The 144,179-nt window shown below is 39.4% G+C and overlaps 1 protein-coding gene and 1 pseudogene across 1 annotated transcript; both read right to left on the reverse strand.

The window, feature by feature from the left end:
* Nucleotides 1-2,320, reverse strand: part of LOC129188930 (uncharacterized) — a 14,647-nt pseudogene extending 12,327 nt beyond the window's left edge.
* A 25,055-nt stretch (nt 2,321-27,375) lies between these two features.
* LOC129189074 (BMP/retinoic acid-inducible neural-specific protein 3-like) lies at nt 27,376-94,393 on the reverse strand. Its single transcript, XM_054790382.1, has 8 exons — nt 93,918-94,393; nt 93,039-93,346; nt 73,914-74,104; nt 70,503-70,687; nt 57,816-57,921; nt 55,813-56,049; nt 45,816-46,038; nt 27,376-32,674 (listed from the first exon to the last, which is right to left on the reverse strand). Exons 2-8 carry the CDS (start codon nt 93,290-93,292, stop codon nt 31,558-31,560), a joined length of 2,313 nt encoding a protein of 770 aa, XP_054646357.1. The 5' UTR covers nt 93,293-93,346; nt 93,918-94,393; the 3' UTR covers nt 27,376-31,557.
* Between the last annotated feature and the right edge of the window lie 49,786 nt (nt 94,394-144,179).

Here is a 144,179-nt window from a genome sequence, read left to right on the forward strand (position 1 = left end):
GCTTCGTCAGCGAACTAATAAGTGCTGGTAGCTTAGGCCTTAAATACAGTAAGAGTGGGCGGAATTGGTGTGCCACCACCCTCCTCCTATTGGTTCGTTACACTAAGCCTGGGCGGAGTAGTGGTATAATCCTATCCTGTTATTAACACCTCCGATAAAAGGGAAGTGTCGCTCCCTGAATTGGGTATGAACGACTCTGATACTGGCTCGTTAGCATCTATTGTTCTGGCTCGGCCCTGCCTTCACCTCATTTGCAAGACTAAGAGCTGTGGGTTTTGGTCTCAGTAACCTGCTGAACACAGGGTCCAAATTAAACCTCAAACCACCATTCCGATTCAATGATGGGTTCTGTTGTTTGACAAAAATAGCTTCCTTTACTCCTCTTTCAAACCATCTGTTTTCTTTGGCCAAAATCTTTACCTCGCTGTCCTGAAAAGAGTGATTGGTAGCTTTCAGGTGTAGATGTACTGCTGATTGAGGACCACTAGCATTGTCCCTGCGATGTTGATAAAGCCTTTTTTGGAGCATTTGCTTTGTTTCCCCAATGTAGTGCTCTTTGCATTCCTCATCTTTACAGTGGATGGAATAGACCACATTGCTCTGTTTCTGGTTTGGAGCCTTGTCTTTAGGATGCACTAATTTTTGTCTCAGGGTATTTACTGGTTTGAAATAGGTAGGAATTTTGTGTTGCCATAAGATCCTCTGGAGTTTTTCGGAGACCCCCGCTACATAAGGGACTACCACTCATCTCCTTTTTGCTTCTGTGGGCTTTTGGGTTTCTTTCCCTACTCTCTTCTTTTGACATTTGTTAAAAGCCCACCGTGGGTACCCACAGGTTGAGAGCGCTCTCTGGACATGTTGTGTCTCCTTTTTCTTTCCCTCAGCACTAGTTGGTATTTGTTCCGCTCTATGTTGGAGGGTCCTAATAACCCCTAGTTTATGTTGTAGTGGATGGTTTGATTCAAAAAGCAGGTATTGGTCAGTGTGTGTGGCCTTTCTAAAGACCTCTGTAAGTAGCTGTCTGTCCTTTCCTATAATTACCTTGCAGTCTAAGAAGGCTAGTTGGTTTTCTTTAGTGTCCTCGCGAGTAAATTTTATATTGGTGTCCACCGCATTGATGTGATCTGTGAAAGACTGAATTTCTTGTTTTTTGATTATGACAAAGGTGTCATCCACGTATCTAAACCAGTCAAACAACAGAACCCATCATTGAATCGGAATGGTGGTTTGAGGTTTAATTTGGACCCTGTGTTCAGCAGGTTACTGAGACCAAAACCCACAGCTCTTAGTCTTGCAAATGAGGTGAAGGCAGGGCCGAGCCAGAACAATAGATGCTAACTAGCCAGTATCAGAGTCGTTCATACCCAATTCAGGGAGCGACACTTCCCTTTTATCGGAGGTGTTAATAACAGGATAGGATTATACCACTACTCCGCCCAGGCTTAGTGTAACGAACCAATAGGAGGAGGGTGGTGGCACACCAATTCCACCCACTCTTACTGTATTTAAGGCCTAAGCTACCAGCACTTATTAGTTCGCTGACGAAGCTCTTCGGATGAGGAGCGAAACGTCCGACACCTTTTTCACAGAAGTACAGATGACGTCTCAAGAAGCCTTTTCCTCGATCCAAAATCTTAATGAACAAAATATTACAGTTGAAAAGCTTTTATTCATTACATAGTGGAATGTATTGAGAACAAATTAACATTGATCACTAGAAATCAAAATAAAAGTGCAAAAATCATCTCACAGGCTGATCCAACTTCTGTGGAAATGCCGCAAGACAGTTGATAATGACGCTCAGTCGTGTGTGTGGCCTCCACGTGCCTGTATGCACTCCTTACAACATCTGGGCATGCTCCTGATGAAACAACGGATATTCTCTTGAGGGATCTTGTTCTAGACCTGGATCAGGGCATCAGTCAACTCCTGGACAGTCTGGTGAGACGTGGTAGCAGTGGATGGAAAACGAAATGAGTCTCCAGAGTCTGTCAGTCTGTCACATGTGCTCGCGTGAACCTGCTCTCAACCATGAAGAGCACAGGGCACCAGTGACGAATCTGCCTATCTTAGCGTTTTCTGGCAAATACCAGTCGGACTGCACGGTGTTGGGATGTGAGCACAGGCCCCGCTTGTGGAGGTTGGGCCCTCATACATCCTCATGGAGCCTGTTTCTGACAGTTTGAGCAGAAACATGCATTAGTGGCCTGCTGTAGGTCATTTTGTCGGGGTCTAGCAGTGATCCTCCTGTTCCTCCGTGCACAAAGGAGCAGATAACGGTCCTGCTGCAGACAGTGGTTGTCTTGCTAATGGCCTCCATTTCCACCAACTGTCTGTCCCATTTGCACAGCAGCAGGTGAAATTAATTCACAATCAGTGTTGCTTCTTTACTGGGCAGGAGTGTGACTGACTTGGAGTTACAGTGTAATGTTTGTGTTCCCTTTATTTTTTTAGCAGATTAGTTGTGCCTCATTGTGCATTACCAAGAGAGCCGGTATTGATAGCTGACACTATGTGCCATTGCGCACTGGCAGAATTGAACTCACGTGACAGCAGCTTTAACGGTAAGTTGCTAACCAAAACATGTGTGGAAAGGTGACAGTGGCGTTACTTTACAAGTATGACACTTGCTAACAAATTGTTGATTGTGAGGTAGGCATGGGACAATAGTCAATAAATCCATTAATTACACAATAAAAGAAAATGAATGTTGTTTTTATATTGCCATATACGTGTGTAGAAAAAGAGTGCATCCGTCTCAGCACCTGCACGTGTTTGTTCTCTCTTATCAGTTATCCAGCGTCTTTTTCTCTGTGGGGGTCAGCGGGGCCACTAGCATACACACACAGAGTGCAGCAAGTTCTTGTGAGGAACAATGCAAGGTAACGTAATAGAAATGAATAGGAAAAAAGATGATTGCATATCCAAATGCCCTGGCGTGTAAATATTTTGGCTTCAAACCGAATGAGCAAGGGTAGCCCATCAACACAGACAAGTCAGGATGCTGAATTTGTTAGAAAGTGCTGGCAACCAGTTTTCCCATCTGGGGAAAAAAAATGCAAAGCCTACAGCCGACAGTCAACACTGAAGTGTCGACCAAGTAAATACAAGCGGAACAGCGCAAAATGGTATGTGCTCACATACAAAAAGGGAGTGCAGAATTATTAGGCAAATGAGTATTTTGACCACATCATCCTCTTTATGCATGTTGTCTTACTCCAAGCTGTATAGGCTGGAAAGCCTACTACCAATTAAGCATATCAGGTGATGTGCATCTCTGTAATGAGAAGGGGTGTGGTCTAATGACATCAACACCCTATATCAGGTGTGCATAATTATTAGGCAACTTCCTTTCCTTTGGCAAAATGGGTCAGAAGAGGGACTTGACAGGCTCCGAAAAGTCAAAAATAGTGAGACATCTTGCAGAGGGATGCAGCACTCTTAAAATTGCCAAGCTTCTGAACAATCAAGTGTTTCATTCAAAATAGTCAACAGGGTCACAAGAAGCGTGTGGAAAAACCAAGGCGCAAAATAACTGCCCATGAACTGAGAAAAGTCAAGCGTGCAGCTGCCAAGATGCCACTTGCCACCAGTTTTGCCATATTTCAGAGCTGCAACATCGCTGGTGTGCCCAAAAGCACAAGGTGTGCAATACTCAGAGACATGGTCAAGGTAAGAAAGGCTGAAAAACTACCACCACTGAACAATACACACAAGCTGAAACGTCAAGACTGGGCCAAGAAATATCTCAAGACTGATTTTTCTAAGGTTTTATGGACTGAGGAAATGAGAGTGAGTCTTGATGGACCTGATGGATGGGCCCGTGCTGGATCAGTAAAGGGCAGAGAGCTCCAGTCCGACTCAGCAGCAAGGTGGAGGTCGGGTATTGGTATGGGCTGGTATCATCAAAGATGAGCTTGTGGGGCCTTTTTGGGTTGAGGATGGAGTCAAGATCAACTCCCAGTCCTACTGCCAGTTTCTGGAAGACACCTTCTTCAAGCAGTGGTACAGGAAGAAGTCCGCATCCTTCAAGAAAAACATGATTTTCATGCATGACAATGCTCCATCACACGCATCCAAGTACTCCACAGCGTGGCTAGAAAGGGTCTAAAACAAGAAAAACTAATGACATGGCCTCCTTGTTCATCTGATCTGAACCCCATAGAGAACCTGTGGTCCCTCATCAAATGTGAGATTTACAAGGAGGGAAAACAGTACACCTCTATGAACAGTGTCTGGGAGGCTGTGGTTGCTGCTGCACGCAATGTTGATCGTGAACAGATCAAAACACTGACAGAATCCATGGATGGCAGGCTTTTGAGTGTCCTTGCAAAGAAAGGTGGCTATATTGGTCACTGATTCGTTTTTGTTTTGTTTTTGAATGTCAGAAATGTACATTTGTGAATGTTGAGCTGTTATATTGGTTTCCCTGGTGAAAATAAATAATTGAAATGGGTATATATTTGTTGCCTAATAATTATGCAGAGTAATAGTCGCCTGCACACACAGATATCCTTCTAAAATGGCTAAAACTAAAAAAGCCCCACTCCAACTTTCAAAAATATTCAGCTTTGATATTAATGAGTCTTTTGGGTTCATTAAGAACATGGTTGTTCTATAATAAAATTAATCCTCAAAAATACAACTTGCCTAATAATTCTGCACTCCCTTGTAAAGTGTAGTTCGCTACATTGCAAAAGAAATACTGCCCTTTAATAGAGTTGAAAAGCCAGCATTTCAAGAAATGCTGAAACGTTTGACAACAGATTGAGAAACTACATACTGTATTAAAGGAAATCTTGCAATATTAGGACAGTGGAACCTTGGTTAGCATATACCCTGATAGGGTGTTTTTTGGTTAACATCAAAAATGTATATCAAAATTTTGCCCCTGTTTGTGTACATTTTTTAAATTGTTTCAGTTAGCGTACAACATGGCACGCGTCTTGTCATGCTATTAATATACCGCATGAGCACAACTGTGTTCTTAATGTATTTTTTATTTATATTATTTTATTTTATCAAGGAACGTCCTTGTTAGCAGATTGCTAATACATGGAAATAGGTTCCAGAAATCCGCTTTGTCGCCTATCTCTGATGTGATCCACGGTTGACTCTGTAGTTGCTAAGTAACACAGTTACGGAACAAGTCTCAAAAAGGTGAACACCATTTTATTATAGTTTTGCAAATACAGTTTTACTTGCCTCAAGCAATCCTAAATGTATATAACTGACGAATGAAAGGGATAGATGTACTGTAAGTTTAAGGTTACTTTTACCTTCATTGAAGACATGATTGTTGACAAAGACACAATTTGGCAGCGAGATCAACATGGACACAAAGTTAAGTTTTGCCATGAGTTATTAAGTTCAGTAGTGTTTCTTCTTTATGAAAATGCTGGTACTTGCAACTTTTTTGGCTCCATTTTGGGTTATTTTGAAACCATGATTAAAAGAAAAGCAAAGACTTAAAATCAGAAACATTGTTGACTTATTATAGTATAGTATTGCATAGTATTTGTATATGATATTTTGCACTCTTCTGCTGTATCTCACAGACTCGAGCGTGAGCAGAAAGTCCGTAGTCAGACTTTTCATAGTCAAACACACTGCTGCACTGTAGTTTCCTGTGAAATTCCAGTGAAACACTACATTTCCCACAAACAATTGTGCTTTGTTTAAATTTTTAGAATTTGGAATTTTAATTCTTGGAAACCTATAATGACAAAGAGGAAGAGGAACTGCTCTGCCTGCTGGCTTTCTTTTGGTTATCACAAATCTGGCCCTCACCCTCATTCCCTCTGCCTCATCTTTGACCAGTTTTTGAGCAGTTTCTTTGCAAGATTTCTTTGTTTTTTGGTAGTCCTTGTACGGTCTTCATGGCGTGTTAAAAAGATGTTTGGTTGTTGTTTGTCTGTTTCTTTTTTCTATATACATACAGTATATACTATATACATCTACTTACGTCCAACATCAATTTGCAGAGGGACTAAGGATGACCAGCCTGTGGCTATAATCTGTCATATGTACATTTGAAATGTCTGAATTCTGCACTGGCATACAGTATGATAAACAACCACCTAAAGAGTTGTGTTTCAAATAGCAGTTGGACAGACATCTGAGTTTGTTTCTGGTGTTTTAATTATGAGTCTATACTTTGTAGTGATGGGCACAAGTACTTTTACTCTTGTTACTGCTGCAACTGTTGTTGCAATTTTTCATTTTAGTTCATTTGAGAACGACTGAAGTTGCTCTAATTATAAATCGACTCTGTTCACAGCAGCATAGTTGTAAGGATGTTTTGATGTTGATGTTCCTCTTTGTGGACTTATTGTCTATCAAACAAAATATCCATGATGTGAAGATTATGCCATTTACTTTAATCTGTTGTCTATTTGCAGTGTAGATAAAATACTTAGCAAAAAACACATTTTACACAGAATAAACATCTATGAAAGGCATAAAAAACATGCATACCAATTAAGTTGAAATATGAACAGTTAAATCCTGTTTGCAATCCATCGGCATCAGAAGTCTTGTGTCAGCTGTTTTGTTGAATGTTCTAAACCTTGACATGAAATGATCCCAAATGTAACACTGTATAATGCAACACAGCAAACCAATACTGGAGCATCGTACCCTTTCTAACTACTGCTTGGATACATCAATATGGCAGGAATCCTCTTCTTTCAGGATCAAGAGAGCTTTGGTGTGTCTCCACTCTTCCTTTTGTGCCAAATCACTGCCACCTTCCACAGACGTGTAAAGAGCCTTGGGCACCTTATACGGTACGCCACTTGGGCCAGGAACTGAAGCAGACCTTGCAGTAGGATACCAACAGCTTATCTTACTTCTTTCAGGGTAGGCTCAGCAATGTTGAATTCTGTTGCTGGGAATGTTACCAAGGCCTTACAGGGGCCGAGATAGGGTTCTCTCTCTGTCTCCCAAAAAGTAGAATTGAGATGGTGGTTGATCCCCTCTATGAACACACTAGGTGTCCAATATGCTTCTGGCCCAACAGTCTCTTAGTGAAGCTGTTACCAATAAATGTCCTGGGTTTCCCAGCCTTTTCTTGCTCTTCCTGCCTCCTACCTAAGGAAGTCAATAAAATAGCAAGGATGCGTAGGCACAAGTAAGGACTCGAGGTATAAGAAGGGTGGCTGATGAAAAAGGGAAACAGGTTCATCCCACAACCACTTAGCCACATGAGCGATGGTAGCCATGGTATAGTCCCAGGCGTGAAACCACACTGCTGCTCAGTCATTTCTACCACTTTCCTTAGTTTTGCATCCACTAATAGTGTGGCTCATCGGGTTTACACCCTCTCAACAAAATGCTATTATTCTTACGGATTGGCACCAATACAGTGTCCCTCCATTCCTCAGGCATCCTTTCATTCTCTAAGACACTATTAAACAGTCTTGTTAAATATGTTACTCCACTTTCCCTAAACACTTCCATACGACCACAGGTCATTAAGCCCAAATGCCTTCCTATTATTTGTGCATGCTGTAATTTTAGCTGTACTGATGACTGGAGCTTCCTAATTTACAGCAGTCAGAACATCAACAACCCCTCTCTCTCTCACTTTTTACAAGAAAGGCGCAATAGTAGTCAGAATTTGAGTACGGGTCACAGCGCTGCTGCCCACAGATGGAAAAAGAAAAGAAATAGGGTGAATGTGTGCACTAACTCATAATTCTGTATGCTTTTTAATGCATAGAATAAGAAAAAAGGAACCACATTTCAGCATGTTAGCTTTGTCAGCATTTTCTTTCCTTCCAAATGTATTATGAAATTCTCTTATTACAAAGTTCCAGATAAGGGGTGGTTATTACTTTCTTCCTGCTCACATACTGACAGATGTTGCTTAGTATTTTGCAGACTTTTCAGCAGAATTGCTCCCCTCTCCCAGGACTCAAATCACACGTTTTTTGAAATATTCAATGCTGTGTGTAATAATGTTTCCTCAAGATAAAACGGCAACAGTCAGCCTAATGTTTTGCACATGCACTTAGAAGAGAGGTTTTCTTGTGTTTCAGTTAAATCAATTATTTTCAATTATCAATTATTAGTTCTCTGTTCGGCGTTTGTGCTTACAGAATAAAATTACTGAATTAAATTATTACTAATAAATAATTTAAAAAAAATAAAAACAAATCTGAAATAATATAATATAATATAATATAATATAATATAATATAATATAGGCTATTTAAAAATAATATACTTTTATAAATTCTGACATGGATGGCACTAAATCTATTGCAGGTGGGTAATTTTTTTGCAAATTTTCCTTAATTTGTCTTGCCTCGCAGTGCAGACAGCTTTCATTGTTCATGTTCATGTTAACATTCATGTTAATGCAATTTGTTGTTATGTTGTATTTCTGTGAGCTATCATGACAACAATTTGATGGACTGATCCATTTAACAAGCAATGTAGCTAATATCTTTGGAAATTAAAACGCGAGTGGAATAGCTACAGTACTATCAACACACTTGTAGGAAAACTAATGTACAGAATGTTTTTCATTGATTGTGAATACGAACATGCTGGTTAAATTAGGTTTGATATGAAGTGAATCGTGTGTGTGTGTGTGTGAGTCATGTGACTTCATCAAGTCTGTACTCGAGTTTCTAGTTGTAACTGCTTCCAATATATATACAGTATATATATATATATATATATATATATATATATATATTAAATCACAACAATATTAAAAAAACATTTGTAAGAAAGTACATACAGTACAGAGAAGGACATGTTTGTGGATTTACAAAAAGCATATGAGAGAGAGTGCCGAGAGAGGAGCTGTGGTACAGCAGGAGGGAATCTGAGGTGACAGATAAGTATGTTAGAGTTGTACAGGACATGTATGAGGGCAGCAGTGAGGTGTGCTGTAGGTATCACAGAGAGGGTCCAGGTGGGGGTTGGACCTTATCAAGGATCGGCGCTGAGTCCCTTCTTTTTTGGTGTGGTGATGGACAGATTGACAGATGAGCTCAGACAGGAGGCTCCATGGACAATGAGATGCTGATGACTTTATGATATGTAGTGAGAGCATAGAGAAACCCGAACGCGTGGAATACTTGTGTGTCAATGAAAAGGTATCGAGAGCAACTGTGAGGATGCAAGGAATAGAGGTCAGCAAGGTGGATACTCAGGGTCAACTGTTCAGAGGAATGGATAGTGTGGAAAAGAGGTGAAGAAGCAAATGAATGCAGGGTGGATTGGTTGGGAAAGAGCATCAGGAGTCCTTTGTAACAAAAGAATTTCAGCAAAAGTGAAGGGAAAAACTTACAGGACGGTAGTGAGACCAGCCCTGATGTATGGTCTGGAGACGGCAGCTCTAGCCAACAGACAGGAGGCAGAGTTGGAGGTGGCAGAGCTTGAAGATGCTCAGATTTTTGTTGAAAGTGATAAGGATGGGAAGGATTAGAAAAAAGTAGATCAGAGGAACAGCCCACATTTAGATGTCTAGAAGACAAAGTCAGAGAGGCCAGACTGAGATGGTGATATTGGTAGAAGGCTGCTGGAGATAGGGCTGCCAGGGATGAGAAGAAAGAAGAAGAAGGGGAATACCAAAGAGGAGGTTTCTAGATGAAAGGACATGCAGGTGGAAGGACTGACAGAGGAAGATGCAAAGGACAGGGCAAGATGAAAACACGTTAACTCACTATTAAAGCACAGAAGCTCTGTCTCACCGCAGTCACTGTAGCCACAACTTGCTGCATAAATATTTGTATGGTGAATGTATGGTGCAGCAGCACGTGTTGTTTACACGTATCTGTGAGGGCAATATGTGTTTATATGAACAACCAAAATTCCCTTGGGTTCGGAGTCGGGTCTGTGTCATTTATTTTCTCACAACTTTCTATGTCCCCCTCAAGCGAAAAAGAAAACTTGCTGCGTGATCACATTTTTTGAAGTTGTCATCTTTCTGATGATTAATGGGGCAGATAGTAGGTGTTAAAACAAGTGTAAAAGACAGCAAAATTTGCAATGACAGAAACATGACATTTCCCCTTAGGCAGTTTTGTGTTGTTGAAAAAGAAAGAGAAATGGAAAAGCATTCATCTTGTTGTGAGGTTATCTGGTGATGAGTTCATACGGTACCTCAATTGAATCTTAAGGAGGAACAGAACAAAGTAAAAGTGGGTCGCAGTACATACAGTATGCATGCAGGAATGAAACCCGTACATATTGGATGGATCGCAATGTCCAAGTACGACCTATGACTTAACTCATCTGATTCTAAAGACATACACTTTTTATTGCATTGTTTTACAGTATTGGAAATTAAAGGGATACAAATCCTTCAGTTATTGCTGCGTCAATACTGGAGAGTCAGTATTGGAGTTTGGAGGATGGAAATAATTGGCTGTACAGTACAAAGGCAAGCTGAACAAGACTGACATGGCATGGGTACAAGCTTATAAATAGCAAGCCTTTAAACAATTAGTTTATTTGTACACATCTTAGAAATCTACAAACAAGCTGTTTTCAGCCTGTGTGAATCAATTATTTAGTAGAAGCAAAGTAGTGTTCACATTTTTGATGGTGAAAAATAGCTTTTGCTCAAATATTCCTTAAATAGCCTTTGTACCTCTAATAGACACTGAGCCGTAATTTACATCTGGAGTGTCATCCACTTTTTTGACGATGGCCTCAGTTTCTATACACGATAAACTGCTGTGAACTATGTTGGTAACCAAAACAGAACCACATACCAGCCATGTAAATAGTTTACAATCAAAGTGGAGGTGTGTTCAAATTTTCATGATTAATTTGATGGAAAAACCAACGCAAATAATATGTAGGGCGGAAGGGGCAGGTTTGTTTTCTTGAAAATGATTGATGATCATCAAAGATGATTATTAATTATTTATTATTAAGATTCAAGAGAGTTTTATTGTCATGTGCATGGTAAAACAGCAGTTATACCATGCAATGAAAATCTTATTCTGTTCATACTCCCAAGAAAAGAAAGGAAACACAAGAAAGAATAAGAACATAAGAAACATAAACACATAAACATATATACCAATAAATTAAGCAACAACAACAGAAGAGACATTAATACAGATATAAATAAATAAATAAATAAATAAAGTGCTATGAGTGTGTGCGCGTGTTGCGTGCGGCGTGTGCGAGTGCTTCGTTGAGAAGCCTGATGGCCTGTGGGTAAAAGCTGTTTGCCAGCCTTGTGGTCCTGGACTTCAAACTCCTGTAGCGTCTGCCTGACGGTAGGAGTGTGAATAATGAGTGTTGTGGATGTGTGCTGTCCTTGATGAGGTTGTGTGTTCTGCGTAGGACTCTAGGGATGCTCTTTTTGATGTGGGTCATGACTAATCTTTCAAAGCACTTCATAACAATAGGAGTGAGTGCTATAGGGCGATAGTCATTCAAGCAGGTCACGTTGCTCTTCTTGGGTACGGGCACTATGGTGGTGGACTTAAAGCAGGTCGGTACAGATGCTTGTGCAAGCGACAGGTTAAATATGTCAGCAAGCACATCAGCTAGCTCTGATGAGCAAACCCGAAGTGCACGTCCTGAGATGTTGTCTGGGCCTGCTGCTTTTCGTGGGTTTGTTTTGTTTAGAACCCTGCGCACATCAGCTGATGTCACCATGAGAGGTGAGCCCTGTGTGCTCCCCAGGTTCAGCCACCCTCTCTGCTCATCAGGAGTTTGGGTGTCAAAGCGGGCATAGAACTCGTTCAGCTCATCTGGAAGTGTGGTTTGGCTGGACGTGGCTACGCTACTCTGCTGTCGATAGTCTGTGATGTGCTGGAGCCCCGCCCACATGCGCCGAGGGTCTGAGGTGGAATAGTAGCCCTCCAGCTTCTGTCTGTACTGTCTTTTGGCCTCTCGTATGGACCTCCTCAGGTCATATCTGGCCTTTTTGTAGTCATCAGCGGTGCCCATGACAAATGCAGTCGAACGAGCACGTAGCTTAGCCCTTACATCACAGTTCATCCACTGTTTTTGGTTAGGGTATTTTCTGTAATACTTGGTGGTGGTAACAGTTCTTAAAAAAGCTCCCCCTGTACGTACAGCAGTTAAAGTATGGAATGAAGAAACTGATCAAGTACTTCAGGACTGCTTTGGCTGCACAAACTGGGATGTGTTTAAAACTGCAGCGGGGAGGGAAGATTGTACTGTTGATTTGGATGAATATGCTTCTGCTGTTACTGGCTACATTAGCACATGTATAGAGACTGGTTACAGGGCTCAAAGATTAGACCACAAAAAATCAATTTGTGCTTTAAGGAAGCCAAATAAAATTGCGATACATACGTCCCTCACTACATCATGGTTCGTACTTGGCTCCTTTATTCCAAAAATGGCATATTTAACCACATGTTAATGCCATAATTAAGCGTTTTCAAGCACAAAAATGTTCTAAATCCTAGGTTCCCAAAGTGAGGTACGCGTACACTCAGGGGTACAGCAACTGTCTTAGTGAGTACGTGAATAAAAAATGAAATAAAATTAGTGTGTGCCTGAACACCGTCCAACACAGCAGAACAAAGACGGAGCATGAAGTTGTTCATTTCTCTGTGTGCATTATATGAACAAATAAGTAAGTTTGATGCTTATTTTGTGCATTGAGCAATTAAGTTTCATCTTGAAGATTTCCTTTATATTGGTGTTTCAATCCCCACACGGCACAGCGGTGAAAACCTGTCACTGTGAGTGGGGATTCCCCCGAAAATGAGGCTTTATTTTTGGTTGTTTGTATTTTTATACTTTGATACTGCTTTATTATGATTGTACCTAATTTGGTATTAAATTAATATGCAGACTTACCATAGTCATCGTGAGTGGACAAAAAAAGTCAAGCTCAAATTCAACCCATTCATCAGACTGGAATAAAATAAAGTAGGATGATATTTATCGATTTATTTTCATGCAAATTACAGCATTTTTGACCCGGAATTAATTAATCAACCAATTAATTATGTTCAATATTTCAAGTCAATTAATATAAAAATGTTAATGCTTTTGAAGTGTCCAGGAGTAGGGGGTACATGGCTTCAGGTCATGTCTGAAGGGGTGAGTGGCTTTAAAAGTTTGGGAACCACTGCTCTACATGAACTAAGATACAAATACAGTTTAAGACAATACAAGTCGTTTATGAACTGTAGTCTACACCGGCCACTAGGTGTCACTAGTAACACACACCAGACTTGATCGCCAATAACAGGCTGTTATTATTTTATAATTATCTCACAACAGGCACAATAATGTTCGTCCACCTGTGCCGCCTGTCCTCATTAGAGTCACGGGGGTATGCCGGAGCTTAAGGCACAATAATAACATAATCATAATAATAATAATAGTGATCATCGTAATAATAACACGGGCTACCGTTGTGGCTGTACTCCAGCTAAATTCTGAATCCCCAACGTCACTTCCCCGCCACATGTCCGGAAGACATTTATTGTAACACACACGAGCATGAGCCTTATTTATGTCTTAAATAATTATTAATAATTATTTTCTCTGGTTATATCTAATATATTGGGTAATATGAGCATAAAGGTGACTACGGGATGTTATTTCATGTTTAGAGGGCTCTAATAATGGTAAAAGTTTTATTTAGAAAGTCATAACAGGGTTTTCTATGTTCTAACTACGAAACCATTTATTAATGATGAATCTTACTTCGCGGAAATTCACTTCTTGCTGTTGGGTCTGGAACTAATAAACAAGGGATTACTGTACAGTAATCCTTCGTTTATAAGTTTATTTCCGTGACGTAGGATTCCTTATTTATAAGTTGAATATTTTTGTAGTTGGAGCATAGATAACTTGTTTACTATCGGTTTTTAACATTATTAGAGCCCGCAAGACATGATATAACACGCCCATAGTTAGCTTTACACTTGGATTACCCAACATAATAAGACAACATAAGACAAAGTTGAAACTCGAAGTTTAGATACACGATGTAAACAAACACTATCCTCACTATCTGAAATTAAATCAGACTAAACTTTCCATGTTTAGGTCAGTTAGGATTACTGAAATACTTTATATTTGCTAAATGCTGTAATCACGGGAAAAATACTGTAATATTTTAGTTTGTTACTTTCTTCAAAGTCAAAAGATCACATACATGTCCTAATAATTTGGTCGCATTGCCTTTAAACTGTATGACTTGCTTGCACGCGCCTTTCAAATCTGCCCACACATTTTCTGTGGGATTGAGAATCAGGGCTTTGTGATGGCCACTCGAAAGCATTGATTTTGTTGGTGTTGGTGTGTTGGACTATTTTGGCGGTATGTTTAAGGTCGCTGTTCATTTGGAAAGACCCATTTGCAGCCAAGCTTCATCTTCCTGGCTGATGGCTTGAGATGTTGCCTCAGTATTTCCACATCATGTTCTTTCTTCATGATGCTATCTATTCAGGGGTGTCAAACTCAATCGCACAGGGGAAACTTTAAACAATGGTATATTTCTGCATATTGAAAGTATTAAAAACTTTCTTAAAACCTTGATGTCGTTTTAACCAACATTGTAATTGGTGAATGTAGCACACTCATCTGGATCATCAGAGCACACAGAGATGCTCGTTTGATGTTGCAAACTATGACAGGACATGGCCTAATAATCCTGGCTAAAAAAATAGTATGGTCAGATTTTGAGAGAATGTCATTTTAGCACTGACATACCTTTTATCCCGGGTCCTCGCGCGTGCAGTGCCGGGATTTGAACATACCAGTATAATGCGCCAGGTAGCTGTGGTTGACAATGCGCAAAATCTGTATGACAGCTGGTGAATGTGTTTTTATGTGGAGAGACATTTTTTTAAACTTCACTCATGTGGATGGACATTTTATTTTACATAGGAGTGGGGGAAATGTGCATTTTTGAAAATATGTTGTTCGTGTCCGTTCATTCCTGCTTGAAATTTCCACTTTCCATCTCTGAGGCCGTGAATGTATCCTGATAGCTGATTGGATGAGCCAGGGGAAGGGAGGTGGAGATGGCTGCGGATTTATGACTACGGTTACTTTGGGATGGTTGTTAGTTTCAAAAAAGTGGTTCATCAACAAAGTGATTTTTGATCCACCACCTTCTTCGTAGGGGTGTCACGAGACACTCAGTTCACGAGACAAGACGATACACAGGATTGGATGGACGAGACGGGATAAAATCCACATTACTTTTAAGAAAAGTACAATGAAAAAATCGAAAAAATATATGACAATATATTGCAATCTAGTCATTTAATTTCTACTACGTTACACTCTTCTGTACTTTGTGTGTATGCTACTGGCCCAGCCTCCACCCACAGAGACAAAGAGACAGTACGACTGACAAAAGGGCTCACTCCATTAATGCCATTGTTCTATGGAACAAATGTGCCAAGGTGCTGAAACCAATGGACATAGTGAACCACCTTCCTTCCTGTTTGGAGGGGGAGACAAGGAAAATAGACACGCATGCACATGGCAATATATTGAAACCGGCAAAATTATCGAGCTCATTTTCCTTTACTATGTGATTAATTTATTTATTTATTATCGTGCCCATGAGAAATCTTGCCACATTTTGATCTTGCGAACACCCCTACCTTCTCTCTCAATGATAGGAAAGCTACAGTATTTTACATCAACACAAAGATATCATAGTCTGCGAGACCTGGAAGAGTTTGCATCTCTGGAATGGACAAATTACGTGTTTCCCACCATGCTTAACTGTAGTTAAAATGATCACTTTTGACTGTCTTATGCCACTTTAATTTCTCGTTTGTTTTGTGTATACAGGGTGGAATTGTTCAACAGGTGTCATTTTTAATTTACAGTTAAATTATTGTTACTTTTGGTCTAAATCCGGTACCCTTAGTAAGATTGGTTGTACTTTGTAAATAGTAGTTGTAGTGCGTAATTCGCAATGGGTTGTAATTTCAAAGAGGTTGTGTTCTGAACAAATATGCACATTAGCAATCAATAAGGGAATCAAATCTTACCTTTATGCATTCCCAGATAGTATCAACATTTGGAACCAAATGTGAGGTGAAAGAAAGGGTAAAAATACAGTTTAGTAGTAGTAGCAACAGCGTGGGTCAAAGTTAAAAGGTGCGTTCAATCAAAGTGGGACAAAACGCCGCTCTCATTAAAAATGCAAAAAAAATTGACATATCTTTACAAAATATCTTTACAAAAAATGTGTAGTTATTGTTGTGGTTGCGTATCGAATTGTTTACCACAAAGAGATTTACATCTTACTTATTATACATAAAAACGTTTTTCATCTGTGATTAAATGCAATTAATTATGAGTTAACCATGGACAAAATGTGATTAATCACAATTAAATATTTAATGAATTGACAGCCCTAAAATAAATAAATAAATATATATATGCTTGGGAATTGGTGTAAATAAAAAAAATCACAAAGACAAGAACTCGCCACAGAGTGCCAGACAGATGTTTGGGCCAAACTTGAAATTAAATGCCGCTTACAGCTAATATTCTGTGTACTATTTAAGTAAATGGATGTATCATAGTAAGAAGTTTATAGTACTTGTTTCAAGTCACCATTAAGCAGTGGTGAACCGTGGCATCATCTGCACTGAATCGTTTTGCTCTGCAAAATAAAACACTTTTCTCCACCCACTAATATGTGACGATATGCTAAAAATAGCTATAAAAACCTAAGAATCAACATTAAAGGCTCAAACATTACTTGGGTGGAACGGAGTCCACAGAGGTCTGCATGGACTCAAAGAGGACGTCGGCAAGCCCTGTGGACATTTGCAAATTGGTATGTACTTTTCACATTGATACGTTTTTAATGTGACACTGATTTGCAGCCGTCCTCTGTGCAGCATTGAGCAGTGAGTAGTGACTCCCATAGTGTAATGCTCTCGACTATGTGGACATTCCGTGTGGAGTCCGTTGAACTCGTAGTAAGCTCTAGTCTTTGAGCACCATTAGCGGTCTTGGTTGCATTTTGCTTCGTATATTAGGAGAGGCTAATTTCCATGACTAGTGCACAGAACGAACAAGAATACATTTTTTGCCTGCTTTCAGTAATCTAAAAGGTAAGATGACTGTAGATGAAAAGACAAACCTTTGAATAAAAGTAACATTTCGCTAGGTTGTTGTAAGTTTATGATCAGTGTTGAGTTATCTGTTCATATTGCAAAGTTACACAAATGAAAGCAATCTAATAATATAATAAGCAAATAAAATTCAGAGCAGTATGGCCGGCGGTGCAAGCTTTTTTGGACATTTACACCACTCGACGGTCAAAATCTGGCATTTGCCAGATAATGCAAGCTCTGACAGTGAAGGAGTCTCACGTTCAGCTCAGGGTCCCTCAGGGCCACTGCTTTAGACTGTGAAACACTTGCACACATCCCATCTAATATCAGTCTCTGATGGCCTATTGTCTTTTGTATTAGATCATTAGTTTTGCTGAGCCCATTCCAGTATCTCACGAGGGACTCCAACATCTATTCCTTGATGTGTCCACTTCATGTTTCAATCTACCTTTCCATGGGATTCCCCACCACGTTTTACTGTGAGTAGCGTTGTCTTCATCTACACCCTATATTGTACTTCACTTATCGGAAACTCTCTCTTTTGCACTAATTTTGTCATCCTCAGCATTTTTCTTTTTTCATTCTCCTCGAACAGCGTGTCCATTTGTTGTCCTCCCTCTCATCTCTGCCTCCCAATCTTCCCCTTCTTACTTTTTTCAAAAACAGCATCCCAGTTATACTTCTCCTGCCTCTATCAGGAGTAGCTAGACTGTCAGCCCCAAACTCTGGTTAATCACTCAGGCAACCAGACAGTCTAGTAGCTGGCTGTTAGGTCCCTGGCCATTATTAGCAAGAGCAATAAGGGGGTGGATGGCTGGGTAAGATGTTGAGGGGTGAATTCATTAGAAAACTAGTTACACCAGGAAAGAGTTCGATATCAAAAGATTTTACAGTCTGTTTGGGTCTGCTGTATGTGTGCAGTGTGAACATGAAGTACTCAAAGTCCACATTGCTGTCTTCCTATTTTATTGGCGTGCTTGCTGTAAGTAGATCCGATGTCCATGGTAATGGTCCTCAGGGTCTCGTCACAGTATCACTGTGCATACAAAATGCCATCAATACAATGCATCTGTGTTGCGAGTGGTCCGTGGTGGCGGTGGGGTTATGATATGGGCAGGCCTTTTGTTATGGAACACGTTAAGAAAACGTTTATGAACGCTGGTTCACAAAATTATGAGTAGCAGTTTTAACAAAATCACTTATCATGATACATTTTGCCATGTTGCCCGAATGAGTTGGATGTGTAATACACTCTTGATCAAACTTTTAAGACCAATTGAAAAATTGCAAGAATTGGCATTGTGTTCACTGTTGCATCTTCAGGAGCTTTTAAGCAAAGCGTCCAAATGCAGGAAGAAGAAATGGGACAAAAAATGAGAAAACAAGCAATAGTAAGCAATTTATTGCAAACAACCATTAAACTGAAATAGGCTGTTCAACAGCTAATTGAAAGCTAAAAATCACAACCTTTAAAAGACAAAATCTTAGCAAAAATGTGCATTTAGTGTCATTTTTTGTCAGGTATTCACACGGTCATGATTTCTTGACGGCAAAGGCAAAAAAGCTTTCTCTCTTTGAAAGCGGTTGTTGATGTGCATCAGGGGCCTCTTGCAGCATGCCATTGCTGCTGAAGTTGAACGCGGTAAGACTGCCACTTCTTAAAAGATCCTGAGGGTTATAGAACAAAAGTCAAGTGGTAGACCCAAAAATATTTCACCAGCCCTGAGCCGGAGGATCCAACACACAGGACGATCCTCTTTTCAAATGAAGGTTGTTACTCGTGCCGATTGCAGTCCAATAATCATCAGACGGCATCTTGAGAGAAGGGTTTTAAGAAAAAAACTTCTTCAAAGGCCTCATCTCCCTCAATGCCATACAATTGCTGTTTGGAATTTACGCTCGAGCACCAACATGGGACAATGAAAAGTGGGAGGAAGTTTTATTCTCTGAATAGAAAAATGTAACCTTGACGATCCTGATGGCTTCCAACATTACTGGCATGACAAAGAGATCCTGCCTGAGATGTTTTCCCACACAGCACAGAGGAGTGGGTGCCATCATGATCTGGGATGTTCTTTCAAGGGCCATCAAACGGCAGCTGGCTATGTGGAGATGTTGCAGGGGGCATCCCTCATGACTAATGGCCCTCGTCTATGTGGTAATGACTGGTCTTTTTCAACAGGACAATGCTACAGCTCACAATGCCCACCTGACAAAGGACTTCTCTGAGAGAAATGATGTCACTCTTTTGGACCATCCTGTCCTGGTGTTCCCCTGATCTAAATCCAACTGAGAACATTTGGGGATGGATGGCAAGGGAAGTTTACAAAAAACACACCAGTTCCTCGCACATCAGTGGATACCTTCCGTGAAGTCATCTTTACCACCTGCAGCAAAACTCATACTAGCCTCCTGGAAACACTGGCATCAAGCATGACCAAACCAATTTTTCAGGCGATGAACAAGAATGGCACGGCTACTCATTACTCAGTAGCTCAGCTATGGTCTTAAACTTGCTGATGAACAGCCTATTTCAGTTGTTTGCAATACATCGCTTACTCCCATTTTTTTGGTCTCACTCCCATTTCTGCTTTTTGCATTTTGTAGCTCTACTTAGAACCTGCTTAAGATCCAATACTGCAAAATGTCAATTCTTGCAATTTTTCAACTGTTTTTAAAATTTGACCAGGAATGTATTTCCTGATTAAAAAAAAAGAAACTAAGCTGTTGCTATGCACTGTATATATACTTCCCATAGAGTTGACATCCCTGCTATTTCAAGGAATATTCTCAGGTGCAGTGGCTGGCAGTCTCTCGTGTTTACTCAGGAGCATCATTAGTCTGGACATCTCACAGCCTTGAAATTTCATAAATCCACAGTAATGAACTGAATCCCCAAACTTCACTGCTGCAGCGCCCACATTAATCCAAACACTCAAACTCTGCAACCAGAGTCCCTCCACTCATTAACCATGGCAGATATCAAGATAGGAATAATGAGGAAGTGCCCGCAAGTCAGGACATATATTAAAGTAGTGGTAATAACAGGAGAGACAGCGGAGAGAGGAAAGGGGAGCATGCAAGAGGGAGTGAGAAACCTGTACTCAGATGTTGAACAGTACCGACTCATTTGTTGGGGGATGGTGACAAACATTTTTTTGTGTTGTGATGTCAATACAATATTTTTATCTGCTTTCAAAGATGGTTGTAATCACTTCAGCATTTCTCAGAGTGGGGTTTGGAACAGAAAAAGATATATTTTGCAGAAAGCCAGCTTCATGTGCATGCTTAAATTAGTTATGTACAGTAATCCCTGGCTAATTCGTATTCGTATATCGCCAGAAAAGACAGCTGGGATAGGTTCCAGCGTAGCGAGGACAAGCGGCACGGAAAATGGATGGATGAGTTTCCTGGCACAGAGCCAGCTTTTCAGCATAGTCTACAAGTGTTAAGTAGGGCTGAGTCGGGGCTTTGGTAAGGACCTTAGTGTTAGCCTTCATCCAAAACCAATTTTTGTGTGTGTTTGGATCATGGTATGGTATGGTATGGTTTTATTTGTTTCAGACATGCTTAACAAGTTGTATTAAGCAACATTTACACAATTCAACATGTGTGAAAAAGGGTAGGAAGACGTAGAGCTTATTTAATCCTTAAGTATGACAAGAAAGGAAGATGTTCAAAAAACATCAAGAAGCAAATTTAAAATAATGAGTTAAAAGAAGTTAAAATAATGACACTTAATCTTGTGCAGTGTTAATGAAAAAGAAGAAATAAACATTGAAAAATAACAATAAAATAAAATAAATAAATAAAATAAATAAATAAAATTGAATACAAGTGATGAAATAAGAATTAATTGTGAATAATAAATAGAAATAAGTGGAGACATTAAATAAGACAAGTAATAAAAAACATTGCGGATAAATATACAAATACTAGAGTGAAAATGTTGCCTAAATTGCACAATTATAGGTAATTTATGTATATAAATTAAGCACTAGCTTATTGGTGATAATAAATTCAATGTGTTTCTTAATACTGTTGAATATGGCAATCATCTATGTGCAAATATGCCTTGTTAGTTTTGAATTCCTGAATGTGTTTCATTAAGGATTTCATTGCATCGTGCTGTTGTGTTGTTTAGCTCCTTGATATTTTACAGAGCTCTCCTTCCTCCTATCATTAATGTCCCTGCAAACTACTGAGTTCATGTCATTAATTTCCTTGAGAACTTCAGAGCTCTCCTTTCTTATGTCATTGAACATCACCATTATCTCCCATTTTGTTCCTGGTTCTCTTCCACATCTTCCTCTTCTGTAGTAACGGTGACAGAACCAGAAGCCTTTTTTTCTGCACATTGGTAATTAACAACTTTTAAGTTCGGATGTTGACGACAGTAACACAACCTCATCAAGAACGGCACACATCCACAACACTCATTCTTCACACTCCTACCGTCAGACAGATGCTACAGGAGTGTGAAGTCCAGGACCACAAGGCTGGCAAACAGCTTTTACCCACAGGCCATCAGGCTTCTCAACGAAGCACTCACACACGCCGCACGCAACACACACACACACTCATAGCACTATTTATTTATGTATTAATTTATTTGTATTAATGTCTCTTCTGTTTTTGTTGCTTAATATGTTGGTATTTGTGTTTTTGATGTTCTTATTCATTTTCTTGTGTTTTTCTTTCTTTTTGAGGGAGAATAAACAGAACAAGAATTTCATTGCAAAGCAGAACTACCTGTTTTACTGTGCATATGACAATAAAACTCTTGAATCTTGAATGTTGAACAGTAAGCTTGTCTTGTTAGCGATTGTCAGCACTCGATGTAATTGTGTTGTTAGTTCCTTATGCCAGACAGTATTCAAGTCAGTAGCGTCAGCACTAGGTTTGTAACGGTTCGTTTTAATAACAAATCGATTCATATCATGATTTGTGGTTCCCAATATGATTCAAGTACATTTAGAACAATACGATCCGAAACAATTGAGTAATTTTAAATCGATTCAGTAACTTTTTAGCCAAAAATTCAACTGGTGTGACTGCAAAATAAATATCTAGATACTGGACAGTGCCGGTGAAGTTTCCTAGATTCCCGTTGTTTTTTGTAAGGGTATCAAGTATAAATTATTAATAATGCTGACATACTAAGAGAAAAACATTTTGAACGAGAACAAAAAATTGTTAGAAATGCAATACAAAATCAGGATGAACAGAGGGTGGTATAGCTTGGCATGATTAATGATTTATTTTAATAGTGCAATCTGCACCCAATGAAAGGCATTATACTAATTCTTCAGATTAATGTGATATGGTATCTTCAATTAGGTGTTGAAACTTTCTCACCTATATGGGTTGATGGCAGCAAGGGCTTTTTTTGTGCTGATAATCCTCCTGATCAGAGCAGCCATTTGAAAGAACAGTGCAGCAACTAGCACAAATACACACACAATTCAATCGACTGATTACCTTTTAAACGACGTTAGATTGAAATATATTGTCCAGAATGGAAACTTGCTGAACACAGATCGATGCAGTCTGTCCACACAGGAAGTGGGATCACTTTCATGTGTTTGTATGTTTGTGTGACAACATGAGGTTAATTTGTTATTAGTTTGTTATTTGTTATGATAACCTTCTGAAGGTCTTACCAGTAGGACAGAACCAAGGATTCCGGAGGTGGGCATGATGTCATACACTCTGGATGTCATGTATGCACTGTATAACAAAATAAATCTGAATAAAGTATTACCTAACAGAAAACAAACAAAATCCGGTACGTTCATTAGAACTAAATTCAAAGCCCTTACATAATTACATAGGCATGTAACCTGGTGAGAATTATTAATGGTTTTTCACCCAAAGTATGGCACATTCAAAAAGGACGGACATGCAGTCCTTAGTGGACACAGAGTGACACGTAGTGAAAGTTATATCAGCCCGTCTCAGTGTAACCATAACGCTGTACAGCTGTATCCTGCTGCCAAGTTGACCTTACAAGGCTCACATTGGCTATGCCGGTGATGGTGTTATAGTGGTTACAGTGGGCATTACAGTTGGGCACAAAAGAAAGACAAGTACAATCACCTTAAAAAGTTAAAAAAGGCAACCTAAACCTATTGCTGGTAATTCTAAGCAAGCTGTTCTGGATGCTTTTATAGACTTTCTTTACATTCAATCATAACTACACAGGCCAACATGTTTGACCATAGTGCTTGCTTGAACTGCAGCCTAAAATACAACTTTTCTCATTAAATGCCACCACAGATTTTTTCGGCTCAGGGTTGAGCAGTAGCGGCACATCAATTTTGACTGTTTCCTGGCTTGGAGTGAAACTGCAGACCTTCACGCAGTGCTTCACTGAGCAGGTACAGGGAAAGGCCCTGTTAATTGGATGGCTAGGGTCACCGAGCCAATGGTGCCACCGACCATGATTCCAGAAGAAGAGTCACACAAAAATATACTGCATCAAAGATTTAGGTTGACCACAGCCATGCATGTGTAGTTGATTTTTCAACCACACATCTTTCTCTCACCCCAGAGGAAAACATGGGCAGTTTTGGTACCACAAGCAATTAGAATGTAATGGACACAAATTTGTTGTTCCAGCACACAGAGCTATTTTTTCATGGGGCCCAGAATCTGAAGTTAAAAGACGTCTGCTAGTAACATAAAAAAAGGGATTGCCCTCCGAACATAATCTCCCCCCCCCTTGCAAAACTAGGTAAAAGTGATGTTAAGTGTTCAGTTGTTCATTCATGTGTCATTTGTAATTATTTTAGCACTTTTTGGGTGTCTGGAACGGATTAAATGGATTTACATTATTTTCTATGGGAAAACTTCCCTTGGTTAGAATCCATTTGGTTTGAGTCGGACCTTCTGGAACAGATTAATAACGATAATCAAGGCATCACTGTATTTCCCTTTTGAGCCTGAAATTCTCAGTTACTGCTTATTAAAAAATGCATTGGGTATTCCTGCGCCTAATTTGCCTAAAATTGGGTATTATTTAACCACCACTATAGTTGGAGGAATTGCCTTATCACAACAATTATGGAACTGAAATGAACATTGTGTTACATCTAAAAATTCATTGGTAACTCGCCTTGAAAGCCATGAAAGCTGTGAGCCATAAAACCAGGACACTTAAGTATTATGTATTCATTCCTATAATGATGTTTACAGCAGTGGTAGTTAACGTGGTGCCCGCAAGCACATAGTCGCTTGTTCGGGAGCCAAAGAGTGGCCTACAGAGAACCGTGTCATACATGAGCACACACACGGGCAACATGGACGTTTTGTATAATTAATGTGATTGTTTCTCTGGTCAATTATCAATAATAACTGCCACCATGCATAATATGAAGTAAGGCCCAAATCAGAAATGAGGCACTGTAGTGCAGTTGTGCACAAGAAGCGATGTGGGTGCTGGCCAGCATGGAAGAGCAGGTTAATTGGCTCAGTTTTAGTGCTCTCTGCAGAAGAGTGACTGTCAGAACTGCAGTGTCAAGTTATACATTGATTACAGTGCACTTTAGAGCAACATGCATTGTTAAGCATCTCAATCCAGCTGAGATAGGCGCTAGCTCACTCATGACCATAATGTGGAGAAGCGGTATAGACAATTAATGGATGGACAATTGTTTTCTTTGTGTTGCACAAGAGTGAGTGAGTGAGTCTTTGTTTTTGCCAAAACAAAGACTTCCACAATTCCTTCACTTTCACTTAATTGCTTTTTTTTTTTTTTTTTTTTACCCCTGTCCTGTCCAGCCTTTAAAGCAGATAGAATTGTAGACCTAAATGCCGTCAAATGCTCAACAGATTTACTCTGCCAGAGAGAAGTGTGATATACACTTCCCCTGTCATACAAAATTTATTCGACCTTGATGCTTGTTATAAAGCAAATTTGGAGCGACCGGGCTGGAGCAGGAGGGGACAGAGAAGAAGAGAAAAGGAAACGGGGGGGGGGGGGACAAGACAAGAGACAAGGACAACTTTCACTTAATTGCTAATTGTCCATCCATCCATTTTCTATGCTGCTTATCCTCATTAGTGTCACAGGGGTATGCTGGAGCCTATCCCAGCTGACTTTGGGCAAGAGGCGGAGTACACCCTGGACTGGTCACCAGCCAATCGCAGTAATTGGTAATTATGGTTATTGTTATTAATAACGTGTGTGTACTCCATGTGTGTACAAAATGGACACACAGTACATTTAGTTAGAGAAAGTCATCCTGCATTCTAAAATATAACTTTAGCTCTATGATGATTTAGAGAAAAGAGCTTTGCACAACACACTCAAGCAGAACTTGACAGAGTTGATTGAGGGACACGCTTGCATTTGGCCAACCAAATCAGTATTTTTATAGGCCCTCTTTGCAATTACGCATTCCCAATGTTAATGGAACTTTCAGACTGAATTAGTTCTTTATGTGCTCTGATGTTTGTAGTCCATTAAATTAATTTTTATTACAGCTAAATTAGATTCACTTACTCCCTCTTAAGCGACATTATATGCTTTTGTTGTCTAAATATTCAGCTCAAGTACACCGATGGTAATTTTTGTAATTGGGTCCTATGCTTATATTAAAAGAGCAGCATTGAGGAGACATTACATGGATTTATCTCATTTGTAGATGATAGTATGTGCAGGCAGTGATAAATTACCGAGCATGCAACATTCTAGCATTGCATTAGTTCAGGTTTGAATACACATATACATCATAAATGGACAATGTACAGTATATAATGTACAGTATTTGCCTCGAACAGAACCCAGGCACTGCGGGGTGGCCGCCTGCCTTGACCATGTGGGTTCAGATAGAGTGACATATTAGGGGCACACAGATAGATAGACAGATGGAGAGAATGGGAAAGAGGGGTTTAGCGACCGGAGGAGGGATGACAGAACACTGGCTGCATCCTTGGAGGCAAGGAACACTGAAAGACAAAGATAAAGAGTCGTTACTAACACGCATCATGAATGGCGGGTATCATTAATACAAACGTTCAGGTATTTACAGTATTAAGAGTGGGAGAAGAGTTAGGGTGTTAATGTAAGGCCTAATTAGGAGTTTTGATGGTAGTGAGGGTCAGGAAGAGGACTGGACTTGTTGCTCAATCTCCATCTTTGCCCACACAAAATCTTTGAGGTCACAGCATGCCTGAGTCAACCCTGATATAAGCTGCAGCAGAAAGGTCAGTTTTATGTTTACCTTTGAATAAAGAGAGGCTCTCTCACCCTGTTGAAGTTATTAGCAGTAATGTAAGTGAGGTGTATTTGTGACCAATTTCCACTGGTGATCGGCGATAAACTGTTTCTTGTAAAGTTGGCTAATGTGATGAGCATAAATAGAACAGTTCGGTGCTTAAAGGTTCAGACAACTCCAAACAGCTCCACTACAACATCATCTGAAACAGTTCACAGCCAATGTGAATCTAATAACATGACAAAAATGTTAAATCTTTTAAGTAAAAGACATCTACTCACCGGAGATGTCAATGTCTTCCTCCTCAGTGAGCCATTGTGGGCGTTTGTTGAACAATTTGGCTCTGATCAACCAATTAGAACTCGGAGCCTGCAAGCTGACTTTGAGAGGCAAATATGAAGTCTGATTGGCTAAAAAAAACGGCTCGATTGCGAATAGTGTGTGTCATGGGCAGATTACATTGATATGGCACCACAAGAAGCTGAAATCTGATTGGACAGAAACAAATCTAACATACACATACACTACTGGAAGCACTGCAGCCAAGAACCATGCTACAAAATGGAGATAACAGCCTGCTGCGAATAAATGTATGTAATTTAATGGAACAAATACTACGATTTAAGTTTGAAATGCTGGTCGACGCGGGCTGCACTGCCGCTTAGTGGTTAGCATGTTGGCCTCATAGTCAGGAGATTGTAGGTTTGTATCCCTGGTGGAACATTTTCATGTCTCTGTCCACGTACTCTGGCATGTCTCTCTCCAGGTACTCCGGCTTCCTCCCACAGTCCAAAAAAAATATGCATGCTATGTTAATTGGAGACGCTAAATTGTCCATAGGTGTGAATGTGAGTGTGAATAGTAGTTTTTCTATGGATGGATGTAGGCCAATGCTTCTCATAAAGGTTAGGCCAGCAGATAAGGCCTTGCTGGCCCTGAATACATAAAAACAGAAATGGATGTGTTTAAGCTTAAGTGACAGTTACCAGCGAAATGCACTCAGTTCAGTGTGAGAGGCATTAATTTAATGTAAATTTGGATGTAAATGTCAGGGGTTCAGATACAGTTTAGCTCTGAAGAACACACACACAGATGCATATATAGTACATTTATTTGACACGGTCTCCGAACCTGCTGGATTTAAATTTAAAGTTGAGGTACACTCAAAACTTGCTTTTTTTTGCAGTTTTCAGTCACATCATTAACAACATGTAATAAGGTAACTGTACAATGTAAAGTTCATGAAAAATAGTAAAAAAATAAAACCTTGCACTTACAAAACAGTCATGTCAGTGATCAACAATCATGATGATTGGACATCACATGATTTTTATATATCAATACATAATTAACTTAAATTGGCCACATAACTATAGCCTAGCTTCTTGCTTTGCTTTAAAAGCAAAACAGACGGCGTGATGGCAGCGGACATGAAAGGTAACAATCCAAAGTCAATCGTCAATATTGGTGTAGCAGAAATGGTTAGGGATGTCCGATAATATCGGCCCACCGATATTATCAGCCCGATATTGGAATAAAAATGTAATATCGGTCAATATCGGTATCGGTTTCCCTATCATGAAAGCCGATGTAGCCCTTTTCGCGCCAAAGTCGCAAAACACTGCTGCCTCGTGTAGTTAACACTTTACACCAGGAGAATGGCGGACATCTGTGACTTCAATATGAGCAACATTTGGAGGCGTTTCTATGCAAAGTGTAGGAGTTTATAGATTTTGATCCCCGTTTGCCTGCAGCTGCTGCAGCAGGGGGTCCGCTTGACATAAAGTGCACATGCAGCACATACCTATACTTGAGCCAGTGCTTTGTTGAACCGTGTTCAGGGTGGCAGGACATGATGGGTTGTCAAAACACCGTTAATGGTGAGGAGGGTAGTGGGAATGTAAAAAAACGAGGAAATAGTGGTAGGCAGACGCGGCAGGCGAGACCTCTTGACCACACATTGCCATGCTCAATCGCAAGTATTTCTCAGATGTTTGCATACGCGAGTTGTACAGTGTCGTTTACAGCCATGTCACGAAGCTACTTGCTGATGCTGTATCCATTAGCTTCCCAACAGATATGTGTCCAGATAGATAGATGGATGGATAGATAGATAGATATATAGATAGATGGATGGATAGATAGATAGATAGATAGATAAATGGATAGGATACTTTATTCATATTAAAGAGAAAATCACATTTCCAGCAGCTCTGTAAAAATGTGATAATGAACTTAATCACAAAACAAAACAACCAGGGCAAGACATGAGCAATAAGAAAAATAGAATAAGAAATAGAATAAGAATGAATAAATAAATAAATAAGGAACAGATCATGTCAAATTTGTAGTGCAATAATACATAATAAATAATCATAATATATAATAATATATAATGAGTCCAGTCCTGTCCGGTCCAGTTCTTAGACAATAGGAGATATGTGATGTTAAACATATCAGTATCGGTTGATATAAGAATCGGAAATTGAGAGTTTGACAATATCGGCATAACGGTTATCAGCAAACAAGCCAATATCGGACATCCCTAGAAATTGTGTACGTATTTTGCAAACAGCACATCAATAATGACTTCCACATCAAATAATTTTACAAGATGCAATTACAGTTAATATCTGAGCCACTCAATAAAATCATGATATTTCTGTCAGGTTTTTGTGTCCACTCCACCCGAATTGCCCTTTCATCTACGACTAACAATTTCAAAATATACATAGAAGAAAATGTCCTTGTAAAGCTCTCTGCAGGTTCGGATAACGTGTCACATAAACTAAAATATGCTACAGTATGTATGGTGAATTTATACACTCCTGATTAAAATTTTAAGACCAGTTAAAAAATGTCAAGAATTTACATTTTGCACCGTTGGATCTTAAGGAGGCTCTAAGCAGAGCTTCAAAATGCTAAAAAAAAGGAAATTGGAGTGAGACAAATGTTTATTGAAGTAAACAAATTATTGTTTCAAAAGTTTAAGACCACAGCCTTTAAAAAATGGCAAAAATGTGGTTTCATTTTCATTTTCCATAAGGCCTCTTGCAGCTCGTCATTGCTGTTGAATTTGTGAGCAAGAAGACAGCCATTTTAAACTTTTTAAAAGATCATGATGATTATGCAACAAAAAAGTCAAGCGGTAGACACAAAAATGTCACCGGACCTGAGCTGGAGGATCCGATTAGCTGTCCTTCAAGACACGGAACAATCCTCGGCCTAAATGAAGGCTGTTACTGGTGCAAAGTGCAGTCCAGTAACAATTAGGCGCCGTCTGCGAGAGAAGGGTTTTAAGAAGAAAAACTTCTTCAAAGGCCTCGTCTCTTTCAATGCCAGAAAATTCCCTGAATTTGCACGAGAGCGCCAAACATGGGACATTGAAAGGTGGAAGGAAGTTTTATTCTCTGATGAAAAAAAATGTAACCTTGACGGTCCTGATGGCTTCCAACGTTACTGGCATGACAAGGAGATCCCACCTGAGATGTTTTCCACACGGCACATTGGAGGGGGCGCCATCATGGCCTGGAGTGTTTTTTCCTTGAATGGAATAATGAAGCTTCAGGTTGTGCAGCGGCGTCAAACATCTGCCGGTTATGTGGAGATGTTGCAGGGGGCATCCCTCATGACTGAAGGCCCTCGTCTGTGTGGTAATGACTGGCTTTTTCAACAGGACAACGCTGCAGTTTACAATACCCACCTGACAAAAGACTTCTTCGAGAGGAATAACCTCACTCTTTTGGACCATCCTGCGTGTTCCCCTGATCTAAATCCAATTGAGAACATTTGGGGGTGGAAGCCCACCTGGAGCAACATTCCCATTAGCCTCCTGGAAATGGGCCGAAACAAATTTTTGAGGTGATTAAAAAGAGTAGGGCCGCAGGCCTATTGGTTAGTTAGCATGTTGGCCACACAGTCAGGAGATGGGGGATACCTGGGTTCAAATCTCTGTTTGGGAATCTCTGTGGAGTCGGCGTTTTCTATCCATGCGTGGGTTTTCTCCGGGTACTGCGGCTTCCTCCCACATTCCAAAAATATGCATGTTAGAGATATTAATTGGAGACTCTAAATTATCCATAGGTATGAATGTAAGTGTGAATGGTCGTTTGTCTATATGTGCCCTGCAATTTGCTACCAGTCCAGGATGTACCCTGCCTCTCGCCCAAAGTCAGCTGGGATAGGCTCGAGCATACCCTTGCGACCCAGATGAGGATTAAGCAGCATAGAAAATGGATGGATGGATTCAAAAGACTGACACAGCTACTCATTACTGATTTCTTTTTTGGAAATTTGTATTTCTATTGTAAGGGGGTTTCATTTATCAGGTGATGAATACCAATAAATTGCTTTCTCAAATTTTTTTTTGTCTGACTCACATTTCTTCTTTTTGCATTTTGAAGTTCCACTTACAAACTCCTTAAGATCCAACAGTGCAAAATGTAAATTCTTGCAATTTTTCAACTGGTCTTAAAATTGAGATCAGGAGTGTATTCCGAAAGGCCATTAGTATCCCACACATGTACACTATCTACAGACCACACGTAAAAAGATTTTTATTTAGTGTATTAACAAATTTTATCATACATTTTTATAGGCTGTATTTTTTTTTCCACAAACAGTAAACATTATAAAAATAAACACACATGTAAAATTTTGTGATCATAGTGTATTTTTGTCTGAGTAAATCTGGTGGAATACATTTATTTCTTCATGAATGTGTTCTGTTCATACAAAACATGAAATAGTTTTCAATGTATTCTTCTATTACGACAGGAAAATCTGAAAACAATGATCTGACAATCGAATTCTAAGTTAAAATAAAAGGTCAAGATATGAATTGTCCGAACATCAAAATATGATCCAATAATGAAATGAACTCGAAAAAAGGAAGCTGGTGTTGAAACGTTTATATACTGTATATTGTATGTGAGATCACTACATTGTTTAATACTCATGTAACTCATGGTTTCTTTATGAGTTTTGCAGTTTGTGCCCTTTACATGTGGCCAACTTATCAGTGATGACAAAGTTAGATAATATTGTAAGCTTCAAATATCAGTCAGCTTTTAGATTTTTCTGAAAAAGTAAATGAAAATAACACATTTTTATGAAGGCTGACATCTCAAGTGCACTATTGAGATGCATAATGACATTGTTAACGTCCCTCAAACATCCTCTGCACGGATCCAGAATTGCGCTTAAACCATCATCAGGAGTGCGTGTGACAACATTTCTGCCATCTGGGCACCTGGCTTCCTGCCCACTTATTAGCTACATAATTTGGTTGTTTCATATTCCATCGACTTGGGTTGCTTGGCACTGAAATTCTGCAGTGCAGCCTGGATCCTGGCAACGTCCGTTGTTGAGAGTTTGAGCCGATGTCGTAACAAACAAGAGAAAAGATCCAAAGGCTGAGCTCCGGGTGGGGAAAGCCTGTTTACCCGATCCCGGATCTCCAACAGCTGCAGCAGGGCTGAGTCTTGTGATCCTTGAGTGTATGGGTAGTCCAGTTGTAAAATTAAATCCTGGATTGCTTCAGGGTCAAAGTGCATACTGTAACCATACACCTGTATGTTGTTTATCTTCATGTGGCCAAGATTTTGCCCAGGTTCTAAGTACTCCAAAGGTTCATAATATACTGTTCCATTTCCAGTACCCGAAGGGCCCCTGATGCGACTCCGCAAATAAAAGTGAACTGTCTCAAAAAAGGTTTTCCACTTGTTGCCTAAAGTCAAAGTCCAGTTATAACAATCATGGGGAAGGTCTAATTTAGTCCTCTGCCAGTCTGGGTAGTTGTTCTGGTCTGTGGGCATGATCCAACTTTCTGAGTGACTTCCCCCAAATGGATTGATATAGATAGACAACATTGGGTCCAATGTGATGTTCTTGGTAAGGCAAATTTGAACAGAAATCCCCAGTAGCATGTGGACATGGTTTGACTTGTATTTGTTACTTTTCAGAGTCAGCAGCATCCGTTTTCTCCATGATGGGTCAAACCAGTTATTTAGCCTGACATCATTGCTGACGAAGATGCCGTGGATATTGATCCGGTTATCACATTTTTGCAGAAGATATCGTAATTCCAAGTCCTGTAGGTCTGTCTCAAAGCCGATGTAATGGTCAATGGAGTCTGGAACTTCGTTCCGACATACGCCCTGGCTAAGCATGTAACCCTGATTGCATGAGGCACAGCGGGAGCGGTTCTCATAGGAACAGGATGCACAGAAGGTGCCTGCACCCACTGTGCAGGGTATCACACCCTGGCAGGGGGGATGCTCGTACGGACAGGAACAACTTCGGGTCGCCTCCAAGTATGAGCCAATGTGGTTGTTTTCACTGCAGTACATAATGGAGAGGATGTAGTTCAGCCAGTAGCTGAAAGGTCTGAAACACAAACAAACCAGTTAAGATCCAAGATGTAATTTAAACCAAAAATCAAATATTACACATTTCAACAGAATAGGCAAAATCAATGAATTCATTAATTTCAACAATTCACACTTTATCAGTAGAATTACTTTACAGCGCAGAATATTTCTGGCCCCTTTATTATCCACCTGTCTCATCTAAAATACAGTTTTATAAAAGTCAGTCACTTTCGTATTTGTTTACAACAGGGGTTGTCAACTGGCAGCCCTAAGGCCACATCCAGCATGCCAGAGCTTTCCACTGGACTCCCAGAAAAAAACATTACTGAATTCAAGAGAAGTCCTGCAATGGGTTAGGTTCCCGATGGGTGCCCATGCCTGATACCTATAAAAGGGTTAAAAAATGCTTTCGTAAAATCACGAGTATTGGTAAGAACAACAGTAAATCTGTCGGGTCAATCATGTAGATAGTAGATATAATCAGAGATAATAAGCCATTTACGACATAAATAAGACTGATGCTTGTGTGTTGCAATATATGTGTTCCGAACGTGTGGAGGACAGGAAGTGACGTCGGGGGCTCAATTGGAGTTTTTCGTCAATGTTTTTTCATGTTTAATTGCAGTAACTACATGTATTACTGTCATGTGACAAAATTCTCTTTGAGTCTTACACCAATGCACACAAAAGGGTGAGCCAGCGGTTTCTGGTTGTTTTTTTTTTGACAGCAGAGCAGCACTAGCTAGAGAACAGCAAGTCAAATGCATGCAACATATTTTGATGCTCTGCTGAATGAATGAATCAATTTGGTTGCCAAAATGAAGGCTTATATACCCAAGATCAACAGAAGGTGATCAGATGTTTATAACAAAGTATAGAACTTTTTCTGGAGAAGGATTGGATGCATGTACTTCGTACACTACAGGTAAGAACACAAATGTTTTTCAGTTAATCATAGAAATTATCTTTTTCTTGTCGTCCTTTTAAAGAGCAACCTTTATTAACATTAAAGACCTCCAAAGGAGTGTGTCTCACCAACCGTGAACCTCACGGCACATCGCTGGTTGCAGGTTACAACAACACACACATAAAAAATGCAAATTTGATCTGATTATGTTTTGTGAAAAGTCAAGACCATTCAGTAAAAGTTCTGACAGCATGAAACACATCTGTCTGTAGTGCACATCTCATCACTGTCGAGACTGTGCACAGCAGGTGAGAGGAAGCTGTACCGCCATCCGGATGCATGCTGTGTCAGCGGGACATGTAAACTGTCATGGTGACACAGTGTGCACTACAGGCATAGGAGAAGCGGTGTGTTCATGCTGTGCAAGCCATTCATTTTCTCTTACAGCTCTTTTCACAGAGATCATCTTTTAGAATTTAAACAGATGGAAAAGTCACAGATAAACCACAAAAATACATAGACACAAAACACATCCATCTTTAACCAGAGAATAAGTATACTGTAGTCACTGTAGTTTTGTTTTTTTTTCCTATTTCAAAAGGTATATCATAACATTTTATCATAAAAGGGATCATTTGTGTGACCTTCCAAAGCATGGCTGTTTTACAATTTAAAAAATGTGTATGTGCTCACACCTGCAATAGGTTTTGCTTGTGTGAGTGTGTGTGTGTGTGTGTGTCACGGCAGGTCAATGTAATTGGAGGCATCTCCAAGGGAGATAATTACAAAAGAAAGCCAAAAAACCTGGTAATGGCACATGAGCTGCGCTTATTTTACTTTCCTACTGTCATAACCTGAAAAGCATTTTAATTGTGTCTCCACAATCCGTCTTAAGGTTGCCATGAGAGGTAAATATCAAGCTCACTCCAGCACTGATGACATTGCATCAGGAGTGATAAAGGGTTCATTATTCTGCTCAGTGACACTTCAACAGGGATGAGCAGAGCTGACATTTCGATAACCATAACCCCATTAAGGTTCACATACTGTAGCCGTAAGATTCAAATGAATCAAGATAAGTCAAAGTAATGATATGAACAAAAAAATGGACAAAAAAGTCAGAAAATAACACTTTATCATCAGTAAGTAATACTTAAGGATGGGTAGACCACGGCTCAAAACTCCAAAAGTAGAACACAGGTGAAATATTCAGTACGTTTACATGCACACATTAGTCGGATGACTGTTTTAGTTCGTTCTCTCTCGAGTTTTCATACTCCTTCGTCTGAAGTCCCAGTTTACATGCTCCCATTCGAATTTGATCGTTATCCAAACTCTGTGTGCCTCCAAAATGCTGCGGGGCAATTTTGTGCACTTCAGTTTAACTGTGTTTGTTTCTCAACAAGGAAGGGACTCATACAAGCTAGTAGTTAACCTGTTGTTCTTGTCAAATGCACTCGCTTTCTACTGCTCTGACAAGATGTCTGCACTCTTTTAATGTGTGTTTCAAGGACTGCTTTAGCTCTTGTGGCCTCCTCAAAGACATTTAAAAAATGTCTGCAATATTTTAAAAACAAGTTAAAACTGTACTACTCACAAAAAGTTACGGATATGCACAACTGTTATGTTAGAGAACAGCAAGTTGTGCGTTAAGTGGATTAAGTATTGAACATGTTGGACATGTGCATTCAAAATTAGAGAAGCTCAAATTAAGTTCACCTGTAAAGTTTATACAGTAGTACATAATGTCTTGTGAGAAATGTGAGTCATGTATGACGCAAAGGCTGCAAAAGTAAAGGCTACTGCTATAGAATGGATTCAATACATTCTGATGGCTTGCTTTTACTATTTAAAAACAAACTTTCCACTGCACTGTTATTATTTTGAATGCATTCATGGATTACATGTCAGTGACGTCTACATTTTTGTATATGGGCATTCCATTCATACTTATCTCAATAAAGTTTGATTAAGCGGACAATTGTACCTCTTTTGGATGTGCTTCTCACTCACTGAAATACACTCCATTCATCCATTTTCTATGCCGCTTATCCTCATTAGCGTCGGGGGTATGCTGGAGCCTCTCCCAGCTGCCTTCAGGCGAGAGGCGGGGTATAGACAATCATTCACGCTCACATTCATACGGAAATATAATCATTAAATGCTTTTTTAGCTGTATTTAGAATAAGAGGAAGACTTTATCCACACCTGTTTTATCTGTATTACCGATAAATGAAATATTGATGTTAAGTAATTTTGATGTTAAGTAATTTTGATGTATTCTATTTCATTCAAATTTGAATACAAAAATGAAGTTACATTATGGCTGTTTAATATGTTTTGACTCAACGGGGAGTTGTTCAGGTGTCATGTCATTTTATTCATACACTTTAAATATATTGGCTTATTTCAGCATTTTCCTGTAGCATTTGTCCCCTCGTTGGTGAAAAGACAGCCCCTCCTTCCATCTCATTCACTTGTGAATTTAATGCTGAAGAGCTGCGCCATTAGATAGATATACTTTATTAATTTCCAAGACAAATTCTCCAAGTCCTCCAAAGAGACTGGTGTATGCCCGCTCCAATGTTCTATAAAAGCATACCTGCACATGCAAGAGGAATCTAGTTTCCAATTGGATAATCCGAATACATGAGTTTTCAAAAGTGAGGAGACTGAGGGTTCAAAGCTGTCCAGAATTTTATGGTAGGTTTAAACAGAATGTAAAAAAAAAAAAAATCCAGAAAAAATAACATCAAATAAAGGTTAATCAATATTATTCAATTGATAGCACGTACTTAGCATTATTGTAAGTCACAGAGTTAATGCTGCTGACAATGGGTGTGAGATATTTTTGGATGACCATAAATGCCAAGGATGGCCTCTTGTGGGTAAAGCTGGTCATAAATTACATGGCTTATGGTTTCTGACTTCATGTTTGCAGGTACTCCTATGATGTTTCTCTTTCACCTCCTGGTTGGGTCTCTTTTCAGGCTTCCATATGTGTTGGCATCACAGAGACGTAGCTTGTCATGGTAGTCAGTTGTGTTAAGAATTACTGTACATCTCCCCTTGTCTGCTGGCAGGATTGTGATGTCTTTGCTCAGCGATGTCACAGCTTTTCTTTCTCAAGGGAAAGGTTAGAAGGGGGTGCCTTGGCGTTAGAGAGAGCTGCCAACACTTAACTTAATTTGTTCCCCTTCGGTTTTAGTGATTTTTCCTAATAGCTGATTCTGTCACCGTGATCAGATCAACTGGAACTTGTAGTTTCATGGTAAAGTTCTTTAGTTTTTCAGTGGTTGAGTTCCCAGTTTTTTGCTGCCAGAAAGTGGTACGTCTCAGTTGTAATTTCTGAAAATGTCTTGTTTGTCTTGCTTTGGTTTTGCTGTTGAGCAAGTCGGGCTTTGGTTGTGCAAGAAATCGCCTTTTCACAGACCTCTTTGGGAAAAATCGTTTGCAGTATTTTGTCTCATTTTACCTGAAGGCTTTCAATGGTAAAACTGACTTGTCTTACTCTTACTCAATAGTTGTTTTTGTACCTTTTCCAGGATTTTGTCATGTAGCCTTCCATGGTGGAGCATAGGCGTAGGATTATGGGTACGAGACTCTTTTGTCTGCATCCCAGGTTAAACATATGATTTTGGTAGTCTGCAACATTCGGAGCCATCCTTCCATATTCCTGCACCATTTTGAGGGTATAAAAACCAAAATGTATAGAATTAAAACATTCAATGCCCTGAGAATTTACATGACTGGCAACATAAATTATACTTTATTAACTCATTCTATACTTTATTAACTCATTGAATACCAAAGACATATTTATTCGTATTTATAAACCCGAACGCCCAATCCCAACAACGTACATATGTTCTACTGCTGATTACTAAAGAACTTTTTTTCTGATAACGGGAGACTAATCTTTCTTCTGGTAGGTTCCATGTTTCCATAGAACACAATATTCTGTGTGCCTTGAAAGATTGTTTAAAATTGCTGGTTGTAAAGGGGTTGTCTTTTGAAAAATGTCTGGGATTGAATGAGTTAACAAAGCAGATCTCCACTCAAACAGGGTGGTCTTTGTCTTTATGCTATTTAAATACTAAATAATAAGAGTTTTAGCAAGTATTCTTTGACCATTTTGTAAGGTACTCAAAATCAGGTGGCGAGCTACTGGTTGGAGACCCCTGATGTATATGTACATTTTATGCTTTATTATCACATATTTATACATTATTTATGACTTAGGGTGAATGTTATGTGTTTTTAAAAAGAAAATGGCCTGTTTTTGGATGAAAGAATAAAAGTGTAAAAAATAATTTTTAAAAATCCACAAATTTGAGGGGTCACAAATGCTGAATCGCAAATATATGAGGCTCCACTCTGTGGTCACCAGGATTGCTCACATCTCAGGAGGGATTTGGAATTGGATGAAAAATGAAGGAGTTAGGCATAAAAAAATGGCAAAATAATAATATTAAAGGAAAAACGCATTCACACCAATTAGGCAAAAAATGTGAAAGCATGCTCACTAAAAATAGAAATGTGTGCCTTGAATCAAACCACTTTTTCCTTGGTTCGCCCTGCTCCATTCACACCGATGACAGCGAATGTTCTGTCACTCAATTTTTGTTGTATTCGACTTTTTCCATTATTTCCACCTCCATTTCCATGAAAGTCCGCTTCTTCGTCCTTGTCGTGTTCCTACCAAATACAGAGTGTATCTGTAGGGTGGGGAGCGACTTGAGCGTCATTGCCAAGGGATTTACCATCTTTTCTTGGTAAATGGAACTAGAAACCATGGTGAGAGTTTGCGGGCATCAGTATGGATGGCTATGATTTTGGATGAGTGTATTGTAGGGCCTGGATGTGGCGTCTGTCTGCCAGCCTCATTTTTCCTCCAATGTTCTCTGCATAGCTATGCAGGCTTCCTTCCAGACCCGCCTAGCTTGTTCAAGATGGACATGCACTGATGCCACATGAAGTTCGGACTCCCTCAAAGGGGGACATTCCCAGTGCAGAGCTGGTCATAGAATTGTGTGCATACTCAATCCAAACTAAGTGTTCTGCCCAGGTGGTAGGATTGGTTTCAGTAACAAATATAAGGGCTGACTCTAAGTCCTGGTTGAGTCTCTCACATTGTCCATTTTTCTCTGGGTTTTCCATGAAGTCCGAAGACGTATCTACAAGGATTTGGGGCCACCGTTGGGGCCACTGTACTGACAAGAGAGGGCATCCGGTTTGGTTTGATATTTGTAGAGCCTGTTCTGTAGGTAAGTTGGAACTGGAATCGGGGATAAAAACAAGGCCCATGTAGCTTGAGTTTAGCCTTTTAGCTGACCGTATGTATGAGAGATTTTTGTGGGGTCTCCATACCAGAAAGGGTTGGTCAGTCCCCTCCAACAGGTGGCACCGCTTCTCCAGGGCCAGTTTGACTGCCAGCAACTCCTTGTCACCCACATCATAGCTCCTCTCTGCCAGGGAAAAGTCGCCTGGAATAAAAAGCACATGTGTGCAGCTCTTGGTCTTCAGGCCTTTCGGACAACACTGCTTCAACCCAAGTGTCCAAGACGTCCACCTCGACAATGTACTTCCTGGAACGGTCAGGTTGGATCAGGATTGGGGCGGTAGTAAACAACTGCTTAAGCTCCTGCAATAATTTTTCTGCATGGTGGTTCCAACTGAAACTGGTCTCAGTTGATGTTAATGCAGAAATGGGCGCCGCAACGCAGCTGAAATTTCAAATAAATCAGATAAAAGTTAGCAACCCCAGAAATCGCTGCAGGTCCTTTCTGGTCTGAGGTGTTGGTCACTCTGTGTAAAATTCTGTACGATTTAGCACCAGACTAAACTTGAAAATGCCAAGAAGATCACAGAGGACCCTTTATCAACTCAACTCTGGTACATTTTCTTGAGTTTTATTTAACACTTACACTATTTGTAAATTAGGAATAATAATTGCTGTTACATACCAGTGGTCTCTCCAGTCTTCTCTTGTTACAGTCATTTGAATAGTTGTAATATTTTCTGTTGTCTACTAGATTTACCCATTATTTACTTTGTACAACCATATGTTTCTTATGTTCTTACTCTTTTTCTTGTGTTTTCTTTCTTTTCTTGGGAGAATGAACAGAATAAGAATTTCATTGCATAGTATAACTGCCTGTTTTACTATGCATATGACAATAAAACTCTTGAATCTTGAATCATAGTTATGTCTCAAATGTCATAATTTGTATCAGGGGTTTGAAAGACACACACTTTTATCATCATGATGGTCATAAGAATTGTCAAGCACTTTGATGAATACCCATAGATATGTGACGCTTATTTTTAACAATTTATTGACCAAATTCACCTCCCACTTGACCTTCTGGTTCTTGAACCCAAGGAGGTCAAACGGGTTGTTACCGGTTCTTCAACCTTTGAGATAGGTTAAGGCTTGGTTTCCTATTTGGATCCGGGTCACCTCGGCTGCTCCAATCCAGAGAAGTGAAATCGTGTGGTTGATGCTCAAAGTTCTTGCTGGTTCCTGATTGAATGAATCTGTTCATTCCTGGTGTCTTCTTCAATATTGGCCATGTTGAGCGTCTTTTGGAACTTGAATAGTTTGTCAAGGGCAACTTTGTTTTTTTTTTTTATGTTCATTCCGGCGCTTGCCCAGAGTTTGGATAACCTGGTTGGTAATTAAAATTTTTAGTCTGCTGAAGGATTAATTTGTGCTGTAGTTGGGTCTTTGTCACATGCATGGGCTTTGACCCCACACAATAAAAAGCTTAGTATCTTCAACTTGGTAGAGCGCTGACCTTCTTAAGTTTGCATTCGGAATACTTGTTTTGTCCTGAACGGAAGAACAGATGGGGCCTTCCAGAACATCATCTTGTTCTTCCACTGGTGGATTGACCTTTTGGACCATTTATTTCAGAGAAAATGCCTCCCGCTTTGGTTGAATCCATATTTACTTCCCTTTGATTTTGGGCCATTCTTTCACTCCAAATCCAATTTGCCATCCAGTTTCGTCAGTGCATACTCTCATGAAGATGTTAGCATTGTCGAAATATCCTTCAATAGCTTCTTAACAGTTTGAATAGCTCCTTTCTGATCTGGTGATGTTTTGAGGTGTGGAACAGTTCCATGGGTTTTGTCACTGCCATCTGAGAAAATGTGATTTCATTTGGTCTTCCCGGCCAGTCTGGTATTCTGAAACTTGTTCGGGGTGCGTTTTGCAAAAGCTGCACAATTCCTCAGTTTCTTTCCCAAAGCTTTTTCATTTTGGTTTGGGATTTTCTTAGCTTTTGGAGCTTTGGTGTACCTGTTCCACCTAGTACTTTGGCCTTCTTCAGAGTTTGTCAGGATAGTTTTGTCACGCCTTTCTTGGCCCCTGGGAGTGGTCAAGATAACGGATACTTCGAGAGCCTTGTGTTCTTGGAATAGTTCTTAAGAGGTTGTCAACCTTGTGTTTGAAGTATGTGTGCTCCTAGGCAAATCTGGGTGTGTGCCGGCCACTATTTTCCCTAACGGACTCTCCCACAAGACAAGGTGCTTCCCGACGGTCTTCACTAGTCGCGGAGCTAAGAAGCCTTTGCCATGTCCAACTAATAGTTCGACTTCCTTGGGTCTTCTTAGTTCTTCTGGTCGAACATCAGGGAAGAATTTTACCAGTTCTTCCGATCCAATAGTGTTTTGAACTTTGGTAATTTCGTCAAGGCCGTAACATCGCAGTGCGTACATTCTTGTCCCTCTGGACATCTTGAGTCGCAGTTTGAGGCTATATTTTTTAGTTCTTACTGTTGTGGCGACGCCCCCCCACACCATACATGGTGATTGTCACATTGTAGCTAGCCTCTTAATCAAGCCTGTGGGCAGCTTTGTGGGTGATATAGTTTGTATCAGACCCAAGATCGACAAGCGTCGCCAGTTTCTCGCACTTGTTTGTAGTTACATCTAACAGCATCAACAGGACTGTTAGTGGTGGTGCCTGATCTGTCCGTGGAAAGGCTTCTTTGTCTCTTTGGAACCCTTGAGTGACAAGTTTTCTGACCACCTTGATGTCTTCGGGCTTTCTTCAGATCACTGACGGCAATGGAGCTGGGTCTCTTTTTTTCTCCTCTCGCTGTCCTTTTCCTTTCTTGGGGAGAGGTGGTAATGGTGGTCCATTTCGCACTCCTGTTGTTGCAAAGGTACGCTTTATCGCAGTACTCTTCTTCGTTGTGGCTTTTCAGACACAGTTCACAGGACCCTAGATCTGTGACAGCTGCTCTCCTTTCATGCAGTCCAAGTCCCCTGAACTTCCTACAGAGGAAGATCTTATCTTGATGTCTACCTTCTCCGCGCACGATCCACGTGCTTCCGGTGTCCCTTGTTGAGGTCGACGTTTTGGTAAACACCTGCTTCCTCTCAAAAGTGTAGTCGAGCTTCCTTGGGCTATGCGCGTTACATCGGTCAATATCCTCAAGTGTCTCCTCTTTTCTTTTCAGGAACGACTGCAACTGGTTGAATCGGCTGGAAGAATAAACGCCATTGCTGGGATTTTGTACAAATGTTAGCCATTCATTCTGGAGGAAGAAGGGTAATTTACTTTCCACTGACAGCACAGTGAGTCGATCTGCTGCTGCACCATAATCTTCTAATTCCTCTAAATCTGCTAGAACTTTTTCAGCTTTTTTGATAAGCTCAATGACTTGTCTCGGGTTGTTCCCTCTAACGGGAGGTGATTCCTGCAGCTCCCTCAAGATTTCAGAGACGATGGATGACTTGTTTCCTAAAACCCTGAGCATCTCTTCACCAGTACTGTGGGACATCAACCGAATATCATTTATTATCCTCTCATCTATACTGTCTATGAATTGGCTTTCAAAAGTTCCTCCGACCCGTATGGGTTTGCTTGACTTTGCAGTGAAGTCCAATCTTTCTTCCATCTGTAGTAGTCTCAGGTGCAATCACTGAAGATGTGTAGACGGGTTGCTTTAATCTTGATGGACTGGGCCGGGACTAGCGCCGGTCACTGTAAGCTCTCTTTCTCCGCCCTCTCTTTCTCAGCCTGAGGGGTGCGGAATTGGGACATCCTATGGTCCAGGCAACGTTGAGCCTGAGATTTTGAAGACTCTTACCTCAATCTCCTTTTTCTCATTCTTTGGAAGCCACATTCGCCATGCTGACAAAGCTTGTTTTGTTTCATCTATCCGCTTTCCCAGAGCTTCCAATTGTGCTTTGTAGTCATCACGGTTTATGTCAACAAGGGATAGTCGTTCGACTACCTCACATTCTAGTTCAGTCTGTCTGATTGCAGCCATAAGGCTGTGTTCTATATGACTTGTCACTAGACAGTCTTGGATAAGCACCTCAGCTTCCTCAAACTTTGCTCTTGTTGTCCTCGCTTCATTATCCATTCGTTCCGTGAGCGCTATTGCTATTTTCCCTTTTACCTCAGTCTTCACTTGTGCCTTTCACTTTCCAATAGCATTTGGAGAGCACGGAGAGTTCATCCCGAAGCTCTGTTTCTGTCATCTTGACCACCACTCGAGAATGAGGTTAAATTTCCTTGTGAATTAGGTTAAATTTCTTTGTGAAGGAACCTTTAGCAGATTGTTTAGTTTGGGTTGTGGGCTGAACTCCAAAATGCAGACACCTTAGTGTGAGTAAAAGAACGTTAGTATGAATAAAATATGAGAGTTTATTGACACTCAGAGTTCAGGAATAGGGGAGGGGGGAATCTTCGGAGGGCAGCGAACGCAGCAGCAGGGTCAGGCAGGGAAGAAGACGAATCCCACACTAGACGGTTGTTAACAATTTGGTGACGTTTCATCCTCTTGGAGGACCTTTAAGGGATGCCATCAAGGACGATGCAACGATGATTCCACATCAGAGCCATCAAAGGTGTTATACAACAGGGTGCTGCCATAAAGGAATAAAAGGTAGGACCGGGGAAGAGGGATCTGGAAGGGGAGGAGAGGAAGGAGGGATCTGGGAGGATCCTGACAGGGCCAGCATAACAATGCAACCAAGGCTCTTTAAATATGGATGCCACATTCATGAGCCAGTGGAGGCGTGGAAAGTGCATAAATCACAAATTGTGTGAATGTGTGCATACACCACTTTTAATACAGCATGTCTGAATATTATTGCCCATACAGACATTTTGTCCACGCACGTTTTTATAGATGAGACCCCTGGTAAGTTTTTGGTGTTGAAGAAAGTAGTTCCGGTTAGTTGGGGGTCGCAAAAGTAAAGCATTTTGCTTCTCAAAACAATATCTGTTCAAAAGAGTAATACATTTGCATCACAAAACTATTGTCTTACTACAAAACAAGTGATGATTACATTTTTTTAACCACAAGGCCAAAGGGATACCATTATGAAACGGAATGCACTGATGTCGAACTTCATCAGCTGGAATTAGGACAGGCAGAGAGAGAGAGGAGGGACAGAGTAATGGTTCAAACTGAAGCTGGACCCACAGCCACAGATGTGGTTAGACTACCACTATATCCACTATTTTCCATGTTATGTAGGCATCTATGTCAGTTTTTTTTAAACTCACGAACTGCTATCATACAGTATATAGTGACTTGAAGCATACTTACAGAAACATGGAGATAACCACACTTACACATAGCTGACAATAATAATAACAGTCATCATATAATATGTTATGTAGCGGCTTCACTGGTAATAAGACATTTGGTGATTTGCTGCACACAACGTTACTAGCTGATTCCTGATAGCCTGTTCTGAGTGTACTACCGTTAGCTTCTAAACAAGGTGGTAACAGGCAGCATCTAATTAGCTAGTACAGCTAGTTCTTACTTGGAGTGCTGGAAGAGGAGAACTTGTCAAAACATGTTTCTTCCTCTGTCCTGGGCGTGTAGGAACGTAATCAAGACAAGAGGTTTCACTCAGTGCATCTGTCTCAACACCAGAGTACGTTGGTTCTATAGTGGAATGAATGGAGTGATTGAACCCTCTTGTCAGTCACTCAGTCTCTTTGTCTCATTGATAGGCGATAGGCGGGGCTGCAACTTGGTCACACACAGCAGCAGCACTTTGCGTGCACGCGCTAGCTGTGTGTGTCGTGTGCTACACAATCGAATACATTCTTTGTGCCTGTTGTGTATCAAACACGATCTGATGTCAATTTCATCCCATCGCTTATGAGAGCACCCTGTGAGCTCAGGAGCTCCCTCTGGTGGTCCGGTGACCGAAAGCGGTCAGCTTTTTGCCAATGAACGTCTTGTCATCACTGTGAAACAGTTGATGGAAAGGTGCATAACAGTTGGCAGGCGGCAGCGCGCAGTGATAAAACGATTGTGAGGTCAGACTTTTTCGTGGATATAGTTTTGTGATACAATTGTATTACTCTTTTAAATGCATATTGTTTTGAGAAGCGAAATGTTTTATTTCTGCGACTCCACCAACTAGCCGGAACTACTTTCTTCAACACCAAAAACTCACCAGAACTCTGCTCATGGGATACTGCAGGGGAAAAGTCACTGTTGTTGCACTAACTAGGGCTGATGGAGATGCAATACAACTTCCATGTGAAAAAATCCGAACTATCTCTTTAGCTGCATGCCTCAACATGTTCAATGATCATTAAATATGTGTAGCAAATCTTTTAATTCTGTTCACACCATTTTATAAGAAAATAAATGAAGGTGGTGGGTGAAAAAAAGCCTGCGGCAGCATCTGTACTTGTTAACATTCACACTGCATGATTATTTGGCGTCCTATCTAACAAAAAAAACAAACATTGAAAATAAAAATGTGAAAAAATGAACCATTCAGTGGTTTGAATTGCATTTTTTTAACCCATGTTTTTGTTTTAATATCACCGCCACTGATGCATATTTAATAAAAAATAAAGAAAACTTTAATTTCACAGGTGGACAGTTTGATTTCCCTGATGTAAGGACGGTTGTCTGAGACCGCATCCAAATCATCAGGTGTGAGACTATAGCCAACATCACTAGCACCTCAGCTGAATATCAAAGGCCTAATATATTGTCCGTATTATTAGCATGTTGCCTAGGTCAGGGGATTGCAAAAGCGCTGTGCATTGAGCAGGCCGAAAAAAAAAACAACAACAACAAAAAAAAATGATCTGTGTCATTTTCAGTTAGCTTAAAAGGACGTGTGATGTGGCTGCAGGCTTTAGAATTTTTTTCTCACATGGTGGTCTGTGCATGCTGGCGCAAACACACGCACACAGACACTTTCCTGACAGCAGAAATACTTCAATAGTAACAGAGTATCTCACCTCTCCGTCAGCCTAATGATTTTGGGCTTGGTGCGACACCTCTTGCTGAGGGTGAAGAGCTTGTTGATGATGCGTCCAGATTTGCTCAAAAACTGCTGGGTGCTGAGCTCCAGCTGTTTGTAGCGTTGATTAATAGCTGGTTCCATTTTCCAGAAGTACTCGATGGCTGATGTGTTCAAAGCATACAGCGTGGGAAGCCTTTGAACAAAGTTCTGGAACTCCTCTGAAAGGCAGGGAGATAAGTGTGAACACATTTTTTAAAATATTTCCACACACAAGTGCTTTTGACTTCCCTCTAACTGTATTTAGCTAATTTAATCAGGCTAAATGAGAGAATCCTTTTACTCTGGCCACACGGGCAGCTCTAGGTCTAACTGGAAGTGATATTGTCTGATGTATATGATAATGAAACACGGCAGAGCTAAATAAGGGCTTTGGGTATTTTTTTTAATGAACAGCCAACAGCTTTTTCAGGGCTTATTTCATTTTTGAGGGAAAAAAGGATGGACAGTGAGCTCTGGGGATAATATCTTCGAGACAATTTCAACAGCTATCAACAACAACAGCGGTGTTCAAAGTCCGGCCTGTGGGCCATTTGGGGGCAGCAGCTCATTTTCAACTGGCCCACTGCATTTTCTAAAAGTAATTTTTATCATCAGAACACTTAACCTGTGCTTGCATGTATCATATCACCTGGATGTTGCTGCTCTGACAATTGAATTGGTAACAAATTGTGTGCACTCATTTGTCCCACTTCTGTTTCACATCACTAATAATGCATAATCAACAACAACACTTGTCAAACGATTGTAAACGGTGCAGAAGCTCCTGTTTTGGATAAAAATAGAGGAGCTGCTGGTGAAAGTATCTTTCTTATGTCCAGCAAGGGCTGATCTAAGTGAGATGCACAGCCAATGACTACCCCAAATTCCGGAAAAATCCTAAACTATTTGTCTTATAACAAAGCTGAAATGTCTTTCTTCAAACATATGCAATAATTGCTCAGTACAATGGATTGGTTTTGTTGTGTTTCCTAAATTAATTAAGAAAACAGACAAAGGTTTCTTCAAAGGTTTGCAACCCAAATTAAAAATGTACATTATACATCATGGTCCATTACGTTTTTCTGTTCTGCCTTTTTGGTTCCCCCTACTGCTGTTGTGTTTCCAGACTCTATTATTTGGTGGCCCAATGAGGCACACCGGCAACCACTTGGCAATTAGCTGCACTTTTAAGCACCGCTGCTCTGGCAGGAAGACGCTGAATTGTACGTCATTGTCAACTTCCAAGAACTGTGTGAGCTGTTTTCCTTCTTTGTCTGCGTCCAGTATTTTTCGCCATTATCCAAGTACTTTTACAGTTTTTGTGATTAGCACATTTGTACTATTCATGTGCAAATGTTGGTACTATTCTACTATTCTTGATGTTATTTTATCACAATGTCTAGCCTGTTGCTTTCACGGTGCCTCTTCTTGTTCCTTTACTTGCATCATTACCTTAAATTGATTTTGGACTATACAGCCGTCCCTCGCCAATTCACGGTTTGAATTTTGTGGCTTTAATATATTAATTGATAAATCATGATGTTTCGTGGTTGAATATGGAATATTATTAGTAAAAAAAATATGCTTATTGAAGCAAATGTTACTGTATGTATTTTTAGCCTAATTAAGCATTTTCAATCATAAAAATGGCTAAATAAACTAAAATACATATATAAGGCATTTAGAAGATGCATTCAAAGACAGATCTCCAGAGATTAAAACTTTATATCTCATTTGGAGAAGAGCTGTCTCACGAGAACAGGGCAGCCAGAAGCCAATCAGACTGTAAACTATGGCATCACTGCTATGAATAATAATACACAAAATATGGAAGTTGCAGTTTGCGAGGCATTATTGGAAACACACATTAATAATTTAACCACACTTTAAACCTTGCAGTCCTGCCTACCTCGGTACTCCTAGGTTCAGTGTCAGCGAATGATGTGTGGCTGTTTTCTCCATCTGAGTTGAACAGCTGTGGCGCCGTTTTCCAAATAGAAGCAATTGTACATTTGAACAATGTTACTTAGGATTTGTCAGATCAAAATATGCAGCTGTTGGGCCACCCTTCGCAGCAACAACTGCAACCAAGCGTTTTCTATAACTTGCAATGAGTCTTTTACAGCGCTGTGGAGGAATCTTGGCTCACTCATCTTTGCAGAATTGTTGTAATTCAGCCATATTGGAGGGATTTCGAGCAGGAACCACTTTTTTAAGGTCATGCAACAGCATCTAAATAGGATTCAAGACAGGACTTTGACTAGGCCACTCCAAAGTCTTCATTTTGATTTGCTTCAGCCATTCAGAGGTGGACTTGCTGGTGTGTTTTGGATCATTGTCCTGCTGCAGAACCCAAGTTGGTTTAAGCTTGAGGTCACGAACAAATGGCCGGACATTCTCCTTCAAGATATTTTGGTAGACAGCAGAATACATGGAATACAAGAATCACTCAAAAAGCCTCACAGAGTTCAGTGTTTAAATTATTTCAGAGTAGGCCTATATACACACTGCACTGTTTCTTAAATGTTGTTGTTGTAACAAGTAACATTTAAAAAAAATTCAAATGTTTATAAGGTGTGTAATATTTTACGACTCAAATTTTTGGAAGGCAAAATGCCTCTTTTGATGGAAAAGGTTGCCGACCCCTGGCCTATCATAACCACAAAATGGCTCCACATTATCAGTGGTCGCCTCCATGAACCTGCTCATGTTTACATGCATGTGTAACTGATAGCCGTCAGTGAAAGCCATGACTAATATTGGCATTTATCTGTTCAATCTGTTTAAAACAATGTTGGTAACATAGCCGGCGGTGGTGGAGCCAAAGAGGGACAGCACCCTGAACTAAAGCTTCTACTTATAAGGTTTACACAACAGTCATAATAGATAAGAATCAAAAATCACTTTGTAAATAGTTTGTGTGCCAGTCTATATAATGCAGCTTACATAAAAGCTTATAACGGGCTATACATGCTAAAAAAAAAAAAAAAAAACTTTAGGGGTTTAGGAACTTGAAAAGGGATTGGTAGGAAAACTGAAATATACACAGTGTGATCAGACGTGTCTGTTCAACTTGCATTCATGAAATGTCTCATGAGGGGGTGCCACAATGGTCTAAGCACTATGCCTGACTGGATTTAAAATCGGCCAGGGACCACTGTGGCATAAATTTCCTCACATTTCCTTTTACTTTTCACCACACTAACTTTAGTACCTACTGCCACAAAATAAAATGAAAATAAGAACATTTTCGAGTGAGCATTTAATTGCAAACAACCATTAAATTGAATTAAATCAGCTGATCAAAAGGTTAAGACTACACCCCTTAAAAGCCAAATGTGGACTCAACATCATTTTCTGTCAGGTATTCACACTGTCATGGCAAAGGCAAAAATGCTTTCTCTTTTTGAACGCGGTCAGATTGTTAAGCTGCATAAGCAAGGCCTCTTGCAGCGTGCCATTGCTGCTCAGGTTGGATGCAGTAAGACAGTCATTTAAAACTTCTTAAAATATCCTGAGGGGTATGTAACAAAAAGTCAAGTGGGAGACCCAAAACATGTCACCGTCCCTGAGCTGGAGGATCCGATTGGCTGTCCGTCAAAAAGCACGGAACAATCCTCTGCCCAAATGAAGGTTGTTGCTGGTGCCGAGTGCAGTACAATAACCATCAGACTGCGAGAGAAGGGTTTTTAGAACAAAAATGTCTTCAAAGGCCTCGTCTCCTTCTACACTACAAAATTGCCCGTTTGGAATTTGCGCGAGAGGACCAAACATGGGGCATTGAAATGTGGAAGAAAATGAGGAAAAAAAAAAAACCTTGATGGTCCTGATAGCTTCCAACATTCCTGGCATGACAGGGAGATCCCACCTGAGATGTTTTCCAGACGGCACAGTGAAGGCGGCGCTATCATGATCTGGGGTGCCTCTCCTTTCAACGGGTTGTCGGTTCAGGTTGTGCAGGGGTGTCAAACGGCCGCTGGCTATGTGAAGAATTTGCAGCAGGGATCCCTCATGACTGAAGGCCTTCGTCTGTGTGGTAATGACTGGCTTTTTCAACAGGACATCGCTGCAGTTCACAATGCCCGTCTGACAAAGGATTTCTTCCAGAGGAATAATTTGGGATGGATGGCAAGAGAAGTTTACAAAAATGGACATCAGTTCCAGACAGTGGATGCCCTCTGAAAAGCCATCTTCACCACCTGGAGCAACATTCCCACTAACCTGCTGGAAATACTGGCATCAAGCATTCTGGAACAAATTGTTATAGTGATTAACGCAGCTACTCAGTACTGGCTCCTTTTTGGAACATTTTTTGAGGTATGATCTTAAAACTTTTGATCATTGATAATTTGCTAATTATTTTTTAATGATCTGTGTGAAGTTAGTGATTCATGTAAACATCCAGTGAATACAAATGGGAAAATAATCTGCCAGCCTTGTTCACTGTAGTTTTCTCAAAAGTACCGCATTCAGTACTACGAGCAAAGTTTGGACTATATCACCAGCCAAATTAGAAGCAAGCAGACAAAAAAAACCCAAAAAACACAGGCGGTGACCAACGCAATACGAGGCGTTTTCAACTCTGTCTTGTCAAATGCACCACGTACTCTCTGGCTGTAGGCAGTCTGTCTAGGGAAGGGCGGTCGCTGTGTGTGGCTGGCCAATCACAGAGCGTGAAGAGTGATACGTAAGTAGTTACCCAATGAGGATTTTCCTTCATCACGATTACGGATAATGACAAGCTGTACTCGTTTCATGCTCGTACCCGTTAAAAATGCACTATACGTAACAAATACTTGTCTTGCCTCATCCCTAATAATATACATTATAAAGTCTACTTGAAACTAAACCATGGCTAGTCACATGAGCACTGGGAAAGTGTTTTTTTTTCTATTCTGTGTCCATGTCATGTTCTGTGTGCTGTCTGCTGCCGCCTATCTGCTGTCTTTTGCAGCACACTGCTGAGCCACCTGGGAGGAGCCACTTGACACACCTGTTTGCAACTACCCATCATGCCTTCATAAGCTGCCATGTGGAGTGCATTCTTTGCCAGATTGTTAACTGCTCTTCGCCTGCTACCTGCGCCTCCCAGCATTATAGTTTTCCTTGTGTTTAGATATTTTCTGGTCGCCTTTTTCCTCATTTTATGATAGTACCTGTTGTTCCCTGCCAGGCTATCTCCTACAGTGGTTAGTGTTTTTGTTAGCCAGTAGTTCTTGCCTGATTTTCTGCAGTGTTTTGTGTTAACTTTTTACCTCGGGTACCTTTTCAGCAGCTCTCTTCTTTCTCTAGTCAGTAGCGTTTTCCGTTATAGTTTGTATTTTTGTGTTTCCTGTTTTTTCTACATTCTGGGCACTTTCTGTTAATACATTTTTTGTTACACGGACTGCCTCTGCAATTGCGATCCGGTACTCTTGGCATTGGCCAATTGTTAGAGTCCAAATCATAAAATAAAAGTAAATTAATTTAAACGTATTATTTAAAATGAATGTAGGAAACATCTACAATAAATAACGGTAGTTGAAAAGATTGCACCATGTACCACGAACAGTACAATTATTGCAATAACAAAAATAATCATAACGAATCCACGTGTGTCCCCATGCTTGCATGCGTGGGTTGCTTTTGATTAACTGGAAACTTTAAACTATGAGTATACTGTATCTGTATATATGCAGTGAGTGTGTCTATTTGTCTATTTACATGTGCTCTGTGACTGACTGGTGACCATTGCAGTGTGTACCCCACCTCTTGGATGGGCTCCAGCTCACTTGTAAGAAAATGAATGAACGATCAATTCCAAGTACTGTAAGTTCTACAGTATGGTAAATATATTTTCCTCAATTGACACATTCAGGTTTGCAGTATTAGGGTGCATGACTATCTTATTCTTGTTCTACACTGTTTAGGATCAATACATGTCAAACAGTGCATTGATAAATAATTCCCTTACTAAATATTCACACAATGTGCTGGAACACACTGTACGATGGAGGTAATATCAGGTTTTAAACGCATCATTTAGTCAACAGTGTATGCCCACCTCAGGTTGTTGTCATAGTATATGAAAGCCACGATTTAGCGCTTGTCATCGTCCTGTTTATGTGCATTGAAAAGACAAGAAATAAAAAGGATGAACAAAGTAGTGACGTTGGTGGAATGACCGTGTAATTCCTGTGTTTGCGCTCTCTTTAGCCTGCTATCATGACCAAAGCACACCTCTCACATAAAAATGATCCGCTTCCGTTTTCTTCTTGATATCTGTTGTGTTCTGATGGCAGCTGTGACTATGTGGATTCAGTGATATTCACATCATGTCATGGTGTGATGGTGTTTTTCATTGGTCGTCATAGCAGCAGCGAGAAGCACACTGTGAGATGATTTTTGTAAATAACCGGCACTGCTTGATATCTGTTCTAGCCTGTCTTTGGTGACAAGACATTTTCCAACGTTCTTCTCTGCCCCTGCGTCACTATCAGATGTACAACCTTTTCTTTTTAAATGTTTGCAAATATAGGAACAATAAAATATTGCAAGACCGTAATCCCTTGTTTATCATGGTTAATTAGTTCCAGATCCAATTGTGATAAGTGAATTTCCACAAACTAGGATTCCTTATTTATACATTTTTGTAGTTAGAGCACAGAAAACCTGTTTACGACCTTCTAAATAAGTTTTTTAACATTATGAGAGCCCTCTAGACATGAAATAACACCCCATAGTCAGTTTTCTCCTCGTAAATATCTAAGGCATGAATAGGACCTGTGCTTGTTTGTGTTACAATAAATGTGTTCCGTAGGACACCTGAAAGAGAGGCGGACAGGAAGTGATGTCGGTTCAGAGGTGAGCTTCAGCTTTGCGTGGGTAATGGCTGCAAAAGTAACCTGTGTTTTTATTCGGAATTATTGTGCCTGCTGTGAGATAATTCAAACCTGCAATAAAAGCCTGTTGTCCTGGCGATCAAGTCTGATCATTGTGTGTCTCACTGAACATTGCAGTAACACTACTGACACCTAGTAACCAGTGTAGAATACTACATTTCACCGTCATCTTTGAATGCATGTTTTCAATGCCTTATATTTGTATTTTAGTTCATTTAGCCATTTTTATGCTTGAAAATGCTTAGGCTATAAAAAGGCTATACATTCAATGATAGCTAATGTTAGTTGCGGAACAAATTTCTGTCATGGGCTGACAACTAACTAGTGCGCATATGTGTGTGACGTCATAGCAGTAGGGTCGAATGCTGGCGCCCTCTAGGCCGCTGGAGGAATCAGCTGCATACAGTCTATTTAAATTCCGTTGTTTAAACATGACCTGGCAAGGCACAACATAAAATGTTCCACAGTTGACAGTGCATGACAGAGCACAGAGCTCGGGGGTGGCAACAGTAAAATGTGGGGATGTTTTTTAGTGGCAGGAACTTCTTAAGACTAATCAGGATCAAGAATAAGAGTAAGGCAGCAATGTACGGACAGATCCTAAATGAAAACCTGCTCCAAAGCATTGTGGTCTTTGTCACGGGGCAGTGATCCAACAGGACAACAATCTTTGCTACTCAGTCAAAACAACAAAGGAGGAGCTTAGAGACAAGTCTGTTCATTCCCTTGCTTATCCAAAACATAAAGTAAGGAACATCTCTGGAGCGATCGAAAAATGGCTATACACTACGCTTCAACCCGTTGGAGCTTGAGAGGATCTGCACAGACCAATGGGAAAAATTGCCAAAAAAATTGGTGTGCCAGGCTTGTAGCGTCAAACTGAAGAATACTTTAGGATGTAATTGTTACTAACCAAGCATTGAGTGAAAAGTGTGAATACTTTATTTGTAATACATTGTAATACTTTCAATGCTATAACATTGTGGCTACTACAGCAACCGAAACTGGTTTCTCTAATATGACACTTTTTATTTTGTATTGCAGCAAACACAGTAAACACACAAACAGACCTAAACAGAATATTTATTTATGAGAAAAGAACATTAGAGGAGAACATAATCTAAGGCCATGTCCACATGAAGACGATTTTCAAAAACGCAAATTTGCCACTCCACGGTGTCAAAAAAAATCTCAATCTACACAGTGCCGTTTTAAAACTATTTCTGTCCACAGGAATACACATTCACAGGCTGTCATGGACTGGCAATTTTAACCAATCAGAAGCGTCTGACGTCATTTCCGTAGACGGCACCATAGCATACATGGTGATTTGCAGCAGCGAAGGTGCGTCACTTTTCAGTAGTTTATTTCACATTTGTAATAAAAATGTATTGAATATAAAACTGAAAATAGATGAAACATGTTCTTTATTAAAATGTAGCAGATGTTGATTATCACTACAATGCTGTGAAGTGTAGTTCATTTTATCAGTCAAGAAAGAACTCCATTGGCTGTGACGCTATCATTGCTGAAATAATTGTGTGTCTGGCAAATTGTCCTTGTTTGATTACCTTGTTATGCAGCACAAGACAGGCATATATAACAAGGCAGCTTTCAATGTGCGGGCAAAGCAGCTCAGTCAAAATGCAATCACGATGTCCTTGCCATGCAAACATTCCCATGCCATTCTTACAAAACAGCGACATGCTTGTGAAAGTTGTCCCACCAGTTAGAGGTTCGATTGGGTCTTGACCCAAATCGCCATCATTGGCAGGAGCATGGCAGCCGTTTTAGAGAGCAAAACAGCAGCAGTAGCGTCCTCTGAAGCCCATAATGGTGCCTTTGTTCGCCAATGTAAAGCGAAAGTATGCGTATGTTTACTCTTATACACACACAAGTCATTTCAGTATGCTTAAAAGCAGCAACATAATGTTTGCCATTGCACACCTTCAATTATACTAATTATACTAACTGATACTTATCTAATATGGAAATAATGGCACATAATTGTTACGGCGTCTGTCGGCATCAAGCCAAGAGCGCTGTCTTCACCATCCACACGCTATGCTGAGTTTTCCAAAATCTTCACCTTGGCCGGAGTTTTCCAAAAGCTCCATTTTAAAAGACAAAAAAAATCGCTTGCCTATGGATGAGAAGCCAATATACTAGCGTTTTTAAAATCCGTATTCGTGTTGACATAGCCTAAGAGAATGTTTCATCGATTACACATTCAATTAAATTACGAGGGGTATATAATTGCCAGAATTTATACAATTTGAACTACCACTTAAAATATGTAATTCTCTTCATCTGCAAGGGAGTAAGTCAGTGTGCATTAAAGCACCGGATTTCCCTTGATGCTTTGTCATTCTGACTGAAATTATAATTTTTTTCACTGCAAGTGTTTTTATATAGCACACTGACGTGTACACTTCGATTAACTGTAAATGCTCAGGTTGTACATTGCTTTGTGATAGACAATTTGATTTGCATCGAGATACATGGGGTACGATACGATTCAAAAATGATTTATTTTAAAATCTGAATGATTTGATATGATTGATACAGTCTACAAACGATACGATTTCATTCAATAGGATTCTACAGTTGACATTTGGTGATTATACAATAATGAAGCCAATTCTGGACTTTAACGGACCACGCTGCGGAGTATGCGTGGCAGTCGCTTCGGCCAGGCTCTCGTGTTGTTTGAGAGACGCCCTGTCAACCGATTGCTTGTGTCGCGATACCCGGTGCATGTCTCTACAATCGATTAATCAGAGGATTTATGGCTGATTCTCTTCAATCAAGGAGGCTGCTACTGACGCAGTCGTATCTCTCACTTGTCAAACTGGATATCCGGTCGCATCGGTTTATCGGTCACAACCCTAGAAAGTGCAGTAATGATATGTTCTTTCTTGTTGTTTTAATCATTTTTGCATACTCTCAGAAAAGTTCTGTGTGGAGTAATTATCTTCAGCCACTGGCAAAGACAATCATCATTTTTCTTTCTGCCGTGGGTCACAGACACTGTGGAAGAAGACACGGAATGCTAAAATTAAAAACACTGACCTGACTCCTCAAAGTCTTGGTTGGCTATGTTCCAAGATTCTCGAATTTGCAGCAAACTGGCTTCCAAAGACTTCAAATCCAACTTGGGGCAATTACACTGTGGGTAGTCCGCAGCACACTGACACCAGCAGTCACTGTCTCGGCACACGAATTGGCCCTCCTCATTACAGCCAATGTAGTTGAGAGCTGCCTGCACAAACCTGGCCCTCAGGTATTCTGGCAGTATGGCATAGAGCCCTGAATCGTGGAAAAACAATAATAATGTCACACAGATGATTAATCAAGCAGTTGTACATACTTAAAGGGATAGTTCAGATTGTTTGACATGAATTTGTATGACATCCCCATCAGCAGTGTAGTGTATCAACAGTGACTTTCCCCCCACTTTGTTCCGTGAGCGAAGTTCTGGTCAGATTTCGGTGAGGAGGAATGTAGTTCCGGTTACTTGCTGGGGTCACTTAAGTAAAGAGTTTGGCTTCTCAAAACAATATACGTTCAAAAGATGGAGCGGATGGAGACTGCTGCGACACGAGAGTCTCCCGTCGGCAGCAGTCTCAATCCGCACATGTAAACACTGTGGAACACACACACAACAACGGACAGGCGAGAGCGCGTAGTGATACAAGCGGATAGGAAATAATGCCGAGAGACAGAGATCTGACTTTTTTGTTAGTAACAGTTTTGTGATGCAAATGTATTACTCTTTTGAATGTACACTCAACAAAAATATAAACGCAACACTTGTTTTTTTTCCCATTTTTTATGAGATGAGCTCAAAGATCTAAAACTTTTTCCACATACACAATATCACCATTTCTCTCAAATATTGTTCACAAGTCTGTCTAAATCTGTGATAGAGAGCACTTCTCCTTTGCTGAGATAATCCATTCCACCTCACATGTGTGCCATATCAAGATGCTGATTGGACACCATGATTAGTGCACAGGTGTGCCTTAGACTGCCCACAATAAAAGGCCAATCTGAAATGTGCAATTTTATCTCACAGCACAATGCCACAGATGTCGCAAGATTTGAGGGAACGTGCAATTGGCATGCTGACAGCAGGAATGTCAACCAGCGCTGTTGCTCGTGTATTGAATGTTCATTTCTCTACCATAAGCCGTCTCCAAAGGCGTTTCAGGGAATTTGGCAGTACAGCCAACCAGCCTCACAATCGCAGACCACGTGTAACCACACCAGCCCAGGACCTCCACATCCAGCATGTTCACCTCCAAGATCGTCTGAGACCAGCCACTCGGACAGCTGCTGAAACAATCGGTTTGCATAATCAAAGAATTTCTGCACACACTGTCAGAAACCGTCTCAGAATCTGCATGCTCGTCGTCCTCATCCAGGTCTCGACCTGACTCGAGTTTGTCATCGTAATCGACTTTAGTGGGCAAATGCTCACATTCGATGGCGTCTGGCATGATGGAGAGGTGTTCTCTTCACGGATGAATCCCGGTTTACACTGTTCAGGGCAGATGGCAGACAGCGTGTGTGGCGCCCCCACCCCTCCAATAAATACATTAATAAAATACATTCCTACCAGAACTTTGCTAAAGTGGGGGGATAAGTCACTGTTGATACACTACACTGCTGATGGCGATGTCATACAACTTTGTGTAAAAAAAAAATCCAAACTATCCCTTTTAAGTTAAATGTCTGAAAAATTTGATTGCAATAGTAGGCGACATCCTTAAGACCAGGCACTCGTAATTTCTTGTGTTCTGTCTCTTGACATATGCTCAGGATAATTTGCAATATGCCCACTGAAAGTTTTATTTTTGCTGCACAATTCTGCAGCTTTTGTTCTCAGTCATTACAGCCTGGTATACACTTCAAAGACCGCCAACTGAGGATTGTAAAAAAAAAAAAAAAAAGACAGTGACTGAAGCTAAATTCATTCTGACACTCATGTGCTGCAGTTATGAGTTTGCCAGAAAAGAGACAGTGTGACAATTCCATCAGAAATAGTGTGAGTTCAATTATGGATGGTCAACCTTGCAAATGAATCTTGTTTTCAGGGCTCTGAACCAAAACGGAGCTGACAGAATCGAGGTTGTCATAGTTACTGCATCCAAGAGGGCCTGTCCTTGTTTCAGTCACCTTAAAGGAGGAAAACGGAGACACATAACAATTAGATACAACCGAAATGCAAACCCACCAAAAACATGTACAGAAAAAAGTGACAGAACAAACACGGCGTAAATAATGATATTAAAAACATAATTTCATTCCACACTCCCAAACCACCATTTTGGAAGAAGTAGCCTTTGTGCAAATCATGTCATGATCATACTTAGGGAGTTTTGTTAGTTTTGTGAGTGTGTGGGCTGCAAATCTCAAACTCAGGATGCTGTCTTTCAAACCCCACGTCATATTTATTCATTACTATGTAAATCGACCACTACAAATGTGCAAACACCACAAACACCTGAGGTCTAACTTGATTAACCGCCTTTACGTAAGGTATGCACTAATGTTTTGTGACGGAAGAAGCTATAACACATCACAGCATAAACTAAGATAGAATTGAATTGTTTTATGTTTCACTGCTGATGTTAAACAAGTGTCCCTACACGCTGTAAGGACTGAGCTAGAGGTTGCATGCTGAGAAGACACAAGTGTTAAAAAATGACTTTTGGGTGACTACATTTAATTTGATAAAACAACATACTTTCTACATTGTAAAAACAGGATTTAGTGTTTACTAACTTTTGTGATGTAAGATTCTGTATTAATTAATTAATTACATAAAATAAAAAAAAATGATAGCGACTGTAACAATTACTACAATTCCGTTTTTTTTTTTTTTTTTTCCATATTCTACCCCATTCTAAAAATGCAAGTACATTTTGTTTTTTCACAAAATCAAATATCAAGTTTGAATCGGCACATGCTGCTTCCCAGCATGATTTGCTGGACTGCTCTGTAAATAGTTGTTAATATTACATGTTTTATGTTATGCGATTTATTATTTGTCCATCCATCCATCCATTTTATATACCGCTTCTCCTCTTTTAGGGTCGCATGTAATATAGGTAGTTGCCCTTAGAGTCTTTTACTTATCTGTTATCTCTTCTCTTTTATCTTACACCATGACTATGGTTAGTGTTCTGTGTAGTTATTCCCCTTCATTTCTGGCTGTTGTGTGCCTAACGAGCAACCTTGAACAATGGTACACGATCATTGCTAATCAAGTGCTGGCTTGAAGCAAGATGGTTACAATCGACAAATAATGTTATTTGTTTTATAGTTAAAATAAAATGAAACATAAATAGTGTATGCCCTGCGATTGGCTGGCGACCAGTCCAGGGTGTACCCCGCCTGTCGCCCGAAGTCAGCTGGGATAGGCTCCAGCATGCCCCCGCGACCCTAATGAGGAAGAAGCGGTATAGAAAATGGATGGATGGATGGGATAAATAGTGTATATCAATTAAATATGCTCTGGTATAACATAAAAGCACAACTAAATGCTGTGTAAACGATGTGGAGCGATTATCAATGGTAAAAACACAACTAATTTAAAGTGGCATCTGCAAGCGAGTCACTCAATCCAAGCGAAGAGAACTGACAGCTTACACAATAACAATTTTGCATGTTATGTTTTACTACTGTTTTTATTGCTGAGAAAGAGCAGAGTTGCATCATAAATGCCTAGTGTGTTATGCAGAGTTGATTTACTATTTCATTTCAGTCGTCTACTGTGTCATATTAATCATATAATATCTGAAAAAATATATGAATGTTGTTTTACTTGCAGTTAAAATAACATAACGCTAAGGTTAGTTTGAAATTACAAATCTATTGCTGTAATCATTCAACTTTAAAGATGCCTTATCCTTTATATTTTAGTTCACTTAAAGCTTTATCCAGTCAACATTTCAGGAACATGTAAACATTTGTCGACTTAAAACTAAATCTAATTTAGATGATTAAAATACGACTAAAACAAACATAGATTTTAGTCAAAAAACAATGACTGAAACATTAAACACTGCCATCAAATTAACACTGGCGAAGGAGTGACAATGTTTCACAGTTCCAACCACAATTGTTTTCGCAACTTTAACTTTAACTTGAACCACAAGGAACTTTGAAAAGTAGCATAGATTTACTGTCCTCTGAAAATAACTCAACACTCTGCCATCGCTGTCTAAATTACTGGCAACACAAGTGAGTACACATCAATGAACATGTCCAAATTGTGCCCACAGTGTCAATATTTTGTGTGAGCACTGTTATTATCGAGTACTTCCTTAATCCTCTTGGGCATGGATTTCAGCAGAGCTGCACAGGTTGTTATTGGAATCCTCTTTTACTCCGTCATGATGACATCATGGAGCAGGAGGGTGTGTGAGCGGAGGGAGGTCAACACGTTTATACATTTTTCTCTTGGTATTTTGAGCGGACCATCAAAAAGATCCTGTCTGATTTTCTCTTTGCAGTTTCTAAGACATGCAATTTAATTTGACTGTCAAATCACTAAATAATGTAAATCTATGAGACTTTCTGCATGTCACATTCTATATTTCTGGTTGCCACGCTAATCTACTACTGCATATGTTTAGACATTATTGTTGATGCATGATCACTAGTACTGGCTAAAACAGACATACGGTCGCTCTGCTTCAAATTTTGTTAATAAATCATGCTGTCTCGGGGTTGACTACGGCCTATTAGTAGTCAAATAATATTCATATTTAACAAATGTTATATATTTTCTGCACTTTCAGGCATTAAAATGGCTAAATTAACTCAAATAAAAATATAAGGCATTTAAAATACGCATTCAAAGACGTTGATGAAATGCAGTATTCTACACTGGTCAGTAGGCGTCAGTAGTGTTACTGTAATGTTCGGTGAGACACACAGGGATCAGAGCTGCTTGTTGAAATAATAGGCTTTTATTGCAGGTTTGAATTATCGCGCAACAGGCACAAAAATCCCGAATAAAAACAGGGCCTACTTTTGCAGCCGTTACCCACAAAAAGCAGAAACTCTGAAACCGTGACGTCGCTTCCTGTCTGCCTATTTTTCAGGTCCCATAGGGAACACATTTATAGTAACACACACAAAGACAGGTCTTATTTATGTGTTAAATGGTTTATTTACTTTTATAGCTACTATACTGGGTAATACCAGTGGTGATTATGGTAATGGTAATGGCTTAATTCATCTTGAACATGCACACAAATTACAGTGGAGTTCATCACATAACACAATTCACAATTCTGCATGTCCAAGAAGGAGGAGTAGGAAGAAGCACGGCTTATTTAATCCCCTTTAATCCTACCTATAGGGGTGTTATTTAATGTCTAGAGGGCTTCTAATGATGTTCAAAACCATATTTAGAAGGTCGTAAACAGCTTTTCTATGCTTTAACCACAAAAATATTTCATTTATAAATAAGGAATCCTTCTTGGCGGAAATTCACTTATCATAGTTGGGTGTGAAACCCATTAACCGCGATAAATGAGGAATTCCTCAGGACCACCAGCAAATATTTCGAAACACTAGTTTCTTTTTATGCCCACAGTTATTTTCACAGCGGTGCCACACAACACAAAGACCATTTTGACCCATCTGCTGCACGGCTGAAAAGAAAACTATGATGTGATTATATTGTCAAGCGATTACTTCAATCACAGTTATCTGAGGGGCTTTTTTCATTCTGTTAAAACCACACACAATGGCAGTCTCCTGGTGCGAGGGAAGGTTTCACCTCAACTATAATAGTTTCTCCCTGTGGAAACCAAAGTGCCTGTGTGGGAGGTATAAAATCTCCAAGACTGTACATGGCCCTCAAAGTAAACGAAAATGGGCTGAGGATATTGAAATACTTTGTCTTAAGGAGCGATCACACATTTGGTTAGCATTAGGTCTTCTATTCCTAAGGGATTTCTTTCCCTGATATAATTCTACCTACATTATTGTGTATAGTCTATGTATGTTAGCTAGTGAAATATTACGTGTCAGCATGTAAAAGTTATGGTGTGAATGATTTATTAGTAATAGACATGGAGAATGGGTAGGATTAAATGAGCTATGCTTCTTCCTACTCCTTTTCAGACATGTTGAATTGTGCACATGTAACCACGTGATGTTTGTTAATGTAACTCGTTAAGCATGTCTGAAACAAATAAACCATACCGTGTTCAAGTGGTGTTACAAATATGATCTTTTTTTGCAGGAAAGTAATTAGTTGTCAATGGAAATTTTTCTGCTGGCTCCAAAATAGACAAAAGACAAGACAAGTTCTTTCAGAATAATAATGGTCACAAAACATTTTATAAGTACAATAACAAAGCATATTTTCCTGACATTGGATTATCGCTGTCCACGTAAAATCTGACCTTCTTCAATTCACTACCACAGTTTTACCTTGACAGAGCCAGAATTTGAACATGTGTACATCAAAATGAGACAAACCATGAACTGTAACAGATTCATTCGGTTGCCCAGGAATATTTATAATATTTTTTGTTAATTTTGCATTACTGTTATGGCAGAACAAAGGCACTCAAAACCAATGAAAAGTAAGCAGAAAAGTCTCTCTCTCGATTAACATTTCATAGCAAGAGGTCAATATGGAATTTTGCAATAGCTTTTTTGGGCGAAAATGCTGATTTAAAGATTAACATCTATGCATAGTAAAGTGACCAATTGCAAAACCAACAAGCTTCCTGGGCATGTGTGCTCTGACACTCTTTGCAATTAGTTAGTGTATTTCATTATCTTTAACATCTTGGGTTTTTTCCAGGGAATGTCAGGAAATATTATATTATTCCAAAATGGAATATGTAAATTATATGTATGTGTTGGTAGAGGCATTATTAGTGTGCCATAATTGCGTAGAGCATTCTTGTGCCGACTCTACTCTACAGTTTCATTTAATGGGATATTTAATTACACCTCAAGGCTATATTTGAACATGCAGTTTGTGATGCAAGCCTGTGACGTCCATGTGTTAATTTCAAGCCTATACCTACACCGATGCAAAAACGCTCATTCACAACCTATGTCTGGCTTTAGAAGACAAAGCCCAGCAAAAAAGTGACATATATATTTTTCCTGATAAAATGCAGCCACAGTTTTGAATACAGTCGCCTGTCGCCACATCACACTTCCAATTAATTGTCATCACGTTTTTTTCAATACAAAATATATAAATTCAAAATATAAATATTAGGGATGTCCCGATCCAATCTTCGGGATCGGTTGCCGATCTGCTGTATTTTGAAGATCGGATAATATCGGCTTCCGCGACGAGATAAAACCGTTCGTAACTCTGAGTCAAACTCCAACATGGTAGGTGCAGTAATGTGCCCCAAGGCCGGTTGCCACTCAACTCCTACCACTACCAAGAAGAAGAAATTGTAACACCACCATGCAGACATGTCCGCGGTGTACCGTGGTGAAATTTGTTTCACATTGGACATTGAACATTCGGCTCCGTAGCGACAGCGGTAGTTCCTTCTCACTGTGCCCTTGACTGCTTTGTCATTGTGCTGGGAGCCCACAAGCAGTGGCGGAGCTTCGTGGTGGCCAATGGTGGCCAATGGTGGCCGTGGCCACGCTTGGTCACTCTCCGGCCACCCTACTGGCAAATCTAGACATTTCAGATATCAACTTATTGCCACCCCTATTGGCCACTCCAGTGAAAAATTTCTGGCTCCGCCACTGCTCGCGATAAACGAGGGATTACTTTGTTTCACTGTATTCCAAGACAAAAGGTTGACGGTGGGTCTGTGCGTGCCGAGAGGCGTGGACTATTTGCATATTTTCGAAACGTTTATTTCAAGATTTAACAATTAATTCAACATTTAAATAAAAAAATTATATTTAATTTAGATTTAACATTTTTAGTTAAAAGTAATTTTTAGATTTAACAAATTGATTTGTATTTACATTTAGATTAAACATTTACATTTCATGTTTTGATTTAGATTTACCATTTATATTCATCATTTCATTTCTACCTTAAATGTGAAGAATATTTGTTTGAATTAAATGTGAGAAAAGCACATTGAAGCGTCGAGATTTGGACAAGAAATACCCAAATCATCAATGATCTTTATATAGGACAACGCTCCATCACACTCGTCATAGCACTCACTGCTTGGCTAGGGTCAAAAACGTTAAAGATCACAAATAAGATCCTGCTGTTGAGCATTTGTGAGCTCTACTCAAATGTGAGGGAAGAAAAAACACTTTTTTTTTAGGTTGTGGTTGCTATATCACACTTGAACCGATCAGGTAACTGAAAAACTCCATAGAAGAAAGATTTTATATAATTCACTTACTTTGAGTTACTTTGAAAAGTAGAAATAAAGGCATGATTTGTAATTTGGCAGCGTAAAAACTATTCACACTAATAGCTATCTAATAATTGTGTTCACTCTTATCTCCCTTAAAAAGATAAAAGTCACTTTTCCTTTATTAAACATTCATGTTTGAGGTTAAATGTAATTTTGGATGAACTGACTCATTTTACTGTGTCAACAGTAAGTTTAGGGATAAAACGAATGGTGGTTCATTTCCCTAATAATAATTGTTCACACTGTGTAGCAGAAAAGTGCACATATCTACAAAAAAAAAAATCTGAATAGGACGATGACATACATACGTGGAGAGTAGCCTAGGGAAGTCACTAGGGTAGTCACTAACGTCAGTCCTCAGCACTTCCTCTGCAGTATTTAACTTGTTAACATAGTCTATGGAGACAGACTGCTCTGAGGCACATTTATTATGTAAAAATAATCCGATAAAACCAGCTCCATTTTATATACAATCAGGATCGGTTGTGTTGGGCAAGTATGCTTACACAAACAAAGAATTTGACTTTGGTTAATTTAGCTCTCACTGTACATATGCACACACACTTAAAACTTTGGGTGCCATATGTAATTCTAAATCATTACATTTAATCTCAGCATAACTCTTATCTTGTACAATAGACTGAAGCCAGAAACGCGAACTACAAACTACAATTTTCTGTCAGGTTCTGAGGTTCAAAAGTATTGCTCCTGTGAAAGGCTGAACTGGTCATGAAAGGATAATAGAAAATCAGCAAGTCAACAGTTATTTGTCAATGTCAGTGATAATAGGCACTGAGAGCTTTGTTCTTTCTGTGTACTGGACTGCCTCTGACGTACAAAGCTGCATCCATTCCTCAGCCGCCATAAACTTACTCACTGCAGCGAGTGGCAGCCTTCTCCTCGTTTATGGGATGTCTATCTGTCTATTAGGGATGTAAATATGTTAGTGATGGACGATTCGATTTGAATCGAGATACACAGGTTATGTTCAAAAACAATATATTTTAAAAACAAAATAATTCAATATGATTCGATGCAGCGTACAAACAAAATTTGATTCGATTAAATTCTACGGTTAATGTTGATGTAGATATTAATTTTAGATTATGAAATAAAGATGACAATTATATGAAAGTGACAATCTCACAGTCCGTATTTTCAAATGTGTAAAAGAGCCGATCATATCCCCAAGCATGCTGTAAGGCACTGGCCGAAATAAAGTCAACAGAATAACACGTCAAATGTATTTATTGTTTAGACGAAGACCCAAAAAAAGACTTGCTGAATGAACGTCTTTTTGTTTGATGGGATCGATATTTTACAATTTAAATATCTGCCTGTTACATTTGGAACAAGTTTTAACATATCTTAATGTTGCTAGAAATAGAAGTGGTGCCACCAAACTAAGTTTCTTTGCATACTGTGTGCAATGACAATAAACATTGATTTATCTATATAAAATATAACGATGTGAAAACAGAAGTCTTAACCTTCAGTCCAATCAATAGTACAAAATAAATAAATATGGCAAAGCCACTTAAGTAATGACACATCTCTTCTAAGCACATGTAAGTAAATAGAACTACTGTATTTGTCACATGGGTGCAATGAAAATGCTGTGTTAGCTTGGAAAAGTAAACTATGCCATACTCAAAATGTCATAACAATGCGTCTGTGTAGGCTCTCAGTCGTACAGGAGTTGTCAAGGGAAAGGCTTCTTGAGACGTCATCTGTATTTCTGTGAAGAAGGTGTCGGACGTTTCGCTCCTCATCCGAAGAGCTTCGTCAGCGAACTAATAAGTGCTGGTAGCCTAGGCCTCAAATACATGCGGAATTGGTGTGCCAACACCCTCCTTCTATTGGTTCCTTACACTAAGCCTGGGCGGAGTAGTGGTATAATCCTCTCCTGCTATTAGCACCTCCGATAAAAGGGAAGTGTCGCTCCCTGAGTTGGGTATGAACGACTCTGATACTGGCTCGTTAGCATCTATTGTTCTGGCTCGGCCCTGGCTTCACCTCATTTGCAAGACTAAGAGCTGTGGGTTTTGGTCTCAGTAACCTGCTGAACACAGGATCCAAATTTGATTCGATGTCATAACAATGGTAATCGTACATTTCATACTGAGCATGGTGTTTTCAACACTCCAGGTAGGTAACAAAGGTGCAACATTTAAAAGTAAAAAAGTTACAAGGCAAAAAGGTACCATGCTGTTACTGCAAAAAAGTTATATATGTTGGTCTGGCTGATCAACTTTTGCACCCTTCCTGAAAAAAAATCCAAAGAGGTTCCAAACTTTAGTTTTATTTTTTTTGCTGATGTGTTGAAAATCTTCGTGGTGACCAGCTAACTAGCACAATTGCTACTATTTATATCCATTCTCGTCTTCATTCATTGCAAGCTATGGAGCATGCATGAGAATCGTTTCGCCGGAAGCCCAGGCTCTTGCGTTGTTTAAAAGACACTCTGTCATCTGATTGCTTCTCTTGCGATACCCGATGCATGTCTCCACAATCGATGAATCTAAAGATTCATGGCTGAGGCTGGTTCCAGCGCAGCGGAATCGTTCGCTTGTCAAACCGGATAGCCGGTCGCATCGGTTTATCGTTCACACCCCTACTATCTAGTTGATTTCTGAAGCTCAGGCTCTGACATTTTGGTCATTTTCTACTCTGACAAAGGAAGTGTAACGCCCCATGAACACTCAAGACACGCACAGCAAATTGGGTCAAACATTTCTTTTCACTTCTCCTCCACATCAATGAAATTCCCGTCCCAACTTCAATTTAATGACTCTTCAATGCAGCTGAGCATGGGCTGGAAATCAAAGGAAATAGCAGTGATTGATGCTTATTTTCCTGTATACCTGACGTACCTCTATCCCTTGCTAAAGGCCTGCTAAATAGGACACCTTTGTTGCTGTCTCATCACGTTAGATCAGATTTACGTGCCCCCTTAACTCCCAGTACAAAATGTTTGTCAAATGAAAGGGGATCTAAAAGGAAATTACAGAAATTGAACTTCTGATTAATCATATGATGTGACAGCAAAGGTGCTACGTTTGGACTCCTATGTGCCTCATTTTTTATTACTTTGATTGCTGGGTTGATATAATAAAGTCCTTCAAGCCATGCATCACTATCATTTTTGACCGACCGACTGTGATAAGTGAATTAAGTATGATTCCTTATTTATAAATGGAATATTTTCGTAGATAGAGCATAGAAAAAAAAATGTTTGCGACCTTCTGAATATGGTTTTTAACATTAGAGCCCTCTAGACATGAAACAATATCCCTACAGTTACCTTTGCACTTGTATTACCCAATATAGTAGACATAGTAACAGAAAATAACCAATTTAATACGTAAATAATAGGGGTGTAACAATTCATAGATACATTTATGTATCTATGAATTGTTACACCTATGATCCAACTACATCAATCTGTGTCCAGCAAAGTTTCCATTCAAGACGACATACAGTATATTGATCGTTTAAAAGGTAATCAATTGGCGTAAGTTGAGTAGTCATGCCTATTGAGTGGGGCACACGGATGACGAAACAGATGATGTAAAGGCGACTGTTTTGGTTACCAAGGGTTACAGTGTGGTTGGTTGGAGCTAAATGGCTACTGTGTTGACTTTTAAAACAAATGTCACAGTCTAGGTTATTTATATATTTTGTAGTACGGTTGCACTTGCCAAGGACTGTGGGTCGATCATAGCTTGTATCTTCACTCAATGTTAATGCAATGCGAACCAAAGGTACCATTTCCTGATATGAAATTTGCTCTAACTTCTTTAATACTTGGGGTAGAGAAGTGAATGAGGTATCAAATTAAAGATGAAATCATGTAGATCGGACAGAATCAATCACAGACTTGATTTAATTCAACCTGTGAATTCATTCATTGTTAATTCAACAAGTGTTGGTTGCACTTAATTCAAATAAACTGTGAATGCATTTGCCATTAATTGGTGTTTACTTGTTTGTTTTATATCCATAATTAATTTATACCTGATTCCATTACAAAAAACAAGGGGAAACTAGGAAACTTCGCTTGCACTGTCCAGCATCCAGGTTTTTATTTCACAGTCAGACTGGTTGAATTTTTGGCTAAAAAATTATTTGACGGCTCGTTTGCTTCAAAGTACCAGCTCCTGTCATTTACTTCAAAGAGCCCTTTCACTAATGAACGATCCATCACAAATAAATTAGAAATTGTGTATGAATGTTGTAAACAAGGAAAAATGTCAGTGAAATAAACATTCATTATGTCATTAGTATTTATGCAGCATCAGTAGTGTCCATTATCTCTTCTTTGATGTTCTTGCAGAAAACGATGCTGCTTCAAACATGATATACTGTACAATACGTTAAATAAATATTAACATCCAGCTTGTATGTAAATATGGCCCCTCGCGGAACTGTGCAGTACAAATATCATGAGATGAGTCTGACTAGAAATTTAGAAAGCCCTTTGTGGAAATGACGTTGCAACACAATTCCCCCAGAAATGTACCTCTCTGTCAGTGGCACAGTCTACAAACACGAGTTATTTTTCATAAAAAAAAAAAACTCAACATGTTTTTCTAAAATTACATCTTTTGATCAAATTAGTTATTGAAGAAAAAAAAGTACCACAATGCAGCACATTTCATTATGTAATCCAAAATTTTCTCATGAGAAAAAGCACCGTAAATCCTGCCATTATCTCCTAAATTGCATTTCACTGAAATGGTTATTCATATTTTTTTTATAAACAGAAAGCTGGGGATTATGGAGATTATTGTCATCCCTTATTGTGATTTATTGTGTTTTGAAGAGTTGATACCTTTGGGTAAATATTTTTGCTTTACCAAAAAACTAAATTGTCCACTTCAATAATGCAGTTGATTATACTACAACTGCACAATCTGGTGTACTCAAAGAAAGTGGCGATATTGTTCTGTAATCCTGATTTGTTGTTTACTAAAATAGGGTAAAGCGCATTAAATAAATGTGAGGAAACACAATGAGAATTCAGTCTGCAGTGCAAAGGGCAAACTCAGCCAATTTAATTCATTCTGCTTGATAAGAACTGACAGAGTGATGAATGAACACACCCTGAAGGTATTAAGCAGTAAAAGACGCACAGTGATATTTACATACACAAGCATATCTTGATATGCAAAGTTAGCTGTTTGCCTTCCATGCCTGTGAATGCACACATGGGCGATGAGCAAACAATACTGCTCGCTTCATCTCCTTCTTGGTAGCTCTCTCTGCTTTTGTGGATGTCTAATCCCAATGACACGTCAGTACATAAGAGAGTAAGATGAACAAGAAAAATTATGCTCTTCATTCCCTCAAAGCAGCAAGATGTTTTGAACAACTAAATGCACTGTAAATGTACATCAAATTGATAGGGGACGTATTATACTCATTTTCAGGCCTTTGTATTGAGTTCTGGACTATAGAGCAGCTACACACGCACAATAGCTTTCTAGATCTTCCAGACTCTGCACCTCTTCCTGCAGTGTTTCCTTGGGTTTCCTGCCTCCCGCCCAAACGGTGTGTGTAATTTACTCCACCCTGAGCCCTCCTCCAGGCACGCCTCCTGCCGAGCCCACTCCGTTGTGATTGGTCACACTCCCTCCGCTCGCCGTATGCATATTCTATAATCCTAAACAGACAACCGCTTTTGTCCGAATAATTACACAGCTTTTCGTAGGTTCCCTAAATTTAAGCACTGTTTTTTTTTATTGCTAGTAGTCACAGTGCCTCAATTATCACTACTTCAGTCCGTGAGTGCTGCAAAATCCATCAATCCATTAATCCATGATCTATACCGCACCGTGTATCTTGTGCAAAGTCAAAGGGAGCTGGAGCCTATACTAGCTGTCACCTAATCAATCAATGAAACAAAATGAGAGCTCAATACAAATCAGTTTACATTGTTTTGAAATGTTACTTGCATTGCAAATGTTGCACATTCATCACACAATGTTATTAATTTGCAGAAGTGAAAATACATGGGAGACTTACTGTGACGATTAAAACCACCACTTTTAATTCCACTGTGTCACAGCACAGACTGCGCATTAATTTGACAACTAATGAATATAAGTGAGCGATCGGTACTAGAGCACCATAATGTATCACCGTGTTGACACGTCTTAGCTCTCAGTACAGTCAGTCAATCACCAGCACCCACAAAAAAGCATAACGGCATTACCGAAAAGCTACACCATTCTTGCATTCCAGCCCCATGCTGGTAGGAAAAGCAGGATTGTATGCCCAAACCCAGAGAGACGTCTGTTTTATTTGTTTAATCCCACAAATACATATTTGAACAACCTAATGTGATTTTTCTGTTAGTTTTACCTTGATGGCCGTGGAGGCAATCTGGATGTGGTGCAGCTTGTGCAGGGTGCTCTCCCTGTCAATGAAGTAGGAGGCAGCAAGCTGGTGGAGAGCCTCCAGAGGCACTGCTGTGCCATTGGTGTCACTCAATTCAGATGACCGACTCAACTTCCGCTTGTCCACGAAGATCATTAAAGACTCTTCCCCTATGAATTGTAAAAATAGATACAGGGAGGAAAATAATTACTTGATCCGCTGCATATTTATTTTTTTTAAAGTTATACCACCTTACAAAGATATGAACTGTCCAGACTTTTTTTTATGGTAGGTTTATTTGAACAGATTGAGGCAAATAATAAATAAAAAAAAAAAATCCAGGAAACAAATGCATTTAAATTAAGGTTATAAATTAATTTGTATTTACAAAACTTGTAATTACAAGTTTTACAGTTGGTGACTACGGATGCGTACCGAAACGGCGTATTGAAATGGCAACGATGCCGACGTAAACAGTAGTAACCGGACCTGAAAAAAAGCAGCTTACAGGTGTCTCATTTCGGTGCTATCTGTAACAAGTGCTTAAAGGTGATACTGTGCAAGTAACGTCTTGTAACTAAAATAACATCCTGATAGACGCACAGTCTGACACCTTACACAAACTTTTTTGCCGACCTTAACAAGCCAACAGCAGTGTTCAGTCCTTATGCCGCACACACATTTTCTCTCTTGTTGTCCACAACAGCAACACAACACTGTCTCATTATCCACCAATCACAGTCAAGGCGAGTGAGGCACATTAAAAAACAGCGGAATTCTGAACATCAATACAAGCACGTCATTTTTTTTTTGGCTTAATCCCTGTGTTCTGTATTGCGGCGGGGTTTTGCTGTCATAATTGTGACAATTTGTTGTGGATTTTACTTTCTATAGGTGAATTTATTACTTAGTCATGTTATATTACTAATGTATTTTAATTACTATTCTTTTCAACTTGCATGTCACAACATTTTATGAAAATAAAAAGGCATTGTTTTTGGACATTTGTATGTTTTCCCTTTTTTTAAGCACTGGTCGGGCACAGTTTAAGCAAAAGTACATCTGATATCCATTGTATGTAAACAATATCCAACCCTATTCATAATAGATGATGTTCTTGTGGTCACACTCAACATTTTTCTGCCTATAAACCCAGCAAAAGAGCTCCACTTTGGTCTGATCTGACCACATCACATTCTCCCAAGCCTTCTATGAGTCATTCAAGTATCCATTAGCAAATTTCAGACGGACCTGTACATGTGCCTTCTTGAGCAGGGGGGACCTTATGGGTATTGCAGGATTTCAGTCTATTACAGCAAAGTGTGGTACCAGTGGTTTCCTTGGTGACCGTATTCTTAACTCCCTTGAGCTCATTAACAAGCTCCTCCCTTGTTATTCTGGGCTAACCCCTCACCTGCAGAATCATCCAAGGTGAGATCTTGCAAGGAGCTAAGGAATTATTGCTGCTTGTAGGGATCAATATACTTATTTAACCTAATCAATACAAAATGAATTTATAACCTGTATTTGCAGTTTTTGCTCAGGATGTTTTTTGGTGTCTCTCTGTACAATAGTCCGACCCTAAAAATGATGGACTGTTTGTTTAGTACTGTAAAGGGGTAAAAAAACAAAATCAGCAAAGGGTCACGCAATGATTTCCCCACACAGAATTACTTCAATAACAATTATATAGTAAATATATTAAATTAAACATATAACATGAACATTTAGGAAATTATGCAAAACAATTATGAGACATAAAGGTCTAAAAATACAAATTAAAACCAACGTCTTTTGTGTGGCTGCATGGAATGTGGAATAAGTGTAACTAATCAAACGCTATCAGAGCACAGACATGCAGTATGAGTGAGCAAATGGAAACAAATCCTTGGATGTGATGTAGGTGATGTAGTATTCATATAAAGAGACTCCAGCTAACAAAGTGTGGTATGAATGAGAACATCTTTCTATTCTAGTCCCGTCAACACTGAAAAAAGATAATCCACGTTGGACTAGAAATGCAAGGTTGCAGACGCCAACATTGTATTTTACTGGGCATCCTCCAATTGCTGGACACTGTATAAACAACATACTGGCATTTGAAAAAATGAGGACAACCCATGGTGTACAAATGTTTGGACATGGTAATGCAAAGTCAAACATTGGGGTTAAATAACAGCCACTGCCATATTTATCAGAATAATAACACAGTATGTTTTGCTAAATAGATTTGCGTTCAGGCTTAGAAAAGTAACACCATGGTGTGTCCTAATTTTTTTGAGTACCGTAATAGCTGTCCAGCAAATGATATGTATGCAAATGCAGATGATATGACTGATGATCTGTATCAAGAAGTCTGCTCTACGTATATGGCATAATACATTTCCGTTTTGATTGACACTGACAGATGGCTATTTAACAACATGCTTATTATTGTGGTTGTAGTTCTAACAGTGGTGTACGAGGGAAAGGCTTCTTGAGACGTCATCTGTACTTCTGTGAAGAAGGTGTCGTACGTCCGACCAGAAAAAGGAATCGGTCCATGCAGAATCCAAAAATATTTTCTGCTGAGATGTTTGTTTTTTGTCGGATATATTCACGGTTAGTTTACTGTACCACGGAAGGAAAAGACTCCTCTGTCATGTCTCAACGACAGCAGTCAGGGAAACACGGATGCCCCCTTTCTTCCTCGCGCTCACCCAATTACTAGTCAGAACTCAGGTAGGATGCATTCACGGCCTTACAGAAAATCTGATATTTTTAACTCTTTTCAAAAATGTGCATTTAAAAAAAAATATTTGAGCACTGCGAAGGAGGAGGAGAACACGGAGGCCGAAGGCCGCAAGCGGATATGGAGCCGTGGGTTGCCGACCCCTGAAAGCAGTGTGTCAGCGTTGTTCAGCAGAGACTGGAAACGAGGATACAACCTGCAACTATTAATTCTGCACTTCAGGCAATAAGGAACTTTAATTTGTGAAAAATAAAATAATTACAACTGTTCACACTGACAGTGTTGCACTTGTCTGCATCATTGTACTTTCATTTAAGAAAAAGAAAACAATAAAAAAGACATTATACATATTTTAAAAACTACTATATACTATTTCATATTTAGTTTTTTTAATGTTTTTTTTTATTTGATAATTGTATTTTTTGGACAATTACCTGCTGTTAGTTTGCACTTTGTTTCATTTCAAAAATCATTAAATCTGTAAAAGCTAAGCAGTGTTACGTTTTGCATTTTGCGCCCTTACTGTACTGAAAATGAAACAAACCGTGACCTTAACACCAAGGTACATTAGTGGCGTAGCGTTACACCCCCAGTAGCTACTAGATTCCAAGTAGCATGATATAGTGTAATAACAGAACCAGATCCAATTATTCCCACTTATTTACCTCCCAGGGTCGCAGAGAGGAGGAAGTGGGTTCCGTATTTCCTAATAATGTTGTCAGTGATGGCACTGAGACTGGGCCTTCTTCCAAGCTGCCTAATGGTCTGGAGGAACTCTGGGTCCAGTGGAAAAGGAAAGCCATTGTTCACTTGCCTTTCCAGGGCCAGGCTGTTCACCTTCCATCGTCCAAACTCCCTGAAATGTCACGTAAACATACAGTTAGAAAGCAAATGGCACATTAACGCTCTGTGAAAGCACATTCAAAGAATGACTAACAAGTCACACAAATGACGCAATTCAAGGTCAGCTATTATGAGGGCGTTGAGACTCAGATCTGTTTTTTTTTTTTTGCATAAATACATAAATTTGACATTGTTTTTCTTCTAGAACAAGCCAAATGATAATATTTTCATGATTTTTATATGAACAAGCTATACTGTATATTAACTTTCACTAGTAGACTGTTCTTTACGGCTGTAAAAAATGACCATGACCTCAAAGTGAATCTCTAGATTTATAGTCCTATTTTGTTTCATCTGGTAGGGGTTTTGCACCACAGTGAAACACAGTGTGTGTCTGGGGATTTTAAATAATTGCTAATCTTTTCCCATCTGGAGTCACGATACGATTTTTCTCCTCCTGGACAGACCCTTTCTGCTTCAAGCACCTCTTCTGGTGCAGGATTCATCTGACGCCATTTGATATTCAGCCTGGCCTTGGACCATGCCAAGCTGTCTTTATCTGCTGATTGCAGACGCAGAGATGCTTGATGCACAGATTACCATTACTGAAATACTGCTTATAATCAGGAAGGTTATACCCTAACAAAGAATGAAAAAAACTTTTCAAACCTGTCAAGTACGTTATATATACATATATCTGAAAAAAGCTGACATGCATTTGTGTGGGCAGCATGGTGAAGCTGTGCTTCGAATGTTTGCCTTACAGCCAGGTGATTCTGGGTTCAAATCTGGCACTGACCTTTTTGAGAGAAGTGCGTATGCAAACATACATGCATAAACTTACAATATACAATAAATGTATTCTTTTATTTTAATCCCAATCTTGCCATTTCAAAACATACAACTGACTTGTCAACAGTCCAGGGCGTAGGGCTGCACAAAAAAAAAAGAAAAAATATATTTCTATCTATTCATTGCAATCTATCATTTGTAAAATGACCACAATTTTTTCTATTTTTATTTATTTTTATTATTCACCCTTCTGTAAAGCACTTTGAATTACCTTGTGTACGAATTGTGCTCTATAAATAAACTTGCCTTGCCTTGCATATTTTACATAACAAGCTGCGCAACCAACAAACGGCGTCATTGTACTCAAGGACTCACACTGTACTGTCATTGGCATGACAGCTGACACTCCCTCCTCGCTCTCCCCATCCCTCAGCAAACCTCACCAGCCAGGGCGAGTTGGCTCCACTGCCTTGGTTCTACCCGCTGACAGCCCACACCACCAGCGAGTGTCGTCAGTGGCATCATTCACAAGCTTCCAAAGAGTGATTGCATTCATTAATTGACTTTTCTTTTGCCATTAAATTGACTTTTCTCTTTATTACAGTACATGCATGAATGTACTGTTGCATGACCGAGTATGCCATGTTTTTGATTTGATGGATTATGTTCAGTCTTTCTGTTCATTTCTGTTACGAAAGTCTCTTGTCAACTATTTTTCTGCGACCTTCCATGGAGAAAGGCAAAAAGACCACTGGAGGTTTCTCTAAAGCAGAACAAGACAACGAGGAGTTGAATAATAATTTAAAAAAACTGAATTATTAAAACGTAATCTGAACATGGTGTCCACGCATGTGTGTGCAAAGAAAAACGTCTCAGATCTCGCGTGAAACTGAACAAGAGTGGTAAAATAATCTGGAATAATTAATTGGAGTTAAACTAAGATTGGTTGCTTTTGTTTCAGCAATTTTGTAAATGAACTGCATGTTCGGTGTAATAAAAGTTTTTTAAAAAGTCAATGATAATGAGTTCTTATCACTATCAAATATTCAACATTCATAACATGAAGCAACCCATGCTTATGCAGGTACTGCAGATTAAAGCTAGCAGCCCCGCTAATTTCCCAGCCAACATTTATTTTTTTTGTACTGTCACTTTTCAAATAAATGCGAAAAAACATATTCACTTCTAGAATGTAGATTAGTATCTTTTTATAAAGATAACCAATTTATGCAACCTAACTAATGAGACATAACTATATCTGAAAATGACAAAACAAAGGTGAAATATATCATCTCCATAATAATCTCTAAAAGAGTGGGTACATGCGATCCCAACTCCCCAATGTAACGCATAAGGGAGGGAAACGCCGAAGTAGACGTTTAGTAATATCTAAAATAAGGATTGACATCATTTTTTTTCACAGAAACAAAATGAGAGAAGTATTGCTGTGGCTTTCTATACATAAAAACTACAAACCCCCGAAGGGACACCAGTTCCGCCATAAAAAGAAACAAGCAGTCACACATCCAGCAGACACACATCCCGCAGCAGCAAACAGTGAAGCAAAGCTAGCCTTGCTGCAACTAATTTTCCATCGCCCAGAATAACACACAGCCCCATGGGTGTAGGCCTGCTGCCAATCAATTCCCCACCAATAACAATGACCCCCTGAGAAAAATTCAACACAGAAAACAGCTAATTAAGTCCTGTTTCATGCCTGTCCTTCCCTATAACGAGACACCATATACTGTATATATATATATATATATATATATATATTTTTTTTTTTTTTCATTATTTTGGTGGGGGATTGTCATCGGTGCGGTCAGCTTGAAATGGGATGCAAGAATGGGATCGAAACATCGCAGAGATATGCTCCTCACTCTTGGACACAGGAGTGATACCACAGCTGAACAATGAACAGTGAAACACAACAATTATTTAGTTGAAGACCGCAACACTTTTTCAAAATGAAATATACAGTATATGCACACATTCACAACAACATGATGTTTCTCAAAGACTTAGGTTTTATTTCTCAGATAGATGCTGAGTGACTGTAAAGCTCAATTAGAACCACGTATGAGCACACACACAGAGCATCTTTATTTCAGCTGAAGCTTCGTGCAGCAGGGGGCTCGATACACTTCTAGCCGTCATCTACCCTTTCAAGGGCGCTTGAGCATTGTGTTTCTGCAGGAGGTAGCTACACGGGCTGTGATCATGGAAGGGGGAGTAGTAACTGTTACCTGTCCATCAGAGCCCAGATGTCTCAGATCCATCACAGCGTTGAGGCAGCCTGAGGGTGCAGCTTTGTGCTGAATAAAACAAATCATGAGGGCAACCCTAGGAATAGCTGATGGGTGTTACTCACCAACCATAACAATCCACTTGTGTGGTACTTGCAAGTGAATGAAATTGTAAACTTGAACAGCTGAGCACAGACAACCATGGTTAAGAAAAGTGAAAAAAACACAGTAGCTTGTTTGTTTTTTGTTTGACCACATCCTTGCAAGCAGCAGTTTCCGCAATCAGTCATGAGACCTTTGAATTAAACCCAGTAGCTGGGAATGCATGCATTTAATGTGAACTCACACAGTAACACAGAAACAGAGAGCTGTGTTCTGCTAAAAAGAACGTTAACGCCTGGTAAACAAAAACAAAAAACCTAGCTTAGTAAAAATGTGAATCACGAATTGTGGTTCTCTGGGATGATTTTTTTTAACAAGGGTGTGCACACACACACACACACACACGCACACACACACACACACACAAACTTCCTACTTTTTGCCATTTTTAATGGGAGGTCCCACAAGGACAGTTGACAGGGGACTTTCTTAATAGAAATGACTAGAAAGACTGAAAATATTACACCAAGTCAAAAACATGACACGCTTGCTCAACTGACTGTACAGCTGTCCCTCACAATATCGGGGTCCAATTATCGCTCCCTCACTATTTTATCAATTAATAAAAAAACGTCTGCTGTTTCATGGTAGACTATGGACTATTACAGTGGTTCCCAAACTTTTCACAGTCATTTACCCCTTCAGACATCTGAGTGGAAACCATGTACGCCCACTCCTGCACACTTAAATAACATAAACCACCCAATGAAACATCTATTAAATATATGATATATTATGACATAATATTAAAGAAATTATGTGTCTTTTCAACTTCACATATAGACTACTAATTTAAAACAGAGAGAGCTTTAGAGGTGTAAGATATTTCCTGGCAACTAATATTACACGTAAATGTAGTTATTATAAACATTTATGAAAACAAAAGCCCGTGACCCTAGTGAGGACAAGCGGCATAGAAAACGGGTGGATGGATGAAAACAAAGGCACAAAACGTACAGAAATCAATAAGGAAATTAATTAACTAGAAATCTATTCCTGAGCCAAATGGACATATGCGCACATATAGCATGAGATTATGCACCAAGCAAAAATAACCAGCAGCACAGCGCCAGCATTATTAAACCTCACCTCTGTGCATTTATACAAAGCATTAACATTTGTGAATAAGGATGAGATGAAACGAAGAATAGAAAATGCACGACTGTCTGTGCACCGTCGGAGAAAGTCATACACATACAGTAAGTCTAAATCTGCGTCACACATGTGTTCAAAAACCCCCGAATAAAGTGGAGGCAACGCCGTCAGAAGACGCATTATTTGTGAAAGCATAAATTTACTTCACGTGCAAAATTGGGGGCTTCCTGACATAGTCAGTGCATCCAGTCAACAAACAAATTACAGGCTCATGCAGCTCAGAAAACACACCAATTACTCAGAGCACCACGTAAGACGACCAGCTCAATATACTGTAAATGATCTTGAAAAATCTTTAAGATTAACACTTTCAATGCACAACATCATCAAACCTACTTCTTTGTTCATCTAACGCACACAGAACAATGAACAACTTCAAGCTGTCATCTGTCTTCTGCACTGTACTATTTACTAGCTGTGGCTGTTCAATGTGAATCTTAGCGTTTAGCACTACTGTAGTCAAGCTGTTTTTAATTTTTATTCGCATACCTTCTACAGCAATCTGTGTACCCTGAGGGGCATGCGTACCCCACTTTGGGAACTATTATTAGTCAAAACATATTAGAATAAAAGTGATATGTAGTATTCTGGTCACTAGGCGGCAGTAATGACACAAAAAATTGAGACATTACCTTACAATAACTAAAATGGGGTACATGTACCTCCAGGAGTACACCAACTGTTAAAAGGGGTACGTGAATAAAATTGAAAAACAATTAGCGCCTAACTCTCATAATTATGAGGATGCCTGAACACGGCACGGCGCAAGAAGGACGAAACAGAAAGCTCTGTGTCTGATGATTATTTTGTGATGATTATTTTTTAATCAACATCGTAGATGGCTTCGGGTCAAATGTTTTAAGGGGTAAGCGACGGTAAAAAGTTCGAGAACCACTGCCTTACAGTACATTGCATTACCTTAAAACTGCATGAAGTCAGCCATGGCGTGTCTGACATGATAAAGTGAAAAAAAAGTTCTCCTCCCATTACTTGTGGAAGTGGTAAGTTTTTGGCTTCTAAGTTACTAAATTTGAGGCTAGCTGGTTAGCTCGCTAGCTCGTCTCAAGTCCTGCAGCATAATAGTTGCGCAACGTGATGTGAATGAATAATAGCAGTGTAAAAGTGACTAATGGCATGTTATGTCATGTCTACAGGGCTCTAATGAAGTTAAAAACATATTTAGAAAGTCATAAACAAGTTTTCTTTGCTCTAATTACAAAAATATTCAATTTATTAACATTGAAGCCGATATCGCAGAAATGAATTTATCGTGGCCAAGTCTGGAACCAATTAACCGCTATAAACGAGGGATGACTTTACATTCATGCAGCGTGAGCCCTTGAGTAAAATGGTAGCGCTTGTTTGTGATGCTGCTTGTTAAGCAAAAAAAATAAAACGCAAAATAAAATGTATTTTCATTTTGGTACAGGATGACATAATATTACATACAGTATTGTGTCCTATATTCCTCCAAAGTGAACAATGACGGAGTGGTCTCTTCATATGTCACATGCACACTACTGGAAGTAAGACGTTACGTGTGGACTAAAGCAACAAAAATATTCCATATTTACTCCATTTCATGTAACTCAGCACATGCCACATCGCCATAAATTACCACACACACGTTTTGTTTTGTTTTTTAGCATTTTTAATCCTTCAAAGGCACATTAACAACCCATCACATGCTCATGTGCTTGGTAAATATGAAATACTACTACATCTCCAACAAGCCATGCACAAAATAAATGCCTCTACCACGATTGTACATACTGTCACATCTATGGTGTGTATGTATATGTGATGTGACCAACATACATCATTGTTTGGATCAGCGTCAATGTCATTACTCCTTGTGCAAAATGCCTCAGGGAAAAGAAAAAAAAAGTCGGGCCTTCCATGCTCCATGGTGTGAAATCATTATCCTTGGTTAATAAAAAAATCCACAAGGTTTCTACTTGGATCCAAGCATAAGTAGTCATCAGAAAGTCAAAATGAATTTAGTAAAAACACTGTACAAGAGAGGTAAAGCCAGTCGGACACGCTACCCTATGCTTGACTGTGACATTAAAAAAATCAGTTCTAAAGGTCTCTTGCTTAAAAAAAAAAAACTAAGCCATGCTGTAAACAGAGAAATCCTACACCCATCAAGATCACACGCAGCTATATGATAAAAACACAAAACGGCACGTCTCTTCAGAAGAATTCCCATCGTACATCGGACTGCCAAGGGCATCTGAGTGAACGTACCTAATTATTTGTCAGAAACAATTTCCAGTCAATAACAGGGCTGGATGCTGAGAAACACACCAGATAATTCGCATTCACACCTGAAATTGACCTAACGTGCATGTACGTCAGAACGCCCAAAGGGAACACATGAGAGTCCAAGGTTAACACAATCTTTCAATTCACAACCTCCTAACAGCCTGTTACCAAACTAATGTGCGGTGGCCTACATCGTACTCCAAATAGGTCTAATCACTGGATCGTTAGAATGTCACAGAAAGGACTCAAACATACGTGAGAATTTGTTTATACAATATTTCCATCAGTTGTATTCTACCATGATGATGAAGAGAAGATTGGATTGAGCATAGCAACTGAGTTGTGCTCCAAAGCAGTTGGGGTTCATTGTCTTGCTCGTAGGCTCCTCAACAGTTTCAGGAAGAGATCGTGCCTGTCTTCAAAGCTTATGTTGGCCGATGTCGTCATGTATGCATGCTGAAAGCACACCGCTGTGCTACACACACTTGCAGTAGAAATTGATTGAATTGATCACAAACTCATAACAACATTAACATTAACTTTACTTTACTTTGATTGTGCATTTTGTCCTTTCTTCCACCTTTTGGTCCACACTTATATATTGTCATGTATTGGAGAAGTGTTTCGTTTAGGACAGCAAGAAGTGTTTAATCTTCGTGACTTTGGTCAAGGAGGACAATTGGTCAAGACCCGTTACATGAGTTTCCGCAATATAGGATTCAATGTTAATAAATGTTATATTTTCGTAGTTAGAGCATAGGAAACCTGTTTATGACTTTCTAAATAAGTTTTTTTTTAAACATTATTAGAGCCCGGTAGGCATGAAATAACACACCTATAGTCACCTTTACACTGCTATTATTCATGGTTTACTCCACATTGCAATACTTACGCTGCAGGGACTCGAGACTGCCGCTAGCTAGCAAGCTAGCGAGCTAACCAGTTAGCCTCGATTTTATTTCTTCTAAACTTAAGAAGCCAAAAACTTACCACTTCTACACAGGATGGGGGGAGAACTTTCTCTTCACTGTCATGTCGAACGTGCCATGGCTGACTTCATGACTTCATGCAGTGTTAAGGTAATGTAAGGTACTACATAACACTTGTATTTCAATATGTTTTTACTAATAATAGACCATAGTCTACCAGAACAGCGGTCATTAATTAATTAATTCATTTCTGAAAAAACACAATATAGCGAGGGAGCGATAATCGAACCGCAATATTGCGAGGGGCGACTGTCACTGTAAATTGTTTTGAAAAATTGGTCAGCAGTTACCAAATTTGGCCAGAACATTTGGAATCTGTCTGACACTTTAGCCTTTAAAATAAAAGATCTAGTAGAATGTTGTTTCACTTTAGCATGTATGTTAATTTTTGTTAATGTATGCTAATTCCTGAGATGATTTATTCACCTTAAAAGAGCAAAAGATTTTACACTGTATTTGTTATGGATTCTTTGCAGTGTTTTTTGAGTGTTATTTGGATTTATGTCTAACTTTAAGTAGCAATTTGTATTTTTTTTGGAGAGAAGGAAAGATTTCTGTTCTACAACGTAGATGCTACATGGTTCTCCACTGTTTCATGGTGGCTTTAAACAACACATGGTTTTATATGATATTTAACCTGATGATCGCACAGAAGTCTCTAAAATTTACAGGAACATCTGGAACTGGAACAAAAGGGCTCGCATGACCTTCTTTCTTTATAAATGAATTTTCATCACTGATTCAACTGTACCTGTTCACACGTTTAAAATAAAATGATTAAAAAAAAATAGGGATGTCCAATATATACAGTGTCGGCCAATATTGGTATTGTTTTTTCTGCCGATAATGATGTCGGCGTGCGAGCGATGACGTGCTCCACACAGCAACAAGCTTGCAAGCTCAGTATGTCCACAGTGTGGAATTCACATTTGGATTGTAAATATGCAATTTGCAATGGAAGTGCTGCTTGCTTTAACACTTTTAATTTGATATGTTTCCCTCATGCTGCGTTCATGCATGATGTGCTGCCCAGTTTAGAATTTGTATTGTATTCGTCCAGCGTTTCATACTTTACACTTGTTGTTCTTCTATGGCTGTTTGTTCCACATAGAAATGTGCAGCCTTGCAAACTGTATCGTGACCAGCATTATTTTCTTATTTGTGAATTTATTAAGACGAAAGGTGTCACATCTCATGTCACAAGATCTCGCGAGATCGCCAATATGAAATGTGATTGCTGCCAAGAGAATGTATTCATTTCCTCTACAGGGTAGCTGACCCATGGCACAATTTGATTACTGGGTGAATTTTGAGAAAAGATGAAAAAACATACAGTACCTTTATAACAGTGTGCATTGTCGATAAATATGATGACACTGCATGTTTCTGTAACAGCACACAGCAGCATCAAAATGTTTAGTTTGAAGCAGGATGTATTTGTTTTATCTATTTGCAGATTTTAGAAACAATCCAATTTTGTATAACACAGTGAAACCCCACGTAGTGTGACAAAACCACTAAACTACAAGGTGAGGGTTTTATTAAAAAGGAAATTGCAGTATTGATTTGTTGTTTTCATGAATGCCACTACACCTTCCACAATAGAAAATGACACAAGTCAGTGTGAGAGAGAGAGCACGATTCGCAGGAGGGTGTGCTGACAGCAAACCTACTGATCCCTTTTGTACTGCAATCTGTCATAATACTGCTGACAAGTGATGTGTCTTCAAACACAAACGCAAAATACAGTGAATTATACAATACCTAATGAAGCATATACTTAGTGTTATTATATTTTCTGCAAAGATCTGCAAAGTTCAAAGACACAAACAATATAAGACGGAGGAGTAATCAACAACCATAGCAGTGCTCTTTATGCGAGCGCTGCTGTTTCTGGGGGATGCCTTATAGATTTACTAAAAGCATATCTTGTAGCAGTGTACAAATCCCGTATGTACATTTGCATCCCATTTTTTTTTAACCTAATATCAATATCATGTGGATGGCAAACACAACCACAACAATAAAAATGTTAGAATATTCACACATATTTAACCAGTTATTTTTCAGTGGCTTTGGAAATGTTGGGTTATCTCTTCAATATCCAACCATACAAAGACTTCATCTTTGAAAAAAATTGCTGCTTCCATGAACCTCTCACTCGGATCATTCCTCCATCACACACTTGTCACAAGTAATAAGCTATCTGCTGGATGAAGTCCACGTGAAATTGTCATTGCTGCTGGTGATCAGGGGACGACTTTGCTCTGTTTTTGTCCTGGAGACACACGTTCGACCTCTGACTGAAGGACGGAAGAACGGCTTATTCCTCAACCGCAACTGTCTGGTTTGACAAGTCACACAGGCATTCAGAAGTAGAAAAGCACCGGACTAAGAAGTATCATCTCTCACTACACTTGTGCTCAAGCTGGTGAATTTCACAGTGTGGGACCTTGTCAAATTGGTTAGAAAATACACGTCATTAGGGAGCAGCAGAAAGAAACTGGGGAGTTTTTTCACGGATGTGTTTAGAATCTAAATAAAACCAGAGCTACAGTAACTCTAAATAAAGCTTCCCAGAAATGACCTTCATGTGCAATACTTGCCCAGACAGGCTAATAAACTTGAGAATCATAAAATCGCTTGGGGGCGATTTTTAGAAACTCAGTAAAGGAGTATTTTATGACAAACCTTGCACAAAAAACGCTTGTTATGTGTCCATATTTGGGTATGTTAAAATTAAGAAAAATTCATATCGGAATGGATGAGTCCTGCCTGAGTTCCACCCTATTATTCAAGATGTGGTTTATTTTAGCAAGATTAAAAGATTGCTTGTTGACACCCAAGACTCAAACATTGTCTGGAATGAGGTACGGATACGTTGGAAATTAATAATTTGGGAAATGGTACTGCTACCACTAGCCACTAACAAGCCAGACTAACTGACAGCAAATCAAAGAAATCGCCTCGCAAAGGTGTTCCTCGCAAGTGAAGCACAAGACAATGTCCCGTTTTGGAAGAGGAGTTTCAGGATGCAGAAGAGTCCCAGTACACGGCATACTCACGGGAACCAGGGTTGTACCAGATACAGTGGGTACTGAAAGTATTCAGATCCCTTTACATTTTTCAGTCATTGTTACACTGTAGCCGTCTGCTAAAATCATTTAAGTTCCTTTTTTCCTCATCAACGTACACAAAGCACCCCATTTTGACAGAGGAACACAGAATTGTAGACATTTTTGAAAATGTATTAAAAAGAGAAATCTAAACTATCACACAGCCATAAGTATTCATACCCTTTTGACACTTGCATATTTAACTCAGCTGCCATCCATTTCTTCTGATCATTCTTGAGATGATTCTACATATTCATTGGAGTCCAGCTATGTTTAATTAAATTGATTGGACTTGATTAGGAAAGGCTGTCTATCTAAGACCTTACAGCTCACAGTCCATGTCAGAGCAAATGAGAATCATTAGGCCGAAGGAACTGCCCGAAGAGTTCAGAGATAGAATTGTGAAAAGATTTTCTGCTGGACTTTCCTTTTCCTGACCGTTCCTATGAGCACAGTGGCCTCCATAATCCTTAGGTGGGCCATCCACCCAAACCAAGCAATCAGGGGATAAGAGTCTTGGTAAAACAGTGGAGATAGCAGAAAGTTGCAGAAAGTCAACCATCACTGCAGCCCTCACCAGTCGGTGCTATATGGGAGCTACAGGGTAAGACATATGAACAAAAAACACATCGACTCCCAAACTATGACAAGTACAATTCCCTGTGTGTGTGTGGAGAAAACCAGACACTGCTCATCACCTGCCCAATACAATGAAGCATGGTGGCAACAGCATCATGCTGTGGGGGTGTTTTTCATCTGCAGGGTCAGGAAAACTGGTTGCAGTTGAAAGAAAGATACTGTATCAGAGATATCCTGGAAGAAAACCTTTTCCAGAGTACTCAGGACCTCAAAATGAGCCGAAGGTTTACTTTCCAACTAGACATTGATCCTAAGCACTAAGGGGTACAACGGTACAGGTAACCCAAGGTATGGTACAGCCGTTAGTATTTGGGCTATGGTTTCGGTGCATTTTTTGTGCACAAAGAGAACCATTTTTTTCTCCCAAAATTCTCTCTATTATATATTGTTAGTACTAAATGATTTTTAAACTAGAGCATGGAAATGAAATTGCAATCTACTGGCAAGTAATTCCCCAATAAATACAATTCTCAATATATACTATGTCCTATACCCAGTCACCGAATACCTTACCTTTTCATCCGCTTTTGGGCAAACTGTCCCTCACTTGAAATATTTACAGTGTGTGGGAAATGGGTCGTTACGACGCGGGGAAAGCTTTTTGCCAGCCTGGACGAGCACACGCTATGTAAAATGCGTCACAAAACCACTGGTCCATAAGGTGGATTGTCCCGTGCAGGGTAGACTGCACCCCTGCATCCCCACTAAGCACATAGCTAAAATAACAAAGGAGTGACTTGGGAAGAACTTTGCAAATGTTCTTGAAAGTCTCAGCCAGAGCCCTGACTTAAACCCAATTCAGCATCTCTGGAGAGATCTGAAAATGGCTCCAATGTTTACCATCCAATCTGACAGAGTTGAAGAGGGCCTGCAAGAAGGATTGGCAGATGATCCCAGGTGTGCAAAACTTGCTGCATCATTCCCAAGTAGGCTGTATTAGCACCAAAGGTTGCATGTGACCATGTGATACATTTCAGTGTCTCTTCTTTCATGAATTTGCAAAAATGTCTACAATTCTGTGTTTTTCATTCAATATGGGGTGCTGCGTGTACATTTTTGAGGAAAAAAAAGACCTTAATTGATTGAAAAAAGATGTGACATTACATGACTTACTTATTGTGAATGTGTTGCACATGGTCAAAATAAAGTAAACCATTACCATTACAATATGCATTTACCAGCATTTTATGAATGTTCTGGTAAAACAAGCATATTTGATTTGTTTGGGTTGAAATAAGGTATGAAAATCATTTCTACAAAAATGAGTAGCTCGTGGCCATTTTCATTTTCTAAAAAAAACGTTGGTGATCCCTGCCCTAGATGGACCAAATCAATGTGAACCAAACTCAAAAAGCAAGTGGTTTCATCCGCAACATATCAGAAAAAGAGGCAAAAATTGTTGATTGCTGTATTCCAAAGTCATGTATGTGATGTGTGTGAATATCTTCTTTTGCCTAAAACACCAAGATAACAGGTCTGATTTCATGGAAGACTAAGGAAATTAAAAAAATATTCACATTTTTTAGGCTGAAATCAAAGGATATTCACATTTTAAAACAACAACAACAAAAAAAAAACGATGAATAGAATACAAAAATAGCTGTTGATTAATTGGATTATCAAGGAATCATCGATATCGATTTGATTTGAATCATCGATGAATTGTTGCAGCTTGTGATATATTACAGTGCCATTTTGCTGAAACTGAAAAAAATGTGGTCTACACAATTTAGTTTTTATTAAGGTTTTATCTTCATAATAAAGAACTGCACTCCTCAATCATGCCGATTTGTGTTTATTTGCTGTGAACTACATAATATATATACTGTATATTTTACATGCATTGATATTTTTTTATTCGTTGTTTAATCTTATCCTTACCCAGAACAATAATAATAATAATTTAAAAAATAAATAAATAAATAAATAATAATAATAATAATAATAGCAATAAACACACAAATGATGCTTTTAACCCTTCTTCTTCGTGTGCTCTTTAAAAATTAAAAATGTGGCGGCATTACTTTTAAAATATTATGGGATCCTATTTTTTTTTTTTTTTTACAAAAAAAAAACAACCTACACACAATGTAAATTGTGGCACATTTACAAGAAATCTTTATGTCTAGCAAAATTGAAAATACAGTGAGGGAACAATAAAAATGAAAGGATATAACATGGCAGATGAGGCGTGATATAAAAGTTATGGCCCATGAAGAGGAACAAAGGAGGAGCTGACATTTTGACTAATATGGTGATGTTCATGGATGGCACACGGCAACACTGCATATTGCAAAAAAATTTGTAGAAACTATTCATACAACACAGCAAGTACATAAATAGAATGAAACATGCTTTTTGCTCATTTTCCCACTTATTCACACCTCAAATGCAGAAAAAAGTCTTCATGTCAAATTCATGCAGTCAGTGAGAACAGTACGAGCAGTCAGTGGAGAAACGACGTTAATTGCCTTGCCTGACATTTTCTGCATGCACAGCAATGAAATTGGTTCCTGTAAGTGCTTTCTGCTCTTCACTTTTTATAACGAGTCCATTAATGTATCACCACCGTTGATCACATCTTATCGAGTAAAAGCCACTTTACAAAGCTGTTTTACATTTTGAAAATATACACTTTCTTCATAAACATATTCCATAGTCTATGAAAAAAGCATTTTTTGGTAGAAACTGATTAATGGGTTGGGTTTGCAATTCCACTGGATCTAAGATCTTTAGAAAGACTGAATTATTTTAAATGTATTACAAGAATGCACTGCAAATTGTTTTTGTGGGTGGTAGCAACCCACCAGCAGGGGGGGATCAAGTGTTTCCCTCCAAGTGCCCTTATCCAGCTAACTGTTCCAACCCTTCATATCATTCCCAACTCACCCGCCTCTGCCCTAGTGACAGCAAAGGCCAACTGATCTCTTGAGAATATTTATGAGCCAGGAAGAGCAATTGGTTTGAGATGATTTGACAAGGGAGTGTAGGAAAGAGGGGGCAAGGGCTAGTCAGGGTTTGAAGAGCTTATATGGAAAAAAATGCCTAATAGACATGGAGTCTGGGTTGTCTGACAAATTTGTGAGTGGTTCTGAAAAGGGAAAATGATTGTGCAACCACTGCAATTTTTTGGCCATTTTTGCTTTCAGCTAAAGCGGGCTTTACATCCCGACATATGTGCTCCTACGTTCTGGCTACGTGCAAAAATAAAGAAAATAGATTTTCAAACCCACAGACAGCACGCAAAGCCCGTAGAAAGAAAATTGGGATGCAAATTATTGGTGGGACGCTGCTCACATAGTGTATCCAACATACCCGGCCAAGGCGGGCGGCTCTTCCCGCTGCACACTCTGGTTTTCCCGTCACGATAGCCGTAGGTGATGCATGAAGCCAGTACGCCCATCTTGCAATCCAAGTGAGTGGGCTGCACAAGCCTCGTACGATGCCCACATACGTACGTCCCCAGTGAGTGAACTCTACAACAGCCCTACATGAAGCACACCTAGCACGCACGAGTCGCATGCCGCACTCACAATCTACAAGCTACCAACGGAGGGAGACCGGCAAGCACGTGGGTGTCACAAATCACTTGCTTCATAAGTACGACACACTTGCAACCCCTCTCATACTCTACTTCCTCTACGTGCAGGCCACGGGCAACAAATTTTCCTAAAAATTGCGGAGCCCGTGCTTGTGGTAACGTCGGGATGTAAGGCCCACTTAACTCGCTTCTCCAACTGCTCAGACCAGTTAAAGTGCCAATGGAATCTAACAAGCAAGCTGTAACCATAAACTGTTTATAGTTTTTACAAGAGAACAATTTTGCTCTATTGTTTTTTTTTTCAATAGCCAAAGAACATTATTTATTGAAAATAAACTGAAAAAGGTCACAAAAAAGTTCAGGCAGGTAATTGTATTCTTGGATATTTACAAGCAGTACAAATGAAAGGCCGAATTTATGCACTTTTTGAGTGTTTTGTGTGTTTCAGTTTTCTGTTTCGTTGTCTGATGCTTATCCTGTTCAGGATCACATATGAACTGGAGCATATTTTAGAGCCTTGGTTCCCAAAGTGGGGTATGCGTACCCCCAGGGGTACACCAATCGTCACCGGGGGTACGTACGTAAATAAAAAAGAAAAACAATTAGCGCTTAACACTGCACTTACAAGTGCACCTGAATGCCACACGGTGCAATGAGAACGGTACAGAAAGCAGACACAAGTATGAAGTTGTTCATTTCTCTTTTCATGTGAACAAATAAGACTGATGATTATTTTGTGCATTAAGAGTGTTTAATCTTAAAGATTTCATTAATATCGGTGTTCCAATACTCGCATAGCGCAGCGGTGAAAACCTATCACTGAGTAGGAATTCCCACAAAAATTAGTATGTATTTTTTTGTACTTCGGATACTGTTTTATCATGATTGTTAAAGTTTCGCCTTCAATTTGGTACTAAATTAATAATGCAGACTTAAACCGTAACCATTGTGAATGGCCAAAAAAAAGTGAAGCTCATTTAAACAGCCAACATCAAGCTGGAATAAAAGATATGTAGTATGATTACTTATCTATTTATCAGTGCTTACTGTATGTGAAACTTTAAGATTTAATTTAAGATTTTTAAAAAGTTTTATGTTTTTTAAGCGTCCAGGAGTCGGGAGTACATGGCTTCAGGTCAAATCTCTGAAAGGGTAAGCGACTGTAAAAAGTTTGGGAACCACAGTTCTAGATCACTAAGGCGAAGGTGGGGTACACCCTGCAATGGTCGGCAGTCATAAACATAAAGTCAACCATTCACACTCACATACACATCGACAACATGCGTGTTTATGAAAAGCTGAGAAAAGCGCAGTCCGCAGTGTAAACCCACACAAGCACGGGCAAACTCCACAGGGAGTGGTTCAAGCAGAGATTCAAACCCAGAACCACTTCTACTGTTGCGCTCTTTAACAAAATTAGGTTGTGAAATAGCAGTTGAAATTCATTCATTTACTGTAGGCACATACATTTTATTTCATAAGCAAGCTTTTCAATCAAGTTTTGTTTATGAAAAAGTTACAATTTCAGTGTTCCCCCTAGGTGTACAGCTCTGGAACAAAGAACAAGGTATACCCCTGTTCTATATAAAAATGTATCTTCAAATTACTTCTGATCTGGCACGATATGGAAAATAAAATTAACTTGAGCCTTCTAATATAATAGTAGGGGAAACACTGCACATATTAAAAGGATATGAAATTCATTTTAATAGGAGATGAAGAGATAAGAAATAAGTGCCCATATGAGACAAAGATAGAAGATAGCCAAGGGTGGGACATTCTCTATCTTTGCCTTACATCGTCACCTCTGTCAGCTGCTGAATGCCAGCGTCAGTCAAACCTGTGTCCAGGTGATGTTAGCGCTTCAACTAATGCAAAAGTGTGCGTGCTCTGACAGCACTGCTCTCTCTTCAAAGCGTTCGCCTACCTTGCCCGCACGGTCACAAACAGACACATCGGTATGCCTACCAGGCAACACTCTGACAGCTTTCAGTCTGGCTTAGAAATTCATATGCTTCTACAAAAGACGATACGCATAACTGTTATATTAGAGAACAGCAAGTTGTGCATTAACTGCATTAAGTATTGAACATGTTGTACATGTGAATTCAAAAGTAGTACAATAGTACATTTTAGGTTCACCCTGAAATGCATCTGAAATATCCCTAACTTCTTGTGAGTTGTATATATGTGCAAATGCACTGTTACAGTCCACTTTATTCAAAAAAAAAAAAAAATCCACATTATGTGACAAACTCTGCCTAAAAGAAAGTGCAGCTTAAATGAAAAGTGCGCTTTTCTTGGAGTCATCCATAATCCTCGTGTGAGACATGAACACATGTCTTTCTCTTTTCGGTGTGTTCTAAAGATATAAAAACAGCTAAAAAGAGGCAGGTAATTAATGCATGTAATGGGACACACCTATTCTGCCTTGAGAGCCCGCTATTAAAATACCTCCAAAAACGTTTTTATACACATGCTGTGACCATATAGTAATGGGCACATTCATGATAGCATGTAATACTTACAAGATTTTGACATGTTTTGGTCATTTTAAGCATTACCAGAACTTCCTTCCTGGGTGCATAGATTTTACTTAGCACCATAGAAACGCCACACCTAGCATTAACTTTTCCAAACTCAAAAACAAAAACACAGCAGCGGTGGCGGCAGCTCCGATATGTAGCGTTACCTTTCGGTAGTGGCCTGAGGCATTGTGAGTGCAGCGCTGATGCGCTGCGGGCAAGTGTGTGGTGAAGCTAACCACTAGCTAGCTAGTAGCTAGCCGGTGTGGTGTAGCGAGGTGTCACTACGCCAGTAATATAGTTCTTCGGCTTAACAATGTTAACAATAATAATAAAAATGTCGCTGTAGCTTGGTTAATATGCAGGTCATATTATGTAAGTGGAACATTGTTGGCAGTTTTTGGAGGTTTTTCAGAAGGCTTTATATGTGGATTGGGCAAAATTCCCCAAAAAATGCAGTTTTCCTTTAAGTGAAACAGTTAAAAGGGCCCTATCCTGCTCATTTCAGGGGTTTTCACAATGATATTCAATCTCAGAGGGGCACTATTGCAAGTTTCTATATAATATTCTACATAATAAGTTTATTAAAATACTCCATAAATGTCAAGCTGTGTACAGAAAATCTGCATTATTCTCATCTTAGCCAACATGCAGCCTCCTCCCTGACCACGCCTACTGTGTTATCATTGGTCAGGGGTCAAGTGACTGCTCCAGAATGCTTCAATATTTATTCTATATTCTATACAATTCTAAAGATTCTATAGAATCCACTGGTCACAAGAGAAATACTGAACAAACACCACCATTATTGGCATTTTTTTTTTTGCTTAAAACTAAAATCAGTGAGTAATGGGTGCCTTCCAGCTTCCATCTTGATGTGACCATTTTCAGATTAAATATTATTTCTAAAAAATTAGCTTGAAACTGGTATACCTGCTGTAAATCCGCATGCGTATCATTGCACACATTCCTACAATGAAGATTTTTGAAACCCTGACTTTATCCCCGATTCTGAATTGTCACTGCAACCTGCAGGGAGATATAAAAAATGAAGCTTTCCAACAATCCCCTGCTACGTCTATGCACATACACACACTGTGCTTGACAACACACACATCTGAAGCCATCCTGTATTGTCTGTCACACATCAGCAGGCTCAGTCAGATATATGCTTTGCTCAAACCCTTCTGTAATATCTCCACTCCTTCCTGATGCAGTGTAGTCTATATTCTAACCACATGATTTTGGTGCCCCACAAATTGAGAGGCAGATTGTTACGTCTGAAAGAAGCTTACATCAAGACAAAACATATAGCTTTCATTTGTTTGCAGTAATTCACAAAGTAATCTGCTTAGTACATATCCTCATTTGCCACTTAAAAAGCCCGTTCTGGAAAACCATATAAAACCATATCTGAGGTTTAAATCAAGCCTGTACTAATTTCGACAGTACATGCTGTCTCTTTCAGAAGCAAGATGTCAGTCATAATTCAAAGGTCAAATGAGTCTTACCTATATATCTTATACTTGGTGGTGAATCCTTGCTGGTAGCGCTCTGTAAAATCAATAAAGTCCTGTGAGTGGTGAAAGGGGCCCTTGCCTGTCAGTAGCCAGCCCAGGGTCCTTGTAGAGCCAGTCAAGCCAGCCACAGCAGGCTCGGCAGCCTTGGCCCATGCCAACAACAAGCTCAATAGCAGGCTTAATGTTAACCACTTCCATAGAAACATGAGGGCCGTCAGTCTAACAGTGATACAGAGGCCACTCATGCTGCTTCCACCTTCCCCGGTGACTCCTCATTCTCCTTGCACTGCAGTTGAGTCCTAAGGAAAAAAGCAAGAGAAGATGCGTTGAGTGAGAGATAAAAGAGACAATTTCAGATTTTACAAGTGAGTGGGGGAACTGAGCTGAGCTCCATTTGATTTGTATTGCTGAGAAATGAGATTTCAGGTACAACTACCAAATATAAAGATTAGAATATAGACATTTTACTGTATTGTTTATATATTGGTAGTGTGTAAGAGAAACTATCACAGGTTTGAGACCCATTGTGGACTAAGATGTATAGATTAGGACTGGTTAATGTGCCATTTACTCTCCTGGGCACAGCTGAGGTGCTCTTTAATAGCATTTTCCTCAGTGAATGTGGTCCCTGTGTGTATACCTGTATGTGTTATGTGTGTAAATTGAACTCGTTGTTGTTAGAAGAACAACAAACTCCCAAAAAAGTATACATAAAATTAACAAACGATAACTAACACAATAGGTAATTTTGCTAAGAAAACAACAGTATATATCACAATCGTAGTCTTACATCAGAAGTGATTGAACGGCTTTATCGTTTTAATTTCAGTTCCGTTTAAGTTCAGTTCAATTTAAAGACAAGTCTATTACCTTATTGTGGAAGCGCGGTGGTCCGTGACTTGACGGAATTGGTCTCCATAAAATCCTGATTGAATGTGGAGTTGTGGATGATTCAACGCGCAGTCACTGCGACATTATAAAAGTACTTTTTTAACACATTTTAGTCACCAACGTCTAGAAGAAGCGCGCCGATGAGATCATTCAACTGAACAATGCCCGTCCGTATTCTTCTACTCAGTGTTTTCCTCTTCTCCTTCTTCTTCTTCACATCCAGCTGAAATGATCCGGTGGTGTGCGGCGAGGATTCTCTGCTTCAGAGTAGTGGATACGATTATCCAAGAGCGCACAAGACTCATGCCATCAAGGAAGACCTAAAAACCAAACGCATCGCTTTTAAATGGGCTTCATTAGATTTCAGGAGGTAGTTTACCACCGGCGCCCCACCTTATAAGTGGGATTTCAGCACCTTCGGGCTCTCACCGAGAGAAGCTGAGACTGACCGCACTGCCCGCGCACTGAACGTGTGAATGGCATTAACTGCGCCCTCTCCCTCCCTCCCTCCCTCCTTTAACACACAGCCACATTTTTTAATATATTCCAGCAGCGAGAGCACTCCTGGTTGGCTCCGACGTATAACAGGAGGAATTGAGTGTGAGAGAAGCGGGCATATTTACTGAGGATGCATTACTGGTAAAGTAATGTCTTATTTTCTTGGGGTAGTTGTAATCTTAAATAAGCAAGCAACTAAGAAAACAACTACTATCTCATTTAGCCTGGCTTATTTTGTCGTTCTGAAGTTGCATTCCAAAATGTATTTAGCAAAAAACATTATAGAATAAAAGCAGAAAAGCACTACAGAGCAGACCTCTGCCAAATCAGAACAATCCATATTTGGATCTGTACCAAATTGTGAATCTTCTCAGATGCACACCTTTTGCATGCCTTAATTGTGTCATTAAGATCCATGGATTATTCAGTGAGAAAGTAAGGAAAATGTCAAAAAATTGCAAGGTTAACAAGATATGGGGGGGGGGATTCACTGAGCAGCACTTTTATCTGGATCTGCACCAAAATTTAATTGGCTCTTCTTTGGCACATGACCCACCCCTTCTTACAGTTTCATGTAAATCAGTTAAAGGCTGATTAATGCTCCCTGAGGGAACCTCAATTGGCGGCCCGCGGGCCACATCAGGCCTGGCAAAGTTTTTCATTTGGCTCGCCAAATATTACCCAAATAATGTCAACTATTCAGTCTACCAGTAAAGTGCTTGTTCATGCAGTACTTCCTCTACCCTGCAGGGGGCCAAAGCAAAATGTATGCATCACAATGAAGCAGCAGTAGAAGAAGACGGCTTGCATTTAAACAAATGTGGGGCTATTAACTAGGGATGAGCAGAATACTCGTGTAAAACCAGTATCCATTACTGATAATGCATTTTTGCCGAGTACGAGCATGAAACAACAACGGCTCGTCATTATCTGTAATCCTGATGAAGGAAAATCTTCATTGGGTAACCACTTATGTATTCAGTCTTCATGCTCTGTGATTGGCCAGTCACACACAGCGACCGCCCCTCCCTAGACAGACTCACAACCGCCAGAGTGAGGAGCCATGCCCCTCACCTTTTCACACACAGACACAATACAAACAGTGACGCTCTGCCTGCTTGGCTCGACTCCAGCTCACGTTCTCTATTTTGCTCTATTTCGGTTTGTATATATGCATGTAAATTAGTTGGTAGACGTTTTGTTACATACGCGGTGCATTTGACAAGACAGAGTTGAAAATGGCTTGTGTCGCGCTCATCACTGCCGCCACTCCGGACAGGTTGTTTTGGGTTTCCCTCAGCTCAGCTCATATATAAAGTGACTGGGTAAACTTGTTTTGTTAAGTACGCAGTGCATTTTACAAGACAGATGTAAAGGGCTCTTGTTGTGTCGGCCACTGCCGGTGTTTTTTTTTGTTTTTTTTTTTCCGTCTGCTTGCTAATTTGGTTGGCGATATAAAGTCAGTTGCAAGTCAGTTGCTCACAGTACTGAGTGCTTTTGAGAAAACTACAGTGAACAAGGCTGACAGATTATTTCCCTGTTTATCACTGGATGTTGGCATGAATCACCAACTTCACACAGATCATTAAAAAATAATTAAATAATCAAGTCTTACAGATCACTCACACATACACGGTACACATATAGTACATACACAATAATACACAATACACAATAATAAACAATAAATATAGCAACTTCTGATCAATCCATGACAGTTTCAGACTTAAAATAATGTACCGATTTAAGCCACACCCGTTTATGGTTAAACCACACCCACTTCCGGTTTATGATCCGCCCACTCCGAGTATAGATATGGATACAGGTAATTTAGATGGGTGAACAAATATTGAATTAAGAGTGAACAGTGGGTCCCTGCACAGACACGATTAAGCATTTATGGCCTCGCAAATTTAAGGATCTTTGGTTAAAAATTGTTTTTTTTTCTTAAAATATCATTTTTTTTCAGCAGAAATCACCATAAGTTGTAAAATTCATAAACACGATATAATACAGGTACAATTTACAGCATAGATGTGCCACTGTTAGAAGTCCCACAATTTTTACATGTTTACGCTTCACAGATAATGTTTTTTTGTCAAGCGATGAGATTTTGCGTTTCGTTGACGTCGCCCTTGAACACACCATAGTTGTGTGATGTGACAGGCTACACCGTGACTTTAAATCCATCTGTTCATCAATCATCTTCATCATTTAGTAGTCTTGAGTAATAATGCATTTTATATTTTAAATGTGCTTAATAAGTGTGTGAGACATTTTTAGGGCTTAAACCTAGATTGTGTCGCAAGTGAACAATGGCAATTGACGAGAGGAAGGAAGAGAGGAAGGGGAGGGTTCTGGAGTTGAATCTCAGCGAGTGACCATTCCAGTGTTTGTTACTTGATGGATTATTTTCAGTCTTTATGTTAATTTATATTTTAAAAAGTAAGTTACAAAAAAAAGTTGAAGTAAAAACTCAAAATAGTTAATCCTACCGCACGTTCAACCACCCATGACTACATTTGTCAGTCATAAGTAGTGATTCAAACTACCATTAAAATTGACATTTAGTCAATTTGGCAAAGATAACATAGAACAAATGAACGTAATATTGGCAAATTTCAGAAAACAGCTTTAGTCAAAGTAAAAAATTAAGGTGGAGCTGTTTTAAACAACAGCAAAGTTTACTTTTCTATTGTCAGAAGTTGTAAATGTACCCAAATAACTCCAATAGTAACCTCTAATTTGTTGGTATTTAGATTTTTTCTAAATCATCAGAGCCAACCAAATCACTGGAAAATTAGATGGTCATGCAGCTAATCCACAGTATCCACTCTCCGCCATCTTGTCATTGAGGTCTCGCTCAAGCCTCAATTTTTCTTTGGTGCCGTCCATCTCACAGTCAGTTACTGTGCAATCTAATCCCAACTTTCATACAAAGGTTTGTTGTCCCTACGCCTTATCAAAGTAACGTCATAAATATAGCAATAGTTCTTCAGCAGGTCACACAACTCCCATAGCCAAAAAGTTTGCTTTGATTCTCAACACGTTGGCCCCATGGTTTCCGCTGGCACTACGTATGGTGCTTCCAGTTGACAGAGGCAAATTTGGACGAACAGAACTCTGAGTGTTTCCATCATGTGCATCATACGTAGAGCATAGTTTTGCTTTGAGGAGGTTTTGCATGAGCCTGCTAAATAACAAACTATGTATACCAATGAAAACATAACCTCCTCGGAGAGATAACTACAATTACAAACCCACATACCAGATGATGACTTCCATCCATCCATTTTCTGTACCACCGGATGATGACTTAATCTACTAAATGTGGAACTGATATTATCATTAGTATAAATGAATCCTGACTATGTTTAATTTGTTGGGGATACAAGCTTTAATTTTGATTTTTGCTGATGATCATGATGATGGGGCTGTATATAGAAACTTGCAGTCATTCTTGTTATCATTTTTGCCCTCGTCCCAGGATTTATTTCATCCAGTAGAATAATCATCACTCTCACATAAGCAAACTTAATTAGATCTGCTTTATCCCTGTTCTATCCGGGTGCTTGTGCATCGGACACTGTGTGTGGATCAGAGCAGCAGAGAGCAGGCGAAAGAAAGAAGGGAGATGTGCTGTCTTTCAGCTTTTCTGTAGATGTTCAAAGGGAGGTTTTATACAGGGATTGGATTATAGAAATGAACACCACTGAGCCACGAGATTCACTGCCTCCCAAACTCAGAGACAAAATCCTATGGCACAGCGACTTGCAGAAAATGGAGTGAGAAGGAGTTGATTTGTCACAGTTTCATCCTCTGTCTTCGGATTGGGTGTCTTTTCTTTTGACCCCCCAGATCCATGATGTCTTTTGAAGGACAAGTTCTTACTCCATCCCCGGAGTATATTTTCACTCAATTAATTATTGAGTTAGCAGATTTTGCTTTTCCATTGTTAAAAGTTGTAAAGATACCCAAATAACTCCAGTAGTCAACCTCTGATTTGTTGATCCTGTATTTTAATTTTTTTCCCTATAGGCAATAGAAATAATCAATTCAAATATTCAGTGAGGGAAGTAATTAAAAGCATATACAATAATATCAACAGTGTTAATTTATGCATAGCTAAACATTTACATTGTTTACATTAATGCAGTGCTTCTCAAATAGTGAGGCGGGCCCCCCTTGGGGAACGCGGTGAACTGTCAGGGGGGGTTCCCCTCCGTTGTGTAAACGGGTTCCCTGGGAAACATATTTACCGTGACACTGCTCAAGCAGGAGTTTTGTTTACGTCTTAAATGGCTTATTTACTCATATTTTGTCTAATATATTGAGTAATACAAACGTAAAGGTGACTATATGGGTGTATGTATTTAGAAAGTCCTGAACAGGTTTTCTATACCATAACTACGAAAATAGAAAATGTATTAATTAGAAATTCTGTCACCGTGATCCAGTCTGGTGCGTGTAACTGGTGACACCAATGGCCAGTGTAGACTGCAGTTCATAAACGTCTTGTATTGCCTTAAACTGTATTTGTATTTTAGTTCACCATTTTTTAACTAAATATGTAACATTTGCTTAAATATGGACTAATAATAGGCCGTAGGCAACCACAAAACAGCGATCATTAATTAATTAATTTTGAGGGAGCGACTTTAGCACTGCGGTGGAGTGACGAACGACTGTAATTGGAAAAAACATCTGGGTCCAGGTTGTGTTTCTTCATGAGAGGCTGCATGGTTCAGGGGGGAGCTTATTCCAGAGGCTCGGGCCAGCAACTGAAAAAGGCTCTGCCGCCCCACTGTGCTTGCCAAAATTCAACTGGGATAGGCTCCAGCTCACCCGTGACCCTGAACCAGATAACCGGTAGGAATCAAATGAATGGTAATTAATGAATGGTGAAACTGGTACCATGACAACCACAAATTAAGACCTTAGTTTCTACTATTGAGAAAGACAAGGGTACAGCTGAGAAATGACTTTTTACAGCTATTTAATAGGGGTGCACAATAAGGGCCGATATAAGTGCTCACTCCTGTGCTCTTACTAGTGCGCTGCATTTCCTGCTACAGGGAAGCTGCAGCCGCTTCACCCCAGTGGTTTGTTGCGCAGCTGGCTGCAATTGCAATTAGTTGGATTTAAAAGCCCAGCCCAAGTACGCCGCTGGTTCATTGTCTCTTTTCCTGTTTCCTATGTGTACTTTGCCTGTGCATCCACTTAGACGGTTCCCTTACCTTTTACTACAGCCCAAGTCTTCCATGTAGGATTTTTTCACAGAGCCTTTTTACCTCTGTCTCTTTCTGTTGTTTGCACCTGCTTATTAAAGTATTTTTATTTTCCACCACCCACGCCTGTCACTGCATAGTGGGGTTCAAGCACTCGACAGCTCCACAGAACGTGGCACGATATGACGAATTATGACATCATACCGATAAATCTAATAACGTTAAAAATAGCTTCGATAATCGACCGATAATTAAAAAAAAAACCTCCTCAATGAGACAAGAATGGTCATACTGTGATGTGTGTTAAGCTCCGGCCCCAACCCGCCACACTTGCAAGTGTGTGCTGTCTGCTTGGCAAAACTTGGTGCATCCGTCTATCACAATGTAATCTCAACTTCATAAGGTGACCGTGCAGTCACCAGTGGACATACTGTACATTCTATAGTAGTTATAGCAGGCAATAGGGTAGTAGGTAAGACCACTTTCGGCTGGTAATCTGTCCAGCCAACAGTATTTTTACATAAAGTATATATCTATAAACAAATATGCATATACGAGCAATTAATCCATCCACCTTATCTGGATATTAACATCCAGTCACAAAATAATGCTGCAAATAAAGGGAACCTGGGTGTGGAACCATACTTGTGTTCATCATATTGTTGAGAAAAACTGTGTGCCTCTGAGGCTCCATGCAGCCCAGTAATCATTACACACAGCAAAATAATAATAGCCTGCAAATTGTCTAATGTCGACGAACAGCTGGTACACAGACCCAGGGCTGAGGTCTCATCTCGATGTGAGTGAGTGTAACCTCAGTGAGTGGCAGAGAGGACGTTGGCAGTTGCATTTACTCTGCAGTGAGGCAGATAGTCATTAGGGGAAGTAAACATTCACTTAAGCCTGTGCGTGCTCATTGATGCCACTCATGGGTCTCTGTGAGGAGTGATCAGGGAACACAGTGAAGCTAAGTGTTTTAATTAGCCTAAAAACCTGACAGCCTTTCTCGGTACTTTGACACTGTAGTGTTTGTTCGCTGTAGTTCTCTGTGATCTACATACCTCACTTTCACTGTCAGGATGTGTTTATCTCTGTGAATTTGCTTTATTTTTGTTGAGCTAAAAAGCACTCAGACATACGGGATGTAAGTTAACAGCACAGAATTAGTTGTGGAAAAAGTCAAAACAGCTTTATACAGACAAATGTTTAATCATTGTCCTTTTTTTGACTGCCGTTGTAATTTTCAAGTCCTTTATTTTATGGTGACCGTACTTTGATCAATGAAAACCAGGACATTCAGCCTGGCAATGAGATACTCAAATGACACTCGATGTTTACGCAAAGATGCCTTTTAATTTCAATACAATGAAAGTACGGCACTTCTGTATGGAGAGAACATTTTTATTTTACAAAATACTATCTATAATCAGGCCCGTAACCAGGGGGAGTTCAGCGGGTTCGAATGAACCACCCCCCCGCGGGCGACCAAAGGTCCGCTTGGTTAAAAAAAAAAAAAAACTGCTATCAAGGTGTGCAATCCCGTTCACTTCCCCAACATCAGGGTCCTCCTTCAGTTGGCCTGTACCATCCCAGTAACATCGTGTGAATGTGAGCGAAGTGCCAGTACCTTGAAGCGTCTGAACACCTACATGAGGGCCAGTATGACGCAACAGCAGCTGACCTTGCTGGCACTTCTCCACATTCACTACAAAAAGGTTATCAACCTGGAGGAAGTGGTGGACGTATTTTCCACAACACATCCAAGAAAGATGATGCTGAATTAGCGATAGGTAAGGCTGAAACACATTGTCGTGATTCATATTGTGTAGGCCTGTGTAAATAGCATCCACCACTGAAGCCATGGCATGCTCAGTCGCCCAGTAAACTGATTAACTTATCTAAATAGGGCAAGCTTGATGTTGTAATTTTGCCCTTAAGCTTGTAATTTGGAGGAAATAACATTGTTGTTATGTCTGTCCAAAATATGCATCAGAAAACTGTTTTTTCGGGCTTCAAATGCAAAATTTTCCCCCGCTCTCCCCCCGCTCGGTCACTTCGCTCCCTCGCAAAAGGTCCGTTCACTCAAATTTTTGAACCCCCCCGAAGAAATATCTGGTTACGGGCCTGATAATCAAGGATTCAACTACAAATTACAAAGGAAGAATGTTCAAAAATGGTTCGACACAAGAACCTGAGGTCAAATGCTTGTTAAGTTTTGGAATGTCACCAATATTTCCGGGGAAAATGTGCCCTCTAAAGTCACAAGAACTTAGGAATTTGAACCTCCATTGTGCAGGACATCCCAATTTTATGAGACTTCAACTCAGCAGGCATCAGAGGATTAACCGAGTGAATAGGTTTTGCTTTTTCTTTGGCTTTTTGGCAACACTAATTCAAAAAGCTGCCCACACAGCAGCCTCGCATGCAGCAGTGTGCCCTAATGCTGCTCAATTTAATGTCTCAATTAAAAAAAAAAAGAAAATCCAGTATGGCAAGGGCAGGACATGAAAACAGGACATGTCCTGAGAAAACAGGACGTTTTATCACCGTGCTTTATTAGTTGGTGGTAAGAAAATTGCTACGTGGAGTCGTGGAGGTGTTTGCTTCTTGTCAGATATAATTTCAGTAAAAGCCATCAGTAATGTTAATAGTAAAAAAATGATTACAACCATAACAACAAAGTTATGTAGATACTTTTAACAAAAGTGTGTATGTGTAAAACATCATGTTATGTCTAAGTTGTAAAGAACAGGTTTAGTGTGCGTCCTGCTGTGAGGAAATCCGACAAAAGAAGCTGCAGATGCAGTTCTCACATGCCAGTCAACACATAGAGAAACAGCTGTTTCATGAGACACTGTAAACCCACTGTGAAGAATATGAATATACACCACACATGATAATGTTTTCACATCACATTCATGTGATGAAATGTAACTATTGTGAGCATTTGCAATGAAATGTTTTTCAAACTTGCAACATGCAATGCAGCAATCATTATGCAGTAGACCAGGACACTGTACCTACATCCGCATGTTGTTAGTTTTTGAATGTCAATTATAACTTTTTTATTATTGCAAGACAATTGATTAAATAAAAACAGTGTTTAAACAAAATGTTGGCCTATTGTTAAATAAATACACATACTGTGCATATTGTGTTTCGATTACGAAGGGCTGTTAGTCAAATGTGTGTACAGAGCTTACTTCAACTCCCTGCGGTAGACATATTTTAAATAGACGTTACCTGGCCATTTATTTTTCCTGATTAATCAAACAAGGATTTTATTTTAACACCAAAGTGGAAAATGTTTAATCCTTGACCGTAAGTTTATCAGTCAATTTGAATGCTGATTTGACTTTGGAGTGGACACTAGAGGTGTTCCTCTATTTGCAACTAAATGGCTAGTTCACACAAAAAGGAAAAATAAAAGGAAGCGATCTACTGTATAAGCGTGTTTTAATCTACTTGGCAACTGCCACGCTTTGCTGCTTCCACTACAAACAAATGCTGCTCTTGCAAGCAGTGTCACTTCCGCTGCATAGCAATTGTCAAGTGGTGCTGCCGTTGCATTTCCACTGCAACTTTAGTTCTGAGCACAATTTGGGGAACTACTCATTCTAGGATGCTCACGGTCACCGTGTTGTTGCCTTTAACAGCATTTGATTTGGACACACGTATTCAGTAGAGCCGGTGGCCTAGTGGTTAGCATGGTGGCAACAATGTCAGGAGATGTGGAAGATCTGGGTTCGATGTTTACATCTCTGTGTGGAGTTTGCTTGTTCTCCCCGTGTTTACGCGGGTTTTCTCAGAGTACTCCAGTTTCATCCCACATCCCGAAAGCATGCATGTTAGGTTAATCGGCAACTCTAAATTGCCCACAGGTATGATTGTGAGTGTGAAAGGTTGTTTGTCTATATGTGCCCTGCGATTGACTGGCCACATTTTCAAAGCAAGAATACTTCACCCATTATAGGGCTTGAATTCATTTCTATTTATTTGTAAATAGGGTCAGTCAACTAAAAAAAACATTGACTTCAGGGATTGAAATGTACACTGCAATGCATGGTAAAGATTGATTTAATTTGATCAAGCATGAAAATACTGAGATAAAAGGCAGTGTGATATTCGAGATGTTACTCTCAGTAAGCGCTGTGTTTATGATCACTTTTCAATGGATCAGAGGTAGTACATTTTTGTTTCATCTACCAACTGCATCATGAGTAAGTGCTGGGGAATCATTTGTAATGTTGTTACACCAAAGTGATAACATTTTAGGCAACCCATTGTTCTGGAGCCACATCTGGCTCGTTCATCCCTCTATTGTAGCTCCTGTGGATTTTGACAAAAAGGATGAATAAATTATAAATGATTACATTTTTGTTAGTTATTTTGATAGTGACTAAGTTATAACATCCCCTTTTTAATCAAAGTGTTTTTTAAGAGAAATTAATAAAGGAAATAAATAAAGGAATAGCGTCAAAGAAGCTTGCATTGTGTATTGTGTAAACTTATATGCGACAGTCCTAGTTTTTGTAGCATTAATTTCACCTCATGCTTTTGCAAGTGTTTTCTTTGGGTGCTCCAGATGTGACATTCACAGATTTGCACATTCCAAGCACATACATGGGAGGTTAATTTCAGACTCGAATTTGCCCAAAGGTGTAAAAGTCAGCTTGATCCACAACTACACTATCACTGATGACACAGATTTCGATTTCTGGTTAGTTAGTTTGATAAACAGTCATGAGTGTGGTTTCTACATACAGTAATTTACAGTAGGGAACACTCATACTTGGCCAATCATACCGGGCTTGGGCCCACTACACAGCATGCCATGTTTAGATAGCGTGAGCACACTGAATTGCATCCAGGCTCTGCACTCCTTTGGCATGATTGGAATTAGTGGACGAAGGCGTGACACGATTCCATGCGCATGCACACGCGCAAAGTAGCCGAGTCATAGAATGACTTTGAGTTCTTTAAGGCAGTGGTCCCCAACCCCCGGGCCGTGGGTCATTTGGTACCGGGCCACACAGAAAGAAAAAATAATTTCCATTATTTGTTTTTTTTTTGGTTTTATTTTTAAAAGTGGCCGGATTCTCTCTGTTACATCCGTCTCACTTGACGCATGTCCATTGTGCGTGTGCTAACTTTATCTCATGCCGCACAGATAGACTACTACTGTGTTTTTACCATTTTTCTTTCACCTCATATTTGGTCTGAAATGCTGATACTATGTGGGAATGCATAAAGGTAAGTTTTGATGACTTATTGAGTACTAATGTGCACATTTGTCTCAAGTTAATTCATGCTAGCGCACTGCCTTTTACCACACACGTCAAACAGTGATGTAATCATCTCTCTGGAAAAACTTGACTGGAACTTGAACTGGTGGATGGTGGGTCGGCATTCATTTTGTGCTTTTAATTTGATGTTATTCATGTCTTAGTTTTACACAATACATAATAAATAAGATAAATTAGATCGCTATAATGTACGAATCCCGCCCGGTCCGCGGGAGATTTGTGGGAACACAAGCCGGTCCGTGGGTCAAAAGGGACCACTGCTTTAAGGCATAGTTCGGATTTTTTGACATGAAGTTGTATGACATCCCCATCAGCAATGTAGTCCATGAACTGTGACTTACCCCACACCCAGTTCTGGTCAGATTTCTGTGATGAGAACCGTAGTTACGGTTAGATATCGGGTTACTTAAGTAAAGTGTTTGGCTTCTGAAAACAATATGCGTTCAAAAGAGTAATACATTTGCATGACAAAAATGCCTTCTCCAAAAAAATCTGACCTCACAAATCGCTCTGCTTTACTTTGTCTGACGTCGTATTAATGCGCCCTATTGGCTGTCCATTGTTGTGTATGTGATGAAGATGGCTGCGACCTTTGCATCTTAATTTGCTGTGGAACACATACGCAAACAAGAAGGCTGTGACGCTCGGGGCGGATGCATCTTCATCACAAAAACCATGTTATTAGCAATGATGGGTTGCGCTCAAAGACACCGCGTTAAGTTAAAGGTACCTGTTTTTTAGTGTATTTTACACGATACTTAAATGTAGCAAATTGTACATCTGAATTAAGAGTTACAGCGTGAGTGATGAAAATATCTACTTCATGTTTTCCTTTATTTTCCTGTTTATGTAAACACACACACACACACACATATATTATAAAGACGTTTTTGTGATGTTCGGAGTGTCCCTGATTGCATCTTGTGTTCTTGTAATGAGAATGCGGAAGTGTTCGTTCCCAGGATGAACAGACTAGAGACGTGTGTGAGCTGGAGATTCATACAGTGTATTGTGTTGAAACTGTACTGCTGTTGATGTGTTCAGGTCAGAATGAAGTTATAAAGGAGCGTCAGAATCTGTGTGACTGTGTGGGGAACTCCGTCTGCCGTCATAACAGAGAGGCGTGCTCGCTCTGTTTCGTATGCGTTAATTACACTAAAACATTTTACGTAATTAATTAAATAAATTAGTTATCGCTGTTAACGCGTTATTTTTGACAGCTCCGCTATATGCAATACAGTCATTGGTGTAATTAATTTTAATGATCTAATATTGTTCTATTTCTTTACATTTGAAGGCTGAACAACACAGAGTGTTAGAATATTTGACCTGCCAAAGAACATATCAAGACAGCAGCAAAGGGAATAACAATGGGACTGAGTAAAGTGAAGTAGATAATTAGGTAAATATTGGACTTTTAATAGTTGGATTGTATTTTGCAGAGGATGTTTGCAGTAATTATATGCTCACTGTTTGCCTGTGTTAGATCCCAAATGACCTTGTAATGGTCACCACTGCATTGGGAATAAGCGCTGAAATGTTCTCCATGTAGAGCAGTTGATTTCAATCCCATGTCATTTTAGGATGGAATGTTTTTACAACGTTAACCTTCATTGATTTTCAATACAAGAATAGGGCGCACAATTTTGAATCGATTTTGTTTTTTGTCCAATTCATACAAATATACAAATAACAAAACAAATAACAAAAAATATATATACAAATGGAAAATTGCTGTAACAGCACTATTTTCTTTTTACATGCCATTAATGTGCCAACGTTCTGTTTGACACACCGTAGTTTGAGGAAACGCAGCGGCGTGAGGAGAATATTGAGCAGAAATGAACAAAGAAAAGGTTCTTTTCATGGGTAAGTTTAGCTTCAAAGCACTGGCAGAGGGCTTTCTCGACAAGACCAAAGTTATTAGTATCTATTGTCAGAGAGTACGTCGACTCGAGTTAAGTTACTGGTGAACTGCCGGTATTTTTTATTGTCATTTATATCGTAGCAAGTAATACCTTGGCATACGAGTGACCCAACTAACAAGTGTTTGCGAGCTAAAATTTGTCTCACAAACTGCTAGTTATAGGCAGGCACAGCTATTGGGCAGCTTGTGTCAATGTGACAAATGCGGAAGTGAGTGAGCCTCGCGAGGGAATTTAGTAGCGTCATTTTTATTATTTATTAGCGTACTTCAGTGCCAGGCCAGACAGAGACCACGTGACTTTGATTCAGTAGTTGATCACTGATAGTCAAATGAGTGGCTGAGCAGAAATGTTGGGTTTGTCAAGCAAATTTTAGCGCTTTATTTTGGTATCTTCTACTTCCTGCTTTCTTTGTTGCCCTTGCCATCTGCTTGGCATGACCACCGAACTATGTTGCTCGTCTTGTTGAGAACAAAGGGCTTGGGCTTTCAGTGACTGATTTTGTACATTTGAGTTTCATTTATTTGTGTCATCAAGAAATAGGGGAGAAGATGCGCACTCATATCACTCATAAGCTTTTGCATGGGTTGCACCATTATGATGCTGAAGGCACCAAATTGGTCTTTTGGAGCATAAATCAGTTAGGTGTCTGTGTAGGCTCTCAGTCGTACAGGAGTTGTCCATCGAGTTGTCCTTTTATCGGAGGTGCTAATGGCAGGAGAGGATTAGACCACAACTCCGCCCAGGCTTAGTGTAAGGAACCAATAGGAGGAGGGTGTTGGCACACCAATTCCGCCCACTCTTACTGTATTTGAGGCCTAGGCTACCAGCACTTATTAGTTCGCTGACGAAGCTCTTCGAATGAGGAGTGAAACGTCCGACACCTTTTTCACAGAAGTACAGATGACGTCTCAAGAAGCCTTTCCCTCGATAAATCAGTTAGAATCATATGAATGTCATTCATAATTAATAATAAAGTAATAATTATTGATTATGTAAGATGTATTAATGTTAATAACCAAGGTAAGTGAAGGTGAAGGTGTCATGTGCAACAAAAAATACTTTTGTCATAAGCATATACTGTATTTGCAAGATATACAATGCAAAAAAAAAAATCAAAACATTGATTCTAAAAAAGTGTGTGTGTGTGTGTGTGTGTGTGTGGGTGGGTGTGGGTGTGTGTGTGTGTGTGTGTGAGTGAGAGGAAGAGAGAGAGAGAAAGACACAGCCTATTATCCTCTTTGGGAGTTTAGTGACCCACACTAAACATTGTTTCTGTTGTTGCAAAGCTACACTTGTTGCAGACTTTGTTGCTGCTTCTGACAAACTGTAACTTTCTTCATTGAGTTAGCAGCCTCTAACTGGCTAATTAACGTGACAAAACAGACTCTAACGTCCTGTTTTGGTGACTGGTGATCCATAGCTTACATGGACCAAGACCACAATGGCAGTCCATTGGGCTGGAAAAGTGGCAATCAAAAGTAAAGAGAAGAGAAAAGAGACACAAAACTCAAGGACATTGATTGTTACCTGTTAGGTATTTTTGAGAAGGAACACCAGCTAAGGTTGGAATGTCATGAATAATTCATTCATTCATCTTTCAAATTAAAACTGAAAAAATTAAATAACAATTTTCTTCAATATTTGTTTGTAGACTCAACAAAGAAAGAGATAACCACTGGTTTTCCTGATTTACGATTCTGTGCATGGATGGATATTGTTCTGATTGGCGCACACAAGAGTTTGGATCCCAATGCAGAGAGGACGACGTTTAGTGTAAAAAAATGATTTAATAACAAACGATGTCCTACGTAGGAGGGAAAAATATAAATAATGACAAAAATACAAAATAATTCACAGGTAAAGAAAAAAACAAAACAGGGAGCACAAAGATACTGAACGAAGAATCACCATGGAAAAGGCTGGCAGCAATAAACAAATTCTACTTGTAATAACACAAAGTGCTGCTGGAAAAAGCCATACAGGACAACGGATGCACAAGGCAAAAAACACAAGACGCTGCTGGAATGAGCGGAAATAGGTAACCGCAGCATGGAACAAGAGCCAGACCACAGAAAGCCCACTACACCACGAGGCCAGGCAGAGCGGAGAGCGGGTGGAGTCCAAAGTACAATCTGGCAATGAGGGAATGCTTCAGCCATTCTTAAGAAGCCAGGTGTGCTGGTGGCTCCGCCCCTGCCGGCCAGCGGTGCACTGCAACTCAAGGCAGATAGGCGGCAGCGAAGCAATAGCACAGAACGTGACATAATATTATATAATATCCAAACACCGGAAGTGAAATTGGGCATGATACAAAGATGAGCAATAGCAGCAGCGAGACACGGACTGTGTTGTTTTTCTTCTTTTAAATTTTTTAATTAAATAAAATAAGAACAGGGATAACAAGTGCATAAAGTTATTTTTTTGTGATGGCTTTACAAGTAGGCAAGAGAGGCTTTTTGTTTGGCCGTACCATAAAGTATGTATGTGTGTGTGGAGAGCGTTCTAATTTTAATGTTGTTGGAATTAGAGATAAGGCTCGGTTCTGTTTTAAGTTCTTTGGAAATGCATGTGTGTGTGTGTGTGTATGTTCTTGGCTATAAGCAGGGCCAGATGCTGTTTTGGGGACATACTCATTGGGGCAATAAAATACTTGGCTCTGCCAGACTTGATCAGTGCCATCATAATCGCAGCGACAGCGGAGAGAACACCATACCACAGTTAATCACAAACACTGAATACATGAACTGTTGTGATGTGATGATGCTGCTTCACAATGGTTGACATAAGAAGGCAACGTGAGGATGGAAATTTGATCAACAGGGAGAAGTAAACGAAAGAGGAAATACGGTGGGGGGAATTATTATAGTTGATCCCCTGATGATTATGTCAGATTCCCCCTTTACACATACATGGCCAATCCATAATTTTATGGTATTTTTCTTACAGCAAGATATCAACAAAAATCTAGAAAAAAATGATTAGTTTAATGTTGCGAATTAACTTGTATTTGAGTGAAATAAGTATTTAAAGGGATAGTTCAGATTTTTGACATCCCCATCAGCATTGTTGTCCATTAACAGACTTATCCCCTACTTGGTGTCTTTAGTCCACTTCTGGTCATGTTTCTGTGATGAAGAACGTAGTTCCGCTTAGTTGCTAGAGACAATTAAGTAAAGAGTTTGGCTTTGTCACATGCGAGTGTCTTCGTCACATACACATGAACGCACAGGCGACAGTGCGCAGGGATACGGCGGGAGACAAATATAACGCCGAGTGTTTTGTGAGGTTTTATTTTTTTTGAGAAGGCATTTTTGTGATGCAAATGTATTAATCTTTTGAACGCATATTGTTTTGAGAAGCCAAACTCTTTACTTAACTGTCCCCAGCAACGAAGCTAAGTTCTTCATCACAGAAATCTGACCAGAACTGGACTTAGGAGACAAAGTGGGAGGTAAGTTAATGCTGATGGTGATGTCAGACAACTTCAACTATCCCTTTAATGCTCTACCAACCACACAGACAGCGTTACGTGTCCATGAAGCACACAAATCAGTGCTGTCCCTAGCCAGAAGTTTGACAACCTAGAGGCTACTGTTTGGCGCAATAATTGTAAAATGAAGAAATACAACATTCCTGCCTTCGCTCTGAAGCGCCATGCAAGATTTCACCTTGCAGGGTGAGGATAATTCCGAGAAAAATATGAGATCAGCCCAGAATTGCAAGGGAGGAGTTTGATAATGATCTCAAGGGACATGGGATGACAAGAAAACCGTTAGTAGCAAATTTTGCAGTCATGAAATGAGATCCTGCAGCGCTCGCACGGCCCCTTCCTCCAAAACCCACGTGTACAGGCCTGCCATTGAACACCTTAATGACTGAGACTAGGCTTGAGAGAATGTGATGAGACGAGATCAAAATGGCATCAATTCGACATTTTGGAAATCTCTGTGAATTACAGTACATTAAATTTGATATCCCACCAATTACGTGGACTGGAGTCTTTCAGCAACTTTCCTTGTTTCTCAACTTGTCCCCCTGATGAAGGCCCGATGGCTGAAACATGTTGGGGCTGAATAATGTCCATTAAGACATGCCATAAAAATAAAAAAGGCATTTTAATAGGGTTAGAGAGTGCCTTGGATGTTTGCAGTTTTTGTGATGTCCTGTTTCACCAAGCAACTTACTGTAGTTCGTTGTGGTCTGCAGCATGTGTATGAAACTCCTGTTGTATTGCGTTTTACAATGAGCTAGCATGAGCAGAGTGGATTAGATATCTTTTCTCCAATAATAAAGCGAGGACCATTTCCACCATAATTATTACTTTTTACTTGTGCATCTCATAATAAGATATCACTCTGTCAGCAAAAAAAAAAAAAATGCATAGTCTACCTTGCATAAACACTTCTAAAGCAGATTTGATTGGATCTGTGTTCCATTATTAAGGAGAACATCATGAATTCACCCTCTACCACTCACAGGCATTCAGCCACCCTTGACATAAAAATCCTCTAAGATACAGTCCATTCAACGAAGGATTGTTCAGCAAATTAACCAAATCCCCCACTGCATAAGTGTCAGGTAATGATTTCCCTAATTACACTTTAATTTAATTTTGCACTATACTGACACCCTTCAGTACCTCTTTGACTCTTAGCTGCCTGCCGCTATTATTCTCCTCTCTCTCAAGAAGCTTGAAAGAGCTCAGCACCAACCTTCTTGTCTTCATGGTCCGTTTGTGGCTTTTACAAACTTAAGATTCTTTGGTTTCCATTTCCAAAAATGATTCAAATAAACTGTACGTATTCCTTCTCCAGTTCAAAACCATTAAAGCTACTAAAACCAAGTCAATGTAGGTCAATACATGCTAAACTATATGAACAAAACATCCACATCTTAGCTTTGTGTTATAAGTCACAAAACACATGTGTATATCTAATAAATAGAGTTAATTAATTATCAATAATTAATTCATATTATTTTTACAATAATATGAATTTTTCAGTACCGAACCTAAAGTTCGGTACTGAAAAATCAGATTCCAATGCTGTTACACCTCTAATAAGAATTCTTTGTGGGTCTTGAGACAGTCAAAGCAATTTAAAGTCAACCCATTCATTCACCCCACAGTCACACTGGTGGTGGTAAGCATTTGTAGCAACAGCTGCCCTGTGGCAGACTGACGGAAACGTGGCTGATAATTCACGGAAACGGCCTCTCCAATCACCACCAAACATTCATTTACATTTATACACAAGTTTGGGCGACACTGGAGGCAAGGTGGTTGAAGTGTTTTATGCAGCTTTTACAACACTCTGCTCGCTTTTTACAACTGCTCTACCTTCTGTGCCACTGCCGTCCTATAACCGCATCAACTCAAGCTCAGCTGATCTCCCGCACATTTGTCTCTTTACTGTGGACACAACAAATTCATGTTGGGCAGTCAACAAACAAGTTCAGCGTAGCTCCTTACACTTAAGACTACATAACAGTTTTAGTTGACCTCAGAGATATGTCTTAATAAATGGTCGCTGTTTTTCGTGGTTGACTACGGTGTATGAATAGTCCAAAAATATTGAAAGACAATGGTATATGTAGTATTCTGTGTGCTGTATATGCAATGCCTGTAACATAAAGTTATGAGTTTTTTCTAGAAAATGTATGACTTTATTCTCGAAAATCTACGACTTTATTCTTGACATCTCAGATTACTTACAATACTCCTGTGACGTTCTGCAGGACGGGAACGAGTGTTCCCTGTCCTGCGCTCTTATTTTGGCGGGCTGTGCCTTCTCCGGGGCGGAAGAGGCAGCCGCTTCTCGCCTGGTGGCCGCGCACCTGCGGCCAATTAACATTAACGGCAGATAAAAGGCCAGTGCGTTCGAATGTGCGGCGCTGGTTCATTATTATTGTCTTTGCTATCCATGCTTCTCGTCTCCAAGTCAGTGCGGTAACTTAAACAATTTACTTACCTGTACTTGCACTTTTGTCACAGAGCCTTTCCTCTGTCGCCTTTTGTTTCTCCTGCTTATGTAATTAAAGTACCCTTACCTTTTGCACTCCGTGGCTTCGTCTCTGCATATTGGGGTCCAAACCACACCGAGAACCTGACAACTCCGTCGAAACAGGCATTGCCTGAGACACCTATGAAAAGAGGGCATTGGGCATGTCGAGGGGGCAGGGAAGGGAAGGCGGAAGTGAGAAGGGCTAGACATTCTAATCTGTTAATCTCTCTGGTCTGTTTGCTCCCATGTTATAAATAAAAGCTTGCCTGAAGCAAGAGGAAAGTTTCCATCCTTCCTGAAGAGCTCTGTATATATATATATATAAAACCTCTTCCCTCACCCACCCTCCATCTCCCCTGGTCGGGAAGGTGGCTGTTCATCTCAAGCTCGGGTCCTCTACCAGAGGCCTGGGAGCTTGAAGGTCCAGTATCTTAGCTGTTCCTAGGACTGCGCTCTTCTGGATGGAGATGTCTGATGTTTCTCCAGGTATCTGCTGGAGCCACTTCTCCAGTGTGGGGGACATATATATATATATATATATATATATATATATATATATATATATATATATATACAGTATACTGTATAAGTCATTGTGATGTGTATGCCTCGCTGCTGTCCCCTTCAGGGCAGATGAATTACTGCATGAATGAACAAGCACTTCTCTAGATAGACTGAGTGGCTTATATTGTTTGGAGGATTTTTGGTGGGCCAAATGAAAAGATTTGGTGGACTGGATGTGGCCCGCAGCCCGTCTATTGAGGACCATGGTCTTGACCATACAGTTAAAACAAAGCATGACAAAAGCCTCATTTTCCGTCGTTGTTGTTGTTTCTCTCTCAGATGTTTTTAATGTGGCTGTCTTGTCCACGCCTGAGCAATTGTCCACTGAGGCAGTAGTGTTTTGTAATAAAAAACTGAGGCAGGTAGACCCAGGTACATGACAACCCCAGCTAGTACAGTGCAGGCGAAAAGGTGCTAAAGAGACAACCCATCTTGTTGGTAGATGGATGGAAGAGCTGCAAATATTGCTTGCGAAGAGGCCAAACAGGGAAAGGACAGTGTCAAGCAAACAGAGGCATTTGTGTGAGAGCAGAAATATTTAGAAGGTTAAAAAAAAATGGTGGCAAATAGACTCCATATCCATCACAGGGGAGACTGTGGTGCTTGTACAAAGACGAGGGCTGTGTTGATGTGAGTGGACTACTAAGTCAACTGTCTGGGTGACTTGGCAGGAAACAGTAATCTTCTGGATAGCATTAACACACACATACACACACACACACACATATGTATGGCAAATGAAATCCAACAAAACTTTTGAAAAAGATGTATAATACACCTGCACAATGAAAAAAAAAATCCAATACAATCAAATTATACAACAAATTACTAGTTAAGGAATACCGCAGGTTATCATACTATATTATATAGTCTGTCCATGAAGGCTGCCTCTAAGCCCAATGTGTGGAGTTTGCTTGTTCTCCCCATGCTTGCATGGGTTTTCTCCACATGATGCAGGTTCCTTGCTCCCACATTCCAAACACATGCATGTGCATGTTACAATTGATTAAATGAAGACTAAGAATTGTCCATAGGTGTGAATGGTTGTCTATGTCTTGTTATTGACTGGTGATCAGTCCAGGGTGTAAGCTGCCTCTCACCTAAGTCAGATAGGATAGTCATGTTTTGGTTTGTAACATGTTTACTTTTAAAATGTTGCACCTTTGTTACCTACCTTGAGTGTTTAAAACAATGTTGCACCTTTATTTTGAGTACAGGATTGTTTACTTTTGCACAGAATTTTCCACCCATGTGGCAAATATTGGTAATTACTTTTCTAATTACTTATCTGTACATTTCTGTCCTTTCCGAGGAGCTTTGCACTATTTATTTATTTCTTATTATTGATTGGACTGAAGACTTCTGTTCCTTTATTGATATATTTAATGTTGCTCCAATCTAACAAAAAGATGTTCATTCAACATTCTTTTTTTGGTTCGTATCTAAATACATTTGATGCAGATGCAGGGAGAAGATTTTTTTGTTTTTTGATCCCTTTTCTCCTCTTTTTTTATTCATGTATGTTGTAAATCTAAGTTGCAGGATTTTCATTTGCTAAATTGGGCATTCCCTGAAATAATATAGCTGCTTTATACTTGTATCAATCCTGATTCGTATGAGGCTTGCTTCCGGAGTGTAGTAATATCAGTTTGATCAGTTTTGCAATGGAAATTGAACAACTTTGTCACCAAGATCCTTTTTCCATCTGTCTGCAACACTTTACAATAAGGTACACAAAATTACAGTAGTTAATGAGGAACAAACCTACCCAACTCTAACCCTAACCACTACTCATTAGTTCCTCATTAGTTCCTCAGTAACTACTGTATTTTTGTGTACCTTATTGTAACGTGTGACCGAAAACTCAAAAGCTTAGCAGTTTAACATCTATCTTGTATCCAATATACCCTGTCTGAATTTAAAAGACGTTCAAAAAATATCTTACGGACATATGGCAGTTCAAGATCATTTTCTGTTACGACTAGGTGACACTGTGACTAATTACATGTCTTGAACATTTCTTAATGGTGAAGCCTTAGTCATACAAAAAATGTCCAGTTATTAGTTCAGTTTAGCTGTCTTTTATTCAGCCTAGTTTTAAGAATATAGTGTGTCATGGTTGCTCAGGAGAGTAATCTGCTGATTCCATAAAGAGGAGTTGCTAAAAGTACAACCCAAGGAAATTGTCAAGAAATAGAAGGACCCTATTCCACTTTACATTGGATGAGAGGCAGGTATGCACCAGTCAGCCACTGAGAGACAGAGACATAGAGACAGAAAATATAAAATTATAACAAGGCGCTACACTGCACACAGGCATCGCGAAAGGCTGCAATAGTACTAGCCATAGGTGATCGGCTTTTGTGATTGCTATTAAAAAGGCATTTATTGGCATATGCCGATCATGTCGGTTTCCACGAAAATCGGGTGATATTGATTGGTGGCCAATCAATCGGACCATTCCTACTAAAAACCATGGCGGGCAGAATAACTGGTAGTCTCTGAGCTTTCTAGATCCCATAAGCAGGCAGAGGAGATGAAATTCCTCCTTGACATTAGGTGTATAATCTGGTCTTCCTGAGTAGGACATCCTTGCATGATGACAAAATGCCACACACATGAAATTGCTGGGAAATTACAGTCCATCAAAGCACAACCAACACCACGCCACGAGTTCGATCACCATTCCTATCAAATTATGTGTCCCTGCTTGGTTTAAGAGCCATGTGACAACAATTTCGTTCCTTTGAAGGCCTTCGGAAAGTGATGAAAGAAGAATCAAATGCAGAGCATTGGCCTCAATTTAAGCCCCTGCATATATATACACACACAGTGGAATGAAAAAATGTTTGCCCCCTGCATGTTTGTCACACATGTTTCAGATCATCAAACAAATTTAACTATTACAGTATATATAATATAAACACAACTGAACACAAAATGAAGTTTTTAAATGAAACTTTTTATGATTAAGGGAGAAAAATATGTCCAAACCTACATGGGTCTGTGTGAAAAAGTGATTGCCCCCTAAACCTAATCACTGGTTGGACCACCCTTAGCACCAACAGCTACAATCAAGCTTTTGTGATAACTTGCAATGAGTCTCTTACAGCGCTGTGGAGGAATTTTGGCCCACTCATTATTGCAGAATTCTTGTAATTCAGCCACATTGGAGGGTTTTCCAGCATGAACCGCCTTTTTAAGTTCATGCCACAGCATCTCAGTAGGATTCAGGTCAGGACTTTGACTAGGCCACTCCAAAGTCTTCATTTTGTTTTTCTTCAGCCATTCAGAGGTGGAGTTGCTGGTGTGTTTTGGATCATTGTCTTCCAGGTCCTGAAGCAGCACAACAGCCGTACACTACCACCACCATATTTTACTGTTGGTATGATGTTCTTTTTCTGAAATGTGGCGTTACTTTTACGTCAGATGTAATGGGACACACACCTTCCAAAAAGTTAAACTTTTATCTCGTCAGACCACAGAATATTTTCCCAAAGGTCTTGGGGATCATCAAGATGTTTTCTGGCAAAATCGAGACGGGCCTTAATGTTTGTTTTGTGCAGCAGTGGTTTTCGTCTTGGAACTCTGCCATGCAGGCCATATTTGCCCAATGTCTTTCTTATGGTGGAGTCATGAACACTGACCTTAACTGAAGCAAGGGAGGCCTGCAGGTCCTTAGATGTTGTTGTAGTGTTTTTTGTGACCTCTTGGATGAGTCGTTGCTGCGCTCTTGGGGTAATTTTGGTTGGGTGGCCACTTCTGTGAAGGTTCACCACTGTTCCATGTTTTCGCCATTTGTGGATAATGTCTCTCACTGTGGTTTGCTGGAGTCCCAAAGCTTTAGAAATGGCTTTCTATCTTTTTCCATAGATCTCAATTCATCTCACTTAAGGTTTGTTTTACCTGGAGTGGTGGGCATCACTTTTTAACACAGGGCCAGGTAGGTTTGGATTTTTTTTCTTCCTTAATAATAAAAGGTTCCATTTAAAAACTGCATTTTGTTTTCAGTTATGTTGTCATTGACTAATATTTCATATTGACTAATATTTGTTTCATGGTCTGAAACATTTAAGTGTGACAAACATGCAAAAAAATAAGACATCAGGATGGAGGCAAACACTTCTTCACACCACCGTATATACTGGTTGAAAATAGCCCTGTGAGAAATTCATAGTAAAGTAAAAAGTTCATATAATAAAAAAAAAAAAATCATTGAGACATTCAGTCATTTCATCCAAGAACTTTTATGACCGTACCTCTGAAAAGAATCGGAATCGAGAATCTTTAGGAACCAGAATCAAAATGAGGAATTGGAACCGGAATCGTTCAAATTCAAATGACGCCCAACCCTACTCATTACTGAGTCCTTTTTTGAACATTTTATTTCCACTTTAGGTGGGGTTGTTTTTTTGTAAGCTATGGTCTTAAACTTTTGATCGGCTGATAAACAGCCTATTTCAGTTTAATGGTTGTTTGCAAAGAATAGTTTCCTCTCACGCCCATTTCTTCTTTTTGCAGTCTGAAGTTCTACTGTACTTACAACCTCCTTAAGATCCAACAGTGTAAATTCTGATCAAGAGTGTATTTTGTTCCCTTACATTTTACCATTTAAATTTTGTTCACTTCCCGTGTAAAGAAATAAAAATGTGGTAAAAAAAAAAATATTGACAAACAAATACGAGTTAAAAAACGACAAGACATATCTTGTGCAGTGTTACGGAAAATAAAGGAATATAGACAAGTCAAAAACATTGAGGATAAATATACAAATACTGGGGTAAACATTTTGACTGAATCGCCCAATTTATATTAATAATTTTATTAAGTAATTTCAGCATATAAACTAAGCAATAACTTATCGGTGATAATAAATAGATTGTGTTTTTGTAGTATTTTAGAACTTGGCATAATCTGTTATTATGTTAGAGTTATTGTCGATTGTTGATGTTTCATGATGCATCTTTGTGGCTTGCCTTTCATTTCCTTGTCGCTGAGATGATGTCATCTTCAATATTTGTCCAATACCTTGGTGTTTTCAACAAGTACTTAGGCTTCTTCCGGTCCTCTGTTTAAATTGATGTAGATTGTGCAGTCGGTGCTCCAAGTGTGCTTTCTTGGCAATGTCTGCGTTACATTTTGTCAGATGCTCATCGACGTAGACGTTTGTTTTCAGTCTGCTTCTTATCTCAGCACTGCCACCTTGTTTTTTGTTTTTTTGTTAACTTTGTGATGATGATGACAGGTGTTATGTTGCTATTCCTGCCAGACAATGGAATGCATGTATCGATGTTGTCATTCACATCCAACCTCTTTGACTGCAGAAAGGTGGCCAACTGTTGCACTGTTGAAGCAACATCATCTTTTTCTCCTCTTCTGTTATCAGCTACGCTGGTATAAGGCCTGTGTGGAAGGTAGAGCCCAGTCAGGTCACATTGTTTATGCGTGTGGTCTGTTCCAAATCACCAAGCTTACACATCATTTGTGATTTAATGTGATCCTTTTCATCGTTTTGCTTCTTAAACCATCCACTTTTTCTTCCAGCCCATCAATTTCTTTAAAAAGGGATGCATTGTCATTCTTCAATTACTTAACATGTTTCGTATTTCATGTCTTCATGCTATTGATCCATACTTTATTGTTTAGCTCCTTGCTATTTACAGAGCTCTTCTTCCTCATGTCATTAATCTCCTTGCAAACTTCTGAGTTCTCCATCCTCTTGTCATTCATCATCACCATTATTTCCTGTTATTTACCTGGTTCTTGCTTCACTCCAGACAGTATTCAAGCCAGTGGTGCCAGCAAACAGATCTGTAATTATGGCCGAGGTCTATGGTTGGGAAAAGTGTCAAAACAGTCCAAAACTTTGAAAGCAGTGCAAAGCTGTTTTCAGTCACATGAACAGGAATCACAAAACAACAGGGTCTGTACATTATTTGACTGTACATTTGTGTGCGTGTGTGTGTGTGTGCATCTGTGTATTTTAGTGGATGAAATACGTTATTGGGATTACAAATGCCTTAAACATTTTGCAAAAAAAGGTACTTTAGTCTGCAACTTAATTCCTACCATCAAACACAACACCCTTGCATGCTTCCACCCCCAGGCAAGAACCTAATGGATACTGCCTCTGACACACAATCCTCCAGTGGTTTGACACCCTCCACACCAGACCTATATAGCAACGAAAATAGATAGGTCTACAAACTTTGTCCTGCGTCTCAGCACACATTTCACTTAGCTACTGAGATCCCTAGGTTTTGCTAAGTACAAATACTGTTATGTTACATACATTCTATGCATTTCATGAATCACTGACTGTTTTATTAAAGTTGTTGAGGCTTTTTTACCTCTCCTCTTTTTTTTTATTGCATTGCTGTCCACTGTGTTCCAATATTTTGACTTCCATCAGTGCCTCCCTTTGGTGATATTTCTTTAAGTGCACACAGAATGTCATATCTTTTGCCACAGGCATTATTTCGCAAAATTTGGACTAAAATAAATTTTAAAAATACCTCTGCATTGTATGTCCTGTATTTGTATATAATATTTTTACACGGACTTTACACAGAGTCAGAGTCAGCTCATGAAACTTAGTGCTTTTACTGTGTTTTCAATTGTGAGCATTAACCACAGAAGTGTTGATAATGCCATAATAAGTTCAATTGTGTTACACTGAAAGGGCTCAAAGGAAACTCAGTGACACTTAGGTAGGACGTCCAGACTATATAGGCTTGTTTTATATGCTTGTTTTTGATTGAAAATGTGAGAAAATCTACAAATCGAAAGTTCTAAATAACAGTACTGTATATGAGGCATGAGGCTCGTGTGTATATAGGCTGCTGTTTTTGATGCATTGTTTCTCTGGAGGCATGTTTTGAGCCAAATGATCTTGCTTCCAACTTAAATTGAGCACAGATTTTTTTAATGTTTCACCCTTGCCATCTTCAGCCAAATCCACTTCATCCTCTCAGTGAGCTCAGTTACAGACAGATAGATCCTTTCATCCCCCAAAGTCATGCCTTGCTCTTCACTGAAACAGTGTGACAGACAAAAGCTTCAGGGGATGCCTGTGGCCAGCCCCCAGTCTCATCTCCTATCCATAATCTAGCATGGCTCTGCCATTGCAGATTACCTCCACAGAATCCAGCGGCACTTGGCTTGTGTTGCCAAGCTCCTGGCAGCATTGGCAGCAGCATATGTAATGACAGTGTCTTTCTCGCACTGACAGGGGAAGATAACCATTCCCTTCTTCTTAGGCAACATGCTAACATGTCTACATGAAGCTCCGTGTTTGTTGGTTGGACTCATAAAAGTTACAGTATGTTTGAAGATTTTATTCCTCCATGGACTAAATCTGCACTACTAAAGAGAAAAGGATTAGTGGCAATGAAAGGATTCTGAACAAGGAATTTAAAAGCAAAAAGCTATTAATGCTACTGGGTGAACTGAAATCCACACAAACAGTACAGATAACAATGGTCTTTATCTTACATGTCCATGCCTACAATACTGTTAGGCCTATGTTACTGTATGGTATACAATACCTTCATACACCATCGTACAATTTAGGATTTACAGACATTTAATTGAGAATACTTTAATTTTGTGATTATTTTTTGTGATTAATTTTGTTTTTCTAGCCTATCCTAGCTGACTTCTGGCCGTCAGTCAATCGTATGGCCCATATGAACAAACAGCCATTCAGACTTATGAACAATTTAGAGTTTCCCAATAGCCTAATATGCATGTTTTTTGGGATATGGGCAAAAGTACCAGGAGAAAATACATCAGACACAAGGACAACATGCAAACTCTAAAAAGAGACGTTCCAACTGTGATGTTAATGTGCATCTCCGGTAATGATATGCAGCTCGGTACTAAAATATCTTTAGTCTCAGTCTGTTGAAACAATGGTCGATTGTAAATGGAGCCATATGTGAATTGTCAATTAGTTTTCACTCTTATAGTAGTTCTTAATCATTAATACTTTACAAATGTTCTTGTTTTATTGTATAAACAATTTTCACTAGGAATGAGCGAGTACACCACTATCTGCATCTGTATCTGTATCTGTTCACCCATGTAAATTATCTGTATCTGTATCTGTACTCGGAGCGGGCAGGACATAAACCGCAAATGGGTGTGTCTTAAATAGGTGCATTATTTTAAGTCTGTAATTGACATGGATTGATCAGAAGTTGCTACTGTATATTTATTGTTTATTATTCAGCTATATGTGTACTGTATATGTGTGTAGGTGATCTGTAAGACTTTATTATTGAATCATTTTTTTCATGATCTGTGTTGATTCATGCACACATCCAGTGATGGTAAACAGGTGATGGTAAATAATCTGTCAGCCTTGTTCACTGTAGTTTTCTCAAAAGCACCACGTTCAGTAGTACGAGCAAAGTTTTCCAACTGACTTCATATCACCAGCCAAATTACAAGCGTAAGCAGACGGGGGGGAAAAAAAAGAAAACACCGGCAGTGACCGACGCAACAAGAGCAACCATTTAAAGCTCTGTTTTGTAAAATGCACCACGTACTCAACAAAACAAGTTTACTATGTACTGTAACTGTAGATATGAGCTGAGCTGAAGAAAACTTTAAAAAAAAACCTGTGTGGAGGCAGTGGCTCTGGCTCCGTCTAGGGAGTCACTGTGTGTGACTGGCCAATCACAGTGTGTGAAGAGTGAATAGATAACTAGTTACCCAGTGAGGATTTTTCTTCATCACGATTACGGATAATGACAAGCTGTACTCGTTTCATGCTCATACTTGTCTGTATGTACATTAGCTTGGATATATTGAAAATCACCACGCTATCGTAATATATTTCAATGTTTAAAATACACTGACGTCTTCTATTCTCTCTGCTATGCTATGATTTGAAATACGCTACTTTTTAATGTGCACCAGACACATTAGGTGGAGTTGGATCGTTATCAGATCGGTATCACCAATACCAGCCTGAATTTGATCCGGTATTGGATGGGAAAGGAAATTAGTGGTATCGCACACCACTAACCTCCTGATTGTGAGGCTGCCATGTTAACCAAGGTTCCACTGTGCTGCCTGCTTCCAAACTCAGACCCAGAGCTCAGTTTCAACTATATATTTGCTAAAGTCAATAATGTAAACTAATGATTACCTTGACTTAGACTTACTTGCTTATTACATGCAAGGAAATTGTCTTATTAAGCAGTAAGCTCCCTCACGCTTTTAACAACATCAAGAAATCTGCAACTTCAAAATACAAGATGGGCAGTGCTTTTAGCATGTCTGCTTTACAGCCAAGTGGCTCTAGGTTTGAATCCAGGGAGAGCCCCAGTTAAGCATGTTTCGCTTAAAACGTATCACTCTTCTGATTTCCCAACTAATGGAGTCGAGGAGAAGCACGAACAGTAGAATTTTACCAATAAGAAAACATTAACACCAACTCTTCCCTGTATTCCACAGTCATCTGATTCTAAATGCTATAAACTAGTGATGGGAAGTTCTGCTCTTTTTTCAAATCGAATCATATCGTTTGTACAGTATGGACTTTTTGAATCGTATCTGTGTATCTAGATGCGTATTGAATCGTTTACCACAGAGCTTTACATTCCTACTTATTATTGATAAAAACTTCTTTCTATCAGCGATTAATTGTGATTAATTATGAGTTAACTATGGACAAAATGCGATTAAATTTTGATTTTAAATTTTAATCGATTGACAACCTAATTGATATTGAATCCTACTTCGTGGAAATTCACTTGTCGTGGTTGGTTCTGGAACCAATTAAGCATGATGAACAGAACTGTACTTCATTGATCACCTAGGGGGTCATTGCCATCATCATAGCAATAGATTTGTTTTTATATTTTGATAAGTGTTACTTACAATATGTACAGTGTCATCCAGAAGTATTGGAACAGGGAGGTCAATTTCTTTATTTTTACTGCAGACTGAAAACTTTTGGCTTTAACATCAAAAGCAGAGAGCAGAGCAACATAGCAACATTTTAGCTTTTATTTCCAGGTATTTACATCTGGATCGGATGCACAAACTAGAAAATAGCACCTTTTGTTTGAACCCTCCCCATTTTTCATGTGAGCATACGTACCAGAACATGTGATTGAAGGGTGTATGTCCTATTGTATTGTTTATTCAATCAATAAATGCAGTCATGGAAAAAATGATTAGACCGCCCTTGTTTCTTCAGTTTCTTGTTCATTTTAATGCCTGATACAACTAAACGTACCCTTGATTTGATTTAAAAAAATTCCAGACCTTTTCCAGACTCAGTAAATAGATGTGTATCATTAAAGTTGCAACAATCAATCGATGAATCAATGATTAATCGATTATCCAATTCATTAACGACTGTTTTCGTCATTAAGTCATTGTTTTTTAATTTAAAAACTTAAATATCCTCTGACTTCAGCCTCTCAAATGTGAATATATTTTAATTTCCTTAGTCATCCATGAAAGCAGAGCTATTATCTTTGTGCTTTACGCAAACAAGATATTCAAACACATTAGCTTTGACTTTGGAGAACAATGATTGACATTTTTGCCTCGTTTCTGATATGTTGTGGACCAAACCACTAACTGTTTATGTTTGGTTCATATTGATTTGGTCTGTCTTGACTCTAGACAGACCAAATCAATATGACTCTAGAGCCTAACCGGTAACTCGATAGCTGCAGTCCTGACATCATGTAAATAAATTATGGAATTAATCATTTGTTTTTATTGTTCTGAATATGTATGCCATTATGTTGCGATTCAACTTCCAGGAGATTAAAGGTAGGCCATGTGGCTCATACAAAGGCTTGGAAGAGAATAAAAGCAGAGGGCTGGCCATTCAACTTGTCAATTTTCCCAAATGTTTTTCCGAGATGCGTGGCCTACTGTGTGCTCTCACACATACATCTTAGCTGCCAAGCAAACACCTGAGAAAAACAGATCGATCCTTTTTTTCTTTTTTTTTTCAGTTACTCAAAATTGTATCTTTTAAAAAACAAAACAGTGGTAAAAGTATTGGGAACATGAATATTTTTTTATACTGGAGTTTCTATTTCAATTTCCGGTTCAAAATATGTTAATTTTACACAATTAACTATGTGTGTGTGTGCGCACATGTGCATGTGATTAACTTTCTACCACTCTCCAGCAGTCTGGCGCTCACAGAAATGTAAGCCACATCCTTGTTTGTCTTTAACCCTGATTGGACATTAATAGATACATTCAGTGCAGCAGATTCTGTGGGAAAATTTGTTGTCTTGCTGGAAATGATATAACAATGGGCACGTTAATTGACAACTTTGAATGAGGACACATTTTAATGAACTATCCATCCATCCATCCATTTTCTATGCAGCTTATCCTCACTAGGATCGTGGGTAAGCTGGAGCCTACCCCGGCTGACTTCGGTCGAGAGGTGGGGTACACCCTGGACTGGTCGCCAGCCAATCGCAGTTTACTGAACACACTCACTGAAAATCTCAAATGTTTTTATGTCATTAGACTAAAGTCTGAGTCAAGTCCAGAGTCATTGATGTCAAAGTCCTACTAGAGTTGCAAGTCTTTGATGATATTGTCAAGTCCATGTCAACAAAATTATGTCTCGAGTCTGACTTGAATCCAAGTCGTGTGACTCGAGTCCACATCTCTGCTTTGTCCTGCCATTTCACTGATTTCTGAGCAATTTACGGAGGCAGTTTAGATGGAAGCGGTCGAGCTGATGGACTCATAGGAACGGTTCATGTCTTTTATGTCTGAGTTTCCTTTGCATTCTGGCACAACCATGAGTCCTGCATCTGATGAAGTCTGCTTTGTACTATGCTGTGAATGATGTTAAAGGGAGCATTATTTGAAGGCTTTTTATTGCTAAGGTCAACTCTGTGTAATCTGTGCTTTTCTTCCATACTAAACTAGCATAGTTACAACAATGCAAGTTACATGTCTTGTGGAAACAACATTGAGACTGGGAATCATTTTAAATATTTATTTAATTGTCACACGGTCACTTAGACTCTTTGTCAATATCTTCTTTTATATTACTGTTAATGTTATATAATAATAAATAATAATTAGTGTGCCACTTCCCGTCCTTATATGGTTGGGGTATGCCTTTCCACTTCCCTTTTTGTACAGCATCTTAATGTGAGAAGTAGGTGCCCAAATGGCTGCTGAAATTTGTGTTGGTTGTTTTAAATTCCAACTTTATTTAATTAACCTTTCTCGTTCCGTGTCACTGTAATTTGTGTAGGGGCATGCGATTTGGCCACATTGCAGCTGCAACATTGTTGTGTGTTGGCTTTGTCAGGTTCTGCAAGTAGAAGTGCAACTGCAAAGCAACCCTGGTGTTTTTCGTCAATAAAGTAAACATTACACAACTCAGAGGAAAAACATCACTGGTTATATAAAGTCTGTCTTTTAATTAGCTTTCCTTAAAATTGGTTCAATTTGTGTAATCCTCCACAATTGATTTTGTTTTCTTGCAACTACAGTTTAGCACCTTCATGTTGTTCACCCATTGCATTATCAAGATCATTTTTATTGTGATTAAATGTAAATTGCATTCATATAGTTTATTTTTTTTTGTCCGTCAATGAGATGCCACCAAGGGCAGAAACAAGATTATACCTTATGATCAAGACTATTTAGTCCAACTTCACTTAGAAGCTTTAAAGATGAGCTGGTTGGTTACCAAACACAAACCGTGGGCACAAATCCAGCATCATATTACATGTATTTTGTCTACACCTGCCCATTATCTCACAGTCAGGGGAATACAGTGCTGATTAAAAAGACAAAAGTGGTCCTGCAAAAGGTCCAAAACAATGTCTTTGTAATCATCCGTATTTTGGAATCATTTACCTGCAAGGTAAGCAACCAATTTAGCTCAATTTGATTCTGCTGCTTTGTGGCTAAAAAGATGTAAATGTATAAATAGGTATATAAGCCTGATGGGTAGCCAGCACACATCCTTTCTATGACTTGGCATGGCGCGGTGGTGCGGCAATATTAAGCCAACCACATTACCTTTGTGGAAACACGTTTGTTAGCCTGGGTGCTTCTCTGCGGCGTGTCGTGAGTCCAGGACTTCGGTTCCAGGGTAACCTTGCTTGTTGTTTCACCTTTATTTGGGGCTTTATGCCAAGGCTGACACAAACATATTGCTTTAGAAATCTTGAGTTCATGTTGGGACCAGCCAGTGATCTCTTCCAGCTCTCCCTCTCCTTCCGCTGTCTGTGAGCGCATGCTGTCACTGGCAGGTAAGACACACCTTGATTAGATTTTTTAAATTACAGTATTAATAACTGGAGTCCTCCTTTTTAAGCACAAAACTGCAGCTGTTACAAAGGCTGCTGCCCTAAAGTGCTGTTGCTTTGCCGGGATTACATCTGTATAATAGTTAAGAATATTTAATTAATCTTTAAAACCTTGCTTGTAAATTTGACAAGGGTTTCATGATGTTATGAATTTGATACATGAATAGGTTAGTTGATATTCTTTTTGGAAAAGTTGGTTTTAATTTAGAACAACAAAATTATTATTACAACGTTCTGGAGTAACGTTATGCAGGTGTGACTACAAATCCCTCCTCTGTACAACTAGACACTAGGGATGCTCCGATTGATCAGCCCCTTACCAGTATCGGCTGATTTCCGTGAAAAACCATATCTGCATATGCCGATAAATGTCTTTCAATGCCGATCACAAAAGCCGAAAACCTGTGGCTAGTACTATTGCAGCCCGCAGCGATCCATTCGTAGTGTCTTGCCCTAACTAACGTCTTGGGCAGCGTCCTATGCGCACTTTCCTTCACACTGCGCAAGCGTACCAAAACGAAAACAATCCTGGCTGCCGTGTGGAACTTTACCAACACATGCCACGAAAACTATCTTGCAGGGGTAGTACGTTAAAAAGCTTTAATTTAATACGGCATTTGAAGAACAAACACATGACAGAGTAAGTTTAATTTTGGAGGCTCATGGTGTGATCATCAGTCAAACGGCAGCTAACGCAGCCATGTGGACAACACTCGCCCATATGTGTGTGACAGCCAGAAGGCTAAGAAAATAACCCGAAAAAGAATTGAATTAATTGGCCGAGATGACGAGATGGAAGACCCCAGGTTTGCCGAGTGCTCTTACACTTCCCTGGAAGTCGTGATAGAGGTCCACCAATGAACTTCCACATCCAAAGTCTCCTTAAAGTAGGCATCTGATCCTCTGTAAGTTTCACGAGTGATATGTGTTCTCTTGAAAAAGTGAGTAAAATATGTTTTAAGGTGATTTTATGGTTCCTTTTTTCATATCATACAGTATAGCCAGTAGCAAGGGTGCAGCCAGGAATTCTGGGTTCCATGAAAAAAAATCATGCTGCTGACCCCCCTTTATTAATGAATTACTCATTTTATTAGTAATTACCTGTTTTTGGGCCCCGAGGAGGTATAGGGACCTTGGAATTGTCCTGACTTTTCCCCCTTATACGGCATCCCTGGCCAATAGTACTCATTATAAATACATTTAAAAATGAGTAATTACGTCATGTGCTCGGTATTGGCTGATTTCCATCCGAGATGATCCGTACCGGAATCGGAAGCATAAAATCCTGATCGGAGCATCCCTAGTAGGCACCATGGAAAAATTATGTTTTTATGTTGAATTAATTCAAGACATTTGTATGTAGATTACCTTAGCTGCGTGAACATAAAAATATATTAGGATAGGATAGAATATCCATATATTCCTGAAAAATAAGAGGTTACAGGCATAAAATATAGGCAATTAATTAATACCCAAAAGTTTGGCAACTCTTACACCGTGAGCCATCATCAAATTGCTGAATTATGTGCACAAAGGTTGCCAAATTTAGCAAGTGAGTGCTGCTCATTAGAAACCCTTTACATCTAATCTTCAGAAAGCAATGCTTGTTTTATGACCAAGGTAAATATTGAGCTGTTAGTTGAGACACAGCCAAGGGTACCAGACGTAATTTGTGACACCCAATCCAAGATTTGCAATGACATTTTGCTCCTATGAAGTTGAAGTGACCCATCCAAAGGTCACCACCATAATACCGTAAAGACCAGGGAGGAATTAGCTCATATGGAAATCAATACAAGTTTCTGTTGAGTTTTGTGTTTACAGTATTTCAGGTCTCTTTACAGCAAAACAATATGTAGATAGCCCGGGTTTTCTGCCATCTTTTTTATGTAGCTGTATGGAAATTTACATTACAAAGTAATAAATTACACAGGCTAGAGCTGAGGTCTGCATTAGTCAGTTGGAGTCACCACTGGGGAAACGGATTGTAGATTGTTTAGTGTGCAGAGAGGAGGAGGGTGGTGGTAGTCATAGTGTTAAGATTAATATGCTGTATCTGCCTGATTTACAAATTTAGCTGCAAATGCAATGTAAGCAAAGTAAATATGGGATCCATTGTATTCAAAACTGTTTGTATGACTCTGAGATGCTGAGTGGAGGTTTTTGAGGCACTACAAGAGTAATAACTGCCTTTTAAGTGTACGTTTAGTGAATAAATAAACACAACACCGCTGCAACATGTATAACTATAAAGTTGCCAAAGAAGACTGAATAATTTATACAATGAATTTACAACGTGCTTTACATCACATGCAGCCCCTGGACGAGTAAGTGCTCTGGTCAACTCTGTTCCAGATCATTGAAGCTGTTTTTGTCTCTGTCTTTTTTTTTATGAATTACTGTACTGACCCAAATATAATTGTATTTTTTTTCTACTAGCAAAGAGTCAATTCCTTTTCCAAGGTTGAATTATTATACAGCATACATCTTCAATTACTTTTAAAATAAAAAAAATGGGTGCAAAAGTTTACATTTATTTTTGATTTACACAGGGTGAAAAATATAGGGTGAAAAATATGAATGCAGGCTCAAATGCATACAGCATAGATACATACAGTGATAGTTGGTTACATGTTGCTTACCAAGTTTAAGCTGGCTTTTAACATCATCAAGCTTATGGCTGTTTGACCACTCTTCTTGGCAGAATTGGTAGAGCCCATTTAAGTGTGTTGGCTTTCTGGCACAGACCCAGCTTTCCAGAAACGTAATGCCAGCCCACTTTATGTTTTTTGCATCTGGAAATAATAATACAAAATGGATAAATGTCTGTTTAGGTCATGCTGACAACACATCAACAGTATCTATGACTTAGCTTTAGTGTCAGCCTTAAATTCGGGTTACTTGTACACATTGTCGAGCAACAAACTCAACAGTAGAGCAAGCTGGTCATACCACTTGCTGGTAAGGTAGTCTCATTGCGACTGTCCTTCAGTTTATTATTGCTTGCTTCCCTTTCTGAAGTTCACTCATTTGTGGAACAGTGACACTGGTGTTCCAGCAGTTTGTAGTTCTTGGCAGGATTTAGTCTTGGTGGTTCCTTGGTTGTTCGTGAACAATTTAAGCAATTTCCTTTCATCTATGGGTGACAGTTTGGGTCGTCTTCCAAGTCTGATGATGAACTGATGATCCTAGACTCTGCAGTTGGTCAGAAGTGAGTCATTCAAATGAACAAGGGTATCCAGCTCTCTGAGCCTAGCATGAATGCTAGCTTTATGGTTATTGAGTAACACTAAGGAAGCTACATATATAATTTGGATTCTTTGGAAAAAGAACTGTTAAACAAAATCATTAAAGGCCCCACATTAATATGATCTACATGCTCATGATGAGGTCATGTAAACTATACATTACATTTGTGTCTCACCCCAAATAAACCACGTGCTAACAGCAACCGTAAACAAATGTTTACTACTCAAATACTGTTGACCTTGGCACATCAGAATTTTAGAGACAGGGGACATAAACCTCCTCCACAGAGGAGCAAATGGTTTTTGTATGCAGATATCTGCAAAATGAGGATTGCAGTCCATTTTACCTGAGCCTTTCAGGTTGGAAAAAAAAGACTGGCACAGCCTGATGACTTTGAGAGCAGCTGTTTCAAGGACTGCCTACATCTAGTTGGTGGATCTTGTTTAATAACTTCTGTAATAGAATGGCTTTGCATGTTTTCATTTTCATAGTTTGACAGATACAACAGAAGAGAGTACAATTTTAGTACTAACTTTTGCACATGGACGCAGTGCATAATAAACACAGGAATTGGTGCACACATTTGCTTTCTTTTGATTCATGACCATTTCTTCATTCAAAGGAATAATTCAGACTTTTTGACATGAAGTTGTACATCCCCATCAGCAGTATAGTGCATCAACATTGACTTTTCCCCCACTTCGTCCCGTAAACTGAGTTCTGGTCAGTTTTTGGTGTTGAACAAACTAGTTCTGGCTGGTTGATGTGGTCACAAAAGTAAAGCGGGTTCAAAATAGTAATACATTTGCATCCAAAAAACGTTTCCCACAAAAAAGTCAGCACTCATAATCGTTCCGGGTTATTTTCTTCCCGTTCCTATCACACATTGCACACCTTTGCATCACTTGTTTCGCAGCGTGTACTGCTGGAATAGTGAAAGTAAACATGTCTGATTACAAAACAAGTGATGGCGACATTCCTTTTAGCACAATGAACTGGCATCACTGATGCCGAACTGCGTCAGATGGCGGGACAGCTGGTGGAAGCTGAAGCTGGACCCACAGCTGTAGCTGTGAGTAGACTATACCTGGATTCACTTCCTTTTCATGCTATTTTGACTGATTTCCAAATGACACTAGACATCCTTGTGACTTTTTTTTAGAAACGCACATACAGCTAATATACGTGTATATATTGTAAATTAAAGCATACACATAGAAACGTGGACACGACCACATTTCCACGTAGCTTACAATAATAATAATAATAATAATAATAATAATAATAATAATAATAATAATAATAGCAGTCATCATATAATGCTATTTAGAGGCTTCACTTGCAATATGACATTTGGTGATTTTCTGCACAGAACGTTACTGGCTGATTCTTGATAGCCTGTTGTAGTTGAGTGTAATACCTTTCACTTGTAAACAAAGTGATAATAGTCGGGATAGTACAGTCGCTATATCACGGTTCGAATGTTGCTCCCTCAATATATCGCAATTTTCAAAAACAATATTAATGATCACTGTTTCGTGGTTGACTATGGCCTATTATCATATTGAAAGTTATATGTAATATTCTGGTCATTAGGAATCAGTAATCTTATGAGACATGATGCCAGATACCTTGTGATACCTTTCACAATGCATGGAGAGGCTAATGAGCCAGCAGAGCCAAGCTGACATGCCATGGCTGAGATCGAATGAAAAAAAGGTTCTCTTCTCATTCTGTGTGGAAGTGGTAAGTTTTTGGCTTCTTTGTCCTTCTTGAGGTGAGGTCTTACTTTCGTAATGCTTTTTTGTGATGCAAATGTGTTACTCTTCTGAACGCATATTGTTTTGAGATGCAAAACGCTTTACTTTTGTGACCAACCCAACTAGCTGGAAATACTTTCTTAACACCAAAAACTGACCAGGGGCCATCCATAAAAATGTGTGTGGAAATCTGATGAAAGTCTCCTTACGCCAAAAACCCAAAATGTGCGAGCGGACAAAAATATCAAGACCTATAAAAAGCGGCGTATGCACACATTCATGCAATTTGTGGTTTATAGATTCCACCTTGAGGAGAAGTGTGTGTACGCAAGTCAACGCCTCAAGTTACGCCCTTTCCACGCCTCCACTTCAGCATAGAAGGTCAATGCAAAGTAATTCACGAATGTGGCATATATACTGGATTTAAAGAGCCTTGAGTACATTGGAATCATGGCTGGTGGGAAGACGACAAGGATGAAGAAGTGGACTTTCACGGAAATAGAAGTGGAAATACTGGCAAGTGTGATATTTGGAAGACAGCAGTGGCATAACAAATAAAAGAAGCATGTCCACTGTCATCGCTGGTTGTGTTTTTATAGATCCCATACTTCTGGAAAACTGGAAAACTGGAACTTTTTGGCCCCGTTCTCTGCGTACGCAAGCTTTATAGATAAGGCACCTGATAAGGCACGGGACGGAGTGGGGGAAAAGTCACGATTGATGCACTACACTGGAAAGTCGCATAACTTCATGTCAAAAAATTCAGACTATCCCTTTAAAGTCCCGCATTCTTGGCCATACTGTCTGTAACCTTCTCATCTCAACTGTACTGTACACCGACTGGCACTATTGTTTCTAATCAAAGATAGCCTCAGTTCACCTCAGATCTATGTTTGCCTTGCAGATGCACTCCAATGAAATGCAGATCTAATTACTTTTTATCTGATGCGCTGAAGCATATCCTTCCCTCTGAAAAAATTATATAAGTGTCCACTGTACGCTCAAATTGCAAACACATTTCATCCTCATGATTGTTCTTGTGAAATCTGAGATTGAAAGTGTATAAATATTTACACTTAGTTCTTTACCATGCATCAAAAAGTCAACATGAGGTTGAATCTTTCATATGCTTTCCATTTATTGTCAATGAAAAGGAACATTTGCTTATTAATGCAAATGTGTTTTATTTTGATAAGGGAAATGTGCCTGAAGCTTCATTTTTGGGGACTGTGATATGATATGTGGTGATGCAACAGAAGAACAGAGTATTGAATGTCAATGTTTATAGTGCAATGTAAATAAATTCCACAGAGGGGGCTGGTTGGAGAAGGACATTTCTCACTCAGTTGTCCCTGTTTTAGCAGACGAACATACCTTCCACAAACAGCTGAACTAATAATTGCTTGTGGGATCTCATACTGACACCTGTAACATTAACAACAGGAACGCAAACATTCAGGAAAGTTAACAGATAATTTCCCAATAAAACATGTGCATGGTGTACAGAAACAGAAATAGTTACTTAATCTTGTTCCATTTATGGATGTAATATGAAGTGTTATGTCTTTACATAATCACTTTAGTAAGATAAAAGTCAACTTCTCCATGTCCAAGAAAGATTTAAGGCTTTACTTCCAAAGGCTCAGCACATCAAGCCTACTGCTTACACAAATACAGTGGTGTGAAAAACTGTTTTTTTTGTATGTTTGTCACACTTAAATATTTCAGATCATCAAAAAAATAAGTATTAGTCAATGACAACACAAGTGAACACAAAAGTCACTTTTTAAATGAAACCTTTTATTATTAAGGGAGATCCGGGGCCACGCGATGGCCGAGTGGTTAGCATATTGGCCACACAGGCGTTCTGGAATATTTGGGTTTGAATCTCCGTTGGACATCTCTGTGTGGAGTTTGCATGCTCTCCCCGTGCATGCATGGGTGTTCTCCGGGTACTCCAGTTTCCTCCCACATTCCAAAAACATGCATGTTAGATTAAATGGCGACTCTAAATTGTCCATAGGTATGAATGTGAGTGTGAGTGATTGTTTGTCTATATGTGCCTTGCGATTGACCAGTGGATTGACCAGTCCAGGGTGTACACCGCCTCTTGCCCGAGGTCAGCTGGGGTGGGCCCCAGCATACCCTAGTGACGATAAGCGACATGGATGAATGGATTATTGCATCGGTGTGCCTTAGGCTGGCCAAAATAAAATGTTACTCTAAAATGTGCAGTTTTACTGTATTGATTTATGTGTTAATTGAACAAAACAAAATAACCACAAATTCCTCTTCAGCACTGTAGGTTAACAACGTGCCATAGCACCATCAATCCATTTATCCCTACCACTCTGAGCAGTGATGATTTTATGTCATTTTTTGACAATAAAATTGCTACTATTAGACACCAAACAAAACACCTACCCCCATCAACTGAAGTGACACATCTCACCAACACAGGGACCATAGAGGTAACAGTGATGATTGACACATATTTTAACAGTTTTTGCTTCATGAACTCTTCTGAACTAGCCTCTACAATTTCCCCCTCAAACTTCTCAACTTGCCACTTAGATCCCATCCCTACTCACTTGCTCAAGGATGCTACACCAATAGCGAACACAGCTCTTCTCAAGATAATCAATGTGTCGCTAGTGAAAGGCTATGTACAACAATCATTCAAAGTGGCTGTAATCAAACAGCTTCTTAAAAAACCTAACCTTGATCCACATGTCTTAGCTAACGACAGACCAATATCCAACCTTCCATTTTTGTCCAAGATCCTAGAGAAAACAGTTATCAAACAGTTACACAATTTTCCTTAAAACAATCATCTATTTGAGGTCTTTCAATCAGGATTTAGGATGCACCATAGCACATAAACAGCACTCGTAAAAATTTGGAACGACCTCCTCCCCGCCACATTCAGAGGCCTTGTTTCAGTATGAGACTTTACAGCAGCATTTGACACAATTGACCACCAAATTCTAATACAGAGATTAGAACATGCCCTCGGCATTAAAGGAACTGCATTAAAATGGTTTAGTCCTATTTGCCAAATTGCCTGCAGTTTGTATTCATTATTAATGAAAAATCCAGATACGCGAAGGTTAATTCTGGCATCCCACAGGGTTCGGTGCTCAGCACTGTACTGTTCATACAGTACTGTTCTGTTTATATGTCCCCCTTAGGCAACACCATTAGAAAACACTCCATTAACTTCCACTGCTATGCAGATGACATACAACTCTACTTATGAAATCTAACGGAACCACTCAATTGTTCAAACTCCAGGCTTGATGACTTCAAACTTTTTATTATTTCAGAACTCATAGTTGTCATTTCCTAGCACCTCAGAGACAAGAGTGCAAGTGATATTACTGCCCTAGATGGCCATGCACTCACTGCCAACACATAGGAAATTTAGAAACCTTTTTTTACGACAAGTGTCAAGAACAGCATTTTTTATGAAACATAAAAAAATTTGAAGTTTCCTGCCACTACCAGGTGCCGAAAACATGTTCATGCTTTTGTGACCTCCAGGTTGGATCACTATAACTCTGTTAATGGGGCGCCCTAAGAAATCTTTAAAGACCCTTCAGTTGTTCAAAAACCTGCCACACAAGTCATAGCCGGAACCAGAAGAAGAGATCATATTTCACCGATACTTGCCTTACCGCACTGGTTACCTGTTTTAGAATCGAGCTCAAAATTCTCCTTCTTACAGAAAAAGCACTACACGGTCAGGCACCATTATATCTTACAGAGCCTCAAGTGCCTTATCAACCCAGTAGAACACTGCGCTCCCAGAATTTACACTCCTAGAATTTTTAGAAGTAGAATGACAGGTAAGTCTTTAGTTGTCAGGCTCCTCTGTTATGGAACCATCTCCCTGACTTTATCCGGCGGGCATACACCCTCTTTCTATCTAAAAGTAAACTCAAAACCCACCTTTTTGCTAAAGTATATACTTAGAACTACTGACCCCTGATACACTAATGTGTATCAGAGACACTCTATGTTCCTTGGACTGAGATAAAGACCCGTTTTCTGGCTCGATCTACGATCTATCCCTCTACTCTATTTTTCTATCTAAACTGGTAGACAAACGGCCACCCCACGGAGCATGGGTTCTGTTCAGGGTTTATTCCCCAGAGGGAGTTTTTCCTTGGTGGGTTTTGATTGTCTTTTTTCATTTATGGCCCTGTCCTCACGGGAACGTTCCTGGGATTTTTTTATTGGCGGGTTGAAAAAAAAATTGCGTCCACACTGTGCTAGATTCGTAAATACTGTAGTTGCATCCATGCGAGAGCGCATCACTGAGATGAAAACTATGTAATACACAAGAGGCACCTACGTGTGGCGCTGTGAACACACACACACACACACAGACGAAAGAAGAAGGTCACCTTCCGCTACACGGTAACAAAAGCAACAAGAAGGACATGGCGAGTGCTTGGCAAAAACCAGAGTCCTTTGTCTGGACTGATGACAAAGTTGAATTACTTCTGCGAGTCACTTTCTCACTGTTTCTCACTGTTGTAACTAAAAAGGAAATCACTGACATTGTCAAAAATTTTAAGGCAAAAACATCAACTGATTGTTATGGAATCGAAATGGAAACAATTAAAAGGCTCATCAATGAGACTGTAGAACTGTTAACATATATTAGTAACTTATCGTTTCAGACTGGAAAATTTCCCAGCAAAATGAAAATGGCTAAAGTGGTTCCAATTTTCAAAAATGGAGATAAACATCAATTTACAAACTATCATCCAGTTTCCTTGTTACCTCAATTTTCTAAAATGATCGAGAAGCTATTTAATAACAGGTTGGACAAATTTATTAATGAGAATGAATTACTAGCAGGTAGTCAATATGGATACAGAGCTAACATTTCAACTTCTATGGCACTGATCGAAATCACGGAGGAAATTACTACTGCTTTAGACCACAGAAGATGTGCAGCTGCGGTATTTATGGATCTGACAAAAGCCTTTGATACAATTAATCACAATCTTTTAACAACAAAATTAGAAAGGTATGGAATCAGAGGATTAGTCTTGAATTGGGTTAAAAGCTACCTAGCAAATAGGAAGCAATTTGTAAAGCTAGGAGAAAATACATCTGGGAGTTTCTACACTACGTGTGGAGTACCCCAGGGGTCCATATTGGGACCAAAACAGTTTGATTTGTATATCAATGACATTTGTAAAGTAACAAAGGACTTAAAGTTGGTATTATTTGCAGATGATACCACTGCCTTTTGTTCTGGGGAAAGGTCAAGGATGAAATGGTCATATTAAAGTCATAGTTTGACAGAAACAGATTATCCTTGAACTTAAGTAAAAATAAAATAATGCTATTTGGAAATAGCAGAAAGGATCGTACAATCAAATACAAATAAATGGAGTGGATATTGAAAAAGTGAAAGAGATAATAGATGAAAAAATGAGTTGGAAATCTCATTAAATGTATACAACAAAAGGTGGTGAGAAATGCTTCAATATTGAATAAAGCAAAATATGTTCTTGATCAAAAATCACTCCACACTCTTTACTGTTCCTTGGTATTACCATATCTAATGTATTGTGTGGAGATACGGGGCAATAATTATAAAAGCAATCTTCACTCACTCAATGTACTGCAAAAAAGATCGGGGAGGATACTTAATAAGGCCAAGTCTAAAGAACATACAAACCCTTTATTTTTTTAAATCACAGATATTAAAATTTGCAGATTTAGTACACTTTCCAACCCTCTAGAATAATGTATAAAGTTAACACCCAAAAACCTCATACAGTATTTCTCTATCAGAGAGGAGAAATATGATCTTAGAGGAAAATTAAACTTAAAACATTTATATGCGAGAACTACGCTGAAAACCCACAGCATTTCAGTATGTGGAATTAAATTATGGAACAGATTGAGTAAAGAACTCAAACAATGTACAGAGATGAGCAAATTCAAAAAACAATACAAGCAGTTGATGTTTGCTAAATATAAGGCAGAAGAGTCTTGATTATTACAATGATTGTTCTGTCATGCTTGTTTTTTTTATTGTTATTGTTCATTATTGCATTGATTATTATATAAAAATATGATATGGAAACCAGGAAGTGAATAATATGTACTGTACAAGATGTGGGTTGGATGGGGGGTAGGATTAAATAAGCTTTGCTTCTTCCTACTCCTTTTGGACATGTGGAACTGTGAAAGGATGATTCATGAGATGTATTCCATTGTAACATTCATGTTCAAATAAACTAAACCACACCAAACCAAACTTTGGAGTAAAAAAGTATCAGGAGAATGTTGATTGGGAGTCGTACCAGTCGAAGTATTCTGATATGTTGGCTTTTCGGCAGCAGAGTGCTACTGGGGATTTGGCTGTAGGGAACGACTTCCCTCACGACCTTTGTAATGTGTATGTATATTATATGTACATGTTACAACACTGGGTCGTAAGTTTTATATTTTCCTTTTGTGTAGTGGTGGCAGATTGCCCTAATGTGTTGCAGGTGTGTTTTTTGTTTTTTTTCTTGTGCTGGAATACCCTGACTCCCTGGATTGGCTGTCGCAGGGGAACCCCCTCCTATAAGAGGCCAAGCAAGACACCTCCCATTTCTCCCTGATGTGTTGGACTCTGAATTAGGGGACACTTTATGTTAGAGACCTGCTGTTTTCTTTTCCTGTAAATAAATTCATTGTACAGCAAAAAAAGATGGCTCCAGCAATAATTTGGGACTAGAGGGAGTTGGAAACGCTTCCATTTTATGTTGATACTACATATATTTTAACTTTTTTTTTAATCTAATCGTCTTTTAATCCTTCTTGTTGGACACCGTGGTGGGTTTGAAAGAATCTGACGCACGTGATTGTATATGCGTCTCTGCTCCACGCGTTGTTCATAGAGGGCGGCGAGGTTTAGTTGCAATATTCCTAATAGCAGCAACTGCATTCCAAACCTCTGAAGTCCGCCATTGCTGCTGTTGTTTCCCGCGCGGGGCTGTATTGGCTTTGTATTGCAGTTGTAAATCTGCAATCTCCCTGTTTATTGTGGCTAATTGGTCCCAGACACAACTATAAGTGAATTTCCGTAAAGTAGGATTCAATATTAATAACTTGAATATTTTTGTAGTTACTGCTCAGACTATGGGATCCCTGCAGGGACATGAGAGACGGCCGCCGCTCATAGCATATAGCAAGCTACCGAGCGGACAAGTTAGCCTCCAATTTATTTGTTCTAAATTTAAGAACGTGTTTCAAACAGAGTGGGGAAGAAGGACTTTTTAAGAAGACAAACATTTCCACATGGAATGAGAGGAGAACTTTGTTTTGTCATCCATGTCATGGCTGATTCCAGTGTTAAGGTGATGTAATGTCTCATCAATGTAACATTACTGACGCCCAGTGACCAGAATATCACATATGACTTTGATTAATAATAGGCCATAGACACCCACAAAACAGCGACCATTTTACAGCAATGGAGCGATGTTCGCACCGCAATGTAACAAGGGAAGACTGTACAGCAAAACATGAAACGCCTCAGGAGATGGTTTATAGTAGAGAAATGAACATTCGGTTCAAGGGCAACAGCTCAGGTGGGCGGTCCTGCTGCCAGCATGCCTATTACATACAGTACTTACCTCAACACCTCTGTGGCATTGTGCTGTGTGATCAAACTGCACATTTTGGAGTGGCCTTTTATTGTGGCGAGCCAAAGACACACTTGTGCAATAATTATGCAATCTAATCAGTATCCTGATGTGCCGCACCTGTGAGGTGGATGGATTAGCTTGGCTTGTTATACTGTGTACAAGTGCTACGCATTGCTGTTTGCTGAGGCTGTTTCGGGTCAAATTTGACCGGTATCCTTTGTGAGTCAAATCAAGGAAAATGATGGTGTTGGTGAATCTTGAAAATCTGAAACCATACAAGTCATGTTTGAATATTTTTTGGGGGACTGAGCTGAGTTAAATGGTTCAAAATAAGAACTGAGTCCCCACCACATTTGCATGCAGGTTCCTGAGGAGACAGACTTCCTGAAGTTTGAAGGAGGAATCGCAAAACAGTGAAATAGTAAAGAAGCATAGTAGTGCTCACATATGATGGACAAAGAGAACAAGTCCAGAGGTCACGGGATGTTTTGACACAAAATATGTTCTTGCTGGCATTAGTTCTTGCAATGTTATACAATCCACAAAGTAATACATTCAAATCATTTTGGATTGAGAGGGTGGTGGGGGTTATGGTCAAGAATGGAAGACCATGGACATGGACATGTAATTGTCTTCATAGGACTTCTTTTACTGGCAGGTGTGTACACATTCCAGGGTGAGACTGCTGAGTAGAATACCATTATTTTGAGCCACTATGTCCCTGGTTCCGCGCCAAATTGGCGCTGCCGGATTTTACAATTGAGACCGCAGCGTGTCACAAACTGGCAGAAATCAGGCATGTCTGAGACAAGAGGGAGGAACGGCTGCCTCTCATGTAAAACCCTGGGTTGGGAAGTTTATATGTCTTATGTAAAACGGGACGTAATACTCTGTAATAGTAGATAATTTTCTATAAAAACAGGTGTTATTAATCTTGAAATATACACTCTGCCTGCTCTCTGAAACATTTATTAAGAATTAATCATACATTCACTCATGTGAGGCTATTTAGACGTTCTAAATAGATCTGTAATTTACAATTTGTTATAGACCCCTGTTATACGGGTGTTCTTGGTCCAGTAAAAAATGGAGTGTAGCAAATTCCTCTCAAAGCTCTTTCTCCGTCATCTTCTCCACCATATTGACTATGTTCACACTACTGGTCCATTTTTTTCCTCATATGTGATCTGATCTGATTGATTGATGATCTGATTTCTTGCGACTCAGGCCCCATTTGTATGTAGATATAAATCCGATATGTACTGTATGCAATGCTACTGCAGTCTGAATGGTCACGTCCCATACTGTATATGCAACCTATCATCCGTTAACCTGTCATCCGAAAATTTGTTTTCAAAATTGTCAGTGAAGCGTCTCACGGCAATGTCCCATAGCCGACCCAAAACAGATGTCTCAGGAAGTTCACCAACAACTTCCATAGCCAAAAGTCTTGCACTTTTTCTTCTTAATCTGCTACGCAGGATCATTTGGTTAAGGAAATATTGACTCTCGTTGCACAAAATCCTTGAAATTGCCAGAAACGTGCCGAGGAGAGCACACACACTGTAGCAATCTTTACTTCCATAAACACACGCCAGTGCGTGTGATGTCGTGCTTTTGCGCATGCACGTCACTTCATGGATGCTTTGCATTATTTTGGTAACATGAAGGACCACATAAATCGGATTTAAACAAAAAATCCAAATTGGGCATCATACCCTGTAGTGTGAACGTTGTGAGTTAAGTTACATTTCTTTAGCAGCAGCTTGTTTCCTTTTAAGTATTGCGAGTTCTGTTACTTGAGCTTCAGCAGTTTGGAAGGAATTTATTTTCCATCCAACAACTGCACCATGGTTATCAATTGTCAAGTTTTTTTGGATATAAGCCAGCCTGCACTTGAAAAGGCCGAGAAGGTCGTCGAGGATGCTTTATAAACTCAACTCCAGTATATTTTCTTGAGTTTTATTTGACACTTCAACTATTTACAGGAGCTTGTCAGGTTAGGTTGACAAACTGTGAGTCAAATGTGAATAGCATCAAATTACTACTCATGACTAAACACACTTGTGTCCTAGGAGCAACAAGATGTTATGCACCTGTCGTCTCTCCGGTCTTCTCTTTTGTTACAATGACATTTGAGTAGTCATCACAATGACATATGAGTAGTTGTTACAATGCCACAATGATACCTGAGTCGTAGTTTCCATTGTCTACATTGTACAATCACCTAGCATCATGACATCGCAGTAAAAATACTTTGTGGTCCAAAGAGGTTGTGGCCATGCTAACCAGATGGATGGTAACGCTGTTGCAGCATTGTGGGGATTAAAGAAAATAAACCTTAAAATCTTTGGGCCACTGCTAATCCCCTCAAGTAAATACATGGCACACAATTTGTAGCAAGGCCACCCAGTGCTGCTACGCTTGTCAGCGCAATGGGTTACCTCCATTTACTGAAGGACAGGAGGGTGATGGAGTGGCCATGGCCTTTTCTGTGTCCCTCATCTTCACTCAAGATCCCAATACTGTCTATGCTGCACTGTAGATCAAAGATAAAAGCTGTAAATTGTACTGATATTGTACATATCATATGGCAAGATGACACAGCATACTATGGCAATATATGGCTCACTATTTACCTTCTTCAACACAGATTATGTTTTATTTCTTTATACACACACACAAAACATTTCACAGCAGTTGCAGGATATAAGTGGTTTAAAACTATACATTGGTTTGTTGTTTTTGCCATGGTGCAGTTGTCCCTAATTGCTTGTCAAAGTGTGAGGCACAGTAAATGATTCACTCTCTCATCTATTGCACAACAATCACAGTTCCAGACCCCATGTGTGCCTTTTCAAATCATAACTTTAGTGACGCTATATGCGAGTAGCAAATAAGAAGGAATCTAAAGGGGTAAAAATGTCTTGAGTGTGAGCTTATGGTGTGACATAAAAACGCTTCTTACTCACCCACTGTGCTTCTCCAGAGACTTTTAAATCCGACATCAAAATAAAGAGGCATAGCCACAAGCCTGGCGTGAGAGAGCTTTTTAAACCCAGGGTGCAGCACTGGCGCCTTTTACTTTTCACAGCTGCTGCATTTATCCTCTAATTTCTGATTATTCTGCAGTGAACTACAATGTGTGCTCAATTTACCACAGAATAGTAGACAGATTTCAATCCTGGGAGTACACTGGCTGAATTTGTATTTGTATTTCTTATATTCTTCTTTTATTTAATCAAATATATTGCTACTTAATTCACACAGCATTAAACTATCTCTGATGGTAATTGTAACTGATAATGTATTGCAATAGCACATATACATTTTTGTTAGTCAACCCTTAATAGAACCGGTTATTCCAGCCAACCTTAAAGGATGAAAAATGGTCCTGTTTACAAATACCAAATGTGTTTCTTTGGACAAATGAAGACTCAAGATTCAAAGATTTGTGTAAACAAAAACTATAAATCACCAGGGACATCAGTGATCAAGGTGCAAATAGAGCATCTTATGAGCTGCAATGTGCATGCACTGCATGAACAGTAGTGCAAATGAGCCACAGCAGCTGATATGGCAATTGGGCAGATGGTTACAGTAAGTGACGAAGCAGTAGATTGCAGAGGTGGGAACAAGTGTTTTGCAAGTCTAAAGTAAGTCTTTAATCTGAAGTCTTGAGTCAAAGTCAAGACAAGACCGGTTGAGTCAAGTCTGAAATCCATCCATCCATCCATCCATCCATCCATCCATCCATCCATTTTCTATGCTGCTTCTCCTCATTAGGGTCGCGGGAAGCTTGAAATTTTTGGGTCCTTACAAGTCATAAACACTGCTTTGTGTTTGAACAATGTAACACTCAAATTTGACAAATACACTGAAAGCTGCTCACCTTCCCTACAGCAGCAACGTCGACGGTCAGTACGGATTACTCTAGAGGTCTTCTCCTGAAGTCCACAACATTCTCTTTGGTCTAACCCACATTGAGTAAGAGATTGTTGTCCCAGCATCACTTGACCAGTTGTGGGTATTAAGGCCCACCAAGTGTCATCAAGAAACTTGACATCTGTTTGCTTGTTAGTGCTGTGTGTTGTCACGCATTTTGTGGTCAGCACCAAGTTATAGAGAGACTATCAATGCACAAAAACTTTGGGATACATTTAAATTCAAAACTTTTCTTTTTCGACACAACACACATCGGGTCAGTGTTTATTTTGGTGCCCTACAGCAGTGCTTTTCAGATGAACAGTTATTAGGTTACACGTAAAATCTGATACCAGTGAAATTAAAATGGTTTCATGCAGAATTGATGCATGGCTGTAAACCACATACCTTTTGCAGTACAGAAACAAATGGACAGGTTGGGCACCAAACATGAATGTTTTAATGACATCTAGTCAATGAAATAAAGGTAAATCTATGAGCTTATCAGATGTACCAGGATAACTGCAGACACTAGGTAGTGTAAATAGATTTTTATAAGCAATAGCGCTGAGAGTGTTTACAACACACTCCTTATCTTTCATGGTGCAGGAATCCAATTATGTTCCCAATATCAACCCCTTTAGAGAATTAACCCTCTACAACTCTACTCTTTGAGTAAATACAAGTTGGGACCTGCTGCCAGTGTTAAATGAGGAAATAAATAATACATGCCGACTTTGCCTGTCTCCCTCTGTGCTCCACTGATCTGACCCACCTGGAGGGCCTC

This window comes from Dunckerocampus dactyliophorus, chromosome 10, assembly GCF_027744805.1.
Source record: "Dunckerocampus dactyliophorus isolate RoL2022-P2 chromosome 10, RoL_Ddac_1.1, whole genome shotgun sequence".
NCBI lineage: Eukaryota > Metazoa > Chordata > Actinopteri > Syngnathiformes > Syngnathidae > Dunckerocampus > Dunckerocampus dactyliophorus.

Bases quoted from the DNA above. Each gene is read 5' to 3' on its own strand.
- LOC129189074 (XM_054790382.1), bottom strand. From the start codon at position 93,292: ATGAGTGGCCTCTGTATCACTGTTAGACTGACGGCCCTCATGTTTCTA. The intron at 46,039-55,812 runs GTCAGTGTTTTT...CCTGCCTTTCAG, and splicing joins CCAAGACTTTGAGGAGTCAG to AGGAGTTCCAGAACTTTGTT. The intron at 32,675-45,815 runs GTGAGATACTCT...TTTGTGTTTCAG, and splicing joins ATCATTAGGCTGACGGAGAG to ACCTTTCAGCTACTGGCTGA.